This window comes from Misgurnus anguillicaudatus, chromosome 16 (genome assembly GCF_027580225.2).
Source record: "Misgurnus anguillicaudatus chromosome 16, ASM2758022v2, whole genome shotgun sequence".
In the NCBI taxonomy this organism is placed as follows: Eukaryota; Metazoa; Chordata; class Actinopteri; order Cypriniformes; family Cobitidae; genus Misgurnus; species Misgurnus anguillicaudatus.
In genome coordinates, this window is record NC_073352.2 from 18,036,131 (window position 1) to 18,167,937 (window position 131,807).

A 131,807-nucleotide genomic window follows, 5' to 3' on the forward strand; every position below is an offset into this window, starting at 1 on the left:
GTTCCTATCTGGATCAGATTGATCCAATCCGATGTTGCTTTGAAAAACTGGCTCAAAAGTAAACTGGATTACGTGATCACGGATCGCAAAAAAAGATGACTAAATCCGGATCAGTTTTATCCAGATTAAACATTTTGAAAAACCGGCCCATCAAGCTTTCTAGGTTTTAAAACGGAGCACATGTGTGAATAATATTGCCTTCGGTTTGTCATGAACTTTGAAATTAAATTAATTCATGTTGGACCCCAACATGACTTGAATTGAAATGAATGCAGTTTTAAATAGCAATAAAAAGGGTTGACCACTACTGAAACACAATTTTATAAAATGTCATAGTTTCCTCTTTATGTCAACGGCAAAACCTCCCTAACAATGTTCAAATTACTCGATCATTGCATTCTTGAGCATCAGCGCTGATGAGTCCGGGCGCAACCTCGATCAACTTGACTACAATTTCTCGTTCAAAAAAATCATAGTTTGCCATTTCAAGAGCTCATTCAAAGTCATTAGAATGAAAGCTCGGCTGTGCTTTTCCTGTTACCCTTATCAAGCCCAGAGAGCAACCTCAGAGCACATCCTCAGATCCCGGCCTCACGCGCGCCGCCTCTACCATGCAAGTGAATGCTAACAACAGCTCAATCTATGTGCCATAAAGAAAACAATTCAGGGTAATCTCTCCACAGACAGGAGTCCAGTTAGGCCAATCAGCAGGGGAATCATCTAGAGAGCGGGGGGCTTCAGACACACTGATTGCGATGTGATTTACCTGGGGGGATAATGACTCAACGGGTCAGCCCTGCCAGGAGAGCGCCAGGGTAACTATGCCAAGTATAGACGAACAGCATTTAAGCTCACCTCTGGCCCAGCGCACATTCATGCTCGCAACGGTAGCATCTTTCTTCACCTGGGTAACTGGCCTGTAGCCCCGAGGGGCTGACGGCAGCATATTCAAACCTTCCCTTTCATTTCACATCACAAAAGATGGGGAAAATCACCCAGAGAGCCACTTCCTAGAGCAGCCAGGACAAACAGAGGTCAAGCCAACCAACACAGCTTCGCTTGCATTAGATAATCAAACAGATGGGAAGAGTGATTTGTTCTTATGTTTTTCAAATGTAAAGCGTATGCGTCGGCCAGTCTATGCGTGTCCTGGGAGGCGGGCAGGGCAAGTGTATTTTGGGGGGTGACAGCATCAAGTGGGCTCTCTGTGGAACCTCTCTTTGATGTGCTGAGTGTACCTCGCATCTAAGAGGGCAGAGGAAGGGCAGAACGAGGACGAGGGTTCATCAAAGAGAAGCCTCTGGCTTTGTGAACTTCCAGCCCACAGGGCCAAATCAGAGCTCTTCATGACTGCAGGCCATTCGGATGTTAACTTGAACATCATTGTTAAGAAAGGCATCCAGAGACACCAAAGGATTGGCCAGCTAGTATACTGGGACTCTGGTGGAGGGATGTTTTAGTCGAGGGACTGATCTGGGAGCCAGGCAATATGCAAATTTTACTTTTTAAATCAGGTTTAATCATTTTTTTAAACTGTGTGTCTGTCATAGTTGCTTCTATTCATTTTACAGAAACTACAATACACTAAACCCTAATGTGACACTGTACAGCTCAAAACAACATATATGATACAGTAAACACATAAGGATAACACTGTTCTAATAGGGCACTATATCTAAGTATATTACATATCAAAAAAGTATATAAAAAAATATATATTTAACCAAGTAATTGAACCAATAAAATCATTTTCTGGTTTAGTTTAACCCAATGGCTGGGTTTGTCACTTTTTTGATGCAATGCTGGGTTGAAAATACAATAGAATACAATAGACTACAACAAAAATATAAATAAAAGGATAGCACATGACTAGAGTAGAGTAGAGTAGCGTAAAACATAATAGTCAAGTCTAGAATAGAATAGAATAGAATAGAATAGAATAGAATAGTGTCACGGAGTGACTTTTAAAGGGCGGAACAAAAGTGATGGAGATTAGTTCCGCCCCGACAACAATTCCCGAACACCAGCCACTTCCTGTAACTCCGGGCAACCCAAATTTGGGCTTTATCAGCAACAGGTGTGGAAATGAGTGTGGCGATTTATGATTGGGCGATCTCAGGAAGAGGAGGCACATAAATAGTGCATGGAGAAACCGGAAGGGGCGGTTGATGTCTGGGCGAACTTGTTTCCGCCAAAGGAGGACGAAATACAGGCCTCCTAAAGAGTCGGAAGGCCCCGTTGATCCGGCGTTCGCACAGAAGCGAGCGGAGAGAGTACGGGGCTGAAGGAGACGAACGGAAGGCGGAAGTTGACTTCCAGCAGATACTGCGGGTAGAACGGAGCGATTGGGCGTTTGGAGAAGAAGTGAGATGGATGTGTTGGGCACTTGAAGACTCGCAAAGCAAACCGAAGGAGTGGGCTAACAAGAATATACAGGTTTGAAACTGAAAACTTTGTGGAATGGAGAAGCTTTGTAAATCGGTGTTACCTTTGTGAGAAGAGCGTATTCCCGAAGAGCTGTGAGAGGATCAGGTGGATATCGTCCCGCTGGCTGTGTTTGTGTGAGTAGCCGAAGGGAAAGAGAGCAAAGTACACTGTATTACCATTACGTCTATGTCATTACGTTTCCTTTGTCTTTCTGGTCATTGGGGTGTTTTGGGACCTCCTCTGGGTGGAGATGGAGGAGCGTGACCCGCGACAGGGGCGGTCCGCTCCGACCTGTGACAATAGAATAGAATAGAATAGAATAGAATAGAATAGAATAGAATAGAATAGAATAGAATAGAATAGAATAGAATAGAAAATTACAAGTTTAGAGTACAACAAAAAGTAATAAGAAGATAGGACAGGGCAGTAGTAGAGTACAGTAAAACATGATACTGCTACCCAGTCTCATGTAGATGCATATAAATTGCACAAAGTGTAAAAATCATGCAATACATACGCCAAATTCCACTTTGGCTTGCATATGATATGCCAGTCCTTCCCATTCACTTAAACGGCACATCTTTTTTTTGGTTTCTCAATTTTTTTCTGTTTTTTAAACCATTTTTGCTTGGGTTTAGGGTTAGATTTCCTTAAGGAGGTTATTTAATATACAGGTTTCTCAATGTTTTTGTATATATTTAAGCCATGGTCACTTTGAGTTGGGGTTAGAATTGGGGTTTGGGTTAGGATCAGGGTTCTAAATTAACACCCGCCAACCCGCCAAATACGGGTTAAATTTCATTTTGGTGGGTTTGAATAAAAACTTACTAGCCAGTTTGGCCGGTGATGCATGAGGCATTGCAGGCATGATACATAAAGCTCTGTTCTCGGACATTTATCAGTCTGGCAGTACGTCTTTCATTTCCCATGAACACTGTGCCGTAATGCTACGTGATGATGTTTCATACGCCCACTGGCTGCGCGCAGTTTGCTGTAAAACCAGCGCGAGAAACCATGGAAACGAACGGAGCGCGTCCACCAGAAAACACAAGAAACAATGAGAATGAACGGAGCAGGGGTGCGTTTCCCAAAAGCATTGTTGCTAACCTGTTAGCAACTTAGTTGGTTGACAATGAGAAATTGCATTGCAACCAACAAAGTTGCTAACTAAATTAGCAACGATGCTTTTGGGAAACGCACCCCAGAGCAGGGAGCATAGACTGAAAGACAGGGGCATTGCTAGACCCCTTTACTGGGGCACGTGCCCCAGTGTAAATCTTTTGTGCCCTGGTGTAAATCTCAAGTTTAAATTTTAGCAGTTAACTAGTGTATTCCTTTACAAAGATAATCGCTGCAAAAACTGATCTATATGCAATCTAGTTACCCAATTTGCGCTTGTAAAAGCGACGCAGCAGTCGCACGGACGCGTACATGCCCAAATCCATGTCCGCGCACGTCTTTGCTTTCATCCGCGAACAACCGCATTTAAAAGTCCAGGTGATTGAGTTTGCTTTTGAAAACATGATAAAACTAACGTAAATTTCTAAATAATAACGATAATCTTATTTTGATCACTATTGGCTGTAGATGGACATCAGAAATTATTTGTGCAAAGCAGGGAAAGGGAAGCAGAAAGAAGAGATGATGAGTTAGGGGAGGTAAGACAAACTACATCCTCACCCAGTCAGGTCTCAAACATTAGAGGAAAAATCTCAGGAAACCTTCTGTCAAGTCTACAGAATTGCATTGTTGCTGAGAAAATCAAGTTATGTGTTATACTGGTCTGTTTTTTCAAATGAATTTAATATTTAGTTTACTAATATTTAACTCTAGGACACATAAACAGTTAGCAGTAACTATGACTGAGATTATTTAGTATAGCAGTCATAAAAATTTTGGCTAGTGGAAATGCTGATTGGCTGGTAACTTTAGAAAGTTACCAGCCACATTGGCTGGTGATCAAAAAAGTTAATTTAGAACCCTGGTTAGGATGTCATTTTTATATAACAAAAAGTTGTTCTAACCCTAAACACAAGCGAAAATGGTAAAAAAATAGCATACAAACTGAGAAACCAATAAATAAAACAACAAAAAAGATGTGACGTTTAAGTGAATGGGAAGAACTGGCGTATCATATGCACGCCAAAGTGGAATTTTTACACTTCGTGCTAATTATACGCAACTCCGTGAGACTGGGTTGGATAGTCGAATCTAGAATAGAATAGAATAAAATAGAATAGAATAGAATAGAATAAAATAGAATTATAGTACAGAAAAAATTATAAGAAAATAGAACAGGGAAGTAAAGTAGAGTAGAGCAGAGTAAAGCAAAGTAGAATACCATAGCGTAGCGGAGCAAAGAATAGCGTAGAGTAAAATAGAATATAATAGAATTATAGTACAACAAAAAGTGAAAAAGGATAGTAAAGAAAAGTAGAGTAGAGTAGAGTAGCGTAGCGCAGCTTAGAGTAGAGCAAAACACAAGTCGAGTTGAGTCGAGTCGAGAATAGAATAGAATAAGATTGGAGTACAACAGAAATAATATGAAAATAGGACAGGGAAGTAGAGTAGAGCAGAGTAGAATAGAGCAGAGCAGAGCAGAGTAGAGTAGAGCAGAGTAGAGTGGAGTAGAGTGGAGTAGAGTAGACTAGAGTAGAGTAGAGTAGAGTAGAGTAGAGTAGAGTAGAGTAGAGTAGAGTAGAGTAGAGAAGAGTAGAGTAAAGTTGCAAAACAAAGCGTAGCCTAGAGAAGAGTAGAGTAGAGTAGATTAGTGTAGAGTAGAGTAGAGTAGAGAAGAGTAGAGTAAAGTAGAGTAAAGTAGAGTAAAGTTGCAAAACAAAGCGTAGCCTAGAGAAGAGTAGAGTAGATTAGCGTAGAGTAGCGTAGCGTAGCTTAGCATAGCGTAGCGTAGCGTAGAGTAGAGTAGAGTAGAGTAGAGTAGAGTAGAGTGGAGCGGAGCTGAGCGGAATGGAATGAACGGAATGGAATTGAATTGAATAGAATAAGATTGGAGTACAACAGAAATAATATGAAAATAGGACAGGGAAGTAGAGTAGAGTAGAGTAGAGCAGAGCAGAGCAGAGCAGAGCAGAGTAGAGTAGAGCAGAGTAGAGTGGAGTAGAGTAGAGTAGAGTAGAGTAGAGTAGAGTAGAGTAGAGTAGAGTAGAGTAGAGTAGAGTAGAGTAGAGTAAAGTAGAGTAAAGTTGCAAAACAAAGTGTAGCCTAGAGAAGAGTAGAGTAGATTAGAGTAGAGTAGAGTAGAGTAGAGTAGAGTAGAGTAGAGTAAAGTAGAGTAAAGTTGCAAAACAAAGCGTAGCCGCATTTAACAACCGCATTTAAAAGTCCAGGTGATTGAGTTTGCTTTTGAAAACATGATAAAACTAACGTAAATTTCTAAATAATAACGATAATCTTATTTTGATCACTATTGGCTGTAGATGGACATCAGAAATTATTTGTGCAAAGCAGGGAAAGGGAAGCAGAAAGAAGAGATGATGAGTTTAAGGGAGGTAAGACAAACTACATCCTCACCCAGTCAGGTCTCAAACAGTAAAGTAGAGTAGAGTAGAGTAGAGTAGAGTAGAGTAGAGTAGAGTAGAGTAGAGTAGAGTAGAGTAGAGTAGGGCAGTGTAGAAAAGAGCAAAACACAGTAATCGGGTCAGGTCGGGTCGAGTCGAGTCGAGAATAGAATAGAATAGAATTATAGTTCAACAAACAGTGACAAAAGGATAGGACAGAACCGTAGAGTAGAGTAGAGTAGAGTAGAGTAGAGTAGAGTAGAGTAGAGTAGAGTAGAGTAGAGTAGGGCAGTGTAGAATAGAGCAAAACACAGTACTCGGGTCGAGTCGAGAATAGAATAGAATAGAATAGAATAGAATTATAGTACAACAAAAAGTGACAAAGGGACAGAACAGTAGAGTAGAGTAGAATAGAGTATGTAGTGTAGACTAGAGTAGACTAGAGTAGAGTAGCGTAGCGTAGCATAGAGTGCGTAGAGTAGAGTAGAGTAGCGTAGCGTAGCGTAGCATAGCGTAGCGTAGAGTAGAGTAGAGTGGAGTAGAGTAGAGTACGTAGAGTAGACTAGAGTAGAGTAGAGTAGCGTAGCGTAGCATAGAGTGCGTAGAGTAGAGTGGAGTGGAGTGGAGTGGAGTGGAGTGGAGTGGAGTGGCGTGGCGTGGCGTGGCGTGGAACGGAACGGAACGGAACGGAACGGAACAGAATAGGACAAAATAGAATTATAGTACAACAAAAGTGACAAAGGGACAGAACAGTAGAGTAGAGTAGAGTAGAGTAGAGTAGAGTAGAGTAGAGTAGAGTAGAGTAGAGTAGAGTAGAGTAGGGCAGTGTAGAATAGAGCAAAACACAGTAATCGGGTCGGGTCGAGTCGAGTCGAGTCGAGTCGAGTCGAGTCGAGAATAGAATAGAATTATAATTCAACAAACAGTGACAAAAGGATAGGACAGAACAGTAGAGTAGAGTAGAGTAGAGTAGAGTAGAGTAGAGTAGAGTAGAGTAGAGTAGAGTAGAGTAGAGTAGAGTAGAGTAGAGTAGGGCAGTGTAGAATAGAGCAAAACACAGTACTCGGGTCGAGTCGAGAATAGAATAGAATAGAATAGAATAGAATAGAATAGAATAGAATAGAATAGAATAGAATAGAATAGAATATACTTTATTGTCTTATTTTTGGGAATTTAGTCTTGCAGTTATAAAAGGCCAACTCCAGTAAACACAGCATATATAACATACAATATAACAAAACTTTATAATAAACAGTCATTGTACTAGATCTTACATTTTGAATGTCAGAAATCAAACTATTTAACACTTTTTTATTTCTTAGTTTCATGCTAGTTAAACTGCGTGTAAACAATATTTCATGCTTCAATTGGTAAATGTGAAGTTGACAACTTTTGAGTTGGCAACCCTTTTATTGGAGGGCTAGGTACGGGAAAGAGTGTTGGTCAGAGGTGGGGACAGGGGTTATAGATGGAGTTGGGGGGGCTGAGTGGGTCTATTTAGCCCCCGGTGGCAGAACGCCCCCTCTCCCCCCCACCATCCCTTCCCTCCCCCGGGCTTTGTGTGCACTGAGCCCCACTCCTCCCTCTTTTGTCACCCGGCCATTCCGCTTTGCTTAGCATACACAATGGGAGCTCAGTGTTCGGGCTCCTGACGCTGCATTCTGCCTGCGCAATGGGTAGTGAGCTGGACCGAGCTGGGTAGAATGGGGGGCTGGGGGCCATAACACACTATCTGACTAAATGCCACTCTGCCCCCCTTCACCAGCCTCCTGATACTTACACATACACAGATGCAAACACACACAGATGGAGTACAGAAAAATACATGCCATCCAACTACACAATGGCAATCGGCAGAAAAACTACCGCGAGCAAACATGTTCCCACCATGCTTTCTCACTCTCGCTTTGAGCTGGGATGGTTCATGGCTCTACTGGAGCGTAACTGAGCCTGGCTACATATGTGTTCTCTTTATCTCTCCAGTGGGTCGCTGGGCACCGCGCCCACACAGAATTTTAAGACTTGGCCCTCAGAGAGTTTAGTCACAAAATTAATCAACAATGTGGGGGTGCGAAAGTTCATTTAAAACAATTAAAGTATTTCATGCCCTCTTGACAAATCAATCCAGAATGACATGTGGTGAGCATTTCTGTAAACAAAAGTTTTGACAGTACCAACATCTCACCTATTCACCCTGAAAGAAAGCTTTGCTTAATTAGAAGTGCTTCATTATATGAATATATTAAATATAACATGCATGGTCTATATGATACTGTACATCTACAAAAACTGGGTGTTGAAACATTAAAATGGTATATAGTCTATTTGTCTTACTTTTAATTTTGTCCAATAAAATCATGCCAGCCCTTGGCACATGATGGAGTGACTACAGGTGCAATCTCACCAGCCCGTCCCAAACATCTGCGACTGGTGCCTAGAGCCCACCAACTATCTGAACACACACAAAACTCCATAGATGAATCTGGGCACATGACTCAGAATCAAAGTTGGGATGTTGAAGGGTGGTCTGTTGTTTCTGTGTGTGAGTATGTGTACGAGGGTGAAACAGAAGGTAAATGTGTGTGTGTGTGTGGGGATGGGGGTTCAGTTTGAGTTTCAAAGCCCTGCTTGTTCGCCTATATTTCACACCACAGTGACATCTTAAAGACTAGACAGGCCTGGTTGCTCTGCCCTCTTTTTCACATTCGGAGGGAAAAACAGAAGATGGTAGACTGTGTGTGTGTGTGTGTGTGTGTGTGTTGGGGGGGGTCGAAATATATGTAAATAGCTCCCAAAGGGGATTCGAATTTTATGGGTTCAGAATTTAGTTCAACCAACCTGAATAATCAAATGTGGGAACAAAAAACGACCCCTCCCAACTTACTAGGCTACTTCTAACATCTTATACACCCCCAATCCACACACACACAACCTCATTTCTCTCTTGGACCTGCTATCAACAGCTCACAGTCATATAGTGTAATAGAAGCTGAGAACTGACTCCCATCTGGGTCTGCAAACCACACAAGTTAGGGAAGAGGAAGATGAGGATTTTGAGGAAGGTGGAAGCAGACTTCATACCTGATCAGGCAGCGCAGTCAGCTCCTGATTACAACACCATTTTCCCAGCAGGCCCTCTGCCTCATCCGGCACGGCTGAATATGGAGCATACGGCCAGCCAATCACAGAGCGTCTCTCTCTCACCTAATGACAGAATTAAGGCTTGTTTGGATCGATTTTCTCAGACTTTACGGGCTTTCTAGAGAAAGCCACACAATGAGACAACTCTGTATTATTGCGTGGGAGGTCTAGCATGTAACAGAGCTAAAAAAGTTGACAGATCATAGGATTACACTGAGCTAGTGATATGGGAACATTTTGAAAGAAAGTGTTTGTAGTCTGCCCTTAAAATCATATTTAAGGTTTTGCTAAAATTCATGCAGTGCTATACTGAAAATATAGATTACAGTATAGATTATAATACTACATAAGAAGTGATATTTAGATCACTGTGGTATGTATATTTTAATAATAATAAAAAACTAAAAATGTAGAACTTTTTATGTGTCTTGGCCACTCAAGTACACAACAACCATGTCTGTCGGGACTAAAAATGGTAATTTTCAAATCATGTGTTTTTTTAACAATATTGTAATATATTGTTGTAATATTGTAAACTACAAAAATGCTAATTCGTGAAAACAGTGACATCATGCGTATTCGTATTATGTTTTGAAACATATGACACGGCCAACTAGTGGCCTGGAATGCATATGCATGCATTTTATGTTGTTTTTGCAGATCCGTGTGAACAGGAATGATTTTGACATTGTCATCTTCTGTGCAAAGCTTCACTGTAAAAAAATCTTTGTTGCACTTAAATGTTTAAGTTTAATCAATTTGAATTTACAATTCACCAGTCAAATTGCTCGTGACTGCCTTTCCGAGGGGCGCAAATTTAAAATTTGTGTTCAGAGTGTCATGTGTGTTGCACGTGTATTCAAAATATGTGTTTGTTGCATCATATTAACCATGTGCATCACGTGTTCTGTCAAAATAAGTGCCTGCTGCACACACGTCAAAACCGTTTATGATAGTAGAGATGCTCACGTTCACAAAATACATGCAAGACACGTACTTAACAGTAAACTCAGATTTTACAAATATCTGGCAATCGTGAGTGCTTCTTTTATCATAAACCTTTTAGACACGTCTGCAGCAGGCACTTATTTTGACAAAACACGGATGCACACACGACGGGCTACATACATGTTGTGACGAACTTCGCATCGAAAAAAGTCACCGGTCGCCACTGGTGAACGGGAATGATTTTGACATTGTCATCTCTGTGCGAAGCTTCACTGTAAAAAAATCCTTGTTGCACTTAAATGTTTACGTTTAATCAACTTGAATTTACAATTCATTAGAGCTTACTTTACTAGTGAAGAGTTGCAATTACTTATACAAAGAAAATTGAATCAACTTAAGCTAATTTAACTTTATTTTAATAATTTATAGCAACTTCTCACTAGATGAAAATTGAAATAAATTGTAACCACCCCCTCTACAAAGATATATGACTTCCTTCTTTCAATGATGCAAAATTATGATTTTTACATCATTGAAAGAAGGAAGTGCAACACTGAAATCCATATTACTCCTGTCTCATGGGAAACAGAGGAAATGATGCACGACCATTCAAAAATATGACTGGGTTTCTAACTATACACAGCTTAATGCAAATGGGTGAAGTGTCCCTTTAAAATCTGAATATACTCACAAAAAGGGGAAACAGAAAAGGGAAAAGATTCCTTGGACTATAAAAAGTTTTTTTTTTACTGAATTGAACCAAATATGGCTCTTCAATGGCATTGCTGTAAAATGAAAACCTTTTTAGCATTTTTATTTTTAGGATTTTCCTAAAAATAAAGCTCTCATTTCCTGACTGTTCAGTGATTCATCTGCTTACAGTGCAGTGCTTTTCATTAACAGGAGCTGCACAAAAGCTTATGACACTTTGGATGCCTCTGAGGGTGTAGAGCACAAATCCCTTGATCTCTGTCAAAATGAATCAAATCCACGATGTTCTGCTTGTGGTGCTCTGAAGGATTGTGAACGTTTCTGCAGATAATCATAAAAAAAGTAATTTACATGAGCATTGATACTAACCTGCTGTCTGATACAGAACTGTAGGCTTACGAAAACCAATGCACAAATGGAAGTAATAAAATGCGACTAAGCATATAATCGTGAATAGCTAGCATAGCTAAATAAATTGACTGATTAAGGGTGGAGAAAACACTTCCCATTTTTTTGCACATATTCATCCGCCTATTAAATAGAAGCCAGCCAACTTACGCAGAAACCAACACATACCGGTTGTGTGACATGCCCTTATCCTAAAAAGCTATGACAAATAACATGTCAGGCGAGATGAAATATTTCATATTTTGTTTAGACACTGCTTGATGCCCAAAGAAAAATCTGGCTTGAGACAAAGCATTTAGAGGAGATGAAAACAGGGAGGGCAACTTTTGTCAATCAAGCATGTTGTTATTAGAGTCTGAAATTAAAAGGCCAAATGCCACAGAAAGTGTCAATCGCACTCAATATTTATAATGAGGGAAGAAATGCGCCAATAATGACTTTCTCTATTTGATATAGTACTTAAAATACTATTCTAGACCAAATGTTTTATTACATATAAAAACAAAGATGTCTTTATATAGGTTAAGAAATTCCCCCTAAAATGTAATTGTGACCCTGTCGGTATAAATCCAGGCTAAAGTATCATAATTATGAGATACATTATAAGGAGAAAAGATTTGAAAGATATTTAGGTTATATTTTCACAGATTGTTCTTTACATTAAGTAGGATAATTTTATGTAGAAAACAGTTAATCACAAAAATTACCATTAGTTGGGTTTCACAGGCCACAGAGGTGACAAATGTCAAATATTAATATTAAAATTAATACCTGATACTGGCTGCTCCCAACAAAATAAAGTGAGAGAGGGAAAAAAAAGAAAGAGAGAGAGAAAGAGAGAGAGAGGGAGAGAGAGAAAGAGAGAGAGAGAGAGAGAGAGAGAGAGAGAGAGAGAGAGAGAGAGAGAGAGAGAGAGAGAGAAAGAAAGAGGTGTTTGGTCTGTAGACCTGCAGGAGTTGTTTCTCTCCACTAGCAGGAGAACAACCTATCCCGGCACGTACACAGCTGCGCTCATTGAAGGCTGTACTAAAACTCAAACCCTTACACACACACACACACACACACACACACACACACACACACACACACACACACACACACACACACACACACACACACACACACACACACACACACGGCGTCAGGCAAAATCTCTTTTTTCCCCTCACTCTCTCTTTAATTCCCTCCTTCTCACACATCATCACACATTGAAAACTTCACTCCATCAGTGCTAAAAAAAGGGTTGGCTATTGGGCCTCTCACAAATCCTCGAGCCACCTTAAATCCCCAACTTTGACCCACCTGTCAGTCACTGAGGTGGCTGCTACTGAGCTTCTGCAGGCAACACAACTCACACACACAGCAGCCTCTTTAACATCTCAACGGACTTAGACTAAATACTAACAGCTCCCCATCAGGAGACGTCTAAACACCCATCACTACCGGGGCTCTGCATTTTAGAGCGCATTTAAAGCAGACTAGAGGAGATTATGGAAATGCGAGGGGCACTTTGTTTAATTAGGGATCGCGAATATGTCAAACATCCAGGTGCATCAGACTCCACTCGATGAAACTTTAGGAATAACTCTCAGGAGTATCAACAGTCCTGAAAATCTTCCCACACTGTTAACCAAGATATTGTCTTTACTTAATGAAGTAAACATCACATTATTATCTTAAAAAATTTAGTTCATTAAACTTTTAAATTAACACATTTAAGTAAACTGAACTTAAAATTATCATTACATGGGTGATTCTCACGAAACCATTGAAACACCACGGCACTAATGATTTTAGCTTTAAAATGTGTAATATAGTAACATTAAAAAGCATCAGAATTAACACAATACTGTGTTCTACCTTGCACAATGTGTGATTTCAACATAAGAATTTATAATTGGAAATTTTATCTAATTTTCTGCTGAAATTCTCATAACCGCAATGTGCCCGGCTGTGTTTGAACATGCGTTATGTTGTAATTTAATCAAATTAACACAAAAATATTAAGAAAAAAAATAAATGGATGTTTTGCTAGACTACTTTAGATGACAGAAAAAATATTTACTGAATATTCATGTATAATAATAATGAAGAAAAATTAGGAAAATGATGTGTCCATGCCTGATGTTCTAATCCTCCGCAACACTTTTTGAGAACAGTTTAAGCACACATACAGAATTTAAATAAAGTTTGATTTTGAGTAACCAAGCACATGGACCAGTTACTTCAAGATGGCTACCAGGTAAGATAATTTTTTTACAGTTAATTTGAAATGTTGTCTTGTCAGAATGCTTACACGACATTTTGATGATCATTACCGCAACAGATGCTTATTAAATGTTAATTTAATTAATAGAAGCATAATACTTTGATTTTAAATGCATGTGCAGAATCTCCAAATTATGTTCTTTCAGGTTTGTCATGTCATTTTGAAAATATGTCAGTGTTGATGTTTTCTGACTGTTGCGGTAATAAGATTTTTTTAGGACTAATTTTTTAAATTATGTTACAAAAAGTGTTAAATGATAAGTAAAAGTTTTTAAATTAATGTTCCCATTTACTCCAGACTTTGTTTTTCAATGTCTGGTGGGAAAAAAAGTAAATTTAAGCAATTTTTACATTTTCATGCTTGACATTTTTAAAACCAAGTTTTCGTGAGAATCACCCACATGGTGTGAGGAATTCCCATAATCCTTTGTGGCTGAATATTTTGATTATTTATGCTTTATTAAAGAATAAAAACTGATAAGAACTTGAAATACTTAAATATTTGTTAATAAAATGTCATAAAGGTTTAATCTCTTATATTATTGATGTTGTTTTGTAAATTATAATTTTGTGAAGTCATTGTTCAGTTGAACTGTGTTTACTTATCAGCACATTTTATTGTATTTCTCTCTGCAGTACTGACAATGCATTTTGTGTTATAATACTATTTATAACACCATAAGAAATATAAATAAAAAAAAAACATCTTTGAACTTAAATAACTAAGTGGAGATGTTGGATAGAGCAATTGATACTACACATTAAATAAACTTTACGGAACTAGAAATTTAAAGTTAAATGTACTATTTTTATAAATATATAAATAGTTATTTTATAAAACTAAATCATAATGTGAACTAATGCTTTTTAGTAAAGACAACTAATGCCAACTTGATTTGTCAGCTACACCCACTAAAGGTTATATGATAATACAACTTAACCTGTTTAGTTTCACCCTGTGTAAAAATTAAAACGATTTCGTGCAACGGCTTCCTACGCAATTTTCTAGTAAAGTAAACTAATTCGGGTTTAGAGTGCAGCAAGCAATTTTGGGTTTAAAACACTTCTAGTAGCTGTCAAACCACAGCCCAGACATTTAAGCCGTTTAAGCGTAAAGGCAAAATTTGGGTTGTCAGTAAAAATGTATTAGACGAAAACTAATTGAAATAAAATAAATCAAGTAAACCAAACACCTTGTAATCACTGTTGACTTTGCTTACATGACGAAATAACATCTCACAAGTTATGTTGACAAAACAAACAACATGTAACCAAATTCAACTTTATTTTGGCTAGAAGTGGGTTACTTACAGTCAGATTATATCAGTCTAAATTAACCTAGATGCTGAAATGATGGCTGGGAATTTATTTAAATATTCCATATTGAAATATTTGTTTTTCCTGTTATTTGTGTTGCATAAAACCTACCCTTAAATCATAAACTTTTCCCCTATAACTTTAAGTGTTGTTTACAATATTATATAAAAACTACATTAACCTAAACTGGGTTGTTTCAACTCATTTCTGGGTAAGCTATGGACACACTGTAAAAAATCAGTAGAAATTGCAGCTGGGTTGCCGCTAACTTATCGTAGATTTAAATGTATGTTTTTTACTGGCAACATTTTGTTCAAAGTTAAATGAACATTAAACATTTACAAGTCTTTGTCTTTACAGAGTAAAACTAAAAAAACAACATCAAGCAAAACATTCTGGGAAACAAAATCTGAAGCAAAAACAGAAAAAGGTTGATGATGATTTTTGGTTCCCAGAATGCTTTGCATGAGGCTGTTATTGTATAGTTTAATTCTGTAAAGATAAAGACTTGTTAATATTTAAAAATTATTTAACTTTGAACAAACTCTTGCCAGTAAATAACTAAATTTAAATCTACGGTAAATTACCGGCAACCCAGCTGCAATAACATTGAAATTTCTACAGAATTTTTTTACAGTGTAGATTTTGTAGATTCCCAACAACCCAACATTGTTTGAGTGTAGTTAGTGTACAGCGCTTATTATTAGGTCGTAAATGGATAGTTCACACAAAAATGAAAATTCTGTCTTCATTTCCTCGTACCGTCAACGCTGTGGTTACCATCTTTTAATAAAATATCTTCTTTTGAATAAAGAAATTTATACAGGTTTAGAACAACATGAGGATAAGTAAACAATGACAGAATTTTCATTTTTGGGTGAACTATCCCTTTAAAGGAGACATTTCACAAGACTTTTTTAAGATGTAAAATAAATCTTTGGTGTCTCCAGAGTATGTATGTCAAGTTTAAACTGAAAATAGCATATAGATAATTTATTATAGCATGTTAAAACTGCCACTTTGTAGGCGTGAGCAAAAATGTGCCTTTTGGGGTGTGTCCTTTTAAATGCAAATGAGCTGATCTCTGCACTAAATGGCAGGGCCGTGGTTGGATAGTGCAGAAGAGGTGGTATTATCCCCTTCTGACATCACAAGGGAGCCCAATTTTAATTACCTATTTTTCCACATGCTTGCAGAGAAAGGTTTACCAAAACTAAGTTACTGGGTTGTTGTTGTTTTTACATTTTCTAGGTTAATAGTAGCACTGCGGATCCAATTAGAGCACTAAAACATGAAAAAATTAGGTTTTCATAAAATGTCCCCGTTAGGACAAAATGCTGAATGCTTCCTCAATTGTATGTTGGTTTGGATAGCATTTGCCAAATGAATAATACACTTGTATATTTCATAACTAGTGACAGATCTGTAAACCTGTAAAACAAACATTTTGCTAAATTGTCTGGAAGTGCTTTATCTGTAACTTCCAAATATGTCACCACTAAACGCCTGAGGTCAAACAATCGCACAAGTCTGGTGGGTAATGATCAACGAAACATCAGACTTTATTCAGTGTTCCCATGCAACAACAGTATCTGGAATAATTAGTACATGACAGCAAGCCTACACATACATACCAGCTCTATGTAATTTGCAGAGAACACACCTGTTTAGACATGAATAACAAGATGCTCAGGTGAGATTACCCCATCACAAACCACACCGTAGAAAACCTTTCATTTTCATATTGTCACTTTGACATAAAGTATTCCCAGAAGTCTGGGACCATACTATGCACACAGACGCTATGTCAAGTAAACGCACGTGAAGTGATGGAAGAGAAACAAGGAAAAGCACCAAACTAGAGAGACTCGGACTCAATCTTTCCATTTACATGACAACTTGAGAAAAATGCTTTTTTATGACTCATTCAGTCACTAAATCACTTCTTTCCCTCTTTTTTCTCCCATCGTCTTGGCTATTAAATCACCATCTTAACCCGCTGACCCAGGACCCGGGCTGTAAAAAAGCCCCCCGCGGGTCACAGGCCTGATTGGAGCATTTGAATATGAAATGGACTCGGTTGGGCATGGAAACAGCTCGGCACTGCGAGAGCCACGCTGACCCCCAGGAGAGGGGCCCACCGATCAACGGTTCTGGGGTAGGCGAGTTCTCACTCTCTCTCTCTCTTTCTCTGGTTCTCTCTCCCTCTTTTTCAAACTCTCCGAGTATGGATTTACATGGCCCATGTGGAGGGAGTAAAGGAGAGAAGGATGAAGGGAGGGAGTTTGGAGAAAGAGAAGGAGAACATTTGAATAAGAGAAGAGGCAATTCCTGTTAGCATGACAAAAGGGGCTGCCATCATTCCTGATTGGTGTCACAGAGAGCCTCTATAGCCGGCCAGGCCCCCTGCGTGGGTTGATGTGTGGAGCTCAGGCATGTTTATGCATCCGAGGTGTGATATTTGCTGGGGGTTCGGAGAGAGGGATGCGAATAAAGTTTTAGGCTCGGACAAAGTGCGCATTTTAGAGGAAAATAAAGCTTTACGTCTCATTTGACCTACACAGTGTGCTTTCGTGGCGCCGGCATAAAGAATATCTCCTTAACCTTTTAAGTTTAAAGCCAAGATCGGTTTCCCATGAAACAGGGCGTTTTAATGAGCTTTTAAACCACAGTAATACTATTTTGACAAGCAAGGCCTTTAGGCGCAGTCAACATCAGCATACGCGCTGCTCTATGAGATGAAAGGCAAGCAAAAAGAGGAAAAAAGCAGCTCTGCCCCCGATCCTGCGGTTATAGGCCATGCCTTGTTTATCTTCTGACATCTCCAGCTACTGTTTATGAGTAGCTGATGTTCCTCTTTGCCAGTGCAAGGAACCAGTAGCAGCCTGTTACAGATCTTTCCACAAGCCTTCTACAAGCTCAATCACATGTTAATAGCCCCTGGAGAGCTGCCGTGAGTGACAAGCTGAAGTGGACTAAATAATAAGGCTGTTGATATATGCAAGTGCCTTTAAAGCATTTCAAAATATATCATATTATGCAATTGTGGGTTAAACACTAAAGACTAAACATAGGGGAGAACCAAACAGCATGATACTTTCAAAAGACACAATGCTACAAGACTATCACATGGATAACCAAAACAAATAAAACTGACAATGCCAGGGTGGCATCTCGAATGCCTGGACACTTTAACTGCATTGCATGTCTCTCTCTTATTTTTAAAAAAATCAGTTTTGCCATTGGCCATTGAACTACAATGAATGAAACTTTTACTCTTTTCCACTATGAAATGTGACCCAGTCTGCGAAAACCCATTTTTTTGTGATTTACTTAAAGCATCCTACATAATGTAAAGAACATTCTGTGAAAATATAACCTTGATATTTTTAATATGGACTGAGTAAAGTCATGTCAAAGATTGAAATCAATGTGAAATCAATGAATGAAATCAAACTTTGATTCGTCTAATCTCATCATTTGATTATAAGACGGTTAAATATAGATATACAAATCATTAAAAAAATCAAAATTTATCATCATTGTTACCTACTGAAACATCCCACCAATTAAAATTGCGTAGGAAAAAGAAGTAAACTTGGACACAGACACTGGAAAAGGAGCATGAAAGCGAAAACACATTAAATTTGTACACCCTCCAGACAATGAAGACATGCCCTAATGTGAGCTTTTGGCACACAAATGCACATCTCCCAGAAAACTGGCTGACTAACAATGGCAACTAATCAATAAAACAAGTGAGGCTTCCCTGCATGAGGTCTTATTCCCATGGGCATCCGAAACGAGCATGGAAAACATCTACAAGATCTTCACCTGAGTGGAGACATTCACTGCTAATAAGGGATAACGCTTGTCCCTGGAACACTAATATACCTTCTCTAAGCATCCTCAAAACATCCCACATTACGGACATGACAAGGATCCATCACGCAGATGTAAGAACCCAGAACGCCATTGTTCATCTGTCAATCTCTGTTTCTTCTCGATGACCCAACCTACACTAATCAATATCTGTGGCCTAGATGAGAAGCCCATTCGTCCCAGTTTCACGCCCCTCCCCCAAACCCATAATAACCACCGCACGCATTGTCTCTGTCTTCCCAAATCTTTCTACTGTTCACACAAAATAAACAAAATGGATAAAATGCTCTATAGGTCATAAAGTTCATTTGTCCCTTAAACTTTGGCATGTGCCCAGTGTTGGTCACACTCCACCCAGTCTTAGAGAGGCTGGGTTAGAGATAGGCACCCTAAAACCAGTTTCCATCCTGCGTCAGAGAAACCTATCGCACCTGCTCCACCCAAGAGCAGACGTTAAGGGCAGGGTAGTTCCATGCTTAGGGAAATTTTTAAAACTCTCTTTTAAAGCCGCACAGCTGTGCAAAGGGGTTTTTACTTTAATATCATAATGACTTTTACCCCCATGGCACCATTTTTATAATCACGGTCAATGAAGAGAAGCCCCAGAGATATATACAATGAATAAGCTCAACATCTTTATGGATTATCCAAATACTATAAATAAGCAGTATTTATTGTATTTTATTGAGGGGGAAGTTTTCCTTGATTGCTCCATTGAAAAGTTGTGTTATGTGGCAACTGTTGAAAGGGAAGTTTATTGAAAGAAATGTCCATAAAAATGGAAATCTTCCTGTTGTGCAAATAATAGGCTATTAATCTTATAAGTTTAAGTGTGGGGGGAGAATGACACAATAAAACATTAAGATCACATCACTATACAATAGCAATCTTCAAACAGATTTTTCTCCAAACTGCTCAGAACAGCATCCCTCTATATGCCCCCATTAGCTACGGTCTTTCTATAAAAGCCGAGTCTGTCCTCGTGTTACGGTTCTATTAATTAGAATTATTTACCCTAGACTGACATCAATGCAAGTCATTTGCACCTGGACGGCAGGGCCAAGCCTGAATCGCAGCGGCAGCCGCCCTTTAAACCTCCCACTCTGCATTCTTTGTGGTTGTGTAATGCCATCAAGATCCAACCATGGCTATAATTACCAACAAACATCAAAATGATTGGAGAAGAGCTGACACATCCACCTACACAAATTTTAACGAAGATCCACGTTTGTTAAATAATATTTCAATGTTTGTTTTTCATATACATGTAAAGTATTTAAATGACAAACACAGAAAAGAAGAAAAGTGAAACTAAGGTGAACAATATATTTATTACATGGACATAAAATACAGAGAGGAACCAAACTTGTGACATAAGCTGCAAGAAGAGGAAGAGGTTAGGTTTACATGTTTTATGGGGTACAAGAACTGTAAGCGTGATAATAGTAGATAGCAAAGACAATGGCCGTAGGCAGGAGAGGTGAGCGTGTCTCCTAAATAAAATGCAGGAGAATGGACAGCTCTCTGAGGTGGGATGAGACCGTGAGGGTCAGCTCAAAGTCCTGACCCCGTAAGGATTGGATGCCACTTTCCCACGGCGCGAGCTGATCTAATAGGGGTTCGTCAATGACATCTGCCCCAGTTCAGGGAGATTAACTCACCCCCACACCTCAACTTTACTCCGTCCCCACAACCCACATAAGTCTCACTCCAGTGGACAGACCCAGAAGTACTGCCTTGAGCTAAGCCAGCTAATCAATACTCTCATATTCTGTTTTTGGTACACAACATCGCAGCAAGTCCAGTCTGGCACCATCAAAATACCACAGAGCCTGTTTACTTTTCAAACACACCCATTTTCTCAACTGACGTACTGTAATCTGTGTATGTTTGTGAACTGCAATACTGAAAAAAACACCCACAGATTTGGAATGACGAGTTTCCAATAAGAGTTGCTCAGCAGGTTAAGTGAATTAAATTGATACATGCCTGCTACCACTTCTTTTTTGTCTGGAACAAGTATTCAGATATTACAGGAATAACCATACCAATAAAAAAAACAAGACCCCAGAGATATGCCGAGAATTACTCACGAGTAAATGAAAGTGAAAAAGCTTTCTCTTTCTGCCTACAATCTACAGCATCTGAATTCAGCATGGTTGCAGAAGGGTGTAATTATATTGGTTTGGAAAAGGGGTTAAACAAACAGCTCCAGTGAGGTCATAAGCAGATGGAAGTGGGGATATGCCTGCGCTTGCTGAGTGGGCACAGTGCTTCACATAAGCCAGTGAGAGAGAAAAGACAGGAAAAAAGAGAGAGAGAGGGAGGGGGCACTCGTTGCTGGTCGGGACCTAATGCATTCTGCCATCAGTATAACTTCAATACATGTGGTCTTTGTTTAATAACTTACTCCTGTCTTATTAAACAAATATTTAAAAAAAATATGTTTCTGAGGCTGCTACAGTAAGTGTTAGGCTGCATGATGAGGTTATAGGCACACAACCGTGACTTAAGAGTTTGATGTTGAATTCAGGGAGGTCCATCTAATCTGTTGGCATCCATAGAGTGCACAGGGCTAATCCATGCACAGCAATGAATCATGGATCAAACCTGTCAGTATATGTGGGAAGAACAGCAGCCACCACGTTCATAAGATCTGGGAATCAATGCCTCAGTGTGCAATGCAACTCACCTCATGCTTTAAAGCTGTCAGGTGTACCATTGTAAATTTAATTCACTTGTGTCACGTGGCAAAATTTTATTTTGAACATCTTTTCTGAGGATAAAAGTTAATCAGTCCTAAAACATCACAAAATCTAATAGTAAATTATAATCTGGTTGACTCTATTGAGAAAAAATCTATTGCTGCACTGTAAAAATAAATGCAGCATGAAGTAAAAAACAACTTTGTTTCGCAAGTCAATTTAACATACTATTTTAAGTTTTGACCTGTGAATAGTTGACATAACTTATAAAAAAGTTAAAATTGTTTAACTGAATTTTAAAATTGAAAGTAGCATAAAATATATGTTGATTTGCATTTTTTTTTTACAGTGGAATCAAGGTTATTTAAGGTAGGCCTACCCCTTACAAACATCACTTGTTTGTGGATTTTATTAAAATGTAAATGGAGTGAGTGAGGTTGTTAAAAATAATACAGAATGACAGTTTTAACTGTTACGTTTAGTGTTCGTGTTTAACCACCAGTAAAACTAATCAATTATAGGAAATGTTAGGCGCTTAATAGACTAAATAATTATTGACCGTGCATGAACGGGTGCAACTGCGGAAACAAGTTAGGCCTAAATAGGCCACCGAAATTACATATATTTAAAAATAACTTTGTTGTCGGTTCTTGTATGTGAAATCAAATTTCTGTACATCCACTGTTATGAGCAAATCACTATTTGATAACATACATTATAGTATGTTATCAAGTAGTGCGACACATGATATGTGCGAGGCTGCGTGACGCGGCCTTTAAACTTGTTAACAACATAAGGATGTGGTTACTTCAAACTGACCAAAATACTGTATGGTCTGATATTAAATGCAAAATATAATCCAGCAAATATTTAACCTTCGTCTGACCCTATATTTGAACACAAGAGCTCATGATACGAAATAAAATAATCCCCGTATTAAACTCTTATTATAAAGAGAATTATCAGAACTTATCTGCTGTTTAATCGTCTGTCTGGCTTTGAGAACTTTTTGTGAATTATTAATATTAATACTTAAGCATAATTATTCAAGTAATTTAAAGGAGCTGTATGTATCTACGAGTCAGCAATTGAGAAATGCTCGGGGGAAATACACACTTTGAAAAATGTAAACATGCAAGTCAAAAATATTTTACTGTATTTATGTTACATGTAGTTGTTTGTAAAAGTTACTTTTAAAACTTTTTAAACAACTACATGCAACATAAGTTGTCGTATAAAGTGTAGGCTACATAATTTGAATATTAGATTTTCATCATTTATAGTTAATAGGATGCTATAATGAGGACTGGTGTATATTACATTGATTTGTAAAATTAGGCCTGTATTTTAAAAATGTAATTTACAGACAGTAATTTACTATTTGTTAGTAAGCGCTTCTGAATTTCCATTTTTCTCCATTTTTTAAATACATACATTCAGTTCACATTTTAAGGATTTGTGTGTTAAATGTAAGCTAATTAAATTACAATAATCACACATATTGCTACGGGTGAATTGCCCATTTAAAAAAATAAACCATATCTAGTCGGGTAACTTTTTGTAAAAACAAATTTATTCATTTAGGAATAGGATGGTAACCGTAAGTTTAAATAAAACTTTCCGTCCCACATAATGGGTTAACCTGATACTGCAATAACATTACAGAAATGAATATTCACAAAACAAAAGAAGAACATTTCAACAAAACGTACAGTGGTTCACAAGCTTTAAAACAACTTACTATAAATAAAACAAACTTTGCGCTTGCGACCAGCACAGTCTTTCATTTGAATAAAACCTAGTTCATAAACGAAGAACAAAAGACTACACAGATTTTGGACACAGCCAACAAAACTGACATTCTAAAAATAAGTGTAAACATTTATGAGTGAACGTACTCTCCTGCCACTTTTCTTTCATTTTTTTTGTTTTTGAAATACGGCCTCATCACGAAGCCACGTGCCTTTTCTTTATAGAGACAAACTCTGACGGCAAACAAGTCAGAAGTCCAATAATCTTCTACAGACGTTTGATTGCGTTACAGCTTATGATAAAAAGCTCCTTTGCAATACAATTCATTTAGTTGGGCGCAACACTCAAAATGAAGTCCCCGATATGTCGTCATAAAATTCTTTAAAACGGACAGCTCGTTGAGATTAAAAATAGTTTCTTTTTTTGTAAAAACAAAATTGAACTTCGATTCTCTTTTTTGCAAATCAAAATGTTCAAGTATCCGAAGTACTTAGTCTTTTTTTTAGAGTCTTTCAAATGTGGGTTAGGGGTAGTGTTCCGTTCACCCCAGTCCCTGCGCTCTGATAGTGCGGATGAACGCTGTGTAACCGACTGGTCTGTAGAGCGGAGTGCTCGGCGCTTTCTCCTCCGGGAGGCAGGTACATGCTTATCATATCCCTCAGGTCTCCCAAACAAGCACGCTGAGAGTGAGAGGTTATGGCCGGAGGTGGAGAGCTGGGTTCCGTCTTGCACACCGATGCCATGGAGCCCAAACCCATTGCGCTGGAGGTTTGCTGTGTGTATGCTGGTGACATGCTGTATGTGGAAGCTGCGTTCATGTAAGTTTGGGCAGAGGACATCATAGGGTACTGAAGTCCCGCCATGTCGTACCGGTGCATCTGCTGAATCTGAGGGCTGTTCATGCTGGGATGTTGTTGGTAGGCCAGCTGGTCCTGCATGAGGGAGTACGCACTGTTCGTCCATCCGTTCATGTGCGTGTAGTCCATCCGCTGGCCCACGGAGACGCCGCTGTTGACAGCGTTGGCACCTGGCGCCAATAGTCCTCCAGGCAAGGAATATTTGTCTTTCTTCAACAGGGTCTTGGTCTTCCTGCGGGGACGGTATTTGTAATCCGGGTGCTCCTTCATGTGCATGGCTCGTAACCGCTTGGCCTCGTCAATGAAAGGTCTCTTCTCCGCATCAGTCAAAAGTTTCCAGTCGGCACCGAGACGCTTGCTGATTTCGGAGTTGTGCATTTTAGGATTCTCTTGTGCCATCTTCCTCCGCTGTCCGCGAGACCACACCATGAAAGCATTCATAGGCCGCTTCACCCGGTCCTGGTCATTGGCACTGCTGTTTTTGCCGCCCGCCGCCGTGTTGGACTGCGGAAGGGGACTTTTGATCTCGGTTTCCATCATGTTATACATTTAAACGACTTAAAAGCGGTGACAAGCACCTGCAATAAAAAAGCGTCAAGAAACCTGAAGTAGCCGGTGGTCAGTCAAAAAGTTGCTCAAAGAGTGCTCAAAAGTCTGGTTGAGTGAAAGTCACTAAGCTCTTTCAGATTGCTCCACAACAGTCCCGAGTGTTTTGCTCTGCTCTGCCACGGAACTCTGCAAACTTGTGTGCTAAGCTCAGCTGTTAATAGAGGCTCGGCCATGTGATTTGGATTGACAGCATAACAATGAGCTCAGCTCCGACCAATCAGAGAGCGCCTCACGCTACCATTCAAGAAGCGCGCTGCCAATGTACGACTATGTTTCGGGATGCACTTTTAGTGGAATAAAATACTGGTAACCACTTTGCACTTTTACAAAAGTAATCACTTTGCAAATACTGTCTTAACACCGTCGTTTTCTACTGGAAAATGTTACTGTTATCCCACTTTTGCCGTCGGTGAAAAACCTGTCCAATGTTTAAAACAGCTACAGAAATATTTTGAATTAAAATTTTGTAAATTACCTAAATTTACTGTAAACTCGATAACGCTGCACAGCCAAAGAGACATAACTGAAATATAACTTAAAAACTGTAAACATCTATACTTAAAAAAATGAATGTTATTTTTGTATTCCACTAAAAACAATGCATGTTATTTTCCGTTTTTTCTATCATTTAAGAAAGATACAGGTGAAAATGTTATATTATATGTTTTTACAAAGGTTGAATACATACGTTAAAATAGCCTACTGTAAACGTGCTGAAGCTGAGGCTATTATGGTTAATTCATATTAAATGCTTACCTTTTCATTTTTATCTTTTTGTTTGTATGAGTTTGCATTACATTACATTGTTTACGCACTAATGTATGACTTAAACATTTAAGGCATTACATTATTTTTAATTAGATTTTAATATAATATACAGCCAAATGATTGCTGCGGGAATTCAAGCACTGACACTGATTAAAGTATTTATACTTTACCAACAAAAAGGGCAAATGACAGCTCTTAACTTTCACTTACGCTTTTATTTTCAGTAGAGTAAATTGTGATTTCATTTATAGGCTGTTAAGTTGAATTAATTTATAAGTTTTGTGTGACTTAAAATGCCATTATAAAAGCAAAAAAGCTTTGCCTTTTATAATAGTTAACTGAATTTTGCGTTTGAATGTTACTTTTAATGTTTTTGCGAATTGCTCACGAACGACGTCGTCCACAGTAAAAAAATAATAATACATTATCGCCCCCATGTGGATCAGATTTGTATGGTCTGAAGCAGAGATAGGCTACGTCTTAAACACATTTTTTTTAAGCGCTGTGATCGCATGTATACTTACTATTACTGATTTGAACAACATTATAGGTCTAGTTTGGAGCACCAATGTTAATTGCTTAATTTTTAAATAAACACTTATTGTCAAAAGCTGCAATCATTCCACTTATTATTATGCCCTTGCAAATCACTCAAGTCATACAAATTAAATCTGTTAAGGTTGGGACAGGTTTTCTGTCTCCCGGGGAGAACTTACACCTTCAAATGGTCATTATTAGCACATTGTCCATCGAGACTACTGTCATTTAACACATTCAACGCCATGGAGACTGAACGATTAAAGTATTGAATATTCACCAGTGGCTGTTAACACCACACACTAACGACTCATCTATTTAGAGCAGTTTTAGCATGTGTGACCGATTTGTAAAACATGTACACCAACACGTCTGCGTTATTTACTTACAAGAGGGTGTCGATGCTACTCAGGCAGATGTTTACCAATGCAGCGTAATGCATGAATATTCATCATATAAATTCATGGTTTAAAAAAATTGGCGACTTCGAGGATGCCCATGAATAAATTTGTTTTTTATTAAACATATGTTCGTTTAATATTTTTATATATTAGTTTGTAATATTTATTTGCTTAAATAGTTTTTGTTTCTACAGTAGATTGTAGTAACTACATTGTTATTTATTATTACTTTAGTTAATTATTACTACATACAAAGCCTAATATTTTACTTATCGCGGTGAATATAATCGATAACGAGGAATTGAAATATTGTTACAATCCCTGTCTTCTTTTCCGCCGTATTAAAGTAGATCTGTAAAAGCATCATTAGTCACTTTCTATTAATATGAATGCACAATCCGTTATGACAAAAGTTCTCATTAGAGACTTATTCCACGAAACCGGTGATTTATCCGAGTGGTTTCAGGAACATATCCTCTTGTAATCTGCTTATGGAAATGTAAGAGACTGCGGGAAAAGGAAAACTCCCAGTTACCCGGAGCTCGGTAATGAGGGCTTCTGTTCTCCAAATTTCCCAATTAACGTAAGCTAAAGGCCGAGGACCACCAGGAAAGCCTGCCAGTGTTCAACATCATTGAGCTTTGAGCCCCAGGCTTTCGAAAATCACTCACGTGTATGATGGCAGAGCAGTGAATTTTCTATTAGTGTAGTAGGTAATAAGCAAAGTCTGTTCAAATGACCTGAATGGATCCAAACCGTCATTTAGATAAAACAATTAAAGGTCATTGTGTGTTGTTTAAATTAATATCCGACGTAAATTATCGTTCGAAATTTCATGGTATGCAAAACACTGAAATTACTCAACCTTTTCAGTAAAACACGATAAAAAATGTCAAATTCAAGCTAACGGCTGTTTAATGTCATTGCCATTTTTATTAGCTAACCGTTTTAAACAACTTGTTTTTTCGAGTACAGAAATATCTTACGTGACTTTCTATATTTTTTTTATTATCATGCAAAGTGTTGTTTTCAGATTGTGGTAGCTTTTCGCATATAATTAGGCTAACGGAATCTAGCAAATTAAAATATTAGTAAATGTTAGCAAATGCATAAACAACAACAAACTGTCACAGCGCCTATACAATTTAGGTCAACTTGATTTAGCCAAATCACACGACACACCGATTTTCAATCACTATTTTAAAAATAAACTTGTTTCATACCGAATGGAAAACACATGTTATGACTTTATAAAATCCTTCTGATTAGATGAGAACAATACAGTTACATTTTAAGACATTTAATTTAAATGAATTCAAACTGCATAACACTTTAAGCGAACGTATCTCTTAGTTAAATCAACAGCCAAACAATCCTAAAATAATAAAACGCTTTTATGTTATCTTTACCCCTGGTATTTGAGATCAAATACAGTACATGTGCCATTGCCTTAAATTGTGCTTAACCTCGTAAGCGTGAGAATTAATAACTTTTGTTTCAACTCACTGGCTGCGGATAAGGGCAGAGTTAACAGACTGGTTTTTCAATTGCAGCCACAATGAAGACCGTCTCATTGGGATTTGCATGATTTTTAACCCAATATGCAAATGAAGATGCAATTTCAGCACGGTCTGTTATTCCTATTGTGTTTAACTGAATGCTTGCGTATCTTCTGTGGTTTTGACACTGATAAAATAATATTCACTGGTCAATTTAAAGAAAAGAAGAGGTTAGAGTCTGACCTTCTTTTAGATGTCACTGCGACCTATATCGGAATGATGTCCTATTTTTACTTGAAAGTCCTCTCTTTATTAAAATAAGGTAGTAATGATCTGTAAAATATACAGCTATATAAAATTTAGATATAAAATAGCACACTTCTTACGTTTATTGGGTAAGTTTTGCCTGTGCTTTACATAATGCGTTTTAGCCACCAATTCTGCACAAATCCAAATCGTATATTATAAAATATACAAGTTAAAATGCGGAGAGTTAATCTTTACAACCTTACATAATATTTACAACATTTTATCAAGCGAAAACAACATCGTTTAGAAAGCTTAAGAACTATTAATTTGTTATTTGAATGACAATTACGGAGTATCAAATGAAGAGCAATAATAGTAGGCTTCTGCAGTTTAAAGCCACTAATTTATCGAAAGTGTCAGACAATGTTCACAAATGATTACTTAGCCTATCTGCCATCTAAATCGTCTAAAATTACATGCTTGTCAAAAGAAAAAAAATACTACACTGAAGGGCACAATAATCTCAACCCCATATCCACATTTTGACATACAACCAGGTTTTACCATCTGGCACTGTAATTTAGAGTTTCGCTAAATACCGGATTGTGTTTGTTTCTTTATCAATAAAGTGTTCATTCCGATACAGACAGTTGCCTCAAAGAAAGATACAGGAATGCAAGGTGAACTCTATTGAAAGTTATAGAGCATTTGTCTTCCATTGTTGTTTAATTTTGTCATCAAACTATAAGCACAGTCCAAGAAAAGATCACTTTTACCTGTAAAAGAAATCATAGTTAATTCCAAAAAAGTATATACCTATCATGCACTGGCCTGGATATAAACACAACACAGATTTATCTGTCACAGAATTGCAACAAGCTTAAATAAACAACTTAAATACACAACAACCTTCTATTTTATTTTAAACCTTAAACCTAAATTGTTTTATTTATGTCTGTTGAACCTCAGTCTGCATCTATAAGAAGAATGCAGAACATGGCCACCTATGCTCATCCAAATATTTACACAATAATACAGAGGTGTACTGACTTTTTATATTTAACTTGTTCAATACTGATGACATTTTAATATTTATTTAAAATGTACAACAACATTTTTGACTGTGTTAAAAAGAACATGAGTAAAAAAGAGATGTGTGTTGCATGGCAGAAGAATAAAGGAATGTTTCAGGAGCCCTTTACCCCAGTCAGTGATGAATAGGACTTCTGATCTAATGCAGCATTAGGCTAATGTGCACACATCATCCGGAGGGGCATTAAGACATGCAGCTATTTGCTCCTCAATGACAACATTTTTCTACAATATCTTTAACTTTCAGGAGGAATTTTTTTGAGAAACATTAATAAAAACACATTTGGTACATGATGCGTTAAATGAAAATAGTTTTAACTACATTTATCCCTATCAAATGAAGGCTAATTTCAATTAAACTGCTAATTTAATTAAGCAGAAAATTACTATAAATATAGTTTTGATTAAATCAATGAGCAAATTCTAATAGCACAAGCAATTGTCTTTGAATGTAAGAGGTGTTATTAGCTGCAGCTAAATGTATCTGTTAAGGAAAATGAAGAGGTTTATAACATCTTTAGGGTAAATGGCTCTCAGACTACACAAACACCTGGGAGTTATGTCTATAGCCAAATTATTTATATATTTAAATGGTATCCTGGTAAATTATATTATATGAATTTAAAATACACAAATGTTGTCTTATAAGCTTTTCGAAGCAGATCAGAATTGTCATGACTGAAATGCCATCATTGGCTGAAAGGCTAATTACAGCCCCCATTATTTCCCATGTATCTTTTGAATCATTTCCATGTACTACAGTTTCCCCAAAACAATAGAAACTTTCACTTTTTTTGTTTAGCACAGAATGCTGAGTTGTCTGATTTTGCTTTTTACCAAATGTGGCAAGCAGATGGCTTTTGTTTTAAAGATAATTAAGATCCCACTAATCTGGTGCCTTTTAAAATGAAACAGTCGCTTCGTCAGTCCTTCATTAGCTAAGATAATATTGTGAAAAAGCACAATTAATTTGCAGGGTATATCTCTAATTCATTAAATACTCCCAATTTTGTAATATGATTAATGCCACAAAGTTGTTATCTTTAAATTATTCTAAAATTAATATGTAGTGATAAAACTTTATGCATTATTAGCAAGAGCTGAGGTTTTGGCTGTGCCAAAAGCCTGGAGAACTAATTATGGAGGGTAATTTATTAAATCTGGGGGAAGAAACAAACAACTATAAATTGATATATTAATCATGTGCTTCATTACGTTAATCTGAGAGCGATTTTGGGTGAAAATGACAAATCTCTGTTGAGCAGCCAGAACTTGATAATGGAGATACTGGTCATAAATTAAGTCCACATAAAGGTCTCATTAAAAGAAGCATAATTTAATTAAGAGTTAGCCATCGCCCTCTATATGCATTAATTACCTTGAGTATGATAAGATGAGTTTTGGGACTACTGATGATTTCATTATGGCCAGTGTTGCTGCTAACTGTGGCAGAGACCTGCTGTTGTTGACAGGATAATGGATTGGGTGTCTGAGGATGAAGCTGTTCACCTTGGCTAAGAGAACAGAGAGGAGAAACAGAGGACTATACTGGACCATCATACTGTAGCTGGACATCACCACTATACAAATGCTTTGTCCATATTTCTTATTTCCCCCCACATGATAAATGTCTGAGTATTTTCCATAAAAACTCTGTGGCGTGTTTAATATGGTTTCAACATCTCTATTTTAAATTGGGGTTTTGGTGATATATTTCTCCCATTTGTCGAAACCCATTTAAAACATTTTAATTCAGAATTAAAAACATTTAGGAAGAAATAAAGAGTTTGGTTCCAAAGCGAGATAACGCTGTTTTTTGTTTACATTTTTCAGAAATAAAGACCTGACATTACATATTCTCTTGGCCAGACTTACTTGGTTATCTCTATTTGGTCTGTGCAGTACATGCAATATCTAACATTATGCTAAATGACGCATATAAAAGTCCTCCAAAAGCAAATATACTGCTCTCTCTCTCTCTCTCTCTCTCTCTCTCTCTCTCTCTCTCTCTCTCTCTCTCTCTCTCTCTCTCTCTCTCTCTCTCTCTCTCTCTCTCTCTCCCTCTCTCTCTCTCTCCTGAGGTGAAAAGGGTGCAGTAGGGTTGACAGCACAAAGCCCTGGAAACAGACATGTCAATAGTACATACAAGCTGTTGCGGACTGTACTGGAGGAGACGCGTTGCATACACTAACTGCCTGCTCTCTGTGACAACCCAACAAAGACATTTGACTACCTTTCACACATCATGCATAGACCACATGTGTCTGCTCCATCAACTTTTGACATCATTGAATTATCAAACGTTTTCAAAAAATGTAAATATTAATAAATAGTTCTGTCAGTTAAATAGACCTTTACATTTTCAAAACTGAATGGTAACAAGTATTTTGCAGTTAACACCATGGTCAATTACAACAGTCCTTTGTTAGGATGATTCACATTTTTAAGGTTTTTTATGATAATGACTACTTCATGGGACCCACAATGATCAACAGTAAGAAAGACAGATTTAACAAACAATGACATTACATGCAGCACATGATTCACAAATTCTCTTCATGTAATCCTTGTGAAACATGGAAACATCAATAAAATGTCATAAAAAATAAAATCCGCCAGTTTCACTCTGACAACTGAGGTGCAAAGCTGACAACCCCCTCCTCCAACCCCTTAGCTGCCCCCCCCCCCCCAAATGATACTCCAGCCCACAGCTACAGTTTTCCAGAAAGACACTCACCATTGCACAGTCGCTCTTCTAAAACCTTCCCTGTGTGTTTAACGCAAGTCTCTGTGAGAACTTTAATATTATGTAGGAGGAAAGAGCCATGTTAATCTCTCCAACCGTGCCGTTCTGAGCCCCGAGACGAGGGCAGGAGAGCGTCAGTCTTCCAGTTCGCAGCTGCACCGAGCCGAGCCCGCCCTGCACTGGGAGCCATCGCATTCAGCCAAGATTGCTTCATACAAAAGTTGACAATGGCCCATTGAAAGCCATTGTTGATATTCAACATTTTTTAAAAAGCTGAGCGGAATGGACAACATGGCAGACCACAAAACTTGGTAGGGAAAACTGACCTGGATCTTAAAAAGCTTTACACGTGTGAATGAGAAAAGGTATGAGGTAAAACAATAAAATGAGATTAGGGTTACAGTAAGTCTAAGGATCACCTTAAACCACACTGAAGAATAATGCTCTGAATGCTTAAAAAAACCCTGTTAGGCATATAATATTCAGCATGTCTGAATGACAGAAACAATTGGTAAATAGATTGCAATCTTAGTTATTAAAGGATGGAAAAGCATGTAACATTTTGCAAAGTCTAAAATGTGGTGGCACAGAGCAATGAAACATGCTTTCCAAATAGCCATATTAATGATGACCTTTCCAAGTCATCCATTTCAGACCTTAATTGTTGTTCTGATTGCCTTGATGGCTCCTGACAGTAAGTGGTGTTTTATTTCCATCTTTGTCAAAGTGACAAGCCCAGATTAATAAAGACGTTTAACTCACCACTCACCGCTTATCTGTCAACATGCAATCTGGGGCAAATTAAAGGGGATTAAATAAACAGTGGGAATTCTTAGAAATTTGAATCAAATTATTTGAATGTATGTAATATAATTTAGCTGGAGAGAAATGTGTGTGGCATTGGGCCTCACTCAGTGCATAATTAAAGAGGCAACATAAAGGGGAAAGGTGAGATTACTACAGACACTATAGACGGTTTCAGCAGTAACAACATAAACAAGCGGCTTTCGTGCTCAACACGTAACTTCCGGTAAACTCCGCTTAAAATATATAACAACAAAGTCCTTTTAAAGTAGTTTATTTATATAACAAGCAAAATAAACAACACATAGATTACCTAGAAAAGCAAAACATTTGTTATTTTCAATGAGTTATTTGTTCTAGTCAGACCATTAAAAAAACTGAAACCGGAAATAAAGTTCTGACCAGACGTAATCACGTCACATGGGCATCTGATGAAACCGTCTACAGTGGCAGAGACAGGGGATATTTTTAGGGGTAGCCAGCTCTCACTTCTGATTTCTACATAAAATCATTCTACATACGTTAAAGAACATTGTATGAAATTTAACCTTGATATTTTTAATATTGACTTAGGTCATGTCAAAAGTTGAAATCAGTCCATCTTTGATGCTTTAAATCTGCTAATGGGGTGAATTATAGGGGCCCCCACTGCCCAGAGGGCCCACCAAATCCAAAACGTATACTATATAGGCCACCATTCTGTTAATATTATATGTCTAATATTTTAATGACAACCACATCAAAATGCAATATGGTGAAAAACGTTTTCCACATTTCTTCTCTTCTTCTCTCTATTAAAATGGTTTATCTGAGGTTTATCTGATCCGATAGACTTTTTAAATTATTCAGATCAGTCAGTGACAAACATCAAAGAATGAAATTGTCTCACCTTCAGCTTGTGAACAGAGCGAATCAGAGAGAGGCGGCCGTTGAAGTCGTGATATTTACAGTAACGAGCACAAAACTGACTGAGAGATATCAGGAGAGCTGTTGTACTATCTCAGTGTATTAAGATCTTCTTTGACAAGATATGGTCAACGTCACCATCTTTTTGTGCTATTGTAGACAGAAGGGCTTTTCACACTGTGCTTAACCCTGGGTTGTCTTCATTCTAAACCCTGCTTTAAAATCCTGGTTTAAGGAGCATTCCACACCTGTAATTTAGAAGCTGGGTTAACCCTGAAATTAACCCAGGGTCTCTAAACAATCCCAAACAAGGCATAAGGATCTTATCTAGCAAAACGATTGTCATTTTTGACAAGAAAAATAAAAAATATGCACTTTTAAACCACAACTTCTCCTCTATCTTCGTTCCTGTGACGAGCCAGCGCGACCTCACGCAATTGCGCAATGCCGTGGAAAGGTCATGTGTTACATATATGAAACGCACATTTGCGGACCATTTTAAACAATAAACCGACACAAAGACATTAATTAGTATCATCTGACATACAACAACGTCAGAATGGTCCTCTTTCTCCACACTTGTAAACACTGGGGCGTAGTTTCGCATACAACATCTGTGACCTTTCAGCGTGATGACGTATTACGTAAGGTCGCGCTGGCGCATCACAGGACCGGAGGAAGACGAGAAGTTGTGATTTAAAAGTGCAAATTTTTTATTTTTCTTGCCAAAAATGACAATCGTTTCACTAGATAAGTCCCTTATGCCTCGTTTCAGATCGTTTTGAGTCCTTTGAAACTGCAATTTTAAACTGCATTAAAACTGTTATGTGTTGGGGTCCATTAAAGTCCATTAAAATGAGAAAAATCCTGGAATGTTTTCCTCAAAAAAACATAATTTCTTCTCGACTGAACAAAAAAAGACATCAACATTTTGGATGACATGGTGGTGAGTAAACTATCTAGATTTTTTTTTAAGAAAATGGACTAATCCTTTAATCCAATCATGACTTTTGATACCACAAATATCCAAATTAAAATGTTAACCAAGTGTTTAGGAATGCACAGATTTTGGTTATCTCTTAAACCATGGTTAAGAATGAATAGTGTGAAACGTGAAACAGATAACCCAGGATTCTGTTAACCAGGGGTTTAGAATAATCCAGGGTTAACAATTTCATGTGTGAAAAGCCCTAGAGGTGTTTTGAATAACACACTGAGAAAAGGGACACAACACATGTCACAAGCACTGCAGACCAGCCGGCTGCTGAATCGATTAATTATAGTCAAGAAACCATGAATACAACACACTGTTCTCAGATGGATACATTTATTATCTTTGTTTAGTAAATATTATGCAATACCACAATATCGTTTGGCTGATGTTCAGTGAAAACCTTTATTTTCATTTATTATGTTAAGTTATCTGTTTTGTTTTTTGTAAGAAATTCTTACATGCTCATCTCTTAAACAGTAGCCTATATTATGTGAGTGGAGACTAATCACAAAAGCAGCTTATGTAGCATGACACCTTATTTTTGAGTATGGTTACAAACCTAACTTATTTGGGTATTAAATTAAATGCATAATGACAGTGTATTTCTGTTTTTGTGTCTTAAGGTAGCCTATTTAATTTCATAAGAATTTTGAAACAAATAACAACGAGTTTAATATTACGTGCACTTGCTCATTTGTAATGATCCAAATTCTATGCCCTGCCAGTCAGATAAGGTATTTTTATTGTGGAAAGGCAAGGGACCAACCACGGTAAAGGACTTTACATAGATGAAAAATTTATGTAAAAGAGGGACTAAAACAAATGCATACCTGTTCTATTAATGCTAGATTACAATTTATGCAGTATTACATAAGTAACACAATACCAGAACTAAACTCAATAAAATGTATCCATTATCTATCCTGCTCATACATTTTGGATGGATCAGCATTGACAAATTCTCCACAGTTCTAGTTCTTTTTATTTATATAGCACATTTAAAACAGTCCCAGGACTGACCAAAGTGCTGCATAATATAAAACAAACAATATCAGAGAGGAAATAATCAAAGAAGAAATAAATAAAAAAGAATAATAACAATAATGGTTAAAACAACCTCCAAGCAGTTGTCTCTTATGTTCAGTGGTTGTAGATAATAGGGTGATTTTGATCGAATGGGAGTCCACTTTACCATCTAGCTTTCATAAATAGTTGGCTGAATTGGTGGCCGCCCTTAAACTTGAAAAGATTTGTTTTTCCAAGATCAATGCTTCAAAAAATGTATAAAGTTTTGGGCCACTTCCTTGAGTATCTTTTTAAGAGTTGAAATTAGCTTGAACATATGCAATATGAATAACTTTCCTTCACTCTATCCTTAATGTCATACTTATGCGTGTCTAAGAATGTATAAGGCAGTGGTCTCCAACATGGTGCCCACTAGTGCCGTCTGTCAGGTGCCCACCAAAGCACATTAATATTACTATTAATAGTTTATTTTTTGCATTTTTTTCATATTAGCTTGGCTTCTTTTATGTATGTTAAAATTTTAAACAAAAAACAAAAACGTTTTGAGTAGATAAATATCAGCCCTCCAATATGTGAGTATATGTGCATGCAGCTGTTGTTTAAATTATTTAATGCTGATGAGAGAGTTTTAATATAAACTGTATATCACATTTCTCATTTGTTTTAATTGTATGTGATACATGAAAACTCGCTCGTAAATTAGTGTGTGCACCTGAAAGTCGGTGCACTTATATAAGCACTTCCAGTTTTAAATTATTGAAATAAATTAAGAGAAATAAAATTACTACACTGGTGCCCTATACTTTTAATTTAGGTCACCTACATTGTGTATTATTTGTAATATTTTTCAAGCAAATTCACAGTTGTGAGGTGTGATTCTGTGTGAGGTCTGGTCTCTGTGACATCCGAGGGCTTTTGGGGTTAATGTCTATATGGGATTACTCATCAAGAAAACGGGCACCCGGCTGGCCATCTGAGCAGGAGGAGGCAACTGGAATTGCATAATTATATTGATCAGGGACAAATTACAGCCTTGGCAGCAGAGGCCAGCCTGGTCTGATCTTACAGGTGTGCTGGGGAAAGGAGCAAACCTACGGAGAGAGGGCAAAAAAAGAGATCTTTCTAAAAATCTACGTCATTGGCACTCATCTCAACCATTACCTGCCATCAAAGTGCTAATTTTACTCTGCACATTACACCCAATCCTATTTGTCCAACCCCCTCCATGCTGGGCTGGATGGAGAAGCCTGGTGGGAAAACGACATTCAATCTGATGGCCGCCCCATTCGGGCCAAATTGTCAAATGATGGCTTTCCACCTCTAAAGTTTCAGGAAGTGAAAGGTGGCACCAGTACTGGGCTGAGCTTGAGACTGAAACCAGTTGAAGAAGGAAAAGGGATAAAGCATAAATCCCCCAAACTCATTATCACTTCTTTGTGTAGAGTTACTTAAAGGATAGAAAGAGGCTTGCATGCATCTATCATAACATTGAAAAGCTCCATGATGTTTGAAAAAAAACCTGCAATATGACTATATTTATAATATAAATACCATGGAAGAAATTACTATTTCAAAATATTTGCTAAGACTTTATTTATTCGCGTTCATTAGCAAGAAAATGATGACAAAACTGAACTGTCATGTCATCTTCAGACAATAAGAAATGAAAAATAATGCACCTGTTTCACTCATTAAACCTTATGCAGACCTGTGTTCCTGTAGCTCAGTTGATAAAGCATTAGGTCTGACTGCAGGGAACACACATACTGATAAACAACATTTATTGATTTAATGCGCTGTAGGTTGCTTTGGATAACAGCATCTGCCAAAAATGCAAAAATTTTAACCCAAATCAGATCTAACAATATCAAACACCTGAAGGAGCACAGCATAGAAAACAGTCTCCACAAATACAGACAAATATATGAGCACATATGCCAGAGCTACAACAAAAGTTCAAAATAAAGGTTAATCATTATGTAGAAATATTGTATGCAATCCAACAACCCCCCCATCCCTATCCCATATCCGGAAAGAGGGCTGCTCTCTGTGATAATTAAGTGCTAATGGTTGTAGCCCTGCAGAGAATACTAATTAGGATTTCTATTCTACTTTCGGGTGAGCATGTACTTCAACACAGCCTAATGAGGGGAGGCAGGTATGTGTGTGCAGTGTGCTGGGTTAATGGGGGGTCCACTCTCAGGTCTCAAGGTTCTGGGCTGAAGTGGGGGCGTTTCCTTCTCTATGAGCTCCCACATAGAACCAGACATACACACGGACACACACACACACACACACACACACACACACACACACACACACACACACACATAATGAGAGGTAAAGTCCAGTGATATAGAAAAATCTATCAAAAATTCCTGATGTACAGTTGTAGAACTTTCCGCCCCCGAAACATAATTTCATTTCATAATGATGGTGCACAACAAGTATCAGATGAAGTGGGCCGTACTGTTTTTATCTACTTTTAACTTTAATATTTAATTCCTTTTGTAGCAATTACAGCAGCACATCTCTCTGGCATAGTGTCAATATATAGAACTTTATGAGTAAGCGGGTGTGCACACCAGAGCTTTTACGCCAGTGGCCAATAGGCTTTATGCCGAGCTGCACTACTTCCTGAACTTCAGCCAGCTTCTTGGTTCCTGTCTGCCATTATTGGACAAACTGATTAATCCAGGTGTGTCTGATTATTGTTGTTGTGACTACCAAGGTCAGGCACACCTGGATTAATCAGGTTTTTTGTGACTACCGAGGTCAGGCACACCTGGATAAATCAGTTTGTCCAATAATGGCAGACAGGAACCAAGAAGCTGGCTGAAGTTCAGGAAGTAGTGCAGCTGGGCATAAAGAATATTGTTTTCAATGGAGTTTTTCAAATAAGCCAGCAGCTGGCTTTTTTTTCCACGCTGGAAGCCGGCGTTCTGCGTTTTTTCGCGCTCACTGCTTAGCGCCGTGACTTGAAAAATATTCAACTTTGGGTGAAAAGCTCAGCTTGTCAATGTCAGTTCTCACACAGCTGTCCAATCACAGTGGAGCGGGCAGGACAGATATCACAACATCCAACCGGCGCATCGTACAATGACTGATTAACAAAGCAAATGTATCACAGCAAACAAAGTGCTCAGCTGAAGAAAGCATGTCAGTCGGCAGAAAAAAAAGGGAATCGGTGTCTGCCGGGCGTTTTCAGATGCATTTAAAAGCTTTGGTGTGCACACCCCCTAATGTTATCCCATGCATTTTGCAACTCAAGCCAAAGGCTTTCCTTTGAATCGCAAGTGCGGTTGATTTTCCAACTCGCATCAAATTTGTTCGATGGGGTTAAAGGGACAATAAGTAGGATTTACCCCCATCTAGTGGTGAAATTGTATTTTGCATTCAAACGAATAGTGCTCTCTAGCGCATCGCTTTTCCAAATGCGTGTTGCATGCAACTACGGTAGCCGTTATGTAATCACTGATCTCCTTGTCCGTTTCAGCTGGTTCACGTGTTCTGAATGAAAACGCATTGTGGAAACGCGTTGGTAGGCTAGTGCTTTTTGTCCCTCTCTGCTATTATAGTTTATCAGTATGGCGGAACGACATGGAAGCCTCCTTGGACTTACCCGTTCAATGTAAGTAAAGAGAAGAAATTCTAAGCTTACAAGGAAAAGTCAGATCACTGGCAGAGGTCATTTGACACCAACGAGGACATATTTATGAATAAAGACTTTGATTTTGATTAATAAAACACTTAAAATCCTACTTACTGTCCCTTAAAGGTCCGGACTTTTCACGGGCCAGTAAGAAAATTACCTAAATCTCCTTATGATGGCCACCTATGTATCTACAAAGTCATAATTCTATAAACCATCGAATAGGAGATATAGGCCATTTTCCTTACTGGCCCCATCAAAATCTGGACCTCAACCCAATCGTGCAATTAGAGTATGTTGCCAGGTATCGCAGTAAATACACTGCTACAGTATAAACATGACACCAACTAAAGAAGCATTTACACATTTTGCTGCGCCGACTAAAGGACCATTCACACTAATGAATGATAATGAGAACTATAGTTTTAATCAATTGAAAATCATTCAAAATTGAAGAGAATAGCAGAGTTCACATCACTATTAAAATACAGATACAATGAATGATATCACTGGGATAATTTTCAGAGCATTTTTTTTTAAAATAACTGATGAACATTCTTGCCCTGGAAATCCTGGTTCAGTTTGGCCAACCACAAGCGCTTTCTTTCCTCTGACATTATTTTGCACTCTTTTTCTTGGTTTGTCATAACTTTTGGCTTTTTCTGTAATACTCCCAATTTTTTTCCTTGCTCCGACTGATTATTACAGCCCAAAACATAACAGTAATTGGGCATTTTCAGCACCAAAAATGTGTGAGGTCCGTTCGGTTCAATGTCAGTATCGCCAATAGGGCCGACTTCCGGATTAATGACGTGCTGTGAAAACCATCTATTGCAAAAGCTTTTATTAAAGGAAATACACCATACTAATGGCATTAAAGGAAAATGATTTGTAAGAATACTGCAGCGTTATAGTTATAGTTAACGTTATCATCAATTGCAAATGGCCTTTAAGACAGGAAATGTTCAAATTTCCTAAAATCATTGCTCTTTTGGAGATGCAAGGAGCTTTTTAAGTCAGTGTATTGTGAAAAATACACCTAACTAATTTAAGTGAGCGAAGGCAAACCGACCAAGCCTGTTGATACAGTAGCATTTCAAAATTTTAAATGTCTTTTCACTCTATTTCAACAAATTTCCACCCTCTGCTACGTGTATGCAAACGATTTAATGAATATAGCCTATTCAGGGACAGCTTAACTCATTTCGAGAGTAAATAAAACAAGTTCTCGGAGAGCAATGAAAGCTGTCACTTCAAAACTGCTTGCCACTAAGAAAACGATTCCAGTCGGGCAAAACTTCCTGTTGATTTTGTCGCCAATGACTAGATAAAAAATAAATAAACACACATTGTGCTGAGGAGAGAGACAGCGGAGAATCTGATTGCAGTGTAATGTAAGTGGGAATATGAGAGGACTGCATGTGCGTAAACATGTAGTTTGGGGGTGGTATTGGAATTACCTGAGAGAGATAATGGCAATGCATTAGATTAACTTTCCTTCCTTAAATGCGACACATTTAAGTAATCTTGTCCCCCAAAAACATGTCAATGGCTGAAAGGCTGCCTCAGCGCTATCAGGACCCTCTGGTCCCCCACACTGATGCAGCTGGCAAAACGCTACCGTTGACTGTCAAAACGCACTGCGAGATCTAGTTATAATATAATTGAATTTTCATATCAGAGGAGACCAGAGTTCTAGCAGACAATAGGAGTGCTGAGTCCTCTCTGATATTGGCACAGACCCTTTGCCACGCGCATGAAATCAGTATGTTAATGTCCCCGGGTTTTCTTTTTTTAAGGGCACTTGTGCCTTCGCAATGTAATACCGATGTGGTTTCAAAAAATTGCAACTATTGATAAGTATACAGGCAGAAAACCTTCCTCTCCCGTTGCCTTTCCCATCCAACCTAACAAGCTAGACGCTGCAGCACCCCCATCCTACACCCCTTTATTAAAATTGTAATTTATTTTTCTAAATCAGAATGACAGCTTGCTTTCTTTTCTCTGCGGCAGACACTGAATCAAGCCGCTTTAATTACTTTCGTAACTTCGCTGACCCTGGAACTGTGCCTTGTGCCGAGAAAATGGGCCACCGACAAAGCTCTACCACTGCCATGGTCGCCTCTGTTGATTTAAAATGCAGGAATTTATCAAGCGCTGGTTTTTATATGATTTCGTTAACGTTTCACCTCTTTTCCACATTTTTATTTGACCCTCTCAGGCCGCCCTTGGCTGCCTTATGCTCGAGCCGAATGCTTGGTAAATACAGAAGTTCAAGGAGAGGAAACTCACTTGCTTTTACTCTGTATGTAGTTATATGTCTACTTCAATTAAAGGACATTTTTAATGCAGTGGCTTTTGCGGCAGATGAACAGAAAAGATTATTTTGCAAATATCAGCAGGAATTAACAATGTACTTGATTTCTCAGCAGCTTGTGACCTACGAGGGTCAAGGTCAACCTGCAGATGAGAAATGACTCATTGAACATGGTATTATACAATCAGTGACAAATCGCACAGGGCACATGAAGGTCTGAAGAAAATGTTTTCAAAAGAAAGTAGTGATGGGTTAAGGTTAGGGCACACATGCAGAGCTTTTAAACCAAAGACTGGAGACCACATATCGGTTCTACTAAAACCTTCTCATCATTTAACCCTACTGAGCTGTTTGTCTTATTAAAGGCTGTAATATGGTGTAATCCATGCTATCGTCCTCACCTTCTGACTGGTTTCTCTCTGTTCCAGCCTGCCCGCTGACTTTAAAAAACAGGCTAACCTGGCGGGCATGGTCGTGGGCTGACGGTCTGATAATTGAATGAGTGATTATCTGTCTCATTAATAGACAATGATACAGAGTACAAGGCCATATATCTGGAATATTAATGAGAAGCTGCAGGGCACTTGATAAGACAGAAACAGTGTGGCTGCTATAATAGGGTTTAAAACAATTTGCTCAGGGTGGAGTGGCCCAGCCAATTTTGGCTGTGGTATTTTCCAATAACCATAGCTTCCAGCTCTATGTGCGATCAGCAGCCACAGATGACCTGGCCATCAGCAAAGCCGTAAGATCCCCCTTCAGCAACTAAATCCATCACCCCTAAGCCTTCTACTAGCAAATTATCAAATTAATTAACTATTTATCACCCATTAACTAGGGTTAACAATGCACTGTTTTTACAAAATGCAACACTGCAGATAAAAAAAACAGTTAAAGTAATTTTTTGGTGATTTACTGTTTTCTTCATAAAATCATTCAACATAATGTAAAGAACATTAAGTGTAATGTAACTTTGATATATTTAAAGGATTAGTCCATTTTCTTTAAAAAAAAAAAAAATCCAGATAATTTACTCACCACCATGTCATCCAAAATGTTGATTTCTTTCTTTGTTAAGAAACTATGTTTTTTTTTTTTTTTGAGGAAAACATTCCAGGATTTTTTTCATTTTAATGGACTTTAATGGACCCCAACACGTAACAGTTTTAATGCAGTTTAAAAATGCAGTTTTAAAGGACTCTAAACAATCCCAAACGAGGCATAAGGGTCTTATCTAGCGAAACGATTGTCATTTTTGACAAGAAAAAGAAAAATATGCACTTTTAAACTACAACTTCTCGTCTATCTCCGGTCCTGCGAAACTACGCCCCAGTGTTTACAAGTGTCGAGAAAGAGGACCGTTCTGACGTTGTTGTATGTCGAATGATACAAATTATTGTCTTTGTGTCAGTTTATTGTTTTAAAATGGGCCGCAAAAGTGCGTTTCGTATATGTAACACCACGTGACCTTTCCACGCCATTACGCAATTACGCGAGGTTGCGCTGGCGCGTCACAGGACCAAAGATAGAAGAGTTGTAGTTTAAAATTATTCTTATTTTTCTTGTCAAAAATGACAATCGTTTCGCTAGATAAGACCCTTATGCCTCGTTTGGGATTGTTTAGAGTCCTTTAAAAACTCAGTTGAAACTGCAATTTTAAACTGTTACGTGTTGGGGTCCATTAAAGTCCATTAAAATGAGAAAAATCCTGGAATGTTTTCCTCAAAAAACATAATTTCTTCACGACTGAACACAGAAAAACATCAACATTTTGGATGACATGGTGGTGAGTAAGAAAATTGACTAATCCTTTAAATATTGACTGAGGTCATGTCAAAGATTGAAATTAATGGGTAAAATCAAACTTTGATGCTCCTAATCTCATTAGCCTGGATTTCACAGACAGGGTTACATTGTGATTTTTTTTCTTCATTTTTATGTATTTATTGATTGTTATGGGATCTATTTAATTTTTGATTATTATTGCAAAGCGAAATCTGTAATTCTCACAAATTTAGCATATATTTAATAATGGCATACATAATTGTCTTAACAACTATAACTTACCACATATAAAATTCTTAATGAGTTTTTTCTCATGCATAAAAATGAAAGGAGAGACAGCGAATAGCATCCTTTTTTGGCTTTTGGTTTTATCGTTCAATTATTAAAACAACTACAGAGTTATTTTCTAATTAACTGCTTTGTCTCTGAAATTCAAATATTGTAACTTATAATGGAATTAAGGTAAGTTGCTTGTGAAATGTTTCATAACTGGCCAAAACTGGAATAGACAGGTGAAGGTCTGCTTGAATTGAACTGTATGAATCAATATCTACCACATATTACATCGGAAAGCAATATTTCTCTTTTTAGCATGCAATAATTGTGCTTAGGCTGGTGAAGTACCTTCTTATAGGTTTGTCAGGGAGAGAAAGCTCCGTCCCCATGGCGACTATGAAAACCATTTGCCTCCTTTTCAGCTGGGTAATGAACTTCTTTTCTCTTTATGTCACTCTTTCTCTCCACTTTCAGCATCTCAGAAGTCCACGTCCTTGAAATTTTTAGTTTATTCTCAAATGTGACAAACAACAAAGCAGAGAAACCATGAAGTAAAATCATATTGCAATCAAGCTGAACAGTGCTAATAAAAAGTAGAGCTATAGAATTAGATGATGATTGGAAATAAGGACCTTACACCTCACCTACACTGACACAAGGAGAAAAATATTTCTCTTGTTTGTAATATTTAAATGACTTTAAACTATAAATACTACTGTTAGTGTAACTGTTGAAATGTCTTTGGCAACATATGCAGAGCGCCGAACATTAAAAAGATGGCAATGAACTCAGCAGGTACTGTATCCACTTTATTTTTGACGTTCCCAATGTGGACGTTCCCATATTTGAGCTCCACTGTGTAAGACTTCGGTGAGCCACTAAAGCTATAGTCGTATTGCAAGTGACACGAGTGTGCCGTTTTGACTGGCTTTTTAATGTTTATTATGAATCCAGGATGACTGGCATAATTTGTGCAGTTAGGGGCTACCATAATAGCTGATACAAACTCATAATACATGCACAAGAGCTGAATGTGTATGTGGCGCACATGCACCCATGATCTGTATCCACACATCCATCCAGTAAAACCTTTCATAGAAGCTTCCTGTAAACAATAAATACAATAATTGTTTAAAAACAACTAATAATATAAACTAGTTTATATATTCTGCTATTATATATTATTATAAAAATGTGATTACAGTACAGAATATACGACATATAAACTGTGTATACTTTTGTTATGTATTAAATAAAAAAGAAAAAAATAATTTTAAGCAAATACTTTCATAAGCTCATGTCTCCGTCTAGTAAGAAGCGATGTAATAATATTTTCATAAAACAAAAACAATACTGAATACATGTAATAGTTTAATTTGTTTTACTATGGTTTGTTCAAATAACTTACAATGTGTTGAATGAGAAAGATGCTGCTGATTGTCGGACCGCGGGAAGCTTGATGTGTCGCCAAAAAACTCAAACAATTAAAAATTGCAGTTAAAAAAAGACTCACACCAGAGAGACAGTTGTGACATTTTAAACCATTGTCTGAAAAGGATAAAAACACAAATTATTGGTCTATTTCATGTACAAACACTTGACTGACTTTCCCATTATAAAGATAGGCCTACTAGTAGGCCTCTGTGCTTTTATAGTTGCGCATTACAGACCCGTCACCCCTGAGCAACAACAATGATTGAATATATCTTCATATGATATATAAGGCCACTTCTTTATTTCATCGTCATACATGGCAGGTGTAGTAAATATTTATCATAACTGTTTAAATCATGTTTTCTACCGGCTGGCTATTGAAACGGACTTCCTGTTCAAAAAAAGGGAAATATGTCACATCTTTTACTTCTGCTTTCAAAAAATGTGGATATAACTACAAATAAGCTGAATCTTTTATGTCATCAGTGTCTTACCTCTTCAGTGATCTATAATAAGGCCATCACTTCCACCTCATTCTGCCAGAAACACAAAAATAACTACAGGCCAAACAGTTTAATTGTGCTATGAAATGCAAAAATAATAAATGAAAAAAATGACATTTTTATTTATTATAAATTTATAAAAACCATAATTAGATGTTAAGAGTTGTTTTAATCATTACATGTATGTAATGTAATGTGCAGTTTTGATTTTTATATAAAAATCTATTTAAAAAAAAGATGTTAAAATATTAAAATATTATATTAAAATATAATAATATAAATAAAAGTAAGTAAATGAACTGCATTTATATAGCGCTTTTAAGACCTATGGCCATCAAAAGCACTTTACAAGTTGCCTCACATTTACCCATTCACTCACACATTCATGCACTGACAGCAGTGTCAGCCATGCAAGGCACCATCCAGCTCATCGGGAGCAGTTGGGGTTAGGTGTCTTGCTCAAGGACACCTCGACACTTGGTCAGGTGGAGCCGGGGATTAAACCACCAACCTTCCGGTTTGTAGACAACCTACATGAACCACTGAGCCACTGCCGCCCCAGTATGTCATACACATATTTTTTAAGTTTAACAACATTTAGACTACATAGGCTACTCTTTCGACAATCAAAGAAACATAAAGAATTGTACATAACATTTTCCCTCATATTATCCTGCTTAATTCATGAACTGAAACTATAAAATCTTTTTACAAATGAAATATGTTGCGAACATCTGCTTCTGTTACTGAAGAAAATCAATTCCTTCAATAAAATTCCACTTTTATCTCTGTGCATTACACAGAGAACGACATTTTAAGGTTATGTATGTTAGTGCTCACAGCATTGATTTCTTTATCAGGGACCCCCACCCCTCTGTCCTTGGGTCTTAGCGGCTCCAATGCACAAGCATGAATGGATACAAGTACAGACAGAGGGGGTGGAAGGATCAAAATCATCAGACAAAAATGAATATTACCAATTCAATCTCTTATAATAGCATAACATTTCAAAGATATCTGTCGGTTTAAAGGATTATCATGGAGTGTCCAAAATTACCCTTTGAGGAACTCATAGCACTTAAATGTATTTTTAAAGAAACACATAACTAACATTAATTTTACACCTGGTGTAGAATAATTTATTCATATTAAAAATATATATATATATAAACATTTTGGTTATATTATTTTATTCTATACAGTATATCAGTGTCCAGGCCTTGACTTCTTTTGTTTCAAAACATTTGGAATTATTTGATTGATCTGTTTGAAAAAAAAAGATGGAAAATCTTACAATAACGTTGTCTCACGTTTATCTTAAACTATCCATGACCTCAACAACCCATCTTTTCTTCCCACTTGACAAAAGCAGCCAACAGGTATATTTATCATAGTCAACCCCTTCAGGCAGAGCTCATTTAGATGATGTAAAAACAGCACTGAGGACATCTACTGACCAAAATTATGAGCTTTCCCCCTGAGAGACCCTGTGCTTCACAACACAGAAAAAATGATTTTTTTTATCAAGTTGCATGTTTAAAATAGCTCAAATACTCTAAATATTTTCTTTAATGTAGTGGGAAGGCTTTAAGGATGAATATTGTATTGAATAGTCAATAATACATTGAAAATATACTATAAAATAATAAACATTGTTGAGCTGCATTTTTTGCAAATAAAAATATTGCACAAGACACATAATAAAAGTATAAACAATGATGATTTTCTTGAAAGCACATTGGTCAACAAACATAATAATTGTGCTATATAAGTAAATTGTTGTTGTCATTGTGACATGGTTTCTGAAAGAACCCTGATAGACTGAAAATACATAGAAATGCCACAAAATACAACGTTCGGACCAAGTGGACAATGTATATGAAGTTGTTAAAGACTTACAAACTATGGCCCTGTGTTATAGAACAATTAATATCACTTTAATATTACATGTAAAATAATATTTCTTAAAATAAAAAATACACGCTCACAAATGATCCCACAGATGTTATGTCAAGAAAATCCTTCTGCACTGCACTGTATGCCAAAAGGGATCTGATTTCGTCTATTATTTTTCTTCATTCAACTCCAGCATAATGCAGTTACTAACACAGAGACATGTAAAGCCACACAGCTGTACAGCTCCTCTGCCAAATGCAAAAAACAGTTGTACAAAGGAAGTGGTCAAAGGGGGATATCTGCAGAACTGTGCTGGTAAACTTTCCAGTCACCCCTACAGGCATTTACCTTGTCACTTTTTTCCAGTTTAAACTATTCCGTTCAATTTACATTTTTAAATAAAACAATACAGTTGATAGCAGTATCATTTCTATTTTTGATGAAATACCATAAAACTGAGGTTGAGATTTAACAGTTTTAGACATAACAGAACACAAAACGGGCACTGTGTTGGCATTCCTGTCCTAACAGTCACAGGCCAAAGTCCATCTCTGAGATTTGAAGCAGGTATTGTTGTCGGTGTTTGCGGTACCTTATCATTTCATCAAACTTAGTAAATACAGGAGTAATTGGTCATCAGTTATTTTAGAAATGACCTGCACTTCCCACTGCATTACTGGTTCAGTGATAAAAACAACTTTGCACAGGAAAACCAAACCACATCCCTTCCACGTCCCAAAGAGATTTCTTTACTTTCATCCACACTGATGTGTTTACAATATGGTGTCCTGACTTATTTCAGATGTTCGTCTCTGTGGCTTGATATTTGCCCCCTGACAAAAAACACATGAGTCCTGTGATGTGTTTAGATTTTGAAGCAGACCCCCAACAGTGCTTTCACATTTTTCCAAAATCCATGTCTGGGAGTTTAGCACTAAAGTTTAGTATCTTCACTGGCTTTAGCATCTGGGTTTTTAAAGGCTAATTCAATGTTTTTCTTGGGAGGTGAGTGCACGTACGGAGTGGAGCGGCTTTGGGGTGTCTGTCTCGTGAACGCTCGGATGAGTTTAGAACGGTAGTGATCGCCCGCCAGGAAATAGAGAATGGGGTCCAAACAGCTGTTTATGCTGGCAAGGGGACGGGTGATTTTATAAGCAAAGTTGACGATATTAAGAGACTTGCAGTCAGCGTCTAAAACACGGTAAGCATAGTACATCGAGCGGGTGATGTGAAAGGGTACAAAGCAGATCGCAAATACGACCAGCACCACTATGATCAGTTTAATGGACTTCCTGCGGCTTGAGGCACTCTGTTGACTTTGAGAAAGGCCTTTTCTTGGTTGGCAAAGGGCCCGTGCCATTAGATAATAGCAAACCATAATGACCAGAAAGGGCACAATGAACAGTATCACCATTAACACTGAGTTATATGTAACATAGTTGTTAAAGTTTTCCGGGCTGCTTGTGTCATGACACAAAGTGTCGTTATCTCTTTGAGAAGTGGTGACGAATATCAGCTTGGGCACCAGGCAGATTATCACTGCTGTCCAGACCGCAACACAAACCAGGTGGGCATGGCGTGGCTTCACCAGTGTGAGAGAACGAATAGGGTGACAGATGCCAAGGTAACGGTGCACACTGATGCAAGTGAGGAAAAGGATGCTGCAGTACAAGTTCGCATAGAAAAGAAAGCGTGCAACCTTACAAAGGAAAACACCAAACGGCCAGTGACTGCGGTTCGCGTAGTAGTATATGAGCAAAGGCAGGGAGAGCACGTACAGTGTGTCTGACAGGGCCAGGTGAAACATATACACCGTACTGGTGTTCCAAGGCCGCATCTTAGTAATAAACATCCACAGAGCCACGGAGTTAAGTAACAGTCCCAGAAAACACACCAGTGAGTATGATACAGGTAGCAGGATATATTTGAACTCCTCATTGAAACGACAACTCGTGTTGGGTTCATCCGAAGCCATTGGTATGGGTGTAACAGATGGAAAGGACAAATTCCCTGAGACACGTTCCCTTAAAAATGAGTTCATTTCTGTAAAAAAGAAAAAAGTAACAATGAGAACTTACAGTTGCATGAAATTTATAAATAATTTATAGCATCTCATAGGCACAAGAGTAATACTAAAACATAAAGTATGAATATAATATTAATCTCCTAAGACCTGTGTCCACATACGTGGACATCACACTTTTTGTTGTTTGCACCATAAAATACTTAATTCTGTGTAACTGCAACCTGTTGTACACAAACGTGGACAATTACACGACTTAATGTTCAAAGAAAAATATTTTTTGTTATATTTATTGGTTCTTCCTAAACCCAAATAGCTAGAAGAAATCTAAACTGCAAGCCAAACCAAAGCTCTGTATACTCTATTTTAGATCACATTTGTAGCCTAAATAATAAAATATTTTAGTATTTAAACTGTAGTAATTCTTGCAGTAAATTCTTAAGACACCATATAGTTGATTTACATTAGTAAACAATAAAGTAGCCTTTACTACGGTTTTTATTACAGTATAGTTCATATTACATACTACTTTAGTATACACGTGTAGTAGGCTAATTATTACAATACAGTATACTACAGTTTAGAATAGTACATACTACATAATTTTACGGTTTACTAGCTACAACACAATGTAGTATATGACTCATGCAACGTTTTCCCTTTACGGATTGTTGCTGGGATTAGATACAAACCCGCAAGCTACACGCTAGTTTCGCTTGTCATACAATGAAACTTAATCGATTTTCGAAAAAAGATAGAGAGAGAGACAGACAGATATAAGTACACGCACGCGTGGATGCGTGCACTCCACACCGAAACTTACCGATCAGTTAAAAGAGTAAACTCGTCCTTCACAGATCAAAACATGAACGTAGATGATTTAAGTTAAATCGTAAAAACTATTCAACCCGTTTAAAGAAGCCAGATTAACTGGACTAAGGAAACTGGTCCCGCTAGATCTATCATTCATACTGAATACACTTGAAATGAGTAGCCCACTACTACGAGGACGCACGAGCTGGGCGGAGAATCCGCGCCAATTCAACATGATCTCTTCAGACAGCAACAGCTGACAGGTATTGCTTATATATACCCTTATATAGCCTTAGTAACATATCTATACACGTAAATATATTTGTTCGACATTTGAATGATACCTATTTTTTTCCAAATGCTTTTTTGCGCTTTAAATCACCTCAGTGTGTAATTGCTCTGTTTATCAGTTTGGCATCTTATGCTTATCAAACAGACACTAACTTAACAGCTCATCTCACGTGCCCTTTAAACACTTTCTCAGCTCAAATAACTGATACTGTTTTATGATCAAATCTTTAAAGTATAATTATAGGACTCCATAACTCCATAACTTACAGTTTTCTTTCAGTGTAGCAGCACTAGTGTATGCTAACGCATCATAACCACTTTTGTAAGTGGTTTAATTTGTTTTGGTCAGACACACAAGCTATCCAAATTAGCCTAATATGTCCAAAAATCTCCTTACTTGTATTTGAGTCTTTGGAGTTTCAGTTTTGATTGAACAACCTACAAAAACTATGTGCAAAAGCATGTGTGGGTGACAGGATACAATAATTAATTACAGCACCATTTAAAGGGGCCATGGCACAAGACTTTTTTAAGATGTCAAATAAATCTCTGGTCTCCCCAGAGCACATATGTGAAGTTTTAGTTCAAAATACCATATAAATTATTTATTATAGCATGTTAAAATTGCTACTTTGTAGGTGTGTGCAAAAATGTGCGGTTTGGGGTGTGTCCTTTAAAATGCAAATGAGCTGATGAAATTCAAACACAGATCACAATAGAGACAGAGCGCAGTTATGCAAATTTGAAAAACACGCCCACCGGGGGGGGGGGGGGGGAGTCAATCCAACCGTCTACATGGACTTTGTATTGCAAGAGGCCGCCTGCTTGTCATTTCTGGCTTATAACAAAAAACAGAATAATGCCTAAAAGCTGCTGTGTGACAATATGTACAGCTAACAAGCCAAAGAACCCAGAAATACATTTTTATAAACTGTCGAGCCTTAAAACCCTGCCTTTGAGGAGAAAAAAGTGGATCGCTGACTACGTTTCCCCCTAGTGGACGCAGTTCTACTAATATGAGTACTATGAAAAGTTGCCTGTTTCCACTTTTCTGTCTGTAAACGCTTGTTTTTTGAGCTTGACAGCTTATAAAAAACTTATTTCTGGGTTCTTTGGCTTGTTAGCTGTACATATTGTCACACAGCAGTTTTAAGGCATTTTTCTGTTTTTTGTTATAAGCCAGAAATGACAAGGAAGCGGCCTCTCTCAATACAAAGTCAATGGAGACGGTTGGATTGTTTCCCCCCCGGTGGGCGTGGTTTTCAGGTTATGACGCGCTGCGCTCTGTCTCTATGATGGTGGTTTGTTGCAATTAAAATTGTGCTTTTCTCTGCACTGAATGGCTGTGCTGTGGTTGGATAGTGCAAATTAAAGGAACACGCCCAGATTTTGGGAATTTATCTTATTCACCGTATCCGCCCCCTCTTACGAAAATTAACCATGGTTTTATTGTGGTAAAAGTGTAGTAACCATGTTTTTTTTTTGATGTATTGATTACTATCAGCAAAACCATGGTTTTACTACACTAACCATGGTTAAACTATGGTTTTTGAAAACCATAGTTGTCAAAACCATGGTTATTTTCCTATAGTAACCATGCTTTTTTGGTGCTAACTGTAGTAAAAGCATGGTTAATTTTCGTAAGGGCCAGAGTTAGATAAGTCCATACATACCTTTCTCATCTTCGTGCGTGCTGTAACTCTGTCTGACGCAGCCCCCGCTAGCTTAGCTTAGCACAAAGACTGGAAGTAAATAGCTTCAGCTAGCAGACTGCACCCAATAAGTGACAAAATAACGCGAACAATTTCCTATTTATGCGTTGTGATTTGTATAGTCACACCGTGTACAAATAACAAGGTCATATGATACAATAAATATTATTATAACAAGAGCTCCTTATGACATCATAAGGAGAGCCAAATTTCAACAACCTATTTTTTCATGTGCTTGTAGAGAATGGTTTACCAAAACTAAGTTACTGGGTTGATCTTTTTCACATTTTCTAGGTTGATAGAAGCACTGTGGACCCAATCATAACACTTAAACATGGAAAGTGTCAGATTTTTATGCCATGGCCCCTTTAACCTGCGTATTTTCAGTATCTTCAAAACATAAACAAACACAATAGAGAGAACATCTACAGTATAGTGTTTCTCAAAAACAACAGGGATCATATTAGTTAAAAGTTAATATTTAGTAAAGCGTGTAACCAAAGGAATGAAACTTTATCACAGCAGTTAGCACTCATTTGCACGAACTACTCTTTTATTATACAATGTGCGTGCAAAGAAATAAGAAAGACTGCGGTTATATTGCAACTACTTAGGGGTGTGCTAGTAGGTAAATACTAAAAGTTGTGATCAGTGTTTGTTCAGGGAAGATAATGAGACATGGATCGTGTTCTTTCAGCTGGGGAAAAGCCTATTGCAAGAAATATTAAATTTTTGCATTTGGCTGCAACTTTTATCCAAAGTGACCTACATTAGGGACAAATTTTATCAATGTGCATTTCCTAGTAATTGAACCCCTGACTTTAATGTTATCACCATGCTCTACAATTTGAGCCACAGTAAAACTGTAGCTCTATAAGCTTGTGATCCGTGACGTGAGCTACAGAATATCTATGACTCTTTATCTGCTTGTGGAGGTGCTGTAACAAGGTGCATGACAAGGTTCATGACTTTAACTTTGTAAGTTAAAGTTCGTTCACATAATGGTTTTATGATGTTGACTAGCATAATAAACTGTAAAAAGTAATAAACTGCATATTCTGTGATTGGAGTTTCGAAACTCATTTGACTATCTATCTATCTATCTATCTATCTATCTATCTATCTATCTATCTATCTATCTTAAAAATTTATAAAAGAAGCAACATAACCATGTGTAATCAAGCGAAGGATCAATGAAGCCATCCTCTATAATGAAGCTATCCTTATGTTTCAGATATAATTGTAACATATACTATTGAGAAAAAACGTGCCCAGTCTCCTGAAGATGCGTATAAGTGTAAAACTCGTGCAATACATACGCCAAATTCGCCTTTGGCGTGCATATGATATGCAAGTCCTTCCCATTCACTTAAACGGTGCATCTTTTTTTGTCGTTTTATTTATTGGTTTCTCAATTTTTTTGCTATTTTTTTTACCATTTTCGCTTGGGTTCAGGGTTAGAACAACTTTTTGTTATATAAAAATTACATCCTAACTCTAACCCCAACTCCAAGCGACCATGGCTTAAATATGGACAAAAACATGGAGAAACCTGTATATTAAATAACATCATTAAGCAAATCTAAAATCTAACCTTAAAACCCAAGCGAAAATGGTTTAAAAAACAGAAAAAATTTGAGAAACCAATAAATAAAACAACAAAAAAACATTCCCCGTTTAAGTGAATGGGAAGGACTTGTGTATCATATGCATGCCAAAATGGAATTTGGCGTATGTATTGCACGAGTTTTACACTTTGTGCTATTTATACGGATCCTCAGGAGACTGGGTAGGAAAAACATAACATTTAGTGCACACATTACATTAATTTGGATCAAGCCTGTCTTGAGCATTTGGCCATAGATGATGAATCCATGCTTGACATTGGTCTACATTGATGTCATCACATGCACCATCCATGGCCTGAAGGAGGGTTGGCGATCGTAGACCTTCCACCTCCATCTCCATGCTGAAAGATATTCCTCAATAGGGTTGAGGAAAGTATGGAGGCAGGTAGAGGGTCATGTATCGGGGATGGGCTTGAAACCATGCTTGAACTACCTCTGCGTGGTGGAACCAGACATTGTCCCACACAATTACATAGGTGACCCCTGCACCTTGAAAGGCCGGCTCAATTTCAATGAGAAACTCAATAAGATGTGCAGCATTATGGGAACCAAGTAATGGCCTACGCCCTACAACACCATCTTCAGAGATAGCTGCGCACATCTTTTCTCCACGTTGTCCAGGCACTTGGACAGTGATTATGTTCCATCCAACGGTGATGAGTTTTGGCCAGGTTAAAGCCCACTTCATCAACAAAATACATCCTTCACACTTACCTTTTTTTCTCTAAAGTTTCGGATTATAGAATTAACTGTTGATCTTCTTAGATGTGGATCAACTTATCTGGTAGGCCTCGGTTCACCACATGATCAACGATGATGGCCCGGACTTCATTGGAGACAACCGTTCTGCCTCTCTCTCTCCGATGACCAACCCTTTGATGGCCCCCAGCCCACCTCTCTGACCTCTCTGTTGGTGCCCAACCCCAGCTCTTTGACCTCTCTGTTGGTGCCCATGCCCACCCCTCTGACGGATCCCTTGTCCACGAGCTCTTTCTATTCTATGCTGTCTATTTTGCTCCATGTTGAAAGAAATTGGGTTTATAGGTTAATAATATAGGTTAATGTATTGTGAGCATTGCATTGCATTTCTTTGATGACACAATGATTAGGTGTGGTGAAAAAGTGAATGTGTAATTGTGTGCGTTGTACTTAGTTAATTGAACATGTGATTACATGTTTGAAAAAACTGATTTGATAATCTGATTTGAGTTTTTTACTAACAGTTGTGAGGTTTCACCACATACTTGCGATAATAGTTCGAAAGCGAATTAAAAACAAACTGTATTACAAATGAGACAACAAAAGAAAGTTTAAAAAAAAACATTTATTAGATAGACAAATACTGAAATTGTTATTTATAAAAACGTCACAATATAACTCGATAGTTTACATGGTTCTCTGTCTTCAGTCCCAAATTTTGGGCAGGTTTTCCAAGATTCTTCGTCTGTGAGATGGATTAGATACACCTGCTGCACAAAGCTCCTCCTCTGTTATTCCACTATTACAAAAGCACAAAAGTATCTTTTACAATAGAAGTATCTTTTATTACATATATATTTGAGTGCAATCATTATTTTTATTATTTTATGGTTGTTAAATTTAGCTAGTGAGGCAGTGACTAAAGAGAATAACAGTGAGAGAATGTGCAATACAATTGTTCCAAACACATCTGCCTCACCTGAAGTAATCGAGATCATCCCAGCCATTGCGGCTGAGATCTAAAGTGTATCGCTGAAGACCCAATGTGCTGAGCAGCTCCCACACTGTTTCTGGGGCTCCATGCAAGACTGACACCTGCTGACACAAAACACCACACATATCTTTTTATTTTTTTCAAAACATAGTACACTAAACGTAATCAACGATTAAAAGTTATCCAACTCACCTCTTTCCCCCAACCATAGCTTCTTTCACCATCTATACCATAATCAAACCCATGACGCCTTACTGGAGGTGACATTTGATTATACTGGTACTGCCTGTCTACTGGCTGAAAATCTACCTCACTTAGTGATTTAGCCATTTGTAGGGCTGTTAGTGAGTTGTCACCTGCAGCTGGCTGTTCAACCACCCAGGCTGCAACAGATTTATAGATGGGAACCCTAGTGGACACATAGGGCTCTGGTCCATTTTGCATTGGCATGGGCTGGCCCTGGTGCAGCCTGTGATAATCCTTTCTGACTTTCTCTTTCAGTGGCATGTCCTGGGAAAAAATGGAGTGGTTCATGTAGGAGTTTGTGTTTTTTTTGACTGGTAATACCGAATCCTGTGCCATGTTGTTTTTATGGGACTGTAACTGTGAAGATGGATTTAAAAATGTGCCGTGTCTCTGGTTTGGGGATATATTAGGGATATCTGGTCCTGGGAAAAGCTGATAAGAGGAAACAGGCAATGCCAGTTCACTTAGACCCTCGCAGAGCGGTTTGTGGGGTGGTAAGGAGCCAGGAATTTCGATTTCCGTAAAGTCTGACCTCCGAGCAGATCTTTTACCATGGCTTTGGCCTCCTGTCACTCTAGGGAGCTGTATCACAGTGTCGTTGGCACACACTACTTGGGACTTGTTGCTGGCCGACTGTATCTCTTCAATCCTCCGCAACACAGGCATCCCCTCAAACATGAAGTAAGCAGGATTGGTGTAACTGTTTGGTGCTGGGGTGTGTGAGACTGATGGAGTTCTGTAGCAGGCATGGAAAGGTCATCAAAAAACAAGGACATTAAACAGGATGTGAATGAAAATGAGTCTATCATAAAGTCATTATGTATATTTGACTCACTGGGTGGAGAATGCACAGAAGGGAGAAAACAAATGATCCTTCGTCACTTCCTTCTCAACACAGAGCCATTCGTAATACGCAAAAAATGTGCTTAAAAATCATTTCAGGCATTTAAGGAGTTAAGAATCATGTTTCAATAAAGACTTAGTATGCATCTGGACAAGAAGCAAAGAGAGGAAGCTGTGGTAGATAGAAAATCAGTCAAAGCTACAGAGGAACCAAAACTGGAAGAAATCTAAGGGAAAGTGTCTCTAAAGCAAATTTAAGGAAGTGATAGAAGACAAACTGAAGTCATGTGGACTCCCTACCGTAGAGCCTTTCCCGAATCTTTCGGCATTCTGGTGGTACAAAGACCCTCATTCGTCCTCTGATTGAGCCCATCTCTTCCCCTCTGTGAGTCAAGCATGTCTCAAATAGTCCTGAGGATTTTCCTGCTACTGAGCGAAGTGCCACACAGCATTCACCTAAAACAGCAGAACTAACAATAAATGTGACTGCACTGATTCAAACACCGTGAGCAGTTCAACTGGGTACTTAATTCCCCAGAATTAAAAGAACGTCATGTGCATGAACTGTATTTATTACAAAGCTGAGGTTATAAAAAGCTTGACTATGTACCATATGATTCAAAGCCATCACATGACTTCACAGAAAAGAGCAAGTGCTGATCCCGAATATAGTCTAAATCTGAGCAAACTGGCTGAAGCTAAAAAAGGAAGGAAACAGAGAAACATAAACACATTTATCAACATAGATATCCAAATTTAATCCGTTTCTGTTTTGTACCAACAAAACTGATATTATAATAGCCCCCCTGTAGTCAATAATATTATTCGTTGAAACTTATCTTTGAGCAACAAAACGGCATATGTAAAAGTTTCTTCATCCCTTAAAATAGTTTGACTGTAACTCTATACTCTAGTAATTTAGTTTTTTAATAATAGATCCTATTTAATGTTTTCCCGTCTGATGTATTTGGTGTATTTTTAAAAGTTGTATGTGTATGTTGTGATTGTGTGAAGCACCACGGTAGCCTGAATTAATTGCCCCAAGGGGATAAATAAAGCTCTAAACTATAGTATATGCCAGTGGCGGCCAATGACTTCTTTTTTTGAGGGCACTCGATGCTAAGTTCGTCACAACATGTATGTAGCCCGTCATTTGTGTGGTTCGTAATTTCAAAATAAGTGTTCTGCGCGTCGAGTTATCCCATGTGCATCACGTGTCCTGTCAAAACAAGTGCCTGCCGCAGACGCGTCCAAAGGGTTTAAGATAAATAGACGCTCGCGTTTGCCAGACACTCGCATAATCTCATGCGTAATCAGAGTTTACTGTTAAGGGTGTGTCTTGCGTGTATTTTACGAACGTGAGCGCCTCTTTTATCATAAACGGTTTCGACGCGCGTGCAACAAACACACACCTTGACAAAACACGCGATCCACATGGTTCACATGACGCAACAAACACACATTTGAAAACATGAGCAACACACAGGACACTCTGAACACATATTTTGAATTTGCACCCCTCGGGTGAGCAGTCACGAGCCGCCACTGGTATATGCGGATCTATATACTCAATTGCACCAGCTCAGACCATAAATACATACAGTATGTAAATGCTGCATTTGGCAGTTTCAGACACGTAGCTGATGGTTTTACAATTCAAATGTGAGTTACATGTTTGCAGCACATATTTAATTCGGCGCTGATGTTAACAAGTTACGCATTTAAACTGCTCGTGCTTGGGTCGCAGAAGTAGAGCTGAAGCAGCAGTGCTGCGATCGTTTCAGCGTAGAGTCTATGCGGCATGCATATCTATGGCTCAGACTGCCTGATCCACTCGTTTAACTTTTTTGATGTGATTAGTTGGATTTTTTGGCGTAGGAAACCCATGTGTTTTTTTTAGACTGTCTATGAAAAACTGCAATTTTATGGAGAAAATACTCGGCAAGTGCGTTGAATGATGATGGTTTGTCTTAAAGCATATTAAACCACATAGACATAAACTACAATAAAAACTTGATTTTAAAGTCAAATATATCATACTGAAGCAAATGTCACAACCTTGGGAAACTGTTTTGAAGACCAGCCAAGTTTAAGAAACCCTGGCACCTCACAGTGCTGCGAGTCATTCTCTAAAGAACGGCGAGGCTCTATACAGAAAAAAACTTTCAGGTCAAATGAAATCTGAAAAGCAATAAGACAATGCATGCTTCTTGCCTTATTGATTACTGCATAAAAGCTACCTTCGAGACAGCGTGAGTGGAGCTCAATAAAAAACTTGGCCTTGCTTGAAGTTTTCACTATGGCTTCAACTGCCTCCAGCTCAATGCTGGCTCTCTCTGAGGCTGAATCTGCATCCAAAGAGATAAAGATAAAGGACCGTGACATGGTCATGACACCAAGTAAAACAGAAAACAACTCTAGTCAAAGACCTTTCTATATTTATGGCTTAGAGATACAGTAGGTCACAAGCTTATTGCATGATTGGTCTTTGATAGCTCACTGTTAGTGTAAGATTGCCTTAAAATCAAACAAAAGGTTCAATAAGTGTGGCAAAAGGACATGGAGGATCCGTAATAAAATGCAAGGTCAGCAACCCTAACATAACTCCATAAATTGTGTCTGAGAGACACAAAGTGAATAGAACTGCCTACCTGTTCTGGGGAACTGTGATATCAATCCTAGTTCAAAAGTTGCAAACACAGGTGAATGATCACTGGTGAAGATGTCATCTGTGCAACCTGACAAAGATAAATAAGTCAGAAGAGAGAAATAAGGTAACATTGAAAAGATGGTTCTGTTTCCAATCCCCATCTATTTCAGACGCTAGTTTTATATTTGTGGTACATGCTTTAAAAAAGTATCCAAAGCTGTGTTTAGTGTAAATGTATCAGTACAGTACAGACATAGCAACCATTTCTTAAATACTGGTGAGCACCATTTTGATAAATAAACAAAATTATTTCTTAAATTAAGTTACCATTCCATTGTCTGCTGTCAAAATAGATCCCTACAATTAAGCATAATTATTACATACTCATTTTACATACTATTTCATGATAAGGATATTACACTCTAAAAATGCTGAGTTGTTTCAACCTATGTATGGTTGGGTCAAATATGGACAAACCCAACTGTAGCTTAATAAAAAACCATTTCCTGGTTGAAACAACCCAGCATCTGGGTTGAAATAATCCAGCATAGATTTATTTATAACCCAACGGTTTGTACATATTTAAGCCAACCATGGGTTAAAAACAATCCAGCATTTTTAGAGTGCAAGTTCATCCAATCACTTGTTCTTAAAGGGCACCCTGACTATAAAGACGTGTATGCTTTAATACTTTATATCTACCACTAAAATCCATTGATAGAAACCATTTATTATTATTTTTTACTAGCCTATTTCAAAAATCCCAACACGTAATACTCATTTTAAGCTGTGGAGGCCACTATTATTTTTAGTGCATTCTAGGTTGATGGGGTGTAATGGTTGTCGTGCAATATTACTACAGTTTACTGCAGTAAATACTATGGTATCTATTACAGTTTTTAATGTGAAAATGTTTTACTCCCTACTCACATCATCTTACCGATCAGAACGCTTTTATTTCGATCAATTTTCATTTTGTAAGCTTTCTGTATTGTTCATCATTTATGTTACCCTCAATTATGCCATACATGTGTTTATAGTCAGGGTACCTTTTAAAGCAATGAGAGCGACAGGATATGACTCTGTAAACCACAGACAAGGGTAGGAGAGAAAACAGTGCCCCCAAAAAAACCTTTATACCATACTACAGCTAAACACATTTCATTCCAAAGTGCTACAAAAATAGCAATTCCAGGTCATAGTTACTCCCCTAAAGCTAAAGTGCAAATCAACAAAAGAGTTTCTATATATTTATTATTAGAAGCTTGCACTGTTATGCCTGGGTCAAAAAGGGACAAAACCAGCCGTTGGGTTTAATGAACCTAGATAATGTTTATATTTGACCCAACATTTTGAGTTAAAACAACCCAACATTTTGAGTTAAAACAACCCAGCACAAATCAACAGTGTTGGGGAAAGTTACTTTTAAAAGTAATGCATTACAATATTAAATTACTCCCCCAAAAAAGTAAGTAATTGCGTTACTTAGTTACTTTTAATGGAAAGTAATGCTTATGTTACTTTTAAGTTACTTTTGCGTTACTTTTTCTTGGCTGAAGCTTGATCTCTTTCATGCCTTGCAGGTGTTTTTTATGACTGAGACGTTCTGCATTCAGAAATAAATTTTTCATCACATTTTTCATGTCAAGGCAAGCTCTGGCCTTCCATCTCAGTTTCTGACTCAAACTGTTCCCCCACAGGCATGTACGCATAGCGTGCATAATGTGACTATGTTTAGTTCAATTCAGTATTTTTTTAAATCTAATTAATTAAACTAAAAAAGTAACTTGCATTACTTTGTTTTAAAAAGTAACTTAAATATTAATCTGTACATTCTGTAATGCACGTTACTTGTAATGCGTTACCCTAAATACTACAAATCAATAGGTTGGGTTTGTCCCTTTTTGACCCAATGCTGGGTTGAAAATAACCCAGCGTTTTTTAGTATGCACATATATAATATATAATATAATATTTGTTGATCATCTTTTATAAACATGCAATTTGACCCTTTTCTAAATCAATAACAGGAAGTAACGAAACAAATTACTTTGAAATAATTTGTCTCAAATTTAATTAAGATGTGCCTGGGAATAAAAGTATAGTTGAACCTACCATAAGAAGTACAGATTATGTGAGACTCTGGGTAGGACTTCCATAAAACTCTGTCACACCATGAAGGACCATTGACTTGCACCTAAGCAAAGAATGATTTATGTAAATGTGTGTGCAGTTACATAAATAATTTATTTAAAGTAGTTTTTGATGAGATATATTTAAATCTAAAAAAGTATGCAAAGTATGTTTTCTATGCTAAACCTAATATTGATTAATAGGCCATCATTATTGTGAATAAATACATAAAGTATAAATAAAATGGAAACTCTTACCCCGCTTGATTTTTTCTGCCATAGATAGAGGTCTCTAGAACCACGTTCATACCGATAGGTTGGGGGAAACAAAATTTTCTGTTCCTCTTAAAAGAGAAAACAAACAAAAAATAATTGAAGAACTGTATTTTTTTTATTTTACGTTTGTGACTGAAAAGAAGAAGGTTCTTACTAAAGTTAAAAAAGGCTTTTCGTTTATGTCTCTCTCTGGTCAATTGGTCTGCACACATCAGCTCCTCGAATTCTCGTTTTGAAACATGTTTCAATATGTCCAGCAAAAACAAGACCTAAGTCAGACCTTGGAAATCACTGGTGAACACAAAAACCTTAATAAACTCTTAAAGGAACACGCCCAGATTTTGGGAATTTAGCTTATTTACCGTATCCCCCAGAGTTAGATAAGTCCATACATACATTTCTCATCTCTGTGCATGCATGCTGTAACTCTGTCTGACGCAGCCCCCGCTAGCGTAGCTTAGCACAAAGTTTGGAAGTGAATGGCTCCAGCTAGCAAACTGCTCCCAATAAGTGACAAAATAACACGAACATTTTCCTATTTATGTGTTGTGATTTGTATAGTCCCACCATGTACAAATAACAAGGTGATATGAGACACAGCGATCTTTTAACAGTATATATATTCTCAGAAGACGAAGCACTGCTACTTGGGCGGAGTGATTTGCACAACTCTGACCCAACTCTCTGCTCCTCACCAGGGGCTTCTCGGGTGCTGCAAGCAGGTCGCTCCGCCCAAGTAGCAGTGCTTCGTCTTACAAATCACAACACGTAAATAGGAAAATGTTTGCGTTATTTTGTCACATATGGGGAGCAGTTTGCTAGCTGGAGCCATTCACTTTCAGTCTTTGTGCTAAGCTAAGCTAGCGGGGGCTGCGTCGGACGGAGTTGCAGCGCGCACGGAGATGAGAAAGGTATGTATGGACTTATCTAACTCTGGGGGATACGGTGAATAAGCTAAATTCCCAAAATATGGGCTTGTTCCTTTAAGGTAAATCAGTGGTTTCGTTTAACAAAGTTGCGTTCCCTTGTAGGAATGTTTTAATGTTATTTTGATGTAATAAGTAAAATAGTCATTAATATTTAGACAAAAAGAAAGCAGAGATAATAGCTCTCTGACCAGCACGTCCAGGTCCAGGCGGTAGTTGAGGTCTCCACACCAAAAGAGATGATTAAAACGAAAACTAATGTCAAATGTGCTGAGCTGTTTGTCTCCAAGAGATAAGAGCTTGAGGATGTCCTGAAAGTTATGGTTCCGCCTATGTGACATAAAAGAGTAACAATACAGAAAAAGACACATACAACATACAGTACTATAAAACATGAAGACCCAGATGTTTCGCATTTAGTAAATGCTATCGCAGGACCAAAAGGTGTTATTGATGTAATACCTGACTGCTTTATCACTACCAGAAGTCAGATGGCAGTTCACAAAGCCCATAGAGGTGCCATTAAAGAAAAATGAAATTCCTACTGCTCCTTTATTTCCTGTAACACCCCAAAAATAATTTATTTAATATTATTATTTTATAATATTAAATAAACAATATAAAAAAAATTAAATATTAAGAGAGAGAGAGGAAAAGAAAGAAAGAGAGTGATTTCTACCAAGTGCGTTTCCCAGGCCAGTTTTTACAATAGCTGTGTTTACTTGACTGATGTGGCTTTCACGCTCCGGCTTCACAAACACAGCCAGTTTCAGATTCCAAAGGGACTGCACTGCCACCTACAGTACAATCACATTAAATACAATCTGTACCTTTCAATTCACTTAAAACTATAATTTTGGCCGAACTATCCCTTTAAGGATAATGTGTTCATGGCTATGAGGGTTTTGGATTTCTTATCAGACCTGTTTGAAGTCAATGTTGGTTGCACTCCGGAGTGAGGCTCTGATATGCTCAGTCCACTCTCTCTCACCCTGCGGGTTGTCTTGAGTGCCCACGGCATAGATATCATGAGGCAGAGAGGCAATGGACTCATCTTGGGTGATACCCAGACCACAGCAAGTAAACCAGGATTGCAGTGAACCAGGTGGAGGGGTGTGCCCTGCGCCAAAATGCAAACATGTGCTGCAACTGTTATTAAATTTCTTCCAAAATAATGCCCTTAAAATTAGCATAATGATAACCGTATATTATACCCATGTTCCAGGTGCCAACAAACACAGAGATGATGTCAAGCTCAGACTGTTTGGAGTGAGTCGACTTCATAAGCTGCAGCAGGCGACAGAAGGCTTCTCGTTTCTGTAGAGCACAATACATCAACACATCCTCAAGATTACATCAGTTTGTTAGGTAAGCAAATGCTTATCTTTCTCCTCACCTTTATGCTCTCAAACACCAGTTCCCTTGGAGGGTTTTGATGACTGTCCACAACCATCTTGAGCTTGGCAGGACCTTTTTGAAACTTTACCAGCTGCACAACTAATATGAAGCAGAGTATACATTATTATAGAGTATTTAGTATAGTGGTGTGTAGTTTGTAAAGTATAGCGTTCCCAACAGTGGGTATATAAGGTAAAGTAACTTACTCCTGTCATAACTGACAGTCTCCACTCCAGATGAGACAGATTTCTTGTCAAACAGCAGTACTCCTGCATCAATGTCTACTGACACTGTTTGCCTGCCATACCTGACCACCTTCACCTTGATAAGCAAATGCATAAACACAAACAAATAAAAATGCTATCATAGTTAATGGGAGGAGAATGGGCATGAATGTGCTACCTGAAAGCTGTGCACCGGATTCGGTCTATCTTGTTTTTTTGTAACTGTGACGGCCTCTGGAGGAGTGGCTGGTTGCAAAGATAAGTTGTGATTTGTTACAGCCTCTTTCAAAGCTTTGAGAACCTACAAAAGATGCACATTATCGTAAACATACAAATCCTTTATAGAATGCATAATGTGACATGACTATAATGCATTTGTGTTGGAAGTGCTACAAGCGTATTTGGTTTATGCATGCGGATATATATTTGAATGTTTGGTGGGTGTTTCTAAACGACTGTTGGTATATTTCTGTGTAAATGTGTATATTACCCAGTGGCGGCTCGTGCCTGCTCATTCAAGGGGCGCTAATTCAAAATAAGTGTTCGGAGTGTCATGTGTGTTCCTTGTGTTTTCAAAATATGTGTTCTGTGCACATGTGGGGTGATGTCTCTACCCTCTTCTCCAGGGATGACAACAGGTTACAAAGGGTGGTGAGCTTGTGAAGTAGATTATCCATGTTTTCTTCAGGACTCTTTCCTGTATTCTAAAAGACAAGTTTTATGAGATCACAGGACTTTATACAGTAATAAAGCAGTGTAATGTGGGTGTTGCTTGTCCATGCAAAGACACTTCCACAGTGAATCTCATGGGTGGTTACCAGGATATTTACTGTATGCAGTTGTTTGAGTGTTTTAGGGAGTTGCTAGGGTTTTCAGGGTGGTTGTAAATCTAAAGAGCTCCTACAGTTTAAAGAAGAAATTATGGAAAATGTGTCTGGGATTTGTCCAGGATCATCTGATTTTGGTTCATTCACACTGCCAATGATTTTCTGGAATCTGTGCATCCATTTACGTGGCAAGTCGTGTTATAGTCACAAAAAACTAGATACATTTACCCGCGTCCACGGCACGAAATCTAGATTTCTCCGTGCCTTGTGCACAAATGTCTTTTTCGTGGCACTCGCACGAATTTCTATAAATAGTTTTTCGTTCTCTCTTTTATTTCTATTTTTAAATCATTGTCGCTTGGTGTTGGGGTAGATTTGGGGTTTGGGTTAGGATGTACCTTTATGTATTGGTTTCTACATGTTTTTCTTCCGTTTTTAAAACTATTATCGTCTGGAGTTGGCGTTACTGTGCATTCACACCAGATGCAGTAGAGGCGGCAAAAATTGACTTAATGTAAATCACTCACGCTTGCCGCCTATTCCGCGTCTGGTGTGAAAGCACAGTTAGAGTTGGGGTTTGGATGTCTAAAAATGTAACAGAATGTGATTCTAACCCCCAACCCCAAGCGAAAATGGTAAGAAAATAGGAAAAAACAATGGGAAACAATTCATAAAAGGACACGAAAAAGACAGTCGTGCCACGGACACGAAAAACTAGTCTCAGAAAAGTGACACGAAAAAAGCTGAATTCCGTGCCTTTGACACAAATAAATTAATCAAACTTTTCGTAACTATAACATGACTTTCCGTGAGATCACTCTGTTTCACACACGTGCCATAAAGATGCACGTAAAGTCCTGTATTTTGTAGGGACAAAAGAAACCACTCTGGTGCATTTTTGTTTATGATAAGTTCATAAAAGAGCGCATTATGCACGGTTCTGTTATGCTGGTGAATGATCTCAGCTTCAGTGCAGATAGTGAGGAGCTCCCTGATCTTTGCTTCAGTTCAGTTTGCAGACATTTCACGTGGTGAATGTTAATCTGCATTTAAATCTGCTTTGTCAAAGAGCTGAACCATAAATTCTTGTTGCAATGACACACGCCGTCCTCACCACGGCACGTCACTTACGGCACTGTTTCTTTCATTTTTCCCTTTTCACTTTGCCTTATTATTCATTAATATGTAATTTATCTCTTCCACTGTACCTGTGTCGCTTAAGACTGCTGCTTTTACTCCCATACTCAAAAAGAGTAATCTGGACCCGGCAGACTTATCCAACTAGCGCACATTTCCAATCTGGAAAGAGCACTTTGACCTCGGCGTGCCGTTACATCATCACTCCTGAATACTCCCCCTCTCGCTCAAACTTCCTTCAATATTACTGCGCCCGAGCTCGAAGTGTGGCAAACTAAGTGCTCTTCCGCCATACAATATAGTTCTCGTTTTTTATCCGCTTTAAAAAATCGGCATGTTTTATTTTGTGCTACCATACTTGTGTAACTACTCATGTAACAGTCTTTAAATAGGGAAAACATGGAAGTGTTTGGTGGCTTCTAAATTCATCCCTGTTTGGATCCTAAGGAATGAGTGGGGCTAGGCTAAATGCTAACACATTCACATCACGCTGTACAAAGATTAACTGCACGCATTGAAAAAAGATAGGCATGTATTAATTTGTCTAAGTTGAGGTAAGAACATAATAAAATATTGAAAAACAGTGATGTTTTCCTATAAGGTACAGTAGCAATGTGTACCTTTGAGGTACCAGACCAGTATGCACCTTTTAGGTACAAAAGTGTGCTTTTTGAAAAGATACCACCCCAGTAACAACTTTTGTACCTTCTTGTACATTAATTTTTCAGCTCCATACTTTTAATGCACTTGAGCAATTGTCTAATTTGTTTCTACCTTTATTTCTCCCGAGCAATTTTAAAAGAAACATCTGAGACTATAGCTGATGTTGAAATGAAACACACCTGAGAGAATCCATTAAATCTCCTGAGCTATGAAAGAGTGACCATCACATAATAAAATGTTCCTCTAGGCTAGTTACCTGCTTTATGGAGAAGGTGAGGTGGCTGCTGGGATGATCAAATACTTTAGCCAAAGTCTCCAAACTGGACAGTGTCTGGTCGATCTCACTGTGTGAAATTTCAATTAATTTAATTACTGTTTTTCAAAAAAAAATTGACAGCAGTGTAGAAATAAGGCGAGATGCTACAGATCACCTGTGCAAGTTGTCACACATGCAGCTGAGGATAGACTGAAAGTGCTGCAGTCCTGACGCTCCCCTCTTAACATTCTCCAGATCCATGCACGCATTACCATGCAGATACTCGTCCAGTAAAGGAATGATCTCACAACCTACACTGTAAAGTAAAATATGATCACAATGATGAAGCTGTATAAAGAGACATACATCAAGTTTAGTTTCATATTATTCATAGAAAAACTAAGATCTAAAACAATTGGTAGGTTAGTATGAAATTAAGTGTTATTAGTCATCTAGTATTTCTTTTAAATCCATAGCTCATTTGTGAATATATATACCTAGTTAAGCTGAGCTCCTGAAGCCTCTGGAGCAGTAAATGAGGGACTGCTGAATTGGAGGCTGGAGGTTGGCCCGTAGCAGGGGACATTGCCGGTGGTGGAGGAGTAGCAAGCGTTAAACCCGACTTTTCATCATCACCATCTAAAACAGGATGACATCTTGAACATATCAATATGTTCCTGTAGCTTAAATTGATTTGCATTGCATTACCAACGTAAGGTTATGGGTTTGATCCCAGAGGGAACACACATACTGAAAACATGTTTACATTAAATGCACAATACAATAAGTTGCTTTGGATAAAATAAATATATATTTGAAAGTTGTTTCCCAAGCTGTGGGCCAAAGGTCCCTGGGTTTTTATCATCCGATCTTACCTGAGCTCTCGTCGTTGGGCTCTGTCTCCCGCATAACAGGGTAAAGCAAAGAGGACACCAGACCTTTGTGAGGGTGTTGATACCCAGCAACTAAGTCACCAAGAGTACGAAAACAGTTCACCTGGACGCCCTGTGGGGCCTGTAAAACAGCATAAATATTTCAAATAAAAGGATTAAAAGATACATATCTACAGTTAGTAAAGTGATGGTGTTAAAGATTGGCAAAGGAAAAATCAAGCTAGGAAAATGGACAGACATTGGAACATGTGGCATAAGAATGAATACCTCTGCACTAAAAATTATTTGGGACTAAGGTAGGAACAAAACATGGCAAGCATTTAGTCTAGATAGGGTAACTCCCAAAGTTTTTCAGATTTTCCACTTTATATGGACCAAAGATACAATTAAAATATGCTTTTGTACTAACATCTGCCAAATTCTACATACCGCAAACAGTCACCACAGCCAGTTACTCACTATGCAAACAAGGGCACACATACACATGCACACTTAAACTATCAGGCATCACGGCAAATAAAACAACCCACACTGTGAGTGGCTTTTTATAGAATGTAGTTTCAAAGCAGCCTCGCTGAAACCAGTTTGGCAAAATTGCCAAAAATCTTCAAATAACTGCATGTTTTCCACTTCAAGAGTGCAGCTATTGAAAATCAATTATGTGAAATGAGACGCTAGAAAGGGGAAAGTACTGAGAAAACATCTGTCTTACAATAGAAGTAACTTAATAAAAAAAGTCTGTGTGAGTTTAAGATAAGGAACAGGAACTAAATCTACTTTAGAAATAAAAGACCCCTCATCAAGACTTTTAAAAAGATTTCAGCTTTTAAAAGTAACCATACAGTATATAGACTACGCCCAATACCTTTGACACAGAGACATTTATGTCTCAAATATTTAATCTCCACCCATACAGAAAGACCCCTTCCATCCATTTCCCACTGGATGAGTAGTGTGGGTGCAGGAGGAATCTGTATGAAACATCACTGACATCGAGTGCCACTGAGGTCATGCTGAAACCACGCAGCTGCATGCTTCAGACAGCAGCACAACAGTGCTGTACTGGAGAAGTGCAAAAGCTTTAGGACCCACAACAATTAACATTAAATATCAAGTAATGACTAAAACACAGTTTATACGTGTTTATTAGTTAAAAGTCCTAAAAATAACAATTGAAATTGATGACTTATGTTACATAAGGTGCTTCACATGAGTCTCATGCGACTGACTGCAGAAAACAAGTGGTCACCACAAACCATGTTTCCCCCATTGCATGTGAAACGTTGTACCTATGTAGGCTACTGTTAGTCATTTCTTTTAACAGAAACGTGTGTGGTTTTCGAGAATGAGGGCTTGCCCACAATTTGTCCAAGCGGACATCTGCGCAAGTTGGCTATGTGGCAGTTTATAGAAGTTTATGTTTATGTACTATTTGATAGATTGCTTCTCTTTTAAGAGTCGACAATACTTTTTTATTTTTATTTATAATTATACGATTAGTGATCTCATAAACGTACGAAATCGATCGTACAAATTCATACGAATTAGCCACTTTGCAACGTACACTGTCAACATTTTTTTTAATATGTACCCCAGCTGTTACACCCCTAAAAGTTTATATTTGTACCTGAGAGGTACATGTCCTTAAAGTATCTTAACATATTGGTACCAAATCGACCCCTAAGGTGAACGTGATTTCACCAAGTAAGATGTGATCCTGGATCAACGTCATTGTTTGTCCTGGATCAACATTTTCATTAACCAATCAGATTGCAGGATTAGTGTGTATGTTAGATTTAGGTTTAGGATTGGGGCTTTTAAGAAAAACTCCTCAAACTATAATTTCACACTCATTTGAGGGTTTAAAAATGGTTAGGGTTTTGAATTAAGGGTTGGTTGGGGTATCTTTGATTAAAACGTTGATCCAGGATCAACAGGGAGTGTTGATCCAGGATTACATCTTACTTGGTGAAATCACGGCGACCGACCCGGCACCTAATGGTACATATTAGAATGTTTTAAGGGGGTATTATTACATCAGTGACAGCTCGCGTACATATCTTGACTCTTTTTCTAGCAGTGTACGAATTGCCATGAAATTGTGTTGGATCGGTTGCATTTTATTGTTGCATTTTGCTGTTCACAAGCTTGTCAAAGCAAACCTACAGCACACCGGTAGAGAACCAGTGTTGAAGATGGCAGCACATGCCCAACACTTTTTTAATGAATTGAAACTTGTGATGAATTTCATGTTGTTTACATGTTAAATTGAATATGATTTCTATAAAACATATATGTACAGTATTGTGCAAAAGTCTCAGGCCACCATCGCCAGCTTTGTTGTTTTAGCAAAGTTTTAATGTCAATCCATATTTATTTTTTTAAACTCTTTTTAAGATACAAACAGAAAATACAGGAAATATGTACACAAAATTAAAAACAAAACAATTTTCAGAACTAAATGTCTTCTTCGGGCATCAGTCAGTATTTAGTGTGACCTCTCTTGGCACGAAACACATCTTGAGCTTTTTGAGGAGATTGAAGTCCTGAAGTCATTCGATTAGAATTAGAAATTAGGACTTTCTAAATTTAATTTAGGTTTAAGAGATCCTGCAGTTGCCTGCTATTGCTTAAGTGGAAGAGGTGTTTATCCTAAATACTTGACACTTCAGCTTATACTTGTTGTATTGTAATAAAGAGACTGAGAAATAATTTGATCACTATACAATTGCAAAAACAACAATCTAATGGTAGCATGGTGACCTAAGACTTTTGCACAGTACTGTAAATGCCTATACATAAAATGACATCAGAACTAATGTAGCAGTTGAACATGATATCCAGGGCATTGCCTCCATTTCTTTCTTCAAAAACACCATCCAAACGACGAATAATTTAAAAAGACACTGAAAGGCACTCGTTTAATGTGACGTTTGAGAAATCCAGTCTCTAAATGAATTTGTCATCTCACCTGAACAGCCAGTAGGCCATCTGCATCAGGCAGGATTCTGTATGTGTGAACATGTCTCTGAAACCTAAGCAGGACAGATAGACTGTTAAAACATAATACAAAACATAAAAAACATCATAAAATAAACATGGTCATCCTCTGTTCAAGTAAACTAAAGGTTAGATTTAGCTGGAAATACTATGGCCACATAAACAGGTACATCAGAGCCAATAAATAGGTAAACGTGTGGCTTTGCGGGACATAATGTGACGTGTCATATTATTTAGATTATGTAGATTAGGTTCGATTGTGCTCTTTGTGTGGTTTACATTTGCCCACACAGACTTTCACATTTTATCAATAAGATAAATTTAGAAGGTTGTGGTTCCAGGAAAGAAAGAAAGAAAGAAAGAAAGAAAGAAAGATGAAGAGCGGTACCAGGCGCAGAACAACAAACAGTATGAATGAGAGGGAATCATATAAAGTAGAAAGCTGGAGGGTTCAGACATCAGGAATGTATCTGGCTGTGGGCCGCAGTGGAGCGAATGCAGTGCGGTCACTGGAGCTCATTCCCTCCACAGGGGCCAGAGACGGGAAAAAAGACAAATTAAAGCCTGAATAAAGCTTACCAAGTGAGGCCCAATAGGGCTGGTGTAGACTGGGACTCCTTTGCTGGAGTTCATACACAGACATCTAAACAAAGTTAGCACTTTCTAGTATGACACTATGCTCATTACTGTAGGTCTGCTGAAACCTAATGGGTAAGGCAGACAAATTAGATATAATACCATAGATCAGTGCTTGATCCAGGTGGTATGTGATAAACTTTTGAAATTTTACAAAAAAGACTTTTATAAATGTCTCAGCAACAAATACAGTAAGCATTGGTAATGTTTCTGTAGCAAGATGGACTGTTAGTAAAGTACATTTATTTCAGTAAACAAATGCAGCATGAAGTTAAAACAACTTGGTTTTGCAAGTCAATTCAACTTACTATTTTAAGTTTTGACATTATTTTTTTACAGTGTATGTATGCACAAATTTTACATTTATAAAAGTGTGATGCTTACAAGAGACACAAGGCGTAGGCTCCAGGCACCGATTCGCTGTCCCTCACCAAGAAGCTGCCATCTTTCCCAGCACGAGCCAGCAGCTCTTCGGCTTGCACCCGGCTGATGTCTCGATGATACCACGATGTGGATGTCATGGTGAAGTCAGGGCACAGAATGAGTATCCTAGAAGATTGCCCTGAAGTTTACCTTCAAAACTCTGTGTCTGGTTGGTTGTTCAAAGTTATAGTAGATGATGTGTCAGGAGGGACACACTCAAATATGATGTCATGTTGTTGACCCAGATTGGAGGTCCACAATGACATGCCCTCTCCTAAGTGTGATGCTATCAGATTCCATCCAATCTTCTTTGAGGCTAAACCAGCGAAGTCAGATCCAGATGCGTTAAAGCACCCAACAACATCTAATACGCTCACCTGTGTTGAAAAACTTTGTTTCAAATGCAGGTCTCCTCATGATGCTTATGTCGGGTTAGCCACTGACACCTTCTTCTGGCCAAGACAGCTGATACCAAAGGGCTGTGATTCACCAGGACAGAGGTGCTATTTGCACCCATATTTTTGACCAATGAACATCCTATGTGCTGACATTTCCAGTAAGAGGAACCAAGAATGCAAAAAGTGCCAGTTCCAGACTGAGCAGACGCGAGAAGGCGATGGAGCAGCACCACCACAAATTCAAAATACTTCCACTCGGTTGCTTTCGCCTTATAAGGGAAAGGCAACACCCCTCAGAGAAGTTCAGCTGATGTCTGCAAACTCCACAAAGGAACAGCTACTTCAGCCAAGAGTCCACCAACAAGCCCTAGTGTAAAAACAAACCCTAGATCCAATAAACAGAGATGATTCTGACTAAAAAAACTTCATGGCACGTTCATATCCTATGAGAGTCCTCAAGCAGATGTAAATATGAACTGCGCGTCCCCTTACCAAATAGTAGGAAGTGCTTCACAGCTCCAGATGATATAGAGAGAAAGAAGAAATGATGAACATACAAACCTAAGAGAAATCTTCTTGGTGACCTCACACCATCACTTCTGCATGAACCTGAGCACTTTCTTAGATCCGTCTCTGTATTTCCCCTCTTTCCTTTAATCCCTCCCAGTTGTGATCTTCATAAAAACACAGCACATTCCATACACGATCACACACACATTGTGACTCAACAATGCTCATGTGTTTTGAAGTTGCCTCTACAGTGCCTTCCTTGTTGTTTCTTTCAGATCCTTAGATTATCAGGATATGTCTGCGAAGCTTCCAGTTGTTTTACCTTTGTTGGTTTCCCAGCTCTCTCTCTCATCTGTGTCTCCCTCTCTCTCTGTTCAGGAAGTTAAAAGCACAAGCTCCACCATATGGATGTGATCATCCCACTTTCTCGGCGTTTCTTGTTTTGTCCACACGCAGTTCCTCTCCTCCTACCGCCCTGTGTCTGTTTCCAGATGCTACTCAGCAAAAAGCCTATACTGCACACAAATACAGCTCTTCACTCCACCCCCAAATCTTTGTTTATTGTGTGTGGCCTATAAAAAGTCATTGTTTTTCCACTATCAAGTACAGCTGGTTGAAAGAAGTCAGACGGCTTTTAGAGGCTCCTGCTCCTGTGTTGTCTGTTCAATACTTGTTGACAATACAAGACAAGGTCAAATAAAGGTGCAAGTTATTGAAAATGCAGGAACTTTCACAGAGGCCAGCATTCACCTTAGTGTGCCAATAGTGCCCCCATTGTGAATATCTGATAAGGATAAAAAATAATAGAGAATGGGAATAATTTCCAATTTTGTAATCATGGCGGGGTTGGTTCATAAACATATTTCTAACAATGTTCTTCCTGAGGTGGTACACACTGTAAATATTGATGTAATTCGAGAAATGCATTGAAAATAGGTTAATTTCTGCATTTTATATAGTTGTGGAAAACAAATATTGCAGTATATTGGAAAATATCATGTAACATATTAGGCAACATATTCCACAATATATTGAACACATATCTACGTATATTTCGTATATTTCATGTATATATTTCCATCTAATTTTACATATATTTGAAATATATTCTACCATATAGTAAACATACACATGACACTATATCTGTATTGTTAATACATGTTCCCATATATGCACATAAATTTCACATATTTTCCATCTAATTTTACATATATTTAAAATGTATTCCACAATATCGAACACATATATTATGTATATTTCCATATAATTTTACATATATTGGAAATATATATTTTACCATATATTAAACATACATGTGACACTATATCTGTACATATATTGTTAATAAATTTTTGCATATAAATCGGAATACAATATTGCGGATATTTATAAACACAATATTGCGGATATTTATAAATATAATATTTCATATATTTTTAGATATATAAACACAAATTATATATTAATGTGCTATATATTGAAAACGGCAATAATGTGTATATTTGGCAATATACTGCAATATGTTACATATATATAGAATAAATGTACCATCAAAATATTATTCCATGAATTACCAATATATAATATATTGGAAAATTGAAAGGAAAATAATATATTACAATATATTTCAAGTAATATATTGGTAAATATATTTTCCTTTCGTAAGGGAAAGCATCAACACTGAACATAAGTAGAAAACTATTAGACACTATTTAGGTTGATCGTGATCAAAACCACATACTGACCCCTATGCTAACGCACCGAGAGCTTAAGGTTTATTTTAGTCACATTTATTTTTGACTCTATTCCTGTTCATTCAGACTGAGTGAGCTATAAAACCAGTAGTGAGACAAAACGCATTATCCTTTTATTGCACAGTATAATGAGAAACAAAACAGCTAAAGATTTTTTTCTCTCCAAAATATTTGACTAGACTTAAGTAGAAACTTGTGGCTATTTAAAAAAGCTTGTGAAAGGAAATAGTGTATTGTAAGAAAAATATTGAGAGAATTTTAGCATTTTCTTTTGCATGTTACACAATAACAAAGTAAGTGTTTAAACCCATCAGGAGATAACAAAAGAAACTAGGAAAGAGGATTATGAGTTTGACCCAAGCACATAAACTGGCAACCAGCATCCATTTCAAGAGAAACCTCTTTATTTAAACAACCCCTTAACATTTCTTGTATTCCTCCATGTTTAAAGATCAATAATGTAATGTTTAATGGTCCGCAGTGTGTTATTTACGCTACTAAACATTTGCTAAAAACTTATTTTGATCATTTATTTAGTTAATCTTTGGTTTCCAAATGAATCATTTAAATTAGTCATATGGTAACTGAGTGACTGTGTGAGCATACAGGAAATGAAAGCAAGATGTTTAGTGCTTAGCTGAAAAGTAATTTGGTTGTGAAATTCTCAGATGTGAAGCTAAAAGTATGTGTGGTAATAGAAAAGTCGTGTTGTTATTTAGACCACCCTTCTTAAAATGCACCTAAACCAAAACACAATAAAAGCCACATAACAACTGAAGAGCTCAGATGCAAAATCCACTAAGTGCGACTGACATGTTTTCTTGAAAATGAGCTTTTTTTATCAGACTCTGTCAACAAACTGGTATTTCTGAAAGGCCTAAGGCCAGGATTAAGCGGATTTGAAGCGAAAGTATTTGGTGAACGTCCGAGAGCATTCGTTTTATATCATTATCTCACTTTTTTGACGGAGGTGGCGTTTAGGGGCTTTTGCATCTGAGCTCCTAAATTACTAAGCTCACCCCCATAATCATACATCATTTATTGTATTCACAATAAAGTGGTTGAACGGTGGCTACTGCAGTTGAATTTTCCTATTGGATGTTGGGTCCAAAAAATGCCTCGTGATGTAAGCAGGTTCAAGCTCACCACGCCCTTGTTACGATCTCACCACACACTTGGTACGAGCTTAGGTCATCCCCTCTATCTCCGTTAGGATCTGCCCACTTTTCTTGCATTTTTCAAATATTGCCAGTGGGTGGGGTCAGGCTCTGACCAGTGGTTTAGTTATGCTTTAAATTCCATTGTATTTGTTTTTCCTAATATGGAAGTCAATCGTTACAATGAGCTGTGTGCTCATCATTTGTTAAAATATTTTCTTTTATGTTCATCAGAAAAAGAAACTCATATAGGGTTAGAACAACATGAGAATGAGAAAATGACAGAATTTTCATTTTGTGTGAACTATCCCTTTAAGCTATAAGTAGCTAGCTGTTTACTGGTCCAACATGGTTTTATCTGGTCAAATGGTGACCGACTTGACCACTTTCCGTGATTCATTTTTTATTATTCTCACTCTTTCAGTATGCCAAATATCCTAAAACTTGTGTTTTATGTAATCATAGACTGATTAACCTTATTTAAGATAATGGTACACATGGGCGTGCCATCTGGACACGGAAAACAAGCCATTTAACCTAAGACCATCTGTTAAGGTCTTCTCAGTCTGGTCCTTCCTCTTCCATCTTCAGTAAAAGGTTACATCAGTCACTTTTCCCATTGATTACAAAATGTGCAAAAAGATAATGTTGGTGTACATTATTTTGGCTGGTAGTAACAAGCTGTTTGTTCTGTATAGGTCACGGTCACAGCCCATTTAACTGCTTTTGAAGAAGATGTACCAAAATAGTCTCACACCAACCTCATTTCCTCTGAACCCTACAGAGTGGTAATACCACAAGAACCATTTAAAGGGGTAGTTCACCCAAAAAATGAAAATACTCTCATCATTTACTAAGCCTAAACCTGAATGAGATGTTATTATTTTGTTCAACACAAAAGAAGATATTTTGATAAATTGTGGTATGCACACAGTTGATGGTACTGCACTGATTTCCATAGTATGAAGAACAAATACTATGGAAGTGCTTGCCATCATTGATCAAAATATCTTCTATTGTGAAAGTGGAGGTTCTAAAACAAAGTGATTTTAAAGGCATAGTCTACTCACTTTCAATATTAAAATATGTTATTACCTTAACTAAGAATTGTTGATACATCCCTCTATCATCTGTGTGCGTGCACGTAAGCGCTGGAGCGCGCTGCGACGCTTCGATAGCATTTAGCTTAGCCCCATTCATTCAATGGTACCATTTAGAGATAAAGTTAGAAGTGACCAAACACATCAACGTTTTTCCTATTTAAGACGAGTAGTTATACGAGCAAGTTTGGTGGTACAAAATAAAACATAGCGCTTTTCTAAGCGGATTTAAAAGAGGAACTATATTTTATGGCGTAATACCACTTTTGGGAGTACTTTGACTCGCCTGAAAAGTCCGCTCCCCTTCACACTCTCATAATGGGAGAGGGAAGGTGTTACTGCGCCGAGTCGAAGTACTCCCAAAGGTGCTATTACACCATAAAATATAGTTCCTCTTTTAAATCCGCTTAGAAAAGCGCTACGTTTTATTTTGTACCACCAAACTTGCTCGTATAACTACTCGTCTTAAATAGGAAAAACGTTGATGTGTTTGGTCACTTCTAACTTTATCTCTAAATGGTACCATTGAATGAATGGGGCTAAGCTAAATGCTATCGAAGCGTCGCAGCGCGCTCCAGCGCTTACGTGCACGCACGCAGATGATAGAGAGATGTATCAACAATTCTTAGTTAAGGTAATAACATATTTTAATATTGAAAATGAGTAGACTATTCCTTTAACAAACTGACTGTGCATGCTTTTTGAATATGTCATTGTTAATATTATTCATTATTAATCTTAGTGGTCACATTTATTTATTTTAATATTTTGTATATATTAATTATAGGGGTGACTGTTGTTGCCGTTGTTCTGGACTCATGTTTGGAATCTGAAGCAACAGTGGGTGCTTAAAAGTCTTTATACCAATACTATATTTAACTAGTTTTTCTTTTTATAGATGAGCCTGAGACTGACACTCTCATTCATGTACCTCCAATAGATTGTCCCTGCGTCCAATACTGTGTTTATTTTTATACACATTGTACCCTGAGAAAGAAGATGACTAATGAACTAATAGGATTGGAGCACTTTATTACATGAGGCGTGTAAGCAATAGAGAGAGAGAGAGGAGGGTTTGGAATATAAAAGCATTGAAGATGAAGTGGGAAACAAGCTACAGAACTCACAACAACAACTGCAGAACAACATAAGTATAAAGGACAACCTGCCACAACCAGACGCAGGTGAGATTTGGACCATGAATCAGATTACAAACATACATAGATAAACTTGCAAGAGCTATACACAGCAATGAATTTTTTAATAATATGCCATTGTTTAATAAGGATATTGTGCGTTATTGTAAAAAAAAACAAGTGAGGCAAATTGAGTGTATACTGTATGTGTGATTAAATTCAATGATGATAAAATCACCTAAACCGGAGAGTGGATAAGAATCGGTTGTTTGCATGGTCTTGTATGGTGCTTATTCATAATCTTGACATTTACTGACAAAAGGCAAAATATATCTTGTATGTTCCCAGGCTTTACATTTGTTTAAATTAAGTATTATTAAATGGTGAGGAAATTAAGCTACTTCTTGCACAGCATTATATCCAATGTGTGCGCATTTGTTTAATGTATATTTCTTTATCAAATTCAACAAATAGTACATTTGGGTTGTAATATTTTTATTATTGAACTGCAAAACAAATCCATTTAACTGAACGTACACACTTAAATACCTGGCATTATTTACAGAGTTACACAGAAACAGATAAGAGTCAATCCTAAGAGCAGTTTCTGTAAAGGATTATAGATGAGTTTATCATTGTGTTAATCTCCTCTTCCCTGATAAACTCCACTGGATTACATCTCAGCAGGACAACACAGACATGAATAGTGCAAACAGACTCAGTTCAACGATTAAAAATCAAAACACTGCCCTCTGCTGGTAAAGTTGTCTCTTTAACCATTTTATTTCTAATTTCAGAAAACATTGGGTGAATATCCAACACCATGGCTAAGTAAGTTTATATAAAATAATTAACTTTAAAAAAAAAGATTCACCCACATCTATAAAGTTTATTTTAAAAGCAACTTACACTGCAAGATACATTTATTTGTGTATTACCTGAATCCATGCAACACCGTGCAGACTGTACACTTCTTTCTTTCTTTATCTTTCAGATTGTTCAGTTATATTTATAACATAGACTAAGCATGCTTCTTGTAATAATCCTACACTCTGTTCCCAAGTAGTATTAAATCACAAAGTCTATTTGGTCTACAATCCCACTGGATTACCAGATTACATTAAATCTCTTTTTGGATTCACTGGATTAGACTTTAAAAGTAACAGTGTAAAGTTTAGCATATGTAGATGACTAATCACCTCATGCAAAATTACAAATCTTTTCATGTTAAACTAATAGATATTGAGTATAATAAAGATGTTTTACAGTGATAAAATATATCCATACTGTAAAAAAATAGCTGTAATTATGCAGCTGGTTGCCAGTAACTTACTGTAGAAGATATAGACTGATAATGCTTCATGTTCATTTAACTTTGAACAAACTGTTGCCAAATAACATAAATGTAAAATCTACATTAAGTTACTGGCAGCTAGTTGCCATAATACTGTAGTTTCTACAGAAATCTTTTACAGTGCACATGTTCATATTATAACATTTGAGATGATAGTTTGTTAATAATTTTTTGTATACTACCCATTTAATCGTGAACAATGTAATTTGTAAAGTAAGCCAATGTTGCTGCATCAGCCTCTGTTCTTCACATACAGCCTAAATATTATGTATATTTCCTCTCTGGCTAGTTCTTCAAACACATGCAGATTTGACTAAAGTATTATTATACAGATCCCATAGTGTTTAAACTTTTCAGGGGATTCATCCAACAAACGGTTCACTTAGTGATCTGTAAAAATGTGGCCTCGCTGTGTTGAGATCAGACAGAAGACATCATTTTAAAATAGAAAAATACAAATCACCTTTAAGAGAGTCATTTAAACTGTTTTAATTTTATTATTGTAAGATAAATTTACATTGGATGTTATGCTGTTTTTCAGGATCTATAAGAAGGCTAGTGGCAATGGTTCAGTAAGACTCTCCCATTTTACATGTCATATCTTTTAAAAGCAGTTACAGATGTCTGTCATCTCAGTTGTTGTTGTTTTTTTTACAGCTTTGCCTTTATTTGGGGAGGAGAGACTTTGTGGACCATGTGGAACATGTTGATTCAATCGGTTTGCTTGGTTTTATTAATTATGCATTATTATTTTATCTTTTATCTGCTTAAATGCATTAATGTAAACCAATACAAATAATAATACTATTATTATCATTCTTTGATTTGATACTGTTCTCGTTTAATATAGTTTTCTTAACTAAAACCCTGGAGTTAAATGTATATACCTGCACTTTAATTTCACTCTCAGATGGGGTGCTCAAGATCGACCCTTCAAATCTGAATGGAAGACAAGGTATAATAAACAAACACAATGCCTTTATTAAAACTGGAGGTGGATAAATGAATTGATTAAAGGACTATTCATTTAGATTAACTTTATTTTTCAGTCTGGGTACAGCTTGCATGTACGTTCCACTATGGAAGAGAAAATCTTGATGTGATTGGAGTTTCCTTTAGGAAAGACATCTGGGTAAAGCGCATTCAGATGTATCCACCTCCAACAAACAAGCCACCCAACACTACACCAATGCAGGACGTCCTTTTAAAGAAAGCTGGGGACCAAGGACACCCCTTCACTTTTGATGTAATTCAACAAATTCACTCATACATAACTGAGAACAAACAAATATATCAGTTATTGTCCTTCGTTTTCTCTTTACTCTCAGATTCCAGTTCATCTTCCATGCTCAGTTTCCATTCAACCAGCACCAGAGGACGTTGGCAAGGTACACAAACAAAAACACATACAATATAACTGTCTCTCTTTCTAACATCTCTCGTGTTTTACTTTTACAGCCTTGTGGGGTTGACTATGAAATAAAAGCTTATATTGCAAATGAAGCAGACAACCTGAATGAGAAAATTTCAAAGAAGTATGTAGTGCTCCATTTTAACATGCTATGAGAAGAAATGCATTTTTTTAACAACTCTACCGGTGACTCTTTACAGGGACATTTGTCGCTTGACCATCCGTAAAATCCAGTATGCACCGGAGAAGCTAGCAGCTGGACCCAAGGCTGACCTCAATAAACACTTTATAACAATGGACAAACCAATTCACTTAGAAGCCTCCATAGAGAAGGAGGTACAATGTTGCAGATCATGTGACTCTGTCTGTATCAACATATTTTAATATGGTGACACATCAAGTCAACTAAGCTTCATTTCTCCACATTTTAGCTCTACTACCACGGAGAGCCGATTCCTGTCAAAGTAAAAGTAAATAATGAGACCAGTAAAGTAGTGAAGAAAATCAAAATCACTAGTAAGTAGTCTTCACCCCCTACACATAAAGGGACAGTTCACCCTAAATTATTTTTTCTGTGGGATACACAAGACATAACGTTATTGACTGATAGCTTCAGAACACCATTCCCTGAGTGATTCTCACGAAAACTTGGTTTTAAAAATGTCAAGCATGAAAATGTAAAAATTGCTTAAATTTTCCTTTTTTTCCCACCAGACATTGAAAAACAAAGTCTGGAGTAAATGGGAACATTAATTTAAAAACTTTTACTTATCATTTAACACTTTTTGTAACATAATTTAAAAAATTAGTCCTAAAAAATCTCATTACCGCAACAGTCAGAAAACATCAACACTGACATATTTTCAAAATGACATGACAAACCTGAAAGAACATAATTTGGAGATTCTGCACATGCATTTAAAATCAAAGTATTATGCTTCTATTAATTAAATTAACATTTAATAAGCATCTTTTGCGGTAATGATCATCAAAATGTCTTGTAAGCATTCTGACAAGACAATATTTCAAATTAACTGTAAAAAAATGATCTTACCTGGTAGCCATCTTGAAGTAACTGGTCCATGTGCTTGGTCACTCAAAATCAAACTTTATTAAAATTCTGTATGTGTGCTTAAACTGTTCTCAAAAAGTGTTGCGGAGGATGAGAACATCAGGCAATTTATACATGAATATTCAGTAAATATTTTTTCTGTCATCTAAAGTAGTCTAGCAAAACATCCATTTATTTTTTTCTTAATATTTTTGTGTTAATTTGATTAAATTACAACATAACGCATGTTCAAACACAGCCGGACACATTGCAGTAATGAGAATTTCAGCAGAAAATTAGATAAAATTTCCAATTATAAATTCTTATGTTGAAATCACACATTGTGCAAGGTAGAACACAGTATTGTGTTAATTCTGATGCTTTTTAATGTTACTATATTACACATTTTAAAGCTAAAATCATTAGTGCCGTGGTGTTTCAATGGTTTTGTGAGAATCACCCCCCTAATATTTTGACTAAAAAAGTAAAAATCATACAGGGTTGGAATAACATCACGGGGGGTGTGTAAATAATGAAAACCCTTTACTTACTAGAAGGAATGTAATTTGGCACAGTGATCCAAAGTAAAGTTTAGGTCATTGTGTGTTTCAGTTTACCAAATTACAGATGTTGTGCTTTACTCAGCGGACAAATACTACAAATGTGTCCTGGACGAAGAATTTGGGTAATTCAGAATTGATCACTTTTGTTATTTTATCAAAGATCATGTCTAGGTTGACATTTTCAACAAGTTGTCTATTTATAATAACAACCCATCAACATTTTGGTAACAGGGACCAGGTGAATGGTAACTCTACCTTTGAAAAGGAATACAAAGTCAATCCATTGCTGGCTAAAAACAAAGAGAAATTTGGTCTTGCGCTGGATGGCAAACTCAAGGATGAAGACACCAATCTGGCTTCTTCAACGCTGTTAGTAAATCTTTATTTTGCCATGTAAAAATATTTCATATTTTAACCTGCATTTCTATATTCTTGATAATTGTAAAGACTGTATATCTATTTAAAACATTTCACTCTCAAAGTTCACATAATAGATCTATTTTATTTGCAAAATGTACATATAGTTCAACAAGTTCTTTCTTCTGCATCTCTTGCAGTCTGCTTCCAGATATGGATATGAATAAGGAAATGCGAGGCATCATGGTTTCCTACAAAATTAAGGTTACCCTGATGATGGGAGGTGGACTCCTTGGAAGTCTCACAACAAGGTAAATATCTACATGTTTTCTTTCAATGTCAGTGAGTAATGGATGTTGTTTGTGTGCTGGAGCAATATTGAGACTGTTATTTCTCTAATGTCTTTTGTTGTGTCATTAAGAAGGATCTTTTCCTTGATAATGTCCTAACACAGCTGCTTAATGAAGAACAGTCCGCTTAGTCACAGTACCATTATTAAACATCAAAGACTATAAAGCCAGGAGTGTGCGGTATGAACTCATTTGTGTGTAACTTGTTTTCACAGTAACATTACTGCTGAGCTCCCTCTGGTGCTCATGTCACCCAAACCAGCAGGTGAAGTTTTTTTTATTATTATGAGAAATATACTATGTGTGTTGACAGATGATGTCCTATTTGTTATTCCTGTTTCCTATTTGACTATGCTAACTTTTCCTTCTTTTTATGAACGTTTTGTGAAGTTTAAAACATAAATAATTGACAAAACCATAATAAAGTAATAAATAATAATAATAAATTGCTATAAATACTGATGCTACAGGTGAAAAAGTGGTACACTTCCATGGTGTACTTGGGGTGCTTTGTTTTCACACACTAGTTTTGTACTTCATATACTAAAAATTCATCTTTACTGCTTCTTGAAATGTTCTTGGGATTGTTTGGGTGTACTTATTTGTGCTATTTTGAGACACCTTGAATATGAACTAAAGTGCACTTTTAACATGCTATCTCTGTGTTAAAGATGTATTTGGTTGACACTTGTATTGAACTTGAACTCAACTTTCATACAAAGATGGGTTCGGGTTTGCTGCGGGTGGTACCTAGATACATTTTTAGCACATTTTGGTTCGTGTTTATGGTGTCTCGGAGTAGCACAGTGAAGTACACTTGGATGTCCTTAGGATTATCTCAAGAAGTACTAAGGAGGAATTTTTAGTGTGCAAAATTGGTGCGCGGAAGTGGAGCACTTTGGGTGCTCGTTGGAAGTGTCCTTCTTTTTCACCTCGAATACTTAAATGCCGTAAAGTGTATTGTTTTATTTTCTTCTAACTGCTTTCTTATGCATTGTGTCAAACTGAGCAGACGTGTAAGTATCAAAAAATGCAAATATTCTTATCTTTAACAACCAATTTTAAACAATTAAAGCTACTGATAAAGTAATGCCTTTCTCTTATTTTTTTTAATTATTATAGGTCTGATATAAATCTTGAGTAAATTCTACAGCAAATGAGGATAAGGAATAAACAAGGATGAGAGACACACAAGAACAGATGTCAATTTGTTGGACAACCTCGTTTCATGAGCCAGATGTCAGCGATTCGTCCTTGTTGCAAATATCTGTGTAACAGGAATTACTTGTGTTATGGTAAAAACTAACTCAAAGGCCTTTGAAAAGTAACCACTAATCTAAGGCTTTTAAATGTTATACTACGGTACTTCTGCCTTCATCATAAGTGGTTTAGCATCTTGATTTAAGTTTGTGATAATAAACCTACACTATGGAGTAATGGGACAGTTTCGCAGACAGGTTTTAGATTAATGCAAGACTAGCCCTTAGTTTTCACAAACAAACCTTACAAAAAACAATACCGTTTTGGAAGGGCCTTTTTGTTCGAAACTACTGTAGATGTGTCAAAGTCATTGATGGGTTTTGGGTGACGAAGAGTGTTTGACTCAAAGCCTGCAAGTCATACCAAAGGTGTTTGGCAGGGTTCAGGTCTGGGCTATATGCAAATGAGTCAAATTCTTCCACGTTAGACTGAATCATTGCTTTGTGCACACTATTGTCATGTTTAAATAGAAAAGGGCACTGCCCAAACTGTTGCTATAAAAATAGTAGCACGCTACTCTGTAAAATACCATTACATGAAATGACTAAGTAGACAGACTTGTATATTAGTAGTACTTTTATTGTATCATTCAGGTTTTGTTATGTTTGTTGTTTCTATTTTGTTGTATTGGCATTCTGAAACATGAATAAACACTGAGCTTAATTTCCATACAACAAGCAGTTTTATTATTATAAATACATATTTTATTCAGGAATCTGAGAAGGTATGTGCATGACTCACTTGCATGTCATGTCATTGAGTTTAACACTCCAGTCTCATTCAAAAGCACCACAGCATCTTTATCCAAAGGCATGCGACAAAAACATTAGCTATTTTTATTTCATCATTATCTTTTGGATTGGTACATGCATTAAAAAAACATTGCACTATGTGTGTATGAGTACAGCTTAACATCGTTAAAGGGATAGTTCGGCTTCTTCCAAATCACATGTCAAATGACAGCTTCTGGTAGTGATGGGAGAAACGAAGCTTTTCGAAGCTTCGAATCAATTGAACCAATTGCTTCGAAAATTGATTCAGTTTTTCGAAGCAGTTCGAAACACCACACAGGCTGGCGACCCCTACTGGTCAAAAGAGTGTAAAAGCAGATCTGTCCAAACATTTTACACTTTTTTTACAATAGCAAGATTTTTTATTAAAATATGGTTAAAAATTATTCAACTTAATTAAAACCTAATTAAAAGTGTATTATGTGTTTTTAGTTTTATTTAGGGCAAACAAATCATTAAAACTAACTACCCTTTTAATTATGCAAATGTTTGTCATTAAATCTGTCTATAAACAAAAAGTAGACAAAATGATAGTGTTATTAGTCATAATGATAAATGTTTTATGAACTTGCATAATAAAACTGACCCGAGTTCACCTAAACATATTAGACACTGGTCATTTGTGATCAACTCCCCCTAGTGGTGAACCATCAAATTTTTTTTTGTCATAAGACTTTCCTTTATTGTCCACATCAAAGTGAACCATCAGATTTTCGAAACAGTTATGACGTAATGAAGCCTCGTTTGCTAAAATCACGTGACTTGGGCCAGTTTGAAACACACTCCGAACCACTGATTCGAAACAAAAGATTCGTAAATGTTTCGAAGCCTAATGAAGCAGTGCTTCGAAAACGACCATCACTAGCTACAGGTACATTTGCTGATAGGACAGTAAACACATTTTGTTTTTGGTTACTCATTATCAAAATAAACAACGATTTTATCATAGTAATATTGGGGTAACCGTGTTTTTGGTGTGTTTATTGCCTTTTATATTACCGTCGTTTTACTAACTTACAAATATCACGGTTAAACTATGTGAAACGATGTTGTGGACTGTGGTTTTACTGAAATAGCATAGTAATAAATGTCATGCATACCATCGAGCGACCCTCTCAGTTGGTACCATCGTTAACACTCATTTTTAACTGTTAACGTTCAAATAAACACTTCCATAATGAGGTTGTTTTTAGCATTAGCTCGCCGCAAAGTCCCCCCGTGGAGTTCCCAGCATACACCGCGCGACGTGTGACGTTGCTTCCGGTTAGCTGTTCGCTAGCGTTATACACCGGGATGATCAGAGCTCAGCCACCGGGCATGTGCGATTCGGTGAAATCCTCGGGTCTGGACTCTCGCCCATGTGATATAAATCAATACCGACAGCGGTTCGAGAGTGAAAAGCAATGGTCAGCCAGGCGTCAGTTTATATTGAAGCACATTAGCGAATATGAAGGAAATGCTGTTGATAAACTGCTGGCCCTGTCGATGGTGTGGGTTAACCACGTTTTTATGGGTTGCAGGTGAGAATCCGTCTGTTTACTATATATAGTTTACCCGTGTATGCAACTTTCGAGACGATTTTGTACAGAGACCAATGCTATGGGTTTGAAGTTGATGCTATGCTATCTTAATACCATGCTAATAACAAAGTGCTGAAACAGTAATGGCAAGCAAGTAATGCAGTTGATTGTCTTTGGGTAGGTATGGCCGTGAGCTGATGGAAAGGGTGCTTGAGATGGCAGAAGGGATTTCTGTTGGCGAAATGCCCTCTTTTGAGTTGGTCACAAAAAAGAGATCAAATTCACCAAAAGAAGGTAAGTATGTCAATGCTTTCAGGGTTCTTTTAGTTAATCTGTCTGTCAAGGGCAAGGCACACACAAGTTTTAGTTGTTTTGCATAGATTTTTAAAATATGTGATATTACGGGTTAAAGTCTCGTAATCAAATTATAAGATATCAAACATCAAAGTTTGATTCATTCAATAATTTCAATCTCTGACATGGCCTTAATCTTTCAATATTAAAGATATCAAGGTTATTTCCATATATATATATATATATATATATATATTTCAGATAATGTATTTTATATTAGATAGGATGATCCATAGGATTTAATCCTATACGATTCTGTATCCTAGGTGAGCAACCTGTGAAAAAGATGGCTGTTACAAAATATATTACCAGACCACGATTCGAACCGGTTAAGTTTGTGAGCAGCAGCAGTGGACCGGGAGAAACTGATGAGAAAGAAAACGAGAAGGAGAGCAGGAAGAGCGAAACGAATGATGTAAGGCCGAGAGAACAAGAACATCAACCATATAACGGTAGCCGTGATACCGGCCCCTCTTCGTCCTCTGCCGCTGTCGAAACAGGAAGTTATGGAAGGCCTGAGCACAGTAACAAAGGCATGGCTGCGAGTGGCACAAGTGGGCTCGGCTACAGCAGCAGAGAATCCACGGCAAACTTTATGGCCAAATTGCAGCAGGAGTACACCGCAAGGTACGAAGCACATAATGCCAAACAGTCAGACTTACAAGAGGTTCGATGTGATGAAATCGGAGGTACTGGAAGGTCTGACGGCGGGCGCTGTGGACTGGGCTTTGGCCAGCCGGATAGACCAAGTTCAAGCAAGACTTTCACCAGGGATGGTCCTACACCTTTGCTGCCAACTCCTATCCTCGCATCAACAGTAAATGAAAAAAAGAGGCTAATTGCCAGAGTGTCATCGGCCATTGCGGTCGCCCTCAGAGATCCTGCGTTTATGAGTGGATCTGACTTGCCAAATGACAATCTCATACTTAGCCGCAGCATTCAGGCCTGTAAAACTAACCCTGAGTATATCTACGTGAATCTAAAAGATATACCACCCTCCGACCTGCCTAAGAAAAGGAAAGTACCCTCCGAAGGCTATGCATGTGAGCTGAGATGTCAGAGCGTTTACCTGGCAACAGGCTACTCCGGCAGCAAAAATGGCGCCAGGGACCGTGCGTCAGAACAGGCGGTCAAGCTTTTCATGAAGCCGGTGGAGGTTCGTGTCGTGCAGAGGGAATATAAGCGTAATTATGTCAATGATATGATTGTGTGCCAGGTTAACAGCCCAAATCCAACCCTCCCCCCACCTCTTCGCAACCCAGACACCAAGCCACCGCCCAGCACCAAAGGCCAGTATGAGCCCGACAGGAGCAAACATTGGACTGAGTTTGTTCTTATGGAAAACGCACACGATGCCATCTGTATGCTTAATAACTCTGCCGCCTTTAACCGCATGAAAGTCGATTATAGTTTTGACCCAGTTCCTAACAGCAATTTATGGCAGTGCAGTGTGTATTTACAAGATGAGCTAGTGGCACAAGGCCGAGGAAATAAGAAGAGCTCCAAACATTTAGCGGCGGTGAATGCAGTCAAGATATTGCGAATGAACCAGGCTGCTCGCAAGGAGCAGGAACAACAGCAGCAGCAAGTGCCAAGAGGAAACCACAATTCGGAGCAACCCGGTGGTCGCTCTGGCCAGCACGGTGGCCGAAAAAAACAACTCTGTGACCTGGTCATCCTTCAAAACTCCGATAATGCCATTTGCATAATAAATGACACCGCACAGTTTAATAAAATGTTTGCCGACTACAAATTCACAGTTCTGCCAGACCATAACTGGAAATGCGAAGTTTTCCTAGACGGTCAGTATGTGGCTGCAGGCATCGGACCCAAAAAGACAGTGAAGCATATTGCGGCAGAGGAGGCGCTCGCCACGCTTAAAAGAACGCAAGCGGTGGTGAAATCCAATCTCAGAATAGAGGGTTACGCAGACGCGATTTCACGAAATCAAATCATAGCGCATTCAGGCGAGGAGTACATGCGACAGGAAATCAAAGAGGACAACATTGGTAACCAGCTACTTCGTAAGATGGGCTGGACAGGTGGAGGCTTAGGAAGAGAAGGAGAGGGAATTGCTGAACCTATCAGGGTTAAAGAGCAGTTTACCAGGGAAGGACTTGGTATGGATATGGACAGGCATGCCAAGCAGCTAACTAAGCGCGATATCGATGAAATCATTCGGAATTACGCCACATCAGACCGTCAAGATGATCTGCGCTTCTCCACCGAGCTCCATAACGATGAGCGCAAACAGATCCATCAGATATCCCAGAAGTACGGGCTGCGCAGCAAATCGTACGGACAAGGCAAACAGCGATTTCTCGTGGTTAGCCGTAAAGTTCAGAAGGACCAGCTGATTGGTCAGCTTTTGCAGGAGGGGCAAGTAGGGCACTATGAACTGGTGAAACCTCAGGTCTCACAGTGACTGTACTCTTTACTTTCAGAAGAGTGTAAATCTTATTTTCTTAAGATGTAAGGTGGCAGTCTGTTCCTAAATTCATATATCTGCACCCTGTTCTTCCCTATACACCCTTGTTCAGTTAGATATCTTCAGGTTAGCATCATATGTTGTAAACTGGCTTCCTAACTAAATCGTCATACCTTGTATCCTGTAAATGATATTTATTGACACAGATATTAGTAGGGGGGGTCTTTTGGCAGCATGTGTTCTCAAGTTACATTCCACTTCATATTTTCAGACGTTACACTCGTTCACTGCCTATCGTGTTGTAAGATAAAATCTTTAAATATATCTTAAAACACTATATATTTTTGTCAATTTTAGATGTTGACTGTACAATTTTAAGTCTCCAACTTGTCTCCTGTTTTGACTTGCTGTACATAAGTTATTTGTTGTGAATACTACCAACCAGTCTGCTTGTTCCACATATTAAACAGTCGTTGATCGTTTCACGAACTTTTGTTCAAGGAAGAAACCAAAGTTTAATTTTACGGTTTATTTACAAGAAGTGAGAAAATGTACAGTTTCTTACATGGGTTACTAGTGCAAATCTGACACTCTTAAACTCTGGTGATAAAGAACAAAAAATAAAATAGCTAAAATGGACATAGCAAAACGGCATCATGCCCATGTGTTTGGATAAGCAATGTAAAAAATAAACGGCACTTTATTGAAAACCACACAACTGGGGTGCAACAGACATAAAACGTAAATACAGAAAAACAGTCAACAGTGCCAATTTGTAATGCTCTGAATGTTTTTTTTTAACAATTACTAGTAAACAGTGTCAATAGATATGTCCTTAGCCGTATGAGCCGTGAAAATTACAAATTAAAAGAGCATAACAAACCACTTATACATGTTTTTTAAGGCCAATACCCACATTACTTTGCTTTGACGTATGAATCTAAATATCAGTTTTCAAGTGCAGTTATACCAAATCTACACCTTTTTGAATCTTGAAAGAATCCTTCACAAGACAAGTCCTTGCTGTTTATACTGAAACTCTGTATTTATGTATATAGTACAATACTTGGGACTCAAGACTCAAACAAATATACTGAAACGTACTGAAAATCATAACCAACATGTTAATACCTAACTTTTTCACACTGTCTGAGAAACTATACAGCCAAAAAAAAAAATGGAAAGATGAAAAACAAAGTTCCAAAATGAGGGCAGGCCAAATAAAAGCAAGTAACCCTAGCAACAATATTTTGTTAAATTAATGTTTATCATTTTACATAAGATTTTGCGTGAAGAGAGAGACCACAATACAACAGCACTCTAATCTTGCAACAGCTACAAAACAGACAAATCTACTGAGTAAGTGGAAAATGATTCAAAATATGATGCGTTTTTATTTAATTCTTTGCAAGGTGTTTTTTTCCTCTGGTTGGCTGAGGCTGACTATTGTTCATACGTTGTAACCTGTGTGGAGGGTCAACAGTCACGCCAGCTCTGTTCCACAATGGCAGACACGCGTTTTTCATACTCTCTCTTGTTTTCCTGATACAGCTGCGCTGCCTGGCTGTTGGCAGGGCTGTTTGGATTCGGCTCATCCAGTAATGACTGCGATAAATGAAAAGCATGTTGAAAAACAAAGTCATGCAGATATAATAATTGTCCTCTATGGTCTTACTGTACCATCAAAACAGTATTTTGTAAAAAAAATTAAATACCTGTATTGAGGTTAAAATTGAAGAAACATCATACGTTGGACTCCAGCGATTCTGAAGAATGTCCAAACATATACTACCATCTGCATAAACTAACCACAAAAAATTACATTATTTTACAGTGTTGCATTGTAGCACAAATAAACTTAATACAAAGTTACACAAATAGTTCTCCCAAAAATTTTAATTCTCCAGATGCCACCACAAATGTATGATACTCCAAACAGCACATTCATAAAATGTATCAAACAACATGGATACAATCTCATTGGTTGTTAAAGGGATAGTTCACCAAAAAATACTAATTTAGTCACCATCTGACTCTTATGTGGTTATAAATTTCTTTATTCTAAATTAACACAAAGATATTTTTAGGAATGTTTGATTATGAGCCCCATTCACATCCATAGTAGGAAAAAATAATACTATGGAAGTGAATGATGTACATAAACGGTTTGGTTACAAATATTTCTCAAAATATCTTCCTTCATGTTCATCAGAACAAAGACATTAATACAGGTTTGTAACAACATGCAAGTGAGTAAATTATGAAAATGTTTATTTTGGGGTAAACTATCCCAGTATCTGTTTAAACGACATGCAAGTACCAGTGAGATTTAAAGTCATCTATTTTGGTATCAGTTACACTAAATATCTTCAAATACTGTTTCACACATGCTCTTCGGACATCATATACATCTCCAATGGCATAAGGGTAAATTATGAGGGAATGTTAATGTTTAGGTAATCTATTCCTTTAAAGAAACGTACTGTACATATGCATGAATGATCAGCACTACTTACCATTAGGGTGAAACATTTTGGAGACAAACCTAACTGTAGGAGGTTTGTTAGGATATTCTTCTGTAAATTCTATTGTGAGCTTAAAAGTTCCTATGACAAGAAAAAAAAAAGACATTGGCCACATGTAAAATAAAATAAATAAAAATATGACATGACAAATACACTAAATAGGCCAAAGAACATCACATGTTGTATATAAAGTGCCATTTATAAGCAGTCTTGCACAAAATGTCGTTTTGAACCCAAATGTGTAAAACTTAGTAAAGTATACACTGCTATTCAACAGATTAAAGCCAATTTAGTAACACCAGGGTCGCTTTTGAAAGGACTGCATCAACTACACCAGGGATTGGCAACTTCGGTCTAGTATGCCGAATAGAGGGTATGCATTGACGTCACTTTTCCACGTGACCACGCCGTAACTCGCCCCGTCGAGTGGCAAACATTCTACAAAATGGCTGGTTTTCATAGCGGCTGCTGCGAAAATGCCAGTAAAACAGACTATTATGATCAGCTTAAATTTTATTTAGTTGGACTTGATAGCAGAGGTGGACAATACTTAGTTACATTAGTTACATTTTCCAAGCATCTGTGCTTTATTAGGGTGTTTGTATTGGGAAAAATTTTACTTCACAACATTATCATTTTAAAGCATAGAATCATATTCTGTATTCTTTGATATTGCATATTAAAATTTATTTAATACCGAATTACATTAAAATTGTGTATTTATACTTGAATAAAAGTATGTTAATGTACCTTAATATTAAATGTAAAACAAAAACGTATTATTTAAGAAATGTATTAGAGTAAAACTTATTATAATATGCTTTCGAATGTATGTTTCCGAAAAAAAAAAAAAACGTGGATAAAATACAAATACTTGAAAAAATACTTTTAAGTAGAAAGTAACCTCTGCCTGATAGTGACCCTAGCAACTTGTCAATCCACCTGTGGTCTGTGGACGTTGGCATGAACGATCAATTTACTTCTCTTTTCTGTGTTTTTTGTCAGTCTGCAAAACGATAGCTCCGAATTCTTGTTAATCTGTTAGTACAGTCTATCGCACAACAGCTTTTTCCCATTTCGACGCGTTTTCCCCGTGTTTTCGCTGACTTCATGCTGTACTCAAATGCTTCCGTGCTGTCTTTTGCCACTCAGTGGGCAAGGTGACGTCACGTACATACCCTCTGTAAGACCTTAAATGGCTGCTTCAGGTGTGTTTAATTATGGTTGGAGCTAAACTCTGCAGGACATCGGCCCTCCAGGACAGAAGTTGCCCATCCCTGAACTACACTGAAAACAAATGATAGCAGTTTAATTTATATCAGTTTGCAATTGAGGAGCTCAGATGCAAAAGCCGCTAAACGCCACCTCTGTCAAAAATGATATTAACCGAATGCTTTTGCCATGTATTAAACGGTTATCAAATACCTTTGCCTCAAATCCACTTAATCCCGGCCTCACCCCGGATTTCCACCGACTGCGGAACGGCTGCGAATCCGATGCGGAATGGCGGCGGAGTCAATCGGTTTCCATTCAAGTCAATGTGTGTATTTCCGCTGCGTTCCGGCCAACCGCACCCCTCCGGAACAAATACGCAAAGCTTCTATTTTTGCCGGATGCCGGACAGCTGCATAGGGCGGAGTCATGACTATATCGCGTGATCATACCTGAATTCGCGAGATCTCGTGTTGTGATCCGGGCTGGTCCAGCAAAACGTCATCATTTAACGTCATAATTGGCGAAGAAAGAACTAGATATCGCGCAACCATCACATGAATTTGTGAGACCTCATGGGTCCTCATCACTTCAGTACGCAGCCGCTATGCAACAAATACGGAACTAAAAAAAAATAATAATAATAATAATAATAATAATAATACGGAACTGGTGGGTATTGGCAGATGGCGGAGCCATAACGTAGCGGAACTGATCTGCAGCCGCTCCGCAGTTGGTGGAAATCCAGGGTCAGGCCATTAAGAAAAATCGCTTTGTTTGCAGAATGTCCTAAACGCCACTTTGATTTTACAACACAGTCCTCTCAGTGCACAGAATGCAAATTGGATGAACGACGGCACGCAAAACGACTGTAAATCACATTCAAACTTGGGTCTCTTGTGAGAACTTGGACCTGAATACAACTCGAATGTGGCAGTGCCAGTGACATGGATCACAGTGCCTCCTAATGTGTGGTTCAGTTTCATTTTTTTTACATTGTGACGTTTATAATTTGCAATGTTTTTAGTTGCAACCGTCTTGTCCAGAGAAGTGGATTTTTTTGCCAAAAAGCTAGCTGCACTTAACTCTTTCCCTGCCAATGATGAGTTTTTAAGGCAATCCGTATTTTCTATTATCCACCAGGGGGCGCTCTCTCCCAACCGAAACCGTAAAGCATCCACTGATTCAAAAACAGCAAATAATTTGTGTATGTTTTAATTATCGGTCTAAATCTGATCTCTAACAAAAGTCTTTTTACAAAAATGAAATTATCTCAGATTTTTGCTAAACATTTTGTATTTTTGAAAAAAAAAACTACTTATATTTGAGTGATAAAAAAGAATCAATGAAGACAGAATTAAACTGTTCTTTCATTTGATAAATTGTATGTTTATGTATTTAACGAAGAAAATTTTCTGGAAGGCATTAAACTTTTCTGAAAATCATAAAAATGCTGGCGATGGCTGGCAAACGACTGAACCTAAACAAAAGAGCCTGATAAAAAAAATGCTCACTTATGTCAGATGCACAAAAAAAGATGGTATTGCATCTGAACTCCTCAATTATTTCCTCCTTTCTATTAAAGTGGTAAACATCTCTATACATAGGAACAACCAAACAAGCACTACATTAACAAGGACCTACAAATCTTTGTCTTCCAATATCAATGACCAATTTTGTTCCTTACCATCTTCAAATGGTGTTCCTTCAGGTCTGTAGGTAGAAGAAATTTGACAAATTAGATTACACAGAACCACTGACAGTAAAAAAACAAAGCAGACTTACTGACAATTGCAAGAGAGATACGCACTACTGTAATCCAAAAATAACGAAGCAGAACAGTATACGGATATGACATTATAACCGGTTTCCTTCACCAACACAACAAGAAAACACAGCTCTATTCAGGACGCAGTCACTTCATATATCAAATAACCAGCACCTCTTATGGAGGACCACTGGCCATCTGGCCTATTTTAAACAGGTTATATGACTGGATTGTCATTTAATACACCTCGATTAAACTAAGAAATGGAAATGCTTAATGTTGTGAGTTTAATCGCTGTTAAAAGGGTAAACGGTACGAACCCAAAAATGACAGCGTTCCAGACCATAATGTTGTTTTCGGACGGGGCTCCGCTAACTCCTGCTGGAGGATCCTCCTGGAGACGTTTAAAAAACAAGTTCACCAAAAAGTTACAGTACACGTAAGACGCACAATACCACATGGATATTACCAAATCATAGACTAATACATAAATAAAAGCCAAACACACGCGAAAAATAAAATTGTTACAAACGTATACATGTAAAAATCGCCATGTTAAAGCCGGTTTTACAAAAAGCAACCGAGGGCCTTTAGCATTTTTCGTGCCGCTTACCGTTTAAAATCTCTCATGAGACGCCGTCTTGCTGGGGTTGACATCGTTCAGTTGTATAACCAAGACGTAAACATAAGGTATATACGTTGTTTATGCGGATTTTCGGTTTATTATACGTTGGTTTAATCGATTTGGTGAAATAACGAGGTTAGCCGATTGCGTGTTCGGCTCCTCCTGCCTGTTTTCTCTACTAAGCCAGTCTCTGAGGGAAAGGACGATACCATTGTAAAGAGGGGGGAGACAAACGAGTAATAAAATAAAGACGACGCTATCCCTACGGCTGTAAACCAATCAGTGGTTCAAAACACGATTGCAAAATTTATAAACGGTTATCAGTATTCATTTAAGGGATTGTTTTGTAAATTAAAAATAAAGGTAACGTTTAAGCGTTTTCAGCAACCCCTCCATGTTAAAGCAGTTACAGCTGCCTTACAAAGTTACGTCATGTGTTTGACAGTCTTCTTGGTAGGTACACGAACAAAAATTTGTTTTAATGTTGTAACCTGTCTGTTTTTGATCTAGGTGTCATGTTGTGTAATTTGGTTATAGGTCAGCTATACCATATTTAAGTCCATTTTAAAGGGTACAAAAATCGGAGTCGTGATTACTAATAAAATAAATTTATTGGCAATAAAATTCCTTAAATACATTCCTTATAAACTCTGCATTGACTCTGTAAAAGTCTCACTGTACATACATGGTCAATAGCATGATGATTTTGTATATTTTATCCTAAATAAATTTACTGTGCTCTTTAAAGGGATAGTTCACCCAAAAATGAAAATTCGCTCATCATTTACACACTCTCGTATTGCCACAAACCTGTACACAATTCTTCGTTCCGATAAACACGAAGGAAGACACTTTTAATAATGTTTATAACCAAAATGTTTATGAGCCCCATTCACTTCCACAGTATTCTCTTTTCCTACTATGGAAGTGAATAGGGCTCATTCCTCAAAATATCTTCCTTCGTGTTCATCAGAACAAATGCATCCATACAGGTTTGTAACAACACGAGAGTGAGAAAATGATGATAAAATGTTAATTTGAACTATTCCTTTAAATGAAAATTACTTTCTGCACAGTGTACATAAATAAATGAGGTTGTTCGTATGGTGATAGAGACAGGTATATTTAAAACATGAGTTTTTACAATCAGACCCGAGATATTGTGGCAGATTATTAATGTGGAATATAATCACAGTACATTTCTTACAATCTGCAATAACAAAGGAGCCTTTGTCTGAGGTAGGCCTATATCATAATGCCTTTTTGAAAAAACATCCATATAAAATTCACATAAAAATAAGACAGTATTAAAACAATAAAAATACAGTATTATTATGAAACAAACTCCTTCACAGTTACATTAGCTATTGTTTTAAAGGCAGGCTCTCCAGGCAGAAACTCCCCCAAAACATATGACAGCAGCATCTAGAAGCACACACAGAAAAATATAAACATGCATCCGGAAAACTTTGAATTTGTTGAAAAAAGAACTAGTTTTAGAAGAAAATATGATTATCTTAGTTACTCACATAAACCAGTTTCTTGTTCTCGTCCATATTCTGAAAAATTTTGAATACAGTTTCCACATCAGTCTTCTTCAGGATTAGAGCGTTTGAATCTACAACCAACACAAGAATAAATAAATATTAGCAACTGAAAAGGAATATTTGCAATATGTCTAACACTATATGTCTTAAGGTACATACATTTTGAATTTATGAGCTGTAATGCCTTCTCCTTGGTTTCATTTTTTTCCAAAATGTCACGTGGTGGTGCTGGTGGTGGTGGTTGGACAGATGTTTCTCCATCCGGCCATATTCTCTCCCGGAAAGTATCAATGTAGGATGCAATCTGAGCTTCTGTAGGATTCAACTTATTTAAAAAGTTGTTTACTTTCCTGCATGGGAAAAAATAATACGCTGATCTTCACATCTACAGCAACAAATATAGCATATGACATTACTTCCCATTTGTACTGTACACTCCTGTCTATAATTAGCGTATTAAGATTTAAATGCTGGACTTGGCTGGCAACACGTAACTTGTTATACGTTACATTGACCCTGTAGTGTGAGTCATACTGAACTTTATCCTTAGTGTTTAAACAGAGGATACAAAGATACAAAACTTACTTTTTAACCAAAGACATGAAAGGCTTCAGAATGGCATCCACACAAAAATTAATGAAGACAGAGTTACCTAAGGAAAATAAGAATATGTATTTTTAATAGCTGTTTTTATGAGTACTTAATTATCATAAATGCCAAGCGAGTGAGTCACATCGTACCAGTTACTTCCTTCAATAAATCAAATATGGCTTTGGGGGCCTCAAGTTGCTCCCAAGTGGTGTGGCTGAGTTCTTTTTTCTGTTCCTGTGGCTGATCGGTTGCCTCTCCCGTTTTCTCTTTTCCTTTGGACTTTTGCAAGTCATTTGACTTTTTATGTGTTAACTTTTCCTTTTTGTTTGTTTGATTGCAGCTTTTAAAGCCACCGGTTGTGTCGGCCTGTAAACCTTCATTAGGGTTAATGGCATCATTGGAGTTTGCAGCAGGAGTCAGTAATTTTGATCTATGAACAAAGCTGTCTATGCTCTCAGCAAGACTCTCCTGTCCATCAGAAGAACTATCAGGTTCATCTGGCATTTGTTTACTGTCCTCCCTGTCCAGATCTGAAGTATGGGGGGTACAAAACCCCTTTGTAGCCATTTGCTCAGCACTCCCATCTGACTCCTCAGCTGTGTTAATGCAGGCTGGCTGTGCTGCATTCTGTCCGGCACAATTTATTGTTGCGCCTGCTTCATCAAGCTTATCAACCTTTTTGTGGTTATGAGACTGGGGGATAGATAAAAAACAGTAAAACACACAAAAACATCAGGTCATCTAGTTTACCACAAGGTGGCAGTATTCTCAATTCACACAGGTGACTGAGGTTGATATAATTTAGGTATGAAGCAGCGTCCTATAAATTTAAGTAGACAAGAAATTATGTCTTACTTCATTTATAATGGTCCAAATATATGAAAGACAAAGTCACTTCATGATTGAAATGGGCATATTTTATATTTATATTTATTTGATCAGAATGTGGTGGTTTTTCAGACAGGGCTTATTCTAGTCCCAGACTAAAATGCATGTTTGATTTTTTATTTAAAAACATGTTGACTGACATATCTGAACAGTGTCAGCCAGTGACTTCTTTTTTCGAGGGCGCACGATGCGAAGTTCATCACAACATGTATGTAGCCCATCATGTGTGTGGTTCGTCATTTCAAAATATGTGTTCGGTGCGTCGAGTGAACATGTGTGCATCACGTGTCCCGTCAAAATAAGTGCCTGCTGCAGACGCGTCTAAAGGATTTGTGATAGGGAAGACGCTCGCGTTTGCCAGACACTCGCATAATCTCATGCATAATCAGAGTTTAGATTTAAGTTAGTGACTTGCGTGTGTTTTGTGAACGTGAGCGTCTCTTTTGTCATAAGCGGTTTTGGCGCGTGTGCAGCAGGCACTTATTTTGGCAAGACATGTAGTGCACATGGTTCACATGATTGCACATGCACCCCCCGGAACATATCTGAACATATATCAGTGCCATTGTTTTGTCTCAAAGTGCACACCAGTACTGTTTTTTTGGAAGCCATGTTTGTAAAAACTGCTTAAATGTCCTAAAATAACGAATGGTTAGTCCTGGATAAATCTAAACCCTGTCCAGGAAACCGCCCGTGTTTACCTCTTCCTCATGTTGACTAGGAGTGAGAAGGTTTGCCAGTCCACTCAGAAGACTCCATACACCTCCCTCATGTTCCTCATTGCTCAATAATCGTGCAAGAGGACACAAGAACTGGAAAACAGGCTGACTGTGACCAAGTTGTGCATCAGATACCAACACCTTAAGAGAAAGATGACAAAAATGTATTATAATTAAAAGTCTTTTTTACAACTTGATATTACCTCTAAATTTTCCACGTCAGCATACTTGCAAAAAATTCTCCAAAGCTGATCTATCATCCTCTGTGTTTGTGTCATCAATTTCCGTCTTTGATTTCTCTACAATTGTAGATATAGAGGGTAAGCCTGATGTATCCTGTATACAAATAACATAGCATCATAAAGAATATATATAGAAAAATAATAATAATGGCAGAAAATATAAAGATTTCCTCTCTCACCTTCAAGCTACTATAAAGATCAAGAATATCTGACTGTGTCTTTCTCACGTCCCAGTGGAGATTCTCTGGATTATTTCTTTCTTCCACATGGACAGTGAAACACAACTCATCGTTCTCCTTTTGAACCTACATAATAATTAGTATTAATGTCATGAAAAAAACAAAACTTTTTAAATTACAATATTGATTGAGAATATGTCTCACATTTGTAACACAGACTGCCCACTTTCCCACTCGCCACATCTCATAGGAAAGCTTAAACTCCATCCTGTCTTCCTGGACACTTGTTACGTAAACATCATGATAGCTGTCCTTTTTTTAAAAAAAAAGGCACACACCGAAAAGCATTAAAAAATAAAAATGTTTAAAGAAATGAAATGCATGAATCTTCTGTGGTTTGCTCACATTCTCAGAGTCTGTGTGGCTTCCGATGGAGCCCTCAAGGCTCGCATCCTCAATAACAACAGATCTGCGTGCTGATAAAGCTCTCTGTAAAATCACTTTCTCCTTCTTAAGCTTTTTCTTTTGGGGATTTTTAGACTTTACCTTATCAACAAATTTTGAAAGTTTTTCTTTCAACTTGTTGCCTGCTTTGGTAAAGACAAACAAACAAAAACATTCAGATAAACACATGAAGCGATTACTGAAATTCACTTTTTTTAATGTAATTCATATAAACATATTGCTCACATATCAAACAACTGAGATAACAAATAAATATATCACCCTTTTTCTTTTCTTTGATTTCTTCAGACTGACTTCCTTCTGCTTCATCTGTCAATCTGTGCAATTATTTAACGTTTAACACAAAAATATCTGATAAACATTCTTTAACTAAATACTTTATGTTGAGATAACTTACACCTCTGCCCCTTCACTACATGTGGATGATGGTGTTTTTTCTCTGTCTGGTCCACGTGAGCTTTTAGGGGTTACTTCATCCAATTGCGAAACCACCATCTGATTCAGGTTGTCTGGATCACAAAGGTTACTCACAAGCACGTCGAGTGCTGAAGATGGAAATAAGGGATAACCAATAATTTAGTGTTATTAGAAAACACAAAATACATTAACCGTAGCACAAATACTCAGGTATCCAACCCATCTTAATATGACCTAACATGGTTTAAGTTCAGTAAAAGTGTTGTATATGACTCTTATGAAAGGCTATTTGAAGCCACCATCTGTAGAGAACTATCAATACACATATGTTTGAAGCAAAAATGTTATTATGACTTAATTATTTACAGGCATGTTTTATGCAAATTTATATCACAGCCTGTTGAATACTTTATTCTGATTGGTTGAGAAATGTTCCGGCCCGGGTATGCATTATTTTTCAATAAATGCACACCTGATCTGTGAAATGTCTTAAAATAATCACCAAAGTAATGTCTGTGGTAAAAGCTTATACCGTGGTATAAGCTGAAAAATTTACTCCGGTCCTTTAAATTATTTAAAGGGGCCATGGCACAAGACTTTTTTAAGATGTCAAATACATCTTTGGTGTCCCCAGAGCACATATGTGAAGTTTTCTCTCAAAATACCATATAAATAATTTATTATAGCATGTTAAAATTGCCACTTTGTAGGTGTGTGCAAAAATGTGCAGTTTTGGGTGTGTCCTTTAAAATGCAAATGAGCTGATGAAATTCAAACACTAATCGCAATGATGGTGGTTTGTTGCAATTAAAACTCAATTGTGCTTTTCTCTGCACTAAATGGGAGTGCTGTGGTTGGATAGTGCAGATTAACGGGTGGTATTATTATAATAAGAGCTCCTTATGACATCATAAGGAGAGCCAAATTTCAACTACCTATTTTTTCATGTGCTTGTAGAGAATGGTTTACCACAACTAAGTTACTAGGTTGATCTTTTTCACATTCTAGGTTGATAGAAGCACTGGGGACCCAATCATAACACTTGAAAAAAGTCAGATTTTCATGCCATGGTCCCTTTAAAAAAAAATAATGCACACCTCCGGTGTAACACCACTTTGTGTTGTGCCGCATTACCACCTTGGGTGTGCATTTTTTTAGAATAATTCGATAATAATTCAGCCCGTCGACAATTATTCCTTACCCAATTATCACACAGAACAACCGTTACATAGAAAAGGCCACAAAATTGTTTATTGTTGCCTAAACAATTGGGATGGGGGTGAAAGGTCAGATTTTATTGATGACAATTAAAATCCCTCAAAAATGTGGATGAACGAGTTAGTAAAGGCGTGTTTGCATAATTACTAAAAAAACAAGACGACGGTAAATGGCATAAATGATCCTAGATAGCGGAGAGGAATGTTCTGATCATAGGTCAGATCAAAGTTTAATAGAAAGAATTTAACCCAAAGGTCACTGACCTTTCGTGGCCACAATCTCAGTTAGGACACACTGGTAAAGATTTGGTTTCCAGAGATACTCAGGGACAAGATTTTGCACCAGAGCTTTAGAGATGGTTCTGAGAGCTGCCACCTCCTCAGACCTTGTGCTGAACATTGGGGAACTGAAACAGTCAAAACAGAAACAAAAAGCATGAACAGACAAGTTTTTATTGTATTCGAATGACATGTGAGTCATTTACTAGCAGTATCCTTAAAATTGCACCATGTGATCAGTCATAAGGTCAGAAAGGAAATAACTTGCTAGAAATTATTTTGCTAGAAAAGTCTCTATGGCTCTATAAATACAACTATACACTCAAAGCACAAATACTATTGGTCTCGCTCACATAGATAATTATATAGAATAAAATAATATACAGAATATTATGAGAAGTACAAGGTAATGTGATGACAGGATAAACCGTGATAAGGATATTCTCACCTGTTTGACTGCTTTGCATTGTGAAGGTGCCGAGTCAAAATCCGAACGCAACCCACACTGGTAGCAGACAGATCAAAGTTTTTGGCTTTACAAATTATTCTCTCAACAACCATGTTAAACTCTTCCTGTAGTGCCCCATGTAAGGGCTGACTATCGCCAAGTTCTGGGGGAGTGTACCAGGGCTGGACCAGGTAAGTATAGGCACATTTAAACACTACATAGAAATTGAAAAAAAAATGCTTAAATTATATACTGCAGTGACATCCAGAGACTCACTATAATACTATTTATAACACGGCACGTTGGAATGCTTGATTCTGATTGGCCAGTCGTGACATTTGCAGGTTTGTTATTCATCGGTAACCCAGATGCTGCAAATCATTGTGACAGGTACAGTTTAATATTACACAAAAATAAAATATAAATATTCCTTTTAATAACATATATGACATTGTAAGTATAAATAATTAAACCAAATAGTGTGTTTGTGGCCGTTGAATGTCTTGTCTTATCTTAAAGATCGAAAAGAAGCGGAAGGTCTGCATTCGTTAAAAATTAGCTAATAAAATATTTCAAATCATTATTTAATGTTCCTTACCTTATATATATAGGAGAACCAGTAATTAAAGGAATAGTCCATTTTCTTAAAAGAAAAATCCAGATGATTTACTCACCACCATGTCATCCAAAATGTTGATGTCTTTCTTTGTTCAGTCGAGAAGAAATTATGTTTTTTTGAGGAAAACATTGAAGGATTTTTCTCATTTTAATGGACTTTAATAGACGCCAACAATTAATACTTAACTCAACACTTAACAGTTTTTTTCAACAGAGTTTCAAAGGACTATAAACAATCCCAAACGAGGCTTAAGGGTCTTATCTAGCAAAACGATTGTCATTTATGACAATAAAAATAACAAATACACACTTTTAAAGCACAACTTCTCGTCTAGATCTGGGCGTGATGCGCCAGCGTGACCCCACGCAATACATCATGACGTCAAGAGGTCACAGAGGACGAACGCGGAACCTGCCCCAGTGTTTACAAGTGTGTTGAAAGAGGACCGTTCCGACGTTGTAGTATGTCAACTGATACTAATTAATATCTTTATGTCAGTTTGTTGTTTACAATGGTCCGCAAATGTGCGTTTTATATATCTAACCCATGACCTCCCTACGTCACTACGCATTTACGTTAGGTCGCGCTGGACCGGACCTAGACGAAAAGTTGTGGTCCAAAAGAGCATATTCTTCATTTTTCCTGTCAAAAATGACAATCGTTCAGCTAGACAAGACCCTTATGCCTCGTTTGGGATCATTTATAGTCCTTTGAAACTCCGTTGAAAAAAACTGTTATGTGTTCAGTTAAGTGTTAAGTGTTGGTGTCCATTAAAGTCCATTAAAAAAAATTCTCAAAAAACATAATTTCTTCTGGACTGAACAAAGAAAGACATCAACATTTTGGATGACATGGTGGTGAGTAAATTATCTGGATTTTTCTTTTAAGAAAATGGAATATTCCTTTAAGTGTTGTTTAATTAAGTGTTGGGGTGATAATAAACACATTGCAAAGAATTAAATTATAAAAAATTATATGGCATGTCCACTCTAGTGAACAACAGGACTTTAATGTTCTGAATTACGTTCATCTTGATTCAGTGTTTTTGCCATTTTATTATATTTTCACATTCATTTTATTTTACATTAATTTTTGTTTTCAATTTCATTTTCACCACAATGTGCAATTACAGGTTATGAGTTTTAAATGAGATATTTGATGTAGCATTCTGTCTTTTTGGAGACACATAGGAACATGTTGCTCTTATTCCATCTCACAAATGTTCTGCTTTGCATCTGGCCATTTTGCATCTACAAACATTTTGGAATGTCCAGCATTTGAAGCAACTGGGTTGCACCATATTTCCCAATTCTCTTATTTGGGTGTGGCTTTCTTTTAATTATTTACAATAAGGTTGTATTTGTTAACATGTTAATATATTCATATATTTAATGATGACTTAATGATTTAAACAGAAGTTGTATCACAGAACATTTTAGTGGTTTTGAAAGCGTGACTCTTTAAAACCTCTGTATACCTTGAAACTGATATCCGGCCCATGTCTAGGTAATAATCAAACTTTTAAAAAATGTTTCTCAAACCTTTGACGAGAAAATGGCCAGCGCAGTGACAATTTTTAACCACAAACAGCTGTACTACAAAAACTGTGTGAGTGTTACAATTTGAATTCACCCTCAGCTTCCTTTTACATGAAATGTCTCATTTCTAAATGCGTCATAGGGGGCAAAAAAATTCCTTCAGTCCTGATCTCACAAAGCTCATAAACAACATCTATACAAATATTATTTACCCTGGAGCAGTGACTTCTGCACATGTGGATATTGCCGTGGCTGAGGCGAATTTGGACCTTTCCCAGTTGCATCAGGTTCATCACTGACACCAACATGATGACACTTCTTTATCTGAAACAAGAGGATTAAAGGTGGGGATTATTCTACAGTAATGCCACTGATGATTGTCTCATATAAGCACACATCGCTACAGAAATGAGGCCAGTAGAAGATTTTGTGCTTTCTACAAGATCCTATGCAGATTTAAGGCACATTAAAAAAGAAAAGTTAAAGTAAAACCTACAACATTTCCATAAGGTTATATTTATGTTATAAAAAACATGCAGCCTCACCCTACTGAAAAAACTGGTTTAAGGTAGCAGTATCTGTTTAACCTGGTCCTTCCAGCCTAGCAAAGCTAGTCAAACTGGTGGCTCAGCTGGTCTTCCAACCTGACCAGCTAAGTCCAGCTTTAAAAGTGACCAAAGCACAGCTAAGTCAACTTGATACACCAATAATAATAAAAATATTATTAAAGTCAACATGAAGCTTCAATGTGTCAAAAAATATAGAAGGCACCAGTATACAGTGGATAACTTATAAACAATGCCTCAGCCCTCCTTTAAACAGCTAATACCAGCTCACCAGCTTATGCTGGTTTTAGCTGTTTTCAGTAGGGTTAAGGCATTGTTTATAAGTTATCCACTTTATACTGGTGCCTTCTATGTTTTTGACACATTGACTTTTCATGTTGACTTTAATGTTATTTTTTAGTTTACAATGACCACTGTATGCTTCATGCCAAGACTCGTAATGTTTTAAATCACAATTTACAATTGTGCTCACGTGGTCAGGGCAGTCATTTTAGATAATAATGATACTTGTAAAATATAATGTTCTCTTCCTCCTTTAAGTCACCTTTGTTGATAAAACAAAACATGCTGTGCAGTGTCAGTAATATTCAATAAAAAACGCCTAATATTACTGTTACCTGTTTTGTCGTTATTTCCTTCAAATTATCCGTCTGAGTGCTTTTTTCACGTTCTTGACTGTTTGAAGGGAAACTGAAAAGGCATAAAAAGCAGAAGAACGCCTGTGTCCATACTTGACCGAACTCTGAAAGGTACCAAAGGATTACAAAGACAATGGCGAAGAAGCATCGCCAAGAGTACATTTTTAAATAGGTCCACAGAGAGATTCCTTCGTAAAATAGCTCCTCTTTCGTCCATGCAAACAAAACACTTTGTCCTTCTTCTCTGCTTTCATTAAGACATACGGCTGCGCTGTTCTAAGAACCGGAAGATAAGTAACCAGAGGTTTTGAAGGAACCTGCGGTCGTAATGTGTTCTTGGTGCAATAAAAGAATGTCGTATTGTACGCAAAAAAATAGAGTTATACAACACCAAATGGTAAACCCATCATCGTAAGGTAAATCTACGAAGTAGGGTAAATTCAGGCACTTGTAGACACCTGTCAATCAACATTTCTTCTGATCGTTCCACGCTTAATATCTTAACTATCTACACCACACGGTGGCAGTGGCACACATACACTTGTGTGTTCGACTTCATGCGCAGACGGAACGCCGTATGACAGTAAAGTACCGCGAGAGCGAATCGAAGGTAATCATTTATCTCGCGATATTTCGATGTCATGCATCGATCTGTCTGCGCAACGTCGCGTGACGTTAAATAAACATTAAAATGTAATATATTTATTTTTATTACTTAAAGCTATTTATAGATTATTGGTTAAAACACTCGTAGACACAGAAATCCAGGCAGCGGATGTAGCGGTAGACTGCACAATATTACACAGCCAAGCTTCACTGATGAAGTGCAGTTCTTCAAGTTGTGGCCGATTTGTATGAAATTTTGTATAACCTTGTGTACACTCTTTGTTGGCATCTACATCTCTGTAAATGTTATACATTCACAACCACAAGGGTATTTATAATGCAGCTGAAATTTTATTGTGACAGGTCTGTGTGTTGTAGGCTAGTTTTTCTACAGGACTTGAAAGACATTCAAAACATCCACCATCCAGGACTAACAATATTCTTCTGTCTGGGTTTTATTTCCATATGTTTTCCATAAAGACAAACACCTATATTAAGGAGCAGCATGATTTTTTAGCATAGTGATATTTTGATGGTAATTAATTACCACCCTTTAGTAGCCAACTGAAATGTAAAACACAATATATCAATGATATATAAGTCAATATTGATAACAATATAGGTATATCAAGTATTAATGTGAAGCAATAATATATTGCTATCCTGAAACATTTTGCAGTATAGGCTATAGACATGTGCAGTTTTTAATATTCTGTTATTTCTCAGATATGACAGAAAGCATGGGTTAAAATTCCATACAGATCCATTCCCATTCTACTTTAAGAAAAGTAAGTTGCTGCAGGCCACAGAACACAAGAGGCAGGAGAAAGGAGGACAGAAGATGCTTGTGTATGTCTGTGTATATAGTTAAAAACATATTTTACACAAACACATAGATGTGAGTTGTTTTCATCTCTTTATTTCTTCTGATGTTTAAATAAAAATAAGAAATAAATAAAAAATATTTTTACATCAAGACATGTACCTTGACATGATGCATAATAATCTCTCATTTAAAAAAAACATGGCAGTTACTTATATTAATGAAAGTGGTGATTTCTGAGAACTTCAGCTCCACAATAATTTCCTCAGGTGAATGATGTCATCCAGCTACCTGTAAAAATATTCAACTCAGAGAAGAAAACAAGTTAAGAAACAAATTTTAAAATATAACAGCAATTCTGGAAAGTTTTGGGACGTTTTAAACCAGCTATTTAAATATTCATTGGAAATAACTAGGGCCTTGCCCTGTGGGGCCACTTTCTTTAAAAAATCCTTATAATTTACTTATCCCCATGTCATCCAAAATGTTAATGTCTTTCTTTGTTCAGTCGAGTTTATTGGACCCCAACAGTTTAGTTTAAATGCATTTAAAATTGCAACTCAGCTTAAAAAGGGCTCTAAACGATCACAAACGAGGCATAAGGGTCTTATCTAGCAAAACTGTGTTCTCTATGTGTGGACCCTTTACTATCCCATGAGCCCCCAGGAGAGGAGTTATCCAACGAAGAAAAAGGAAAGATGTTGTTTTATTTGAAAATGTCAAAAAGTGCAAAATGCAAATACATATTATTAAACAGCTGTCCCTGGTGATTAAATTGCATTAGATTAACATCATTCCAGTTTTGTAGGCTAACCCTGGATGTTAAAAGACATGGGTTCCTTCGCCAGAAAGCCCATTCATTTTTCCCATAGACTTTTAAGTTATCGCAAAAAAAAAATGGAAAATCACAACTCACACTTAGACGTTTTGTTCAACAAGTTAATCTTCACAGGTGAATAAAAATGTTTAATTTTGAAGTGTGAATTAATTTACTAGAAATATAAAAAGACAAATTTTCACTTTAAAACTTATAAGCATTGTGTGCATCTGTGAAGGCTAACTTGCTGGACAAAACGTGTAAGTGTCATACATTTTTGTTAAACACTGAACTTCTTATTGCGATAATCCAAAAGTCTTGAATGAAATGTCAATATTAATCTCAATATTAATGACATAGAAATATCACCTCAGAGCGATGCTCAAAGAGATCAAAGAAAAAACGCCAGCACCATGGTATGACCATTATACTGCAGCCCTTATGAAGGTAGCAAGAAAAATGGAGCGAAATTGGAGAAGCACTAAGTTAGATGTATTGCGTGCTGCATGGAAAGAGAGTGTTCGACACTACAAACAGGCTATAAAAACCACCAGACCTACCTATCTCAGCAAGCTTATTGATGAAAATCATAATAACCCTTGTTTCCTCTTCAGCACAGTTGCGAAACTGACTAGAAACTAAGAAGAACAGAAGACGATACTAAACTCCAACACAGTAGTAACGAATTTGTGAACTTCTTCCCTAACAAAATTGTGGTTATTTGGAAAGCTATGCAAGCAGCCACCAGTTTACCCAATAGTACATTTAATACTAGATTGAATAACTTGAGTCATATAAAGCTACTACAGTAGAAGTGAAAATTAATAATGAAATTAATAAATTCATCCAAAAAATCATTGTATACAATCTCTCTTTTCTTTCTTAAATATTAAAAAAGTAGTGGCAAGCAAGCTATGCACATTCTTATTGAATAATAGTACGTGTATGAAAAATTCCAATCAGGATTCAGGCCCCACCATAGCACTGGTTTAGATCGTATCTCACGTGCTTTTCTGGCTCTATGTACAGGACGCTTATAATAATCTTCAATAAAAACGTGTTAATTAAAGGAACAGTATGTAGGATTGTGTCCAAAACTGGTACTGCAAATTACAAAACTTGTGGCTTAAACTGGTACTGCAATCACACAACTGGTGGCCAATACACAACATGACAACATAAACATCAGTTGAGGGCTGCAACTCCACTTTTTAAATGTCAATATCCTGGCCGGACCACTGTTGTCAGTGACATAAGTATTTGAAATGAAAATGATTTATTAATGTCTAGTGACATATCAGGGCCATTTTATGATTAATTGATATAAATTTCTTACACACTGTTCCTTTAACTGTCATATTAGCAAAAGCGGAGTGTGTCTAAAGTGTCTATTGCTTCCTGTGGATTAACAGTTTTCTTTCCTATATGTAATGCAGTGTTTCTCACCAGTGCTTTGAAGCTTTGCCGTTCTTAACATCACCATAGAATGATGACCCAACAGCGCTTTATAAGCCCGATAGCGGGCGTTCTTTTTGCGTCATACATTCTAAATTCCATGGTAACATAAAATACATATGTCACGTGATAATATTTAAACTCGTTGTTGTGATGCTGCAAAACGAATTAAACTTCAAAAGATGAATAAAATATGTCGACGTGATCTGTGCTCATCTACATTAAACGGTTACCTTGTTTATTTTTAGTACTTTTTAATACTCGTCGTTTACATATTTTAACAGTTGGTTTTTTAATAGTAGCTTATTAAAACTTACATGCACGTTATATGTAATTATTACTATGGTGTATTTCGCCTGCTTTCGGTAAGCATTCAGTCTGTTGTTATCTGTACTGTAAATATTGTTAAGTGTTTAGATTTCCAAATGTTTTTTTTCTATTGTAATCTAGCCGTATATTTTTCCTTTTGCCCCTCCATGGCCGTGGGAACTGGAGGTGCTAAGGGTACTGCAGCACCCCCTTCCGACAGCATTGGGAATTTAAAATGATAACTTGAAATAAAAAAAACTTTTTCTAAAGATTACTCCAGTGTTAATTATGTTTTGTGACATGAGGAAATATATTTATTCTAAAAGTCGTACATATTTTGCCCAACTTATTGTGTTGAAAGCTAACACAAAAACTACGTTTGGAGTATCATACGGGTAGTGCTGCAGCGTTTCTGTATGTCATAGGGTTTTTAACATTTACACATAATATGAGTTTTGAATGAACCAGCACCCCACGGCTATCGCAGTCCCTGCCGACACTAGTCATCCGTCGGGTAATTATTCTGTACAGCGTACTCTGGCTGCTGTCATTGTCGGCCAGAGATTAAACAGATTTAAATAGGACACTTTAAACTAATGTGACATGGGAGTAACTACTGCCAGTCCGCGCGAGACTGAACTCGCACGTCAATGATTACGTCACATCCGAGTCAAACGCTCTTGCGAAACCGGCACATACTGTACAGATAACGCATATGCGTTCCGTTTAGCCACTTTTCTACAGTGAACAGGATACATTTCTCAAAAAGTCATGAGGAAACGATCTGGAAACGTTACTGTATTCATTTTTTTGTGAAGAGCCAACAACAATCATGGTATACAAAGCTCTTTACATTTAAAATGCAAGTGACCATGGCTAACATATGTTAACTCATATGAATAGAAGGATGGTAACTCGTTCTACAAGCGAGAAGCATTATGGGTAATGTTTTGTGATTTGTAAATTTGGTGCTTCGTTATCCCTGCTAAAACTACTCCTGTAATACCACACCAACTCGTTTAATGAGAAATGCTTGAAGAATGCTTGGAAGGGCAAATGACTAATTTCGATGGGGACACGCCTAAGGATTTTCTCACAGATGATGAATGTAATTTGGTTTTTTGGTATAGGTAAACAGTTACAAAACAAATCCTTAAGTGTCCCCCAGTGTGCTATTAACAACAAAACTTATATTCACCAACAAGTCATGAATGCCACAAATGTTTTTGGACTCGCAGGCATTGAATTGACATACTTCTCAGCATTTCGTTCACGTCAGTAGGGCACTCAAACAGGCAAAACTTGTAATTTGTTTTTGAGCTCTTACATTCACAAATTTGAATGTGAGACAGGTTTGTGAAGGAAGTCATCTCAAATTAACTGATCAACACACACAAATATTAACGCTTCACAAGTGTGTAAGTGCAAAACGTAGGCAACCTTTAAAAATAAATATCCAGTCTTGAAGGACTGAATGACACTGGAGAGCACAGCCACTCACAGCTGTCCTTGGGTCTGACCCAAGCACAACTCTAAAGGGCCAACAGGGTATGAGGTTGCATCTCAGGAAATAAAACACTGCTTGACATCCAGTGAGAAGTGTCAAGGCATGTGTTAAGTCTAGCCCTTGAATAAACATCCAAATGCTTTTGAGGGACTATCTGTGTTGCAACTAAGCTGCTGCCAGCATGTCTTTAAATGTGCATTATGTTATTGTTAAACATTAATATTACAAACACTCAGAAATAAATTATACTTGCTTTAGTGACAGCATAGGGCGCTGTACACAATGAGTCATCAAGACATGCAAATAGGTTACTGCCTTAACTGCAAGCATGGTTAAAGCCAACTAAATGGTGGTAGTGAATAATAATAAAGCCCATTACAAAGATGTGTACAAGACAGTTTAAAGAAAACTGACAAGTTGTTTTGTAGGTTCGTTCAGTGGGTCTTTATTCAAGCAATGACTAAAAACAGACCGGCTGGAAAACAGGTAGATTTTAGTACCTGGCATTCTTTCTTTACAGGAATGACAGTATGGTGAGGGGGAACAAAATAAAGAAAAGGGGGGCAAAATAAAACCACAAAACAGAACTTCCCCCAGTACAACTAGTAATGACATACTAGCTGGTCCCTATAAATAAGGCGGAATTTGAGAGTCCTTCCAAATGTACAAGATATGTTACAGTTGAACACCTCACATTGAACAGTGGACAGAGTTTACATGACCTTCTTCAACTCATCATACAAGACCAGGACAAAGGCACCACCCATGCCTCTGAGAACATTAGACCAGGCTCCCTTGAAGAAAGCCTTGCCACCCTCATCGCGTGCAATCTTCCTCCAGCAGTCAATTGTGCCGCTGTACATGATGTCAGCTGAAACAAAAAAGTGAACAGTTTAATGCGCTGCTCAAATAGAAACTAGTCAACATGTACTTAAAAGTTGAGCAGAAACTTACCTCCTTTACGTCCAGACTGCATCATCATACGACGACGGACTGTGTCGAAGGGGTAGGATGCAAGACCAGCAACAGCGGTCACAGATTGAGCGATCATCCAGCTGACAACAATGTGGGTGTTCTTGGGATCTGGCAACATACCTAAAGACAAGCAAAAAGATGAAATTGCAGCAAGTTCACAATTTCCAAATAAAAGATCTCAACGGAACGCAGACTCACCCTTGGCTGTGTCATAGATGCCGAAATAGGCGGCTCTGTAAATGATGATTCCCTGCACGGACACGTTGAAGCCCTGGTACAGACCCTTGAGGCCATCAGACTTGAAGATCTTTGCCAAGCAGTTACCAAGACCACTGAACTCTCTCTCTGCGCCAGCTTTGCCGACATCGGCGGCCAGACGGGTTCTTGCGAAGTCGAGAGGGTAGACGAAGCAGAGGGATGTGGCACCAGCAGCACCACCTGAGGCCAGGTTACCAGCGAAGTACCTCCAGAACTGGGTGCGCTTGTCCACACCATCGAGGAAGACCTTCTTGTACTTGTCCTTGAAAGCAAAGTTGAGGGCCTGGGTGGGGAAGTATCTGATGACGTTGGCCAAGTTTCCTCTCCAGAATGACACAAAGCCCTGCTCCTTGGGAATACGGACCACGCAGTCCATAATGCCCTTGTACTGCTTATCCACTGTAATCTGTTTGCTAGCATGTTGCACCTGTGAACGAAACAGAAAGCAATCAATCGCACGTATTCATTTGATAAAAATACACACGAAAGCATCCCTAACCGATACAACCAAATACACGAAAATTTAATTAATTATACAGGTATTGCAGTACAGAACAAACTCACAAAAAAGGAACGCTTCAAGAGGGAACCACGAACTCGTGATTATGCTAAATGAAAGAAAAGCCGGTAAAGAAAAAAATGCATGCTATCTTCCGGTAAAATGGTTTCCGGAACGAAACTCGCAAAAAGCGATTATTCGTTTAAATAGTCCTAAATCGCAAAACACTTAATTACAACAAGTAAAAAATACATTAATACACAATATTCCCAAACAGTTATGTACTATAGAACATAAAAGCGTGTCCTCAAACAAAAGATGAGAGGTCGTCCTACAAACGAGCGTTAGCTTGCTAGCTAGCAGCGAGGGCCTAGTTACCACAGGCCTCCCCTTCTCGCGACCTTGGCGAGATCCGTGGATGCTGCCTTCTGATGTTACAACGAAAACGGTACTGTTATAAAAACAAATAGATGTATCGCAAATCTTCTGTAAAGAAACGAGCATAAAAACTTAAAATGTAGTATTTTAGCATCTATGTTAATGTCGGTTGAGGCGTGTCACAGATTGTTCCTTAGGAGGAGGTAGGTAAAGGTTACCGAGCACTTAAGGCCTAACTAAGATTTTCTAACGAATCTCTGTAATACTCAAATTATATTGCTAACTTACATTAATTTCGGGAATTGTCGTTTCATTATTGAGTCAAGACGTTGACGATTTATATAGACACTCATTACAGAATCCAATGATTGAACGCCTAAGGAACGTCTGAATGAAACGCCTCAATGAAACGTGTACTTAGATAAAAAAAAAAGATTAAAAGCGAAAATGCTGTTGCGTTTTAGCCAAGTTAATAGCAAAACAAACGTAAAACACCGGCCATATTGTAAATTCTTTAGGATTACACGATCTCGTTTTAACAATCTGTGATTATATAATCCCGCGAATAACTGCGTATATTCTACCTGAAGCAGCAGTTTGACTCTCTCGATGGGGGCCACCGCGGTTTTGGAAATGGCAGCGGCTATACCACCGGCCAAGAAGTCCTTGGCGAAGGAGATGGCGGTCTCGTTCATTGTTGGATGTTCTTAGGGAGGTGTAGCTTGAAGAGGTCAATCCCGCTCTGCCGCAGGACTAGCTTGGAATGCCGGCTGATTCGAAATGGCCGAATGTAAAGTTGCGACGAGATTTTTAAAAGGTTTCTCTCGCGAGATGAACCGTAACCAGCGCTTCAATTGTTTGATTGGACAGTGGACCAAACGTCACACATTCCAGGGCGGAGCCATTTATGCGATGACGGGGATGAATGGCTCAAAGTTACAAAGGTAACCTTAAGCTTCTCAAGGTGGACAGCATAAATGAAGAAAGGAAGTTTACGTAGAACCAAAATAGTTAATGACAACCAGCAAAATAAAACAATAGCCAAAAAAAGATGAAATCTTTTATCCTTATTTTCAGACATACTGACAGTGGAATACACCACGAGGCGTCCAAGGTGACATACAGTAGTATGCTTATTTGTCACTACATAGTTCAGTGCCTGTCTTTAGTTAATGATCTTCAAGGCCAGGTGTGTGAGGGATAAAAGGTCATCATACCAGTATAAAGTCCTTCACATGACTTTCGATTGTTTGGCATTTGATTGATTTAATAGATTATGAGGCAATACAAAAACCTTTTAGACATGCTGAATAAATGAATTGAATAAAACAATAGGGAAACAGACAAGTTTGACCAGGTTATAAGAAATGTTTATTGCTTTGTATTTTACAATGTGCTTTTTAACTTATATGTTTAAGTGCCACATTTAAGAAAATATTAATCTCATGAAAACACTTTTACTGAACTTTCTTTTCTACCAAACCTAATCAGAGTCATTGTTTACTATGTGTACAGATTAGCAGAATTCAGGAGATTACGATCCAGATTCACAACCTGGCTGCTTATTTATCAAATAAGCAAATGTCAAACTACACCCAAGCACCACTTTAAAAGCATGTGCTTATAAATAAACAGAAGACCTTTAAAAGTCCAAGCGCTGAAAACCATACTTTGTTTGACAAAGGCATTGATTTGTACTGTTGAATGATACTCAACATTTCTCCTGAGAAGTGATTCGATCAAATACTTTCCACAATTCTTTACTACAAACACGATTCCAGTGGAGTGTTAAGTTAAATGAGTCTACAGCATAACATTGAAACAATACTGTACATTTAATACTGCCTTCAAGATTCGCTCTTTTGTCCGATGTGTCTGAGATACTAGAACGTGTGGATTGAGCTTCAAGTATGTATATAAACAGCCCATTAAGGTTAAATACAATGACAGGTACACTGTTCTTCATAATAACCAAGTACACTTTGCAAAGTACCACCATGAATTAGGAGTTCCAGCATCAGGCATAAAACCATTTTACGCACATATCAATGTATGCAGTATAGTCATGAAGAACTTCAGGAACCTTTTATTATTTCTTCTATAGTCAGTAGTATATTCAGGGAGAAACCATATTACCACCGATTTCCTATAGATGTATTCTGTGGTCTTTGCGAATTTCTATTTTTCAAGTAGCGCTTAAACTCCTGAAGTTCATATGGGCCCAGGCTTTGGTCCACACCAGGTTTAGGTTTGTAGCTAAGTGGAGAAATGATATAACCGTTCCGGTAAAGGCAGACTTGCTTACACATCTCAAAGCAACTAAAGAGCAAGCCAAAATAGGGGACGATCTGCAATATAAAAAGAAACAACATTTACAAAGTGGAAATGTGGTGTTTATATTATAAGCACACATTAAAAACACATGGTATTCGGTGTGAGCACGCAGATTCAAACAAGGACATCTTAAGAAACTCATTCACAGACTTAGCATTCTAGTCACCGTTGTTTTAACCCAGCCAATTTTTGACTGAAAGATCAAACCATATATGACCATTTACACAGAAAACATACAGTGCTGATGTTATTTTTATCTGTGTCATCACATGAGCACATAACACAAACCTCACCTTCACCATGTTGGCTGTAAGGCCACTCCAAAGAGCCATGACGCCCTTGTTTTTGATGACCTGTCTGAAGCAGTCTATCATTCCATTAAAATGAACATCAACTCCTCCACAATGTGGCAGAAGAAGACTCTGGGCCTAAAGTATTTATTGGAAAAACATGCCCTGATTATTAAATAATTACACAAGAGAAGATCGCTACTGTTTTTTTATAAAATATGTTAGAAATTTTCAGGGATGCATAGTACAAAAAAAAAAACGCACTGATGGTACAAAAATATTTATGTATGGCTTTTCCTGTGCCACAAGTAACAAACCACTGCAACACATTTTCCTATGCCTTTAACCCTCTTAAGTGTTCTGTGGGCTGTGTTGACTGTGTCTATAGACGCTGTTGTTTAGCACCAAACTAAAAGTCTTCTTGGAATATTTTGCAGCCAGTTTTTACTTGACAGTGCAGTTTTAACTTGTCAAAGAGAGAAAGCAAAACTCTCTCTGTCTCGTTTTGCAGTTTTTTAAAACATAGCCTATAAGAAAACATATAGGTGGTGTACATATATCTATACACTTGTATGCAGTGTGTGTGAGGGGTCAGCTATATTTAGAAAATGTATCTTTGGCAAAGACAGACCCTGCCTGGACACTATCTACACTACATTCCCAGCTGCTACGAGGTCTTGTGCTCTTTAATAATAGCCAGTTGTACTTTGTTCCGTGTGAACTGATGGAAATACTTTTTATTGTGTTATTTAATGCTTACTCCACAATACGAATGTACACATTTAATGGCATCATTGGCATGGGTCATGAAAGTACAACATTTAACAGGAAGTCTGTGACATGGATACCATTATGCCTCCCTGTGCTGAGAATTGGGATTGCACAACAGCATTACAGCTCAAGGGTTCTCACCTGCATCTTTCTTTTTACAGTTTCAAAGGGGAAGGAGAGAGTCTGAGCGACTCCTGCTGCAAGACAACCATTGATAAAGTTCTGCAAAGATGTGAAGCGAACATGACGTTCCTGCCACAGCTTGTCCAAGTTGACATACACAGCATAGCAGCCTACCGAGAAGGGAACGGCACCTATTGCACAGTAATGCAAATGCAAGGTATAAAGTTCAGTTTTCCAACATTTCAGCAGCTTTTGTAAGGGAGTGGCAAATTATACACACACACACACACACACATAAATGTGACCGTAATCTAAGACATAAAAACATTGTTATGAGTGGACCTTTTTTTAATTGAAGAGCGGATAAAGTATCATCTGATGTGTCTGGCATAATTCTTACCTAATATTGTGAGGGAAAAGCCCCTGTAGAGGGCCTGAAGCCCTTCGATTCTGTAGATGCTGGAAAGAGAATGCAGCAGCCCCCTGTAGGTCAATTCTCTGACATTTTGAGCAATTAATCTTGTTTCTACCACCTCCATTGGATATGTGGCTAAAGCCGCAGATATCCCAGCCAGCCCACCTGCCACTATGGCCCTCCATTGTGTGACTTCACCCAGTTCATCAATGTGTAGGTGGATAATACTATCAGAAATAGGATACAATGAAAAGTTGTGATTTTGAAAAAAGCTGGAACATTACCACAATAGTTTAAATGTATTTATAAAGTAACAGGCGAAGATATGGACACACCTAGTATTTCTAAGGCTTTTTTGTAGCACTTCATGTTTTTTATTCAGAATTTAAATTATAGTTATTTACTTCCATTCCATAATAGAAAAATATTTTAATGATTAAATGTTACACTTGATTAATTTCTGATTTCTGAAAAATGTTCCAATGTCAAATCAGTGTCTTACAAACACATCAGTCCAGCAGCACGGTATTTATATTTTAATCAAACAATAATTGTTTAACATTGGTTATCCTGTTTTTGTAATTATTTGAATCAAAAATTGAAATTGAAAATCAAAATTGTGTACAAAAATGCCGATTTAATTTGACATTCCTCATCATGGAAAAAATTTGAAAAAATAGCTCATTGAAATGTGGTTCCCCCTGTGTTGTCATAAGGGGATAATACCGCCCCTTAATATGTACTATCCAACCACAGCACTGCCATTTGGTGCAGAGATCAGCTCATTTGCATTTAAAAGGACACACCCAAAACGGCAAATTTTTGCTCACACCTAAAAAGTGGCAATTTTGACATGCTATAATAAATTATCTATATGGTATTTTAAGCTGAAACTTCACATATGTACTTTGGGGACACCAAGGATTTATTTGACATCTTAAAAAATTCTCGTGAAATGTCCCCTTTAACTAATTTGGTTACTGAATAATCTACATATGAGCATTTGTCTCTTTTTAGTGACTTTACTATTACTCAAAAATTTTGAACATAATAATAATAAAGGATCAGGACAGGATCCACCTTTTGAGGTTGTTTTGTATTAATAGTAGTAGTTTTTTTTTTTAGAAAAAGTGCTTATCACCTCTTTTACAATTTAGATGATTTATCTAAATTTAATATCTTATTATGCTAAGTAACATATAATTATTTACAAAAACATAAGCATTGGTCCACATCCTGTATTGTTATCATAGAAACACTGTGTTCAAAACAGATCAGAAAACATGCTACTCTTTTTCCTGGAATACAGGAACGCTATGTACGGGTTTCTGAAGTCCCCTGTTTACCCCTGCAGCATGTGAAGCACGTGACATGTATAATAATAGAGACAAGGCTGGTCAATGGACAGGCTAAACTAAAAACCCCTGGTGATAATCGTTACTGAGTGGATGGTATATAATAAACACGTTTGTAAACCTTACAATCATTTTACTCGTTCTAGGATTTCGCAGACTTAATCAAAAGCCGACTGAAGCCGTTCTGGTTCAGCATGACACCACTTGTCGGCAGCTTTTCTGAGACATATGATTGGACGAAAATTAAGGCGTGATTTTGACGTCACGATGAACGAGAGTTTCCAAGTAACTCGGATTTATTTCCCCTCATCTTAAAACCGGAAATAACGTAAAAATAAGTGATATTGGTATTAATTAACAAGTAACATCAAAACATTTACAGTGTTTAGTAAAATTAAATGAGCGCCTTCAGGGTTGAGGTGGGAAATATCCTATATCCGAGTTGTGTGGAACGCAGGATAAACCCCAGATTCGAAACAAACACAAGCTAAGCTAATGCAGCTAAGCTAATAATTTGTAATATATTTAAACAATATCGACCTTAATCGTAATTTATTAGGCACGAGTGTATAGTACGAGTCTAAGCCTGCTTCTAAAGCATTTATTTATAACACTACACGTTTCACTTGTAACTTTATACTTTAAAACACAGTCAAGCTAACACGTCAACTTCCTGTCAGTGTTTGTTTACCATCACAGCTGACTGAAAAGTGTGTTATCAGCTCAATAATCAAGTAAAATAACGGTACAGTATCCTTTACAACCTGTAACGTTGGGATATAAAAGATGAAAATGCATTCAATTCTTAGCAGTATTTGAAAGAATGTTCAATACTCACTTTTTGTATGTTGCTAAATGTATGGCACTGTATGGAAATAACCGTAGACAGGAAACCATATTACCCTTCCAAAAGGCTCGTAGTCCTTCATTCTGATTAATGACAACAAAGCTGTGCACGAAGCCGCGTTTACAGTGAAATGTTCCTATTTGACTCAAAATCTTAACGACTTCCAGAGGTGATGTTACGGTTTTGCTAAAAATCCCGGCGAAACCGACGCATAGTAAACTTTGAGATCTTGTCAGTCGGTCATCCTTTCTGACTGTGGCCATAGTTCATTGAAAAACAAGTTTTCTTTTCCAGATTCTGTCAAAAGGTCGATGTAAACTCAATAACGTTTTGCCATCCAGCTGCCGTCAGGGGCGGATATATTTTGTTGAAGGCGTGGTGTAGTTTAAGCATTTCAAGTTTGGTTGCATGGTAAATCAATATAGGACAAGCGTAATAGACTCGGTTATTTGTTTTCATTTATGAATGACTTGATAAAATTCGTAAATAGAGCCGCCTGATAAAGTTTTCAAATGATTATATTTTAAATAACACAATCTTGGGTGGTGAAGGGTGAATAATAGGTATGCTTCCTTGTAATGTTTTAATTACAAAAATAACAAAAAGGCTGTTTTTGCTAACTTGTGGAGTGTCGTTCCACTTTGTTTTCTTTTTACTGCCCATCTTGAACCTGCAATACAAAAAAACAATAGTTGGGCCTTACCAGTTTGTGTAAAGGAGAGCTTTACATTTTCTGAAATTCACATTAGAATCGGAACAAAAATGTTCTAAAATAAATCAGTTATACACATTTTCATGTAGAAATAGTATAAATATTGGGTGTGGGTGTGATTGCTAGGTTTGAATATTGTGTGATTTGAATATACTTCCGGTTGGGGAAGTAAACCACGCCTCCTGACGATGGGTGAAGAAAATAGCATTTAGAAAAGTACATATAACGACCAACAGATGGCAGTGTTGGTGCACAAATCTTTAGGTTTTTCGAACTACAATCAAGGTTCTTTTTGTTAAAAATCAATGGGATGGTTTCCCGGACATGGATTATCTTAAACCAGGACTAGGCATTAGTTTAATTAGGCAATATAACTATTTTGAATAAACATGCCTTACTTGTGTGCATTTTTAGGCAAAACAAAGGGCACTGATGTATTTCAAGATATGTCAGTGCAAGTTGCTTTCAGTTTGGAGAGCTCTTACATTTATTTTAGTCCAAGACTAGTCTAATGCCTGTCCGGGAAACCGCTCCCTTAACTTTAATCAAATGACACACACACAGGTCTTGAGCAGTGTGTTTAAATTGTACAAAAAGTTTACCTCGTACCACTTTCAGGCTTTTACATAAATAATAAAGTTTGCATATTTTTTTTACAAGTAATTAAAGATCTCTATCTTTAAAAAAGAAACTATGTATTTTTTAATAATACTATACAAACAATTATCTAGAAAAGTAAGTGAACTTTCCTCAAATGCATTTTACAGTTTTTTACAATCACTTTGCTACTATTTTCAGAACCTTGATGTCATTTTTCACAACTCCAGACACAAAACCCACAACCAAAGATCAAAATGCACATTTTTCAAAACTCTTAACTCTTTTCTCAATTGCTTGGATACAATACACATAAAACTTGGATCATTTGTTCATTCAACCAAAATCACATGTTCAATATGACACAACTTAACATCAAAGTACTACTGTTTCAAAAGGCTATTCACACATCACATTTCAAATAAGTGTCTATTCATTTTCTTACAATGATCTAACTATCAATCAATACAACTGCCCAAAATGATAAGTAACTGTTGCATTATTCGTAATAGTTGTATGGAAACAGACAAAGAATCTTCCATGTTTACTGAAAATCATGAAAGTTTCAAGATAATGAGGTTCATTGTAACCAATAAGCATGGAGCATGAACCAATTATCACTGTACTGTATAGATGCAGGCCCTTGTAATTGCTTGTCCAATTCTGCCAACTTGTTACTGATGATTGAGTGCAGATTGTGAAATGATGTGACCTATGTTGTGATTGTACTGTAGTGTTTTCATCAATACATTACAAACTTTGTTCAATGATTCCAATGTGTCTGTCCTATTCTCTCTACTACTGCAGTACTTTTACAGATATGTATTTGCTCTACATGTACCATAATGAAATCTGTATCACCAATTTTTTCTACAATATTTAATGATTGTATAAACACTGACTTAGTGAAACTATCAGTTGCTTGTGTGTGGGTGATCTATAGTTATGTTTCCATGGTATTTCACAGTAAATTTGTGTTTTGAAACAATGATTGTGCAAGTGCAAGATGTCTTTAAAGATGTGAATGCACAATGCAATGTTTTGAACACTAGACAGCCTGTGTTACAAGTGATTACCGTTTTGAGTTTTGTATCTAGAGTTGTGAAAAATGACATCAAGGTTCTGAAAATAGTAGCAAAGTGATTGTAAAAAACTGTAAAAGACATTTTATATATGGCAAATCCCATATTATCTACAATATTTAGACAGAAAATGAAATGAAGATCTAATGAATATCTGAAACCAGTAAATGACAGTCTTTACCTACACCAACAGCTTGCATACTTTAGTGACTAGTGATTTGTCGAGCTGAACTTTTCAACACTCTTACTCAAGTAACACAAATCTATTACTTACTATTGTAAGAAATAATATATCAAAGTATTTTTTTATCAATAACTGAAAATGTATATTTGGTCAAATACTAGGCAGCCCATACTGAATAATAGCTTAATATAGGCTAAATTTGCAGTTTTGTTACTCATTCTGGTGTTATATTTAATAATTTCTGTCTATTTAATATTTATTGTTTAATAAATAAATCTCACATAGTATTAAATTGAACTTTGCAAAGTTTGCATTGCGAATGTGCAGCAAAATTTTAAACAAACAAAATCTAATTTCATTTTCATTTTGAATGGAGAGGACAATTTTTGCAACCACTTTGCCTAAAGTCTTCGTTTCACCTCCCAAGGTATAGAAAAATTTCATTGACCGACAAAAATTACTTTCAAGTCCTATTTTGTATGTTATTTGTTGAAAGTTATATTTATAAAATTAGAAATGTTGTGCTAAACTCAATTATTTATTAGTTAAAAGCATGTAATTATTTATTTTACCAAAAGGAAGCCATTCCTTCACAAAGATTAGCATGGCATTACTACAGTTAAAACCAATAAAAGCATGGTGACTAAAGTTAAACCACAAAATAATCATAGTTTTGCTACAAACCCCATAATTGGTTATTGTAGTAAAACTATGGTTTAGCCAAAAAACTGATTACTTCAGGGATGTTAGGAATGATTATATCTACATAATACGTAGACAAGCAATAAACCATGTGCACATAATAGTGATATTCTTTCACAAAAATGAGTCATATTTCTCAAGAACAGTGACGTTGTGTGTGAATTATTTGTGTTGTTCAAATCCACCAACCTGTGATTGATGTAAACATTTGAAACCCTGCCTTCAAACCCTTCATGACAACAAACCTGCCACATCGTAGCATGTTTCTCTACATCAATGTATGAAAATGAGCACATGAGTCCCTCTAATTTCCCAGCAGGGTCTTGTAGTTTCTTTCCTGTTAGGTCTAGTGTTTGTTTTCAGCTTGTATCCCCCTGCGACGTGCGCCTCCCTCCCCTGCTGAGTCGACAACCTCAGCTGCCTGTGAAGAGCCCACCTCCTGTCTGTAGCTGGGCCACTTGGCTTTTTCACAAAGGCTACTGGAATAACAGTGTCCCGCGAAGGAAATGACAGTCTGTTCAAAGGAGCCCTATGCTGCAGCATTACGCTGGGGGCTGGTACAGCTTAAAGCAGTGAATGAGATATTTTATTATTGCATAAGTAATATGTTAGTTATCGTGGAGTAGGCATGTCATCAGTAAACTCTACTGTATGTCAATGTAGAATGAAATATAATAAATGTCCACTTCTGGAAGTCACCATATTTACACTTTGAATATTTACAGTCATGTTGACTGTCATTGTGATTTGACAGGAGAATACCACAGCGAGAATGAGAAAATTCTCTCCTCTCAGAAGCAGTAAAAGTCCTGGCACTTTCTTTGTATGTGACAAGAAGAATCCCTTTGATCTCTCAGTCACACGTATGCAGCTCCAATTACAAGATAATGGAGTGATGCTCCTAAAAGATCAGGCGTGAAGTGTGCGCATGTGCTGGATCTGATCAATTAGTGGACGAGCTACTTAACAAGACGTGCACTCCATTAAGAAGCAAATCTGTTCTTGTGGCCCTCAAAAAATATATATTTCTCGCTATTGTTTATTCTCTGTTACCCATCCTTGCCCGCCTCTTCTGTGATCTACATAGAGGATAGGGCACTACACTTCCTCTTAAATTCACACTGTCCTTCCTGACTCCCTCAATTACTGTGTGTCCTGGACTTATTAACCCGAGAAAATCCAGAGTTCCTTTGTCTTGCTGTGTTCTATACCTAAGGGGGCCGCGAGTGGAGGGGACGGCTATTGTCATTCACTGTATGCCATGCGCAAGTCTACCCTTGATCCCTCGCTTTGAAATGGAGTGCTAGAGGAAGAGAGAGTTAGTTGACTTAAGCAATAATAGACTATTTTCTCACCCCCTCTCCCCATTGTAATAAAAGGTTGTAGCTTATAAATGTCTTTTGCAATAAAATATTTTCACTATGATACGCCTGATTTAAACACAAAGTGTAAGGCATGCATCTAAATTTGTGAATCACCCCCAGTTCATTTAATACTTTGCTCTGATGGTCAATCTGTTATGTATGTAAACTGTCAATAGAGGGCGCTCTTTGCCAATCAGCTGCAAACAGACCATCACTCAGAAAACTGGTGCCAGGCCAGAGACAAGAGCAATAAAGTTCTCACCTCATTATCAAGAACACAGCCACATCACAGTCCTCTGCCAGGAGGGGTGGGGTTGATGGGGGATTAAAAATAATCAGGGGGATGATAGCTGTCCTGACTCTCATCAATTGGTACAACTGGCCTAAACTATAAACAATGAAGATTCCTGAAAATGTGACTGTTTGGGCTTTAATTTGGTCACTTTTCTGATTCAATTAACCTAGAAAACTCATGAGATGAAACAACCCAGCATTTTAGGTTGTCTCAACCCAAAACCTAACCGTTGGGTTTGTCCATATCAGTGGTGGCCGTTGACTTCTTTTTCGAGGGCGCACAATGTGAAGTTCATCACAACATGTATGTAGCCCGTTACCGTAATTTCAAAATATGTGTTTGGCGCATCGAGTGAACCTATGTGCATCACGTGTCTTGTCAAAATATCATAAACGCATCTAAAGGGTTTATGATAAAAGAGACGCTCGCGTCTGCCAGATACTCGCATAATCTCATGCGCAATCAGAGTTTACTGTTATGGGAGTGTCTTGCATGTATTTTGTGAACGTGAGCGTCTCTTTTATCATAAACGATTTTGAGGCGTTTGCAGCAGGCACTTATTTCGACAAAACACGTGATGCACATGGTTCACATGACACATATTTTGAAAACACATGACACTCCGAACACATATTTTGAATTTGTGCCCCTCGGAAAAGCAGTCACTGGTCCATATGTTACCCAACCATGGGTTGAAACAACCCAGCATTTTAAGTGTGTGCCACTGGATATAAAATCACTATTCACTGATTTAGAATTTAGGTAGTACGAGGCATAATTACTTTTCGAAGCTGGCGAAGTGCTAGAAAAGACCAGAGCTTCGAGCAGCTGGTGTCCTTCTATCTTCACATGTACAACCAATAAATCAATATCAAATCTAGCAGGAAGCCAGATGGCCTCCTTCCAGACCTTCAACAAAGTGTGTCACGGACCTCTCAAAGCCAGCATGGCTACTGTAAGCCAGACCCACAGAGAGGAGCCTTTGAAGGCATAGACATTCAACAAGTAGGCTATGAATGACTAAAGGGGACAAATAAGCTGTTACGACTCAGGTCCGATCAGTGTTTGTGTTTCTCTGAACATCAAAGGCTTGAGACTGTTTGATATGCAGCCCCCACACCTTGATCCAGAGCCAGGACAGGTAATGGGGTGGAGCAGTCCATTGAGTAACAAGGAGGGGGGCTCGTAGAGTCCTTCTCTAAGGTCTTGCCATAGGGCACTTGGCCGAAACAAAGAATATTTTAGGACGTCTGACTCCCTACGGAGTAGTCGGCCCCATCAAGCTACGAGCATCTTCACGGCTGCGGTTATATTGGCCTGGTTCGACCCATGCATGCAGAAAAAATCAATGTTGCATCAACTGCAGTCATGTATGAGGAGCACGGATGCAAAAGCTGCACTTTTTGACTCTTTGGCTATTAAAATTATTACATAAAAACCCATTTTTGGGTTTCTCAATTGGTTAAGTACCAACAGTACCAACTGAGTAGAGTAGCCTGCGGTGGGGTTTAACACACATCATGTCACAATTAAAAAATGGGTTTAGTTAAACAGTAGTTTGTTTGAATGGCTGTTCACAGACAAGTGTGAAATGCCAGTTCTATGGTGAGGTGTGACTAGGGGAGAAGGGGGCAGCTCTGGGCTTTGTGTACCTCCCAGGCTAAATGTGCGGCCACTATTGTTCAGACACGACCGCCTGTCCTCAGTCTCTCTCTTCCACAGCTTTGTCCAGAGCTGCATGACCACTTCCTTAACCCAGGTCAGGGCAAGGTCGTGACTTTGGTAATTTACCCCAGACCGTCTGCGCTGTCTTCATGTCCTTAAACGCATAAATGTATAGTGGGTCTGACTTTGAATTACACTTGAGCGGGATACTGAAGAAAATGATTGTAAAAGAAAAAAAACACAAAAAAAGTGCTGTTCATTTAGAGATGTACTAGCTTGGATTAAAAAAATTATAACACCCCAAGGCAAGAAGCACAAGAGAAGGTGGTTGAAATGATCACACAATAAATAAATAATAAACATATGAACCACTTCACAAGGTTCCAAAGATACCATCTTACAGCCTAACGAAAGTGTACATAACACAGATTTACAATGTTGAATTAACCCCCCAGTTAACCTTAATGGGCCCTGCTAGTAACTGTGAAGACACAGGTCAGTCTGTCCTCTTTCTCCTGTTCCAAGGCCTTTTGGACTGTAAAGAATGAAGCCATGAAACGTCTTTCTGTTGATAAGAAGAGGAAGGGCTAAAGAGCTTAAAGGCATGGTGTACACAGTGTGGCTACTTTGATGGAGTCCGAATGAAGGAGGGGAGGTATATCAGCTGATAAAGATCACCATGGGTCTTTGATCTTTAAGGAACTGATAAGATGTTACCAAGTGGCATGCTGGGTGGACAAGCAGGCCCACATGACAGGTACAAACAAGCAAACACAGCCCCAGAGGTGATGTCTTAAAGGGGAACCAGATAGCTACATAGAAGGAATGGCAGATGGGCAATTAGCCAGTTTGCTTTGGAGTGAATTGGAGTGAAAAGTTAACACAGAACACTTGCCTCACTAAGCAAAGTACTTAAGACTTATATTAGATATGTTATGCATGAGTTGAGAACATTATTTATGACTTAAAAGAAGAACGGATCATGATTTTCATTTACCTGATTGGGAAACGCTTTAAATTCAAGCTCATGCGTTCAACAACTTCCATGGTAATAAAATAATGATCAGATTAAACACAAACAACAGTGTACTTAAAAAACATCCGTTTTATTAACATTTGACACCGTTGATGGCTGAAGATTGTTAAAGTGACACTCAAATGCCAAAATAAAGCATATCGGGGGAGGACCGTGCCTGCGTGCTCCCTAGGCACTGATTTAGGGCCTGCATGTGGATGCCAGACAGAGCCAGGGGGGTGCAAGCTGCAGCCTGAAACAGATGCCTGGCTGTCTGGCCGAGGGGAGGGTCGAATTGAATGAGTACGGGGAAACTGCCTGTGGAGTTAATGTGCTTTCATTGGTCTTCCTAGCAACAGAGCTGTAATATTCACTGCACCTGCACCTGTGAGCGTGCAGAAAGAAACACGGAGGGCCTAATGTGACTATGCATGTGTGCAAATAAGCATAGGAAAGGTTATACATGGGTGAGTATATAACTGCAGGTACATTTGGTGTTCAAAGTCATTCATTTTTTAGCTTTTTTCAAACTTTAATTAGTTTAATATTTGGTACTCATTGTGGATCACAAGATTTTACAGGCCATAACAACATAATACATAGATTTTTAAATAGCTAAAAATCTTAATTTTTTTACAGAAAATATTATATTGTTATGGCCTGTACATCTGGTGTTCCATGGCAATGAGTACCACATTATTAAAATAATAAAAAAATATAACCATTCGAAAAAGCAGAAAATAATGACTTCGGACACCAAATGTACCTGCAAATATATAATTACTCTCATATTATTGGTAAATACATGCTTTTTCTTCAAATCAAAGCTCTTATTGAGTATAATACCTAATACCTAATACCTTATCTGTATAAAATAGAAGAGCTCTGGAATAGCCTACATAAATAGTTTTGAGTGTATAACACACAATCGAACAAATACAAGTATACTTCTACAATCTATCAGTTTGGTTCTTGTTCATGAGCTACGGAGACGGATAATTGAAAGAATTAAGACGTAAGATCCTTCATTATCAGTTCCCTCCTACAGACATCAAAAGACACACAGAGTGAGAGTACAGCTGGCCTGCTGGTGTGACTTTCTTCTGTCTCTGTGCTGTTTGTGTTGAGGATGTTTACCGATCCCAGGAAAGACAAACAGGTTCTTTCTTATTTGTGCGAGTTGTGCTCAAACAGAGGAGCCGGTAGGACTGCCTCAGCCAAAGGGTCGGTCTGTTACTCATTGTTGCCATTGTTATGTTTTTCTTGCCCTTTCACATTAGCCGCGTCTTTATACACACGGTCTTTCCCGTCAACTGCCAGGGTCACCCAGAATGTTTCGGATGTGACCTTGCATAATACAGTGGTTAAACCGATGCTAAAATGCCTTTTGTTGATACCAATATGCACATACACAGATACAAATATAAGCATGTTGGATCGAATTTTTTCCTATAAATGCCATAAATCTACTAAAGAAATCCCATTTTTTAATTGGGTATTTCTTCTGTATAAGTACAAATGTCAAAACACTGCTATTCATTGTGAGTGTAAACATCTGGGGACAGCTGGACAAATGTGGCACTTGCACAGCTGACATCTGCTTCCATACAGGAAAACAATGTGATATTTTATTAGTTTTTGATGTGTTCGTTACACTGTGTCACGTGCATGACTGAAAAACTCGCCATACAAGCTCATATTGCTGCATTTAAAAACAATGGGAAATGTAAACAGACTTTCAAGCATTCACTGCAAAAGCTTTTGTTTCTCACGGTGCTTTCTAAAGCTTGTGTAACCCAAAATGAACACTCAGTAAAGTATTTTGAAGAAGCTACACATTTCTGAAACAACAAAGAAATGTCTAGATAAGCAGTGATTGGTATAATCAGCAAAAGACATTGTCTGGACTTACAGGGGTATAAATCACAGTAAGAACAAGCCTCAGCGGATCTTTTATGAGGGGACAGACTTCCCTTGCATCCTGCAGGGGGTAGAAGCGACACTGTTCAAGTGTCAAAGACCTTTTAACTGGCAGGATCACAAACAAAGAATTATTACTTTATTGGACATAATTTAAAGAGGTCTTTTCTACTCTCACCAGATTCTAGTAGGAGAGGGGAATTACAGCACAAGAGCTTTACACATAAAATTATAGTTAGGTTGCATTTGAGTTATTCTCCATCGACTTACTTTGAATCACATATTTATGAAAAATGCAGAGATAATGTCAAAAACTGCTTAGCAAAAGTCATTGCAATTAATTTGTTAATTATGCAACCATAAAACAATTATACAGATGAATTGTTTAAAGGACGACACTTAACTTACGCTGAACAAGTGCATTATAGTAAAATTAATGATTCCATTGATTTTTCTTTTATTGATATGTCAAGTCAAACATTTTACAGCTTCTAATGAATTGCTAACACAAAACATTTGCACTATTTTCAAAACATTTGGATAGTCCAAGACAAAATGCATATTTGAGCTGCCGTAATTTATAAACACCTTGTACTGACATACTTTACATTTATCAGGGCCATTGGTTTGTCTCCAGAGGCCTGCCCATAGATTTATAGATTAGACTCTGTATAGATGTTGTTTTTTATTTTAATTGCATTTCTGTATAGGCATATACCTCTCAGCTACTTTAAAGGGATACGGTACCCAAAATTCTGTCATCATTTACTTACTCTCATGTTGTTACAAACCTGTACAAATTTCGTTGTTCTGATGAACACAAATTAAGGTATTTTGAGAAATGTTTGTAACCAAACCGTTCAGGGACCCCATTTACTTCCATAGTATTCTTTTTTCCTACTATAGAAGTGAATAGGTTGCACGAACGGTTTGGTTACAAACATTCCTCAAAACATAAAAAAAAGGGGATCCAAGGCACTGTACACATCCAAAAAAGTGTTATAAAAACATTTATTTAAACATGGCGTTATTACATTTAAAAAAACATTAAAGGACAAGTTCGGTATTTTACACTTAAAGCTCTGTTTTCAGATTGTTTATGATGAAATAGAACGGTTTTTACTGAAATTTCAACATATGCGGCTGCCCCGAGAATTTCCGCGTGTTTGTGTTTCACCTCCCACCTCTACAATGGGTTTATAGGTGCACTGGAACAATCCTTCCCAAAATGCACCAAACTTTCGTCCACAAAGACGTGAAACTCACCGAGCGGTCAAGGGCGCTCACCGGCACGCTCACACAAAAACCGCCGCAAAATACGCATTCCAACAGGTTTTATCGTAGTTTTTGCCAACTCCATTGACTTGTATTAGTTGTGCTGTGAGGTACGGTATTTTGTAGGGAACTTTGTTTCTATTCTTGCAATTGGCAAAGGCGGATTAGCGCCACCACCTGGGCTGGAGTGTCTATTATTCAAGCTCTCAGCGGAAGAATGTACAGGTGCGAGGCGTTTGGAAAAATAGGTCCACAAGTTAACAACGAATGCTAAAACAGCCGTTGGAAAGCATCTTTTGCAGCGATTTTTGTTGATTTTTGAGTTTCACGTCTTTGTAAACGAAAGTTTAATGCATTTTAGGAAGGATTGTTCCAGTGCACCTATAAACCCATTGTAGAGGTGGGAGGTGAAACACAAACACCCGAAAATTCTCGGGGCAGCCGCATATGTCGAAATTTCAGTCGAAACCGTTCTATTTCACCATAAACAATCTGAAAACAGGGCTTTAAGTGTAAAATACCGAACTTGTCCTTTAAACTGGGCAGCAACCCACGGGTAGGGGCACAGATAGCCTTCTTCACCCTACGCATGGGTTGCTGCCCAGTTTGATGTTTTTTTTTAAAGTAATATAGCCATGTTTAAATAAAGGCTTTTATAACACTTTTTTGAATACGAAGAGTGCCTTGGATGCCTTTTTTTGACGTTTTAATACCAAAGAGCACCTTCATTTTTTTCTTCTTCTGCTATTTCTGAGCACTTTGGATTTTTCCTTATTTCATTCCTCAAAATATCTTCCTTTGTGTTCATCAGAAAAACGAAATTTATACAGGGTTGTAACAACATGAGGGTGAGTAAATGATGACTGAATTTTCATTTTTGGATGAACTATCCCTTTAAGGTCATTTCATATTTCTGTTATTCCCAGAAATAAAGATACAGTTCAGTTCACTGAACACATGCTGATCTTTGGTCCCTAAACTCCCTGCTATTAAGGCAAGTTTTCACAGTAGACTTGTTTTCAGCTAAATTTAACCAGATACCATGCAATGTATTTTGTTTAACAAATGTTGTATTAAACTGTATACATTTATAACATTTAAAACATATTACAACACCACAACCTGATATTTATGAAAAA

General features: G+C 37.5%; 9 protein-coding genes across 21 annotated transcripts; 2 read left to right on the top strand and 7 right to left on the bottom strand.

The window, feature by feature from the left end:
- Window positions 1-23,455: 23,455 nt before the first annotated feature.
- Window positions 23,456-24,685, bottom strand: sox3 (SRY-box transcription factor 3). Its single transcript, XM_055178810.2, has one exon. It carries the CDS (start codon window positions 24,481-24,483, stop codon window positions 23,590-23,592), a length of 894 nt encoding a protein of 297 aa, XP_055034785.1. The 5' UTR covers window positions 24,484-24,685; the 3' UTR covers window positions 23,456-23,589.
- A 22,020-nt stretch (window positions 24,686-46,705) lies between these two features.
- Window positions 46,706-50,415, bottom strand: LOC129422717 (P2Y purinoceptor 4). The gene is made up of 2 exons (XM_055178801.2): window positions 50,275-50,415; window positions 46,706-49,471 (listed from the first exon to the last, which is right to left on the bottom strand). Exon 2 carries the CDS (start codon window positions 49,467-49,469, stop codon window positions 48,363-48,365), a length of 1,107 nt encoding a protein of 368 aa, XP_055034776.1. The 5' UTR covers window positions 49,470-49,471; window positions 50,275-50,415; the 3' UTR covers window positions 46,706-48,362.
- On the top strand, window positions 50,386-85,196 carry arr3b (arrestin 3b, retinal (X-arrestin)). Of its 6 annotated transcripts, none has more exons than XM_073854240.1 (18): window positions 50,386-50,527; window positions 63,887-64,029; window positions 77,825-77,881; window positions 77,978-78,221; window positions 78,971-79,004; window positions 80,069-80,099; window positions 80,185-80,245; window positions 80,378-80,482; window positions 80,577-80,773; window positions 80,856-80,915; window positions 80,986-81,062; window positions 81,139-81,274; window positions 81,370-81,454; window positions 82,602-82,674; window positions 82,784-82,921; window positions 83,110-83,220; window positions 83,475-83,524; window positions 84,382-85,196. In XM_073854240.1, the coding sequence occupies exons 5-18, from the start codon at window positions 78,997-78,999 to the stop codon at window positions 84,390-84,392; spliced, it is 1,143 nt and encodes a 380-aa protein (XP_073710341.1). In that variant the 5' UTR covers window positions 50,386-50,527; window positions 63,887-64,029; window positions 77,825-77,881; window positions 77,978-78,221; window positions 78,971-78,996; the 3' UTR covers window positions 84,393-85,196. The 6 variants fall into 6 exon arrangements, with proteins under 6 accessions (XP_073710341.1, XP_073710340.1, XP_055034778.2 ...); XM_073854239.1 differs by having other exon boundaries at window positions 77,825-77,877; XM_055178803.2 differs by having other exon boundaries at window positions 77,825-77,877; window positions 80,438-80,482.
- On the bottom strand, window positions 55,200-73,497 carry inppl1b (inositol polyphosphate phosphatase-like 1b). Of its 6 annotated transcripts, none has more exons than XM_073854234.1 (28): window positions 73,078-73,497; window positions 72,080-72,883; window positions 71,031-71,094; window positions 68,042-68,180; window positions 67,664-67,805; window positions 67,342-67,482; window positions 67,167-67,254; window positions 64,898-64,987; window positions 64,462-64,584; window positions 64,266-64,380; window positions 64,058-64,158; window positions 63,876-63,978; window positions 63,585-63,781; window positions 63,341-63,458; window positions 63,124-63,220; window positions 62,852-62,991; window positions 61,890-61,988; window positions 61,718-61,803; window positions 61,443-61,524; window positions 59,329-59,415; window positions 58,918-59,025; window positions 58,736-58,824; window positions 57,288-57,375; window positions 56,978-57,133; window positions 56,670-56,739; window positions 55,781-56,570; window positions 55,574-55,692; window positions 55,200-55,393 (listed from the first exon to the last, which is right to left on the bottom strand). In XM_073854234.1, exons 2-28 carry the CDS (start codon window positions 72,214-72,216, stop codon window positions 55,300-55,302), a joined length of 3,663 nt encoding a protein of 1,220 aa, XP_073710335.1. In that variant the 5' UTR covers window positions 72,217-72,883; window positions 73,078-73,497; the 3' UTR covers window positions 55,200-55,299. The 6 variants fall into 6 exon arrangements, with proteins under 6 accessions (XP_073710335.1, XP_073710337.1, XP_073710336.1 ...); XM_073854236.1 differs by having other exon boundaries at window positions 72,080-72,901; XM_073854235.1 differs by having other exon boundaries at window positions 73,009-73,497.
- An 879-nt stretch (window positions 85,197-86,075) lies between the features above and the next one.
- On the top strand, window positions 86,076-90,101 carry nkrf (NFKB repressing factor). Of its 2 annotated transcripts, none has more exons than XM_055178794.2 (3): window positions 86,076-86,181; window positions 87,012-87,124; window positions 87,451-90,101. In XM_055178794.2, exons 2-3 carry the CDS (start codon window positions 87,028-87,030, stop codon window positions 89,607-89,609), a joined length of 2,256 nt encoding a protein of 751 aa, XP_055034769.2. In that variant the 5' UTR covers window positions 86,076-86,181; window positions 87,012-87,027; the 3' UTR covers window positions 89,610-90,101. The 2 variants fall into 2 exon arrangements, with proteins under 2 accessions (XP_055034769.2, XP_055034768.2); XM_055178793.2 differs by lacking the exon at window positions 86,076-86,181 and adding an exon at window positions 86,450-86,830.
- A 25-nt stretch (window positions 90,102-90,126) lies between these two features.
- Window positions 90,127-95,953, bottom strand: ube2a (ubiquitin-conjugating enzyme E2A (RAD6 homolog)). Its single transcript, XM_055178813.2, has 6 exons — window positions 95,731-95,953; window positions 95,438-95,518; window positions 95,037-95,062; window positions 92,129-92,218; window positions 91,328-91,416; window positions 90,127-91,217 (listed from the first exon to the last, which is right to left on the bottom strand). The coding sequence occupies exons 1-6, from the start codon at window positions 95,772-95,774 to the stop codon at window positions 91,089-91,091; spliced, it is 459 nt and encodes a 152-aa protein (XP_055034788.1). The 5' UTR covers window positions 95,775-95,953; the 3' UTR covers window positions 90,127-91,088.
- A 381-nt stretch (window positions 95,954-96,334) lies between these two features.
- LOC129422712 (uncharacterized) lies at window positions 96,335-106,626 on the bottom strand. Of its 2 annotated transcripts, none has more exons than XM_055178791.2 (16): window positions 106,075-106,626; window positions 105,104-105,215; window positions 102,735-102,948; window positions 102,272-102,414; window positions 100,771-100,918; window positions 100,635-100,690; window positions 100,314-100,495; window positions 100,113-100,220; window positions 99,909-100,034; window positions 99,716-99,823; window positions 99,470-99,628; window positions 98,030-98,573; window positions 97,875-97,941; window positions 97,449-97,639; window positions 97,272-97,360; window positions 96,335-97,167 (listed from the first exon to the last, which is right to left on the bottom strand). In XM_055178791.2, the coding sequence occupies exons 1-16, from the start codon at window positions 106,255-106,257 to the stop codon at window positions 97,075-97,077; spliced, it is 2,523 nt and encodes an 840-aa protein (XP_055034766.2). In that variant the 5' UTR covers window positions 106,258-106,626; the 3' UTR covers window positions 96,335-97,074. The 2 variants fall into 2 exon arrangements, with proteins under 2 accessions (XP_055034766.2, XP_055034765.2); XM_055178790.2 differs by having other exon boundaries at window positions 100,314-100,498.
- Window positions 106,627-112,029: 5,403 nt separating this feature from the next.
- slc25a5 (solute carrier family 25 member 5) lies at window positions 112,030-114,511 on the bottom strand. The gene is made up of 4 exons (XM_055178809.2): window positions 114,307-114,511; window positions 112,786-113,272; window positions 112,567-112,707; window positions 112,030-112,483 (listed from the first exon to the last, which is right to left on the bottom strand). The coding sequence occupies exons 1-4, from the start codon at window positions 114,415-114,417 to the stop codon at window positions 112,326-112,328; spliced, it is 897 nt and encodes a 298-aa protein (XP_055034784.1). The 5' UTR covers window positions 114,418-114,511; the 3' UTR covers window positions 112,030-112,325.
- Window positions 114,512-115,076: 565 nt separating this feature from the next.
- Window positions 115,077-120,230, bottom strand: slc25a43 (solute carrier family 25 member 43). Its single transcript, XM_055178807.2, has 5 exons — window positions 119,849-120,230; window positions 117,641-117,882; window positions 117,259-117,431; window positions 116,350-116,484; window positions 115,077-116,070 (listed from the first exon to the last, which is right to left on the bottom strand). The coding sequence occupies exons 1-5, from the start codon at window positions 120,118-120,120 to the stop codon at window positions 115,855-115,857; spliced, it is 1,038 nt and encodes a 345-aa protein (XP_055034782.2). The 5' UTR covers window positions 120,121-120,230; the 3' UTR covers window positions 115,077-115,854.
- Window positions 120,231-131,807: the final 11,577 nt, after the last annotated feature.

What these genes read in the sequence shown, in the direction of transcription:
- sox3 (XM_055178810.2), bottom strand. Translation starts at nt 24,483, where the DNA reads ATGTATAACATGATGGAAACCGAGATCAAAAGTCCCCTTCCGCAGTCC.
- LOC129422717 (XM_055178801.2), bottom strand. Translation starts at nt 49,469, where the DNA reads ATGAACTCATTTTTAAGGGAACGTGTCTCAGGGAATTTGTCCTTTCCA.
- inppl1b (XM_073854234.1), bottom strand. Translation starts at nt 72,216, where the DNA reads ATGACATCCACATCGTGGTATCATCGAGACATCAGCCGGGTGCAAGCC. An exon ending in TGGCCTGGGAAACGCACTTG is followed by an intron (nt 63,221 to 63,340) that starts GTAGAAATCACT and finishes GGGGTGTTACAG; the next exon opens with GAAATAAAGGAGCAGTAGGA. An exon ending in TTCTGTGCATTCTCCACCCA is followed by an intron (nt 56,571 to 56,669) that starts GTGAGTCAAATA and finishes TGCCTGCTACAG; the next exon opens with AACTCCATCAGTCTCACACA.
- arr3b (XM_073854240.1), top strand. An exon ending in CACCAGAGGACGTTGGCAAG is followed by an intron (nt 80,916 to 80,985) that starts GTACACAAACAA and finishes TTACTTTTACAG; the next exon opens with CCTTGTGGGGTTGACTATGA. An exon ending in GTCCTGGACGAAGAATTTGG is followed by an intron (nt 82,675 to 82,783) that starts GTAATTCAGAAT and finishes TTTTGGTAACAG; the next exon opens with GGACCAGGTGAATGGTAACT.
- nkrf (XM_055178793.2), top strand. Translation starts at nt 86,604, where the DNA reads ATGATCAGAGCTCAGCCACCGGGCATGTGCGATTCGGTGAAATCCTCG. An exon ending in CACGTTTTTATGGGTTGCAG is followed by an intron (nt 86,831 to 87,011) that starts GTGAGAATCCGT and finishes GTCTTTGGGTAG; the next exon opens with GTATGGCCGTGAGCTGATGG. An exon ending in ATCAAATTCACCAAAAGAAG is followed by an intron (nt 87,125 to 87,450) that starts GTAAGTATGTCA and finishes TCTGTATCCTAG; the next exon opens with GTGAGCAACCTGTGAAAAAG.
- ube2a (XM_055178813.2), bottom strand. Translation starts at nt 95,774, where the DNA reads ATGTCAACCCCAGCAAGACGGCGTCTCATGAGAGATTTTAAACG. An exon ending in TGGAACGCTGTCATTTTTGG is followed by an intron (nt 95,063 to 95,437) that starts GTTCGTACCGTT and finishes TTCTACCTACAG; the next exon opens with ACCTGAAGGAACACCATTTG. An exon ending in CAATTTTAACCTCAATACAG is followed by an intron (nt 91,218 to 91,327) that starts GTATTTAATTTT and finishes CATTTATCGCAG; the next exon opens with TCATTACTGGATGAGCCGAA.
- LOC129422712 (XM_055178790.2), bottom strand. Translation starts at nt 106,257, where the DNA reads ATGTACTCTTGGCGATGCTTCTTCGCCATTGTCTTTGTAATCCTTTGG. An exon ending in GCCACACAGACTCTGAGAAT is followed by an intron (nt 100,221 to 100,313) that starts GTGAGCAAACCA and finishes TTTTAAAAAAAG; the next exon opens with GACAGCTATCATGATGTTTA. An exon ending in CTAGTCAACATGAGGAAGAG is followed by an intron (nt 98,574 to 99,469) that starts GTAAACACGGGC and finishes TCTATCCCCCAG; the next exon opens with TCTCATAACCACAAAAAGGT.
- slc25a5 (XM_055178809.2), bottom strand. Translation starts at nt 114,417, where the DNA reads ATGAACGAGACCGCCATCTCCTTCGCCAAGGACTTCTTGGCCGGTGGT. An exon ending in CATCTATGACACAGCCAAGG is followed by an intron (nt 112,708 to 112,785) that starts GTGAGTCTGCGT and finishes GCTTGTCTTTAG; the next exon opens with GTATGTTGCCAGATCCCAAG. An exon ending in GCAGTCTGGACGTAAAGGAG is followed by an intron (nt 112,484 to 112,566) that starts GTAAGTTTCTGC and finishes TTTTTGTTTCAG; the next exon opens with CTGACATCATGTACAGCGGC.
- slc25a43 (XM_055178807.2), bottom strand. Translation starts at nt 120,120, where the DNA reads ATGGCCACAGTCAGAAAGGATGACCGACTGACAAGATCTCAAAGTTTA. An exon ending in CATTTAGCAACATACAAAAA is followed by an intron (nt 117,883 to 119,848) that starts GTGAGTATTGAA and finishes TATTTCTGATAG; the next exon opens with TATTATCCACCTACACATTG. An exon ending in CTGTAAAAAGAAAGATGCAG is followed by an intron (nt 116,485 to 117,258) that starts GTGAGAACCCTT and finishes TAAATACTTTAG; the next exon opens with GCCCAGAGTCTTCTTCTGCC.